At 45.7% G+C, this 144,179-nt stretch overlaps 1 long non-coding RNA gene across 1 annotated transcript; it reads left to right on the top strand.

The window, feature by feature from the left end:
- Positions 1-19,551: 19,551 nt before the first annotated feature.
- LOC123134264 (uncharacterized) lies at positions 19,552-21,863 on the top strand. Its single transcript, XR_006465602.1, has 3 exons — positions 19,552-19,978; positions 20,118-20,509; positions 20,596-21,863. It is a non-coding gene; the product is annotated as an uncharacterized lncRNA (long non-coding RNA).
- The last annotated feature ends 122,316 nt before the right edge of the window (positions 21,864-144,179 follow it).

Here is a 144,179-nt window from a genome sequence, read left to right as displayed (position 1 = left end):
CCCTACCTGTCACCCTGGTGATTGTAGTTTGCACGCTCATCTGGTCAAGATAGGAATATATATTTTAATTTGTGGTGGGTAAATATTAGAGGTTGCAGCATATATATTGTACACTGCGGGTCTTTCAGCCAAGTTTAGAGGCAAGCATGTGGGGCCAGTGCTATGATGTCTCATGTCAACTCGTACAATGAGGATAAGCTTGATTTTACTACTAGACGCCTTCTCCCTCATCCATGCGCGCGGTTGCTCGCAAACGAGGACATGCTTTTGCTTACTAGTATTTCTACAACAAGCTATCCCTCCCGCTCACGATGGACGGATATGCAGCAGTGGATTCGACACTATGGAAGCAGTAGTAGTAACATCATTGTTTGTCTTCTCGAAGAGGCGAAGAGCCGAGCGCAACCCGAACATGGCAGTTGCAAACATTGAGCACACATATAGCCAGGCTCTTGCATGAGACAAAATTGCTATGTGAGCCCACTATTGTACTAGTACGTACAACTACTTGCTAGTATAGCCCTGTAAACCAGAAAGGAGTATTTTAACTTCTAGAGATTTCTACAAGTGACTAGACTACACCGAGAGGGAGTACACATGGAGCAAAATGAGTGAATCTGCACCGTAAATAAATACATAGTTCTATCGTTTTCCTCTCCGAGGTGCACAATATTGACTATACTGACAAGTCTCTTTTTGAAACGCATTTACTTTTTTTGACACAGTACAGACGCAAGTGCTCATATACATGCGCATACACTCACCCCTATGAACGCACACACGCACGGCACTATCATCTTGAAATTTACGAAGTCACCATAGGCACCTCGTCTTCGACGGGAACGTCTGCTGACTCCTGACAACGTGATAGACGTGGGTGGCAGTCGCCTCCATAGGTCCTTGAATGCCAAGGAGGGAGAGGGTAGCGGTTCCCGAGACATTGAACGGTCAATGATGCATCCTCAATTACATGGAGAGGGAATTAATTGGAGAAGCAGAATAGAGCCAGCACGATGTGAATGCAACGATGTGAACGATCAATGATGCATCCTCAATTACATGCAGAGGGGGTCACTATTTTAAGTCACCTGACTTATAAGTTGGTGACTTATTTGAAACCAGACAGGCCCTAAAGGCGCCCCACCACTCCAATCCATCTACTCCCAAGTCTCTGCGCAACACTGCTCACTCCAATCCAAGACCAAGTGACCAGAAGCCACAAGCACCTATGGAGGCGATGGACGCGAGCGGCAGTCGGCTGTGCCAAATCATCCAAGGCGCTGGCCTGCGGCCCCGCACCGCACAGCGTTTCCAGACATTGCTGGCGACCGCCGACATCGTAGCCCTTGCTGACGCCAGCTTCGCCTCTCGCATGGATGACATGATGGTCAACTCCATCCGCAAGTTCACCGCCGTCAAGAAGCGCGCGGACAACCTTGCCGTACTGCTCCAGCCCACGCGCCCAGGCTCCTCATTGCCTGCCACCCTCATCGGCCTCCATGGTGACAAACTCTTTCAAGCCCTGGTGGCCCTGCAGGTGCCGGAGGTCGCGACGAAGAATGTGCACCTCGAGGCCGCGCTCGCCACATAGTGCCTCGCCATGCAAGAAACCGTCGACCTGCACATCCATGTCTACGAGGAAATCGTCTACATAGGCCACTACAAGGCAAGCAAGGACAGAAAGACATTAGCCTTCTTCCAGCGGCTGGAATCTTTGGACGCCATTGTTCAGAAGCACATCGACCTGGCCACAAAAGCCGCTGCTACTTAGGCGCCGTTCGGTGGGCCGGCGCACTGAGTCGAGGAGGTGGACATCGTCAATGGATGCATCTCTTCTTCTTGCCTCTTGTAACCAGCACTGCATCGCCTCGTGGCCTTAATGTTTTATTAGTATAGTACTCCCTCTGTTCCCAAATACAAGTCTTTCTAAATATTCCAGCAAGTGACTACTACATACGGAGCAAAATGAGTGAATCTACACTCTAAACTATGTTTACATACATCTGTATGATGTATTCCATTTGAAATAGTATCTAAAAAGGCTTATATTTAGGAACGAAGGGAGTATATGGCATTTTTATTCCAGTTGTAACATTTTCACTATGAGGTGGGGCCGCAGTTGAGCAAACCTACCCCGCCCACCGGGCGTCGGCGGAGTTTAGAATTAGAAGAGAGAAACAAGGGAGGAGAGCTAGCTGTTGCATGAACGCTGTTGTCAGATGGGACTCATGTTGATAGAATAGGAGTACTAAGCACTCGTGCCTCTTTTTTTGTGGGAAAAATTAGTCGTATGTCTAGTACCACTAGTTGGGTGCGTGCGACCTATAGCTCTCATCACTTTAGGTCTCCTTTTTGAACCGCAGCTACGCTTCACAGTACATATTTTTTTCACGCATTTATCCTCCTATATGTACTCCTAGGCTATTTCCCCGTGCTCCCATTCGCTGACATGTGGGATATAGAGCATCTGGGTCGTAGTGCATGCACGACTCGGAGCATATGCCGGGGTACTTTACATTTCAGACCTCACGAATTACATGCAAACCCCCCACAGAAGAATAAATAAATGAATGAATTACTACATGAAACCGGATTATTTTCATAGAAACCGGAGCACGCTCATTAAATTTTGGACATAACACGTTTATAAAAAAAATGACCGGACCTAAACCAGTCTAAGGGTCTCTTTGATTTTCCCGCAAAAAAGGGGCCTCTTTGATTCGCAGGATACTGAAAACACAGGAATGGGGAAAGTATGATGGCGATGAACCGAGATGAGGAGAACTCTAACTTAGTTAGGGGTTAGAGTTTGATTCTAACCCTGAACTAACTCTAAACCAAAGAGGTGTATGGATGGCAGGGTTAGATTGACAATAAATGCTCTTTCTCAATCATTTGACTACTTTGGACCCTATTTCCTGCCGGATTTGGTGTGGCCGGCTCTTCTGTGGCCTCCTCCCACTCACAATTGACATAAACAAACCATCTTTACAAATCAAGCATGCAAAACATGATAATTTTTACTTTGTCCATACAAATGAGATATCCCACTTAAACATACAAGTCATCAATCAAGCTTCACAAAAAAACACTCCATGAAACAAAGCATGAGCTAACTCATCACGGAAGTCATTCACGATAGGGAGGGAGCCCGGAGCCCCTCACGCACCGAGGGAGGAGCTCGCCATCGTCGCTCTGGAGGAAGGCTCTGTAGAGCCCAAGCCCCGGGAACCCCTTTGATGCCGACCCTTGCGAGTTGAGGTCGACACCGGCATGGGTAGCAGGGCCGCTTGCCGCCGATTGGGAACTTAATCTTTGGGCCTCTAGAAATAATGCAAGCCTGTAACTAAAATACCTAGAAAGGTGAACTAAAGTTTTGGGCCTCTAGAAATAATGCAAGCCTGAAACTGAAATACCTATAAAGGTGAACTAAATCTTTGGGCCTCTATAAATAATGCAAGCCTAAAACTGAAATACCTAGAAAGGTAAATTGAATCTTTGGGCCTCTAGAAAGATTTATTACCTCCTCAAGCAGCATCAAACAATTCCATGCATGCACCACAAATCTATACCAAGTTTGATCAGGATCTACTTTTCCAAATCAGAATTAGCTCTAGAGCGAGCAAGATCAATGATATGGCTATGAGACAGAGAAGGAACGAACAAAGTCACCCCTCTCACGACCTCCCTGGTAGATGCGCCGCCGCCACACACGACAGAGGGAGAAAACGACCAGTAAAGGGGGAGCGGGGCGACCTTCGAAGGTCGGAGGGAGAGGGCGGCCAGAGTAGGGTGGCGGAGGCCGGAAGGAGAGGGCGGCCGAAGGAGAGAGAGGGTGAGCGGCGCTTGGGCGGGCGGCCCTATGGGGAACAGAGAGGAGTCGTACGAGAGGGGGGGGGAGCAATCTAGGGAAGATTTTTTTAGTTCTCTTTTAGTGGGCCCGAGGATAACTAACCCAATTAGAACCTCTACACCGGGCTAGTTTTTTTTAGCTGGGTTAGAGCAAACTAGCTCAAACTAACCCCTCTTGTTTCGATAATTTGAGGCTATTTCAACCCAAACTAGCTCTAACTCAGGGATCCAAACAAAGAAGAGTGTTACTATACATGCTACAGTGTGGACCGTAGCACATTGTTTTTTATGGCCATATCACCACATTGTTTTCTACTGCTGGTTCACTGGGCTACCGTGGTTCGCACTGCTGGTTCACTGGGTTGCCGTGGTTCGCACTGCTGGTTCATTGGGCTGCCGTGGTTTGCACTCCTCCGACCTGAGTAGTAGTAGTACTAGTATATACCGCATCATTTTTTGCTCCTTCTTACTACTCCGACATGTGGGAGAGCCAGCATCCGGGTCGATGTTTCATGCACCAGATTAGAGCATGGAACGGAAGGGGGTCATCACCCCGGTCGGAGCGCCAGTAATTCATGACTATAGTGAGTGGTCATATCACAAATCTTTCCAGCAGTAACGCGCCTTCAAATCGCATAGCCCGACCTTTCCAGCAGTATGTTTGAGAATCCGCCACTCGCTCACCCTCCTCGCCTCTCTGTCAAACCGCCTACCCGAAAACTGTCATGCGTACTGCCCGGGAAAAGCCCTGCCCTCAACTTTTAACTATGCAAAAATAGTTCGAGCTTGTTCGTTCTATATAAATACAGTACTTACTGTATGTTTATTCACCCGTGGGGTTGTTCAATGAATGGAGGGGCGGGGAGCACAAGTGAACAATACTAGTACTACTAGTAGTAAGTAGGAGTCGTACAGTAGTCACCTTAAAGAGAGAGTTTCTTTTCTTTAATGCCACGTACGCAAATTGAAATTCTTGTTGTGGAGAGAAAAAGATAATCACTCCACTATATATGTACACAGGGGCCTGAGCGCTTGCTTTACTAGGGTTGCTCTCTTCATTCTCTCATCCTCTCCAGATATAAACAAGACAGCGGTAGCGACATTTTCTCTCTGCTCGCCGCTGGTCACCGATCCGGCTGGATCCCTTTGGCCGGTGTGTGTAGAGGACTAAAAGGTGCATCATTCACGCGGTCATCACCGCCGAGGGAGGAAACCCACAACTGCCGGAGAGGCCTGATCCTTTGTCTGTGCCGTTCTCTCCGACACAGCGCCGGCTCGGGAGCTCCTCCGACCCTTCTTCCTCCCTGCCGTATTGTCCGCAGATCCGACCTGCCGCCGCCGACATCCCGGCAACCCTCAGGTATAAGTTCTTTGAAAACGGCCTTGCTCTACTGCCCCATCTCCCCATGTGTCTACATGTGCATCTTTTTCTACTCCCATTAGCTCTTCCAAAGCCACCTAATTTTTTAGTATTATTAGAGGTAAAGCTACTTCATGCATTCGAATCTAGGGCTTTGTTCAAACAACAAAGAAAGGGGGGAAAGTTGTAGCATGAATCTTGGACTTGATTCAAAGAGGAAATAATATGGTGAAGGTAGTAGAGACTGGATACCAAACCGGTCTCTTGGTTGAAGAGGGAAATAATCGGAAAACACAGTACAAACTGGATAAGGAATAGATCTATTATTGGTTGAAAAAAGGATAGAAAGTGGCGGCTGGTGGACAAGTCAACAGAGTATGTCCAGGATTAGATTTGCTGCCCTCGCATAGTAAAGGGTCTCCAGGATTAGAATTGCTGCCCTCACATAGTAAAAGGTCTCAAGATTAGATTTGCTGCCCTCACATAGTAAAAGGTCTCCAGGATTAGATTTGCTGCCCTCACATAGTAAAAGGTCTCTAGGATTAGATTTGCTGCCCTCACATAGTACAAGGTCTCCAGGATTAGGTTTGCTGCCCTCACATAGCATGAACAAACTCGGCATCACCACTTTATGCCTCCTTGTAGGTACATTGTGCTGATGCGTCCACTGTCGCATGTCCTTATACCAACCTTTTGCTATTGTTAATGTAAGGGCGCATGTAAAATGAAACCATCACACTGTTACCTTAGGGACATGTCTAACCAGTGTTATTGTTAATCTAATGCCTCCAGTGATAAGATGCAATTAAACTGTGTTACAAATGGCACTCCTGCTGTTTTCCCCAGTATGATAAGTAAGTTGCTCCTTCACGCTGCTGAGTGTCCTGGTGTCCCCACGGTCCCATTCCCTTAAACCAACTCTTTAGTTGCTGTTGATTTACTGTGTCTGGTAAACTAGCAATGCCACCATTAAAGTAATCCCATATTTGAGGAATCTCATTGTTGATCGTAATGCTTCTGGTAACATGAAGCATTGCTGACGTTTTAAAATTTCTACTGTCCTTGCGTGATTGCCATGAACATAATTAAGATGCTTCTTTTCATTTTGTATATGTTTCATATATTCTTATTGATCAGCAACTGTTTACTTTCTATCTTTTTGTGCAGATAGGGATATCCATTTCACCTTGTTGCTATTGTGACCTTTTGGTGAACTGCACAAAACATTTTTTTTGGAATGAGTGTCTTGTGCAATTCAACTAAAATGTCACGTGGGCAACATCTCTCAATTTTGGTGGAACTACACAAAATGGTGATTGGAGTTTCCAAAATCTCCGTCAAGTTCTGCTGGTAATCTCGTGCAACATTTTATTAGCCTTTGCAAGATGAGCCGTCACTGTCACGGCAATGGCATTTTAGTTTAGTGGAACTGCACAAAAGGATAAGAAAATTATAGTTGCACCTTACATGAGCCGGACAGCCAACCTTAATGTTCCTCAATTTTAGTGCAACTACTAAAGAAGAACCTGCCAGCTCACGAGAGCAAGTACTTCTTGCTATCTGAATGATGCAATCTTTGCTTCATTTCAGGTGAACTGCAGAAAAAGGCGCATGAATTGAATCATGGAGGTGGAGGTTGACCTCATCCTAGTGGAGCTGCAGGTTGAGTTCAAAGAGGCCACTATTAAAGTGAAATCATGCTCTTCTTGTTTGTGCTGTGCAAACAGGAATACTCAACTACAGATGTTGTGACGGTCAAGAGCATTCGCCAAGTTCTTCGATTGTATGACATGGCTAGCCAAGATGGATTTAATCCCGATATTCACTTTATCAAAAGGCTCTAACGGGTTGGTTCTGAATCTTGCAAGCTAGGAATCAATGAGATGTGTAGGCATCTTTATTGTACTTATTATTTGAATCTTATTTGTTGGTTCTGAATCTTGCAATCTGGGAATCAATGAGATGTGTAGGCATCTTTGTTGTACTTATTATTTGGATCTTATTTGTTGGTTCTGAATCTTGCAAGCTGGGAATCAATGAGATGTGTAGGCATCTTTGTTGTACTTATTATTTGGATCTTATTTGTTGGTTCTGAATCTTGCAAGCTGGGAAACACGGCATGATGATGCAGACGACAACAACCATAACAAACAGTTCAAACTTGCTAGTATTATCTTTGTGAAAGTGCGACAAATGTGCTGATCGTGTGCGTCTTGAGAATAATAATTCTAATTGTTGTGCATGTTGATCCTGTGGCACTGATAGAACAAGCCAATGCATTTCTTGTTTTAAGTATAAATTTCTATTAAAGCTAATTAAATTGAAGTAAAGTGACCACTAACTCCTGTTATTACAGTACCAATACAGACCCGCTCGTGAACTGACGTGTGGCCGGAGTAGGTTTCTTAATGGAGGCGTTTGAATGCACCGAGGGTGCATCTTCTGTCGGGCGTGCAGCGGACGAGGGAGGGGTAGTAACTGTTGTCGCCTGTACACACTCAGTTTACTGTCGAATCCAGTTCCCCAAGAGCTGAAAAACGAACTGCTGCCGCCGCCTACACACTCGTTGACTTGAGGAGACTCCAATGGCGATCCGAGGGGTGAGCCTGATGGATATGGACTTCATCAAGGAGTTCCCCTTTGAGTTCGTCGTTCAGTCCTATGGCTGCACCAAGTTGAATGTGATGTACACCAACGATTCGAACTCGGTGAAGCTCTGCCTCACCGAGTTCAAGCAGTACCCACAGGACGAGAAAGCACAAGGTTGCAGGACTAGACCTTGTGCCCATCCATTCGTCTCCTGACAGGGACCAGCGGATCACCGTCGCCTAGGTATGTGTGCGGGATGAGGTTCTCATCTACCACTTCTATAGGGCCGTTAGAGGTTCTGGAGCATTCGCCCATTTCATCGGCAGCGCCGACTGCACCTTCGCTATGGTGGAGAGAAGGAAGAACGCGATGATTTGGCCATCTGGTGCAACAAGCTTGTTGACATCCAGAACCAATACAAGATCATCAGCAACGGGCAGGAGAAGGATTCCGTGGTTGACCTCACCGAGACCATCATCGACCCTTGATACGCCAACATGAAAGAAGACAACGATACCAAGGACCTGAACACGTGGGAGGTACCTCTGAATCTAGCCTACATAACCTATGCGGCCAAGGACGCATACGCATGCTACGACATGTACAGGCAGATCTTGGACATGAGGGCGTGTCTACTTCCCGTAACCGACGAGTACACGGACAGCCGCAACATCATGATCAAGTGTGCCAGGAAGGCCTAGATGTTGTACTTTATCTGTTTATAAGAACCTTTATCATCTGAGTGTTTCATGCATTAGCCTATGTGTCGTAATTATCTATTTTGTCCGAAATATTTCTTTTAAGAACCCATTAACCTAATTGCTTTTTTTAGTTGCTATTTGCTTATGTATGTAACTAGTTCACTTGTCGGTTAAAAAAATTAGTTCACTCGGCTGCCGTGCTTTGAATCTCCTCAGGTGGACCCAGCAGGTCTCTGAATTTTCTCCCTCTTTCTCTTTTCGATGTAAACTGAGTTTTCTCCCAGTACTTTTCACTAGAACCAACTCAACTGTCCCACGTCTAGCCTAAAAAATAATAATACCCCACGTACTATTAACTCATCAAATTTAAATGATATTTTATTTCATAAGTTGAAAGTTCTTACAAAATAATAATAATAATTGTTTATATATAACTTGGCAAGTTAATTCCTAGTGATTGTGTACATAAGCTTGCAAAGATTTTACTGACCACTGCAGTAATAGACGTGCAATTATTTGTTTATGTTTTTATAACATTTCTTCATCTAGCCCAACATGATATTTTCACCCAGCCCAGCAAGTCCGCGGATTTCGAGAAAAATGCAAATGGGATTTAAATTCTACCATATATATAAACGGGTTGCATAGATGCTACATCATTGTTTCACCCAGCCCACCAAATGGACTAAAAAAACAAATGGACTGGCTAACATGTGGGCCAGTAGGTCAAAGCCTAAGAAGGCGTTGGATTTACATCCAATGGCCGACATTCTTCTTCAATATCTCGTCTTCTTCCCCCAGCGCTGCCGGGACCGCCTGCTCCAGCCTTTGGCATCCAGTGGCGTTGTTTTGCGCTCCTCAGTGAAACGCTACCACGCCGATGGCCAGGCCATCCCTCCACTCCGCACCTCCTGTTATTCTCTGCCGAGTGTAGGCCCACCCCGCACCCGAACCAGTCAAGTTTCCCACTCCTCTCCGTCTGCGACTCCACTGCCGCGTCTTCCCCATCTCCAGGTCGTTCCAGTCTGGGGCCTTGCTGTCGTCCACCGCCTCGGTGCGCTCGACGCGGCGTGGTCAACATACGAGAGTCATCGAAAGAGGACTGTACGTGGAGAGCCTAACGGCTGGGACCCACGAGGTCAATGGTCGCATGCAAGGAAAGTTCCTCCTTATTACGCACTGTACATGGACTGTATGTGGGAAGGGCTTCTGTATTTCGCGAAAAAAATGTTCCCCCTGCTGACAGGTCGGACCCACCAGCTATATCTTCGCACGCAAGGAAGTGCCTCTTTATTACGCACAAAAAAAGAAAACCCCCTGCTAGCTGGGAGCCACCATAGTGGGTGGCTGACTTGTGGGCCTACTAAGTTGAGGGGACGGAGGGCTTTGTCAACTTAGTCAATATGAACGATTCTAGCTCCAGTGACCGTACGATGTCCATCCAACGGCCATAGTGCTTCTTCAACCTCTGGTCTTCTTGCTCCAGCCGCCCAAAGCAGCGCCGGTCGTGATGCGTGCTCCTGCCTCTCGTGGCCGGCTGTGATGCCGCGGAGGCCTCACCGCCCCCTACTACTCCCATCGCTGGCCCAAGGCATCCCTCTACTCACCCACACCCCCTGTTATTCTACGCCGACGGCAGCCTCACGCCGCAGCCGAACCAGTGAACCCTCGTACTCCTCTCCGCGTGAGCATCCACTGCCGTGTCTTCCCCGGCTCCGCGTCGTCCCCTTCCTAGGCCTCGCCGTCGTCCACTGCCTTGGTGCTCTCGGCGCGGCGTGGTCAATGTGGTCAATGACCGACTTCCATCGGAAGAGTACTGTACGTGGAGAGGCTGAGAGCTGGGTCCACGGCCGCAGCTGTGTCCACGGCCACAGCCCAGTTTTTTGTGATTTGCCAAGTAAGTCGCTTTGTCAGGCCTGTTGGGCTGCAAATCTTTCAAGACGAGGAGAGCTTCATTCGGCTGACCGAGAAAATGGCCTATCAGTAATGAGAAATGGGCTGTACATTTTTAAAACACATCAAACCGACAATTAGTTTCAAATTTCTTTTTTTTCATTTCAAGATTTTAAATTGCATTTATTTTTATGTGTGGACAATTTGATGGATTTTATATTGATACACATTTATTTTTAAAATCATTTTGAACGTGACTCGAAATTTCGGGATTAAAAACAGTTCGGACAGCACCGAAATATGCAAAAATTTCATATAATTTTTTAACCGTGGCCACAATATGGGCTATAATGCTAATAAAAAGAATATGGGCTCCAAAAAAAACCTTAAGAATTAGCAAATGGGCTATAAATTATTAGAAATAATGGCAAATGGGTTGTATGCTGTTTTCCACAGATTTGAGGCTTTCCTAAAAAAAGGTTGATGCACAAGCAGTGATTGTTGGATTTCCATCCAACGGTTGTCGTGCTTCTTCAATCTCTGCTCTTCCTGCTCCAGCCGCTCAAACCCGGCGGGACTGCCTGCTCCCTCCTCCCCGCGGCCGGCTATGCTACCGCACATGCCTCACCGCCCCATCGTACTCACATCGCTGGCCTAGCCATCCCTCTACTAACCCACACCTGTTGTTATTCTCCGGCGATGGCAGACGAACCAGTAAACCCTCGTACAGTCGTACTCCCCTTCGCGTGGGAAATAACTGCCGAGTCTTCCGTGCCTTTGTGTCATTCCCTTCCTAGGCCTCGCCGTCATCCACCGCCCTGGTGCTCTCGGCGCGGCCTGGTCAATGTGGTCAACGACCGACATGCATCTGAAGTGGACTGTACGTGGAGAGGCTGACAGCTGGGTCCACGGCCGCATGCAAGGAAATGCCTCCTTATTATGCGCAGAATAATGATTCCTCCACCTGACATCTGGGACCCACCGAAAGGGCCTCTGTATTTCGCGAAAATAACGTTACCGCCGCTGACAGCTTGGACCCACCAGCTATATCTTCGCACGCAAGGAAGTGCCTCCTTATTACGCACAAAAAGTGAATACTCCCCCTGCTAGCTGGGACCTATTATAGTGGCAGGTTGACTTGTGGGCCTACTAAGTTGACGGGGATGGAGGGCTTTGTTAACTTAGTCAATATGCACGATTCTAGCTCCAGTGACCGTACGATGTCCATCCAACGGCCGTAGTGCTTCTTCAACCTCTGGTCTTCTTGCTCTAGCCGCCCAAACCAGCGCCGGTTGTGCCTCGTGCTCCTGCCTCCCGTGGCCGGCTGCGATGCGACGGAGGCCTCACCTCCCCCTACTACTCCCACCGTTGGCCAGGCCATCCCTCTACTCACCCACACCCCCTGTTATTCTACGGCGACAGTAGCTTCACACCGCAGCGAACCAGTGAACCCTCATACTCCTCTATGCATGGGCATCCACTGCCGCGTCTTCCCCGGCTCCGCATCGTCTCCTTCCTAGGCCTCGCCGTCGTCCACCACCCTGGTGATCTCGGCGCAGCGTGGTCAACATGGTCAAGGAACGGCTTCCATCGGATGTGGAATGTACGTGGAGAGGCTGACAGCTGGGTCCACGGTCGCAGCAAGGAAGTGCCTCCTTATTACGCGTAAAATAATTATTCCTCCACCAGACAACGGGGACCCACCGGACGGGCCACCATATTTCGCGAAAAAACGTTACCACCGCTGACAGCTCGGACCCACCAGCTATATCTTCGCACGCAAGGAAGTGCCTCTTTATTACGCACAAAAAAATGAATACCCCCTGCTAGCTGGGAGCCACCATAGTGGGTGGCTGACTTGTGGGCCTACTAAGTTGACGGGGACGGAGGGCTTTGTCAACTTAGTCAATATGAACGATTCTAGCTCCAGTGATCCTACGATGTCCATCCAACGGCCGTAGTGCTTCTTCAACCTCTGGTCTTCTTGCTCCAACCGCTCAAACCAGCGCCGGTCGTGCCTCGTGCTCCTGCCTCCCGTGGCTGGCTGCGATGCGGCGAAGGCCTCACCGCCCCCTACTACTCCCATCGCTGGCCAGGCCATCCCTCTACTCACCCACACCCCCTGTTATTCTGCGGCGACGACAGCCTCACACCGCAGCGAACGAGTGAACCCTCATACTGCTCTACGCGTGGGCATCAACTGCCGCGTCTTCCCCGGCTCTGCGTCGTCCCCTTCCTAGGCCTCGCTGTCGTCCACCGCCCTGGTGCTCCCAGCGTGGCGTGATCAACATGGTCAAGGAACGGCTACCATCGGACGTGGACTGTACGTGGAGAGGCTGACAGCTGGGTCCACGGCCGCAGCAAGGAAGTGCCTCCTTATTACGCACGAAATAATTATTCCTCCACCTGACAGCGGGGACCCACCGGACAGGCCATTTTATTTGAGAAAAAGCGTTCCCCCCCGACTGCTGGGACCCGCCAGCTACATCTTCACATGCAAGGAAGTGCCCGACAGTCGGGACACACCTGGTCGCAGAGTACGTAGCATTGTCATTCTGGTCGCGAACGTGTACGTACATACAGCGGCCAGTGTGCAAGAAAGAAAATACGGCCACATATGTACATAAGGGCGGGGTCTCGAACGCCTACTCACGCATATATACGTATGGCCAGGGCTCGTGTACATGGCTGGGTCGGAACAGAAAAACATCGTCGTCGTCGTGTTCATAGGGAGCCAACCGGCTGGGTCAAAATGGAATGCGTCGTCGTGTTCATTGGGAGGGCTTGGACGGAAGAGGCGATGGAAATGAGGCCTAGCGTACCACAGAACGGAGGAAACGGCCTTGTGTTCGACCGGCCATGTTCGAAACGGGATCCTGTTCATCGGGAGGGGTCTGGCGTACCGCAAAACGGAGGAAACGAACCTCCTACAGTCAAAACGGGGGTCCTGTTGATCGGGAGGGGTGTGGCGTACCGCAAAACGGATGAAACAGACTTGTGTTGAAGCGCTATGGTCGAAACGGGAGTCATGTTCATTGGGAGGGGTGTGGCGTACCGCAAAACGGGACTCCACGGGATACTGTTCATCTCCACCGTCGACCTCCTCCAGCCTCCATGGGCTACTGTTCATCCACTGTCGACCTCCTCCAAATTCCACGGGCTCCTATTCATCCAGCCTCCACTGCGCGCTACTCCACCGGCTACTGTTCAACCATCCCTCTCCACGCGCTCATGTTCAACCACCCCTCCACGGGCTACTGTTCATCCACCCCTCCACCATATATTGTTCATCTAGCCCTCCACGGGGTCGTCCTGTTCATCCAGCCCTCCATGGGGTCCTGTTCATCCAGCCCCAACCGGCTTGATCGATCGGGGTCCTGTTCATCCAACCCCACCGCTCACTGTTCATCCAACACCCCCTCCCCGCAACACTCACTGTTCATCCAGAGGCAGCATCGATCGGCTTCCGTTAGCAGCAGTAGCAAAGGAATCGCTCGATCGGGTTCAATTAACAACCATCGATTGAACGCTCGGGTTCAGTAACGCGTAGCCTGCAGTGCAATTGCTCGGGTTTAGTTAGAGCCCAACGCCTCGCTTGGGTTCAGTTAGAGCCAACGCCTCGGACACACGCGCGTACATGTATGAGAGAAACGCGCATCGCTCGGCCCCCGACCACCCACCGTAACCGGGAACTCCCCGAAATTTTCCTCGCCCTCGATTCTACCACGGTTTTTTCCGTCATGGACGGCCCAAAGAATGTCATGCAACTGCGTCTCCGGCCCGCCCAGGACAAAAAGCCCATTTTCTGTCATGATTGTTTGTCATAGAAGTAGGAGCCCACCACATCTATGATGATACCGGGTTTTGTCACAATTATCGTCATAGAAGTGTCATAAGTATGACAAAATTTTTTTTCATTCGGCCCAAAATGTCACGGATGTGTCTTTTTTTTGTTGTGAACGTGTATATCCATCCATGAATCCTCGAGATACTAAGTGCCACTGGCCATCTGCAACTTCATGCGACTCTGTATTGGAACAATCAGTACATGGACACAGGATGTAATCCGCATCACCAATTCTCCTCTTTGTACTTTCAGCCAAATTCATGAACTCTGTCATGCCACTGATAAAATCTGCAGTTTTCCGATCCTTCATCCATTGAGATCGTTCCATCTGTACCACAAGAATGGTAATTAAAAACAAAACAACAACATTAATACACGGATTAACTACTGCCCAATGATGCGTGCATAAATCACAAAGGCTTTATTTTCATAATTACTGAGGGTGATCCATATTGTTATCCAGACGTGCAATGACAAAAATTAATGGTCAGTCAATTTACACGCAGAGTACTAGTACAGTACTACCCTTAGGAATTGAATACCTTCATTAAGCCACTTATGAAAAGAATACCTTAATTAATTAGCCGCACGGCGACCTCCACCAATCAGACAGAGAAGCGAGATGCAGTGGCACGCCGAGACAGCAGGGTCGAGGAGCAAAGCTTAGTGCGGCTGCCGCCTAAAGTTTGACCTCCACTATCCCGCCATCAACCGCGATGGATGTGTTCGAATCACGCCGCCGCCAACTGCTACCTCTTGAGCACTGCGTTGGATTTCCCCGAAGAGGAGAGGATGATGCAGTAAAGTAGCGTAAGTATTTCCCTCAGTTTTTGAGAACCAAGGTATCAATCCAGTAGGAGACCACGCACAAGTCCCTCGTACCTACACAAAACGATAGCAACTTGCAACAAACGCTTAGGGGTTTTCAATCCCTTCACGGTCACTTACGAGAGTGAGATCTGATAGAGATAATATTTTTGGTATTTTTGATAGATAGATGCAAAGTAAAAAGTAAAGGCAAAGTAAAAACAAAGCAAGTAAATAAAGTGATATAGATTTATATGATGACAATAGACCCGGGAGCCATAGGTTTCACTAGTGGCTTCTCTCAAGAGCATAAGTATTCTACGATGGGTGAACAAATTAGTGTTGAGCAATTGACAGAATTGAGCATAGTTATGAGTATATCTAGGCAATGATCATGTATATAGGCATCATGTCCAAAACAAGTAGATCGAAACGATTCTGCATCTACTATTATTACTCCACTCATCGACCGCTATCCAGCATGCATCTAGAGTATTAAGTAAAAAACAGAGTAACGCCGTAAGCAAGATGACATGATGTAGAGGGATAAATTCATGCAATATGATAAAAAACCCATCTTGTTATCCTCGATGGCAACAATACAATACGTGCCTTGCAACTCTTTCTGTCACTGAGTAAGGACACCGCAAGATTGAACCCAAAGCTAAGTACTTCTCCCATTGCAAGAACTACCAATCTAGTTGGCCAAACCAAAAAGATAATTCGAAGAGACTTGCAAAGATAACTCAATCATGCATAAAAGAATTCAGAGAAGAATCAAATATTTTCCATAGATAATACTGGATCATAAACCCACAATTCATCGGTCTCAACAAACACACCGCAAAAAGAAGATTACATCGAATAGATCTCCACGAGAGAGGGGGAGAACATTGTATTGAGATCCAAGAAGAGAGAAGAAGCCATCTAGCTACTAGCTATGGACCCGAAGGTCTGAAGTAAACTACTCAGACTTCATCGGAGGGGCTATGGTGATGATGTAGAAGCCCTCCATGGTGGATGCCCCCTCCGGCGGAGCTCAACAATAGGCCCCAAGATGGGATCTCGTGGATACAGAAAGTTGCGGCAGTGGAATTAGGTTTTTGGCTCCTCTTCTGATCGTTCGGGGATACGTAGGTATATATAGGAGGAAGGAGTATGTCGGTGGAGCTCCGAGGGGCCCACAAGGTAGTGGGGCGCGCCCAGGGGGGCACCCTCCACCCTCGTGACCTCCTCGGACACTTCTTGGAGTAGGGTCCAAGTCTCCTGGATCACGTTCGGTTGGAAAATCACAACCCCGAAGGTTTCATTCCGTTTGGACTCCGTTTGATATTCTGTTTCTTCGAAATACTGAAGAAGGCAAAAACAACAATTCTAGGCTGGGCCTCCGGTTAATAGGTTAGTCCCAAAAGTAATATAAAAGTGGAAAATAAAGCCCAATATAGTCCAAAACAGTAGATAAAGTAGCATGGATCAATCAAAAATTATAGATACGTTGGAGACATATCAGGCATCCCCAAGCTTAATTCCTGCTCGTCCTCGAGTAGGTAAATAATAAAAAAGAATTTTTGATGCGGAGTGATACTTTGGCATAATTTCAATGTAATTCTTCTAAATTGTGATATGAATATTCAGATCCGAAAGATTCAAGACAAAAGTTCATATTGACACAAAAATTATAATACTTCAAGCATACTAATCAAAGTAATCATGTCTTCTCAAAATAACATGGCAAAAGAAAGTTCATCCCTACAAAATCATATAGTTAGGCTATGCTTCATTTTTGTCACACGAAGATGTTCCCAACTTCTATACCCCCGATGACAAGCCAAGCAATTGTTTCATACTTAAATAATCTCGAACTATTTCAACCTTCACGCAATACATGAGCGTGAGCCATGGATATAGCAATATGGGTGGAATAGAATATGATGATGGGGATTGTGTGGAGAAGACAAAAAAGGAAAAAGTCTCACATTGACGAGGATAATTAACGGGCTATGGAGATGCCCATCAATTGATGTCAACATGAGGAGTAGGGATTGCCATGCAACAGATGCACTAGAGCTATGAATGCTCAACAAAAGAAAACTAGTGGGTGTGCATCCAACTTGCTTGCTCACGAAGACCTAGGGCATTTGAGGAGGCCCATCGTAGGAATATACAAGCCAAGTTCTATAATGAAAAATTCCCACTAGTATAAAAAGACAACTTATGAGACTCACTACATGAAAACAAGGTGCTACTTTGAAGCACAATATATGAGACTCACTACATGAAAAACAAGGTGCTACTTTGAAGCACAAGTGTGGAAAAAAGAGATAGTAGCATTGCCCTTTATATATATATATATATATCTTGGGCCTTTATTTTTTTCTTTTTGGCCTTTCTCTTTTTTTTTATTTGGGCAATGCTCTAATAATGATGATCATCACACTTTTATTGATTACAACACAAGGATTACAACTCGAAACATAGAACAAGATAGGACTCTATATGAATGCCTCTGGCGGTGTACCGGGATGGTGCAATGAATCAAGAGTGACATGTATAAAAAATAATGCATGCTGACTTTGCCACAAATACGATGTCAACTACATGATCATGCAATGGCAATATGACAAAAGTAATGTATTTCATGAATATGATGATGGAAGTTGCATGGCAATATATCTCAGAATGACTATGGAAATGCCGTGATAGGTAGGTATGGTGGCTTTTTTGAGGAAGATATAAGGAGGTTTATGTGTGATAGAGCATATCGTATCACGGGGTTTGGATGCACCGGCGAAGTTTGCGCCAACTCTCAAGGTGAGAAAGGGCAATGCACGGTACCGAAGAGGCTAGCAATGGTGGAAAGGTGAGAGTGCGTATAATCCATGGACTCAACATTAGTCAAAAGAACTCATATACTTATTGCAAAAATTTAGAAGTCATCAAAAATTCAAGTACTACGCGCATGCTCCTAGGGGGATAGATTGGTAGGAAAAGACCATCGCTCGTCCCCGACCGCCACTCATAAGGATGCACAAGCCAGGTACACTTCATTTTTCAAATTTGTTACACAACTTTAACCATACGTGCATGCTACGGAATTTGCAAACTTCAACACAAGTATTTCGCAAATTCATAATCACTCAACTAGCACGACTTCGATATTATCACCTCCATATCTCAAAACAATTATCAAGCATCAAACTTATCTTAGTATTCAATTCACTCAAAAGAAAGTTTCACATATCTTGAACATCAAGTATATTAACATTAAGCAAATTACCATGCTATTGAAGACTCTCAAAATAATCTAAGTGAAGCATGAGAGATCAAATAGTTTCTTTAAAACAAATGCACCACCGTGCTCTAAAAGATCTAAGTGAAGTACTAGAGCAAAAATTATCACGCTCAAAAGATATAAGTGAAGCACTATGAGCAAAACTATCAAGATCAAAAGATGTGTACAGCAAGGATGATTGTCGTATACTAACAAGCAAATACACAAATAATACAAGACGCTCCAAGTAAAACACATATCATGTTGGTGAATAAAAATATAGCTCCAAGTAAATTACCGATGGAAGTGGACGAAAGAGGGGATGCCTTCCGGGGCATCCCCAAGCTTTGACTTTTTGGTGTTCTTGGATTATCTTGGGGGTGCCATGTGCATCCCCAAGCTTAGGTTCTTGCCACTTCTTGTTCCATAATCCATCAAAAGAATTCACCCAAAACTTGAAAACTTCACAACACAAAACTCAACAGAAATCTCGTGAGCTCCGTTAGAGAAAGAAAACAAAAGACTACTTCAAGGTACTGTAATGAACTCATTCTTTATTCATATTGGTGTTAAACCTACTGTATTACAACTTCTCTATGGTTTATAAACTAATTTACTAGCCATAGATTCATCAAAATAAGCAAACAACACACGAAAAACAGAATCTGTCAAAAACAGAACAGTCTGTAGCAATCTGTAACTAACGCAAACTTCTGGAACTCTAAAACTTCTACCAAAATAGGAAGTCCTGGGCAATTTGTTTATTGATCATCAGCATAAAGAATCAACGCAAAAGCACGTTCCTGTGATTTACCATAATTATATTTGTGCGCAAAGTTTCTGTTTTTTCAGCAGAATCAAATCAACTATCATCGTAGGTTATCATATAGGTCCTACTTGGCACAAACACTAATTAAGGACAGTAAAACTGAGCCTAATGCGAGCTCTCTCATGCCCCAAACGATTTTGGCCGTCAGATCTTATGTTTTAGTCATTTCTGGTCGTTGGATGATTACCCTGTCGCGAGCTTGCTCGCTAAGTGGGCCAACTGTCCGAGACGCAGCTACTTCGGTGGAAATTTCGGAGCACTGTGGTTAATCGGGCCTAACTGCGGCGGAAGGCCCGCTAAGGAAAATAGACGCTGCTCGGTGAAGCCGATACATCTACTCGGGAGAAAAGGGTGTGAGGCGATGCGCGTTCCTCTCGATAGATCTTAGGCACGTCACTGCCGCCGCTACCACCTCCTCCGCCGTTCTTCTATTCCCTTTGGGTCGCTGGTTCTCTAGGATCCTTGGTTTCTTCTCACCCCGCCTCTCTCACCATGTCTTCTCTCGCTCTGCCCAGTTGCCGTTGTGTGTCCCCGACGACCGCTGCCGCTGTTCCCTCCCCATCGACCGCTGCCGCCGTTCCCTCCCCGTCATCCGCCGCATGGATCAAGTTCTCGCTACCATCGTCGTTCTGTCTAATACTCTTTCTTAGGGAGGAAGATAGAGGATGTGAAGGCTACTAGAAAGCATGGGAGCCCATCCAGATCCATCTTAGGAGCCCACCACTTCCGTTGTTCCGCACCTCGCCCTCCAGCAGCGACGCCTTCGATCTTTCTCTGAGCCGAGCTCCTCGTGTGACTGTGCTCCGATGGCGCAGCTTCAGGGGAACAGGTACATGCTAAGCGGCCGATGTTTTTTTCTCCCCACTTCTCCCCAATCCCTCTCGCAAAACTCAGTTTCAGTAGTGGTTCAGCGTTGATCTGCAGTTAATATATATATCAGAGATAATTTTCTTTTGATAATTGTGCAGGATTGTGAAAGAAAAGAAAAGAAAAGGAATAAGCTGCAGTAAAATTTTGGTGAAGAACATTTTTCCATAGCTTGTGAACACGTTGGTCCTCAGATTTTGATTTTTTTATGATTTATAGTTCAAGCATCCTTTTTGTATTCGATAACTTTATTTGTTCGCATACTGCTTGATGTTGCATGGTCTATAGTCAAATCACCACTTGAAGAAGAAGAGGTGGGTGCAGGCGCTCATGGACCAGCTCAACCTGCAGGACACGGGCAATACCGCGGCGAGGGTCGGTGCGTGCCGATAGGCACAGACACCATCCATACCCATGAGAACGGTCTGGTTCAGCAGCTGCATGCACATCTGGTGGGTGCGACCTCCATGCTTGAGCAACGACGACCAGCACGGTACATTGACAATCCGATCGCTCACCATGCCTCTGCACCCTTGCTACAATTCCATGGTTTGATAATACATTGATACAACCATCCAGGCAAACAAATAGGAGAATTGGCTTTGCTCTCCATAGGGAATACAACCATGAATTGTTCCACTTTTGCAAAGTTTGGAGATGGTCGAGATCTGCATGTGCAGAAGCATTTCAAGTAAATTAGGTCTGAATGGCAGGTACCATATGGTAGGAAATATGTTCTATATGGTGGTATTCCCGAGATACATATTTCATCATAAGTTGCTCTGAATAAAGTAAAATGTGATCTCAGGTATTAGCTTACTCTTATGTAAGTAAAAGCTGGTCACAACAATCTAATTTGTGATGACCTATAGAAATATGAAAAAAGAGAGAATGCGCTTGAATATTAACTGCGTTGATGCCTATTCAATCAAACCAATCATTATTGTTACCTTAAGTGTTTCCATTATATGACATTTTGTGTCTACACTTCAAAAAATGAAGAGTTCAACATGAATGGGGACATTAAATAAGTCCAAGTGAGGTGCTTATTTAATTTTATGTTTTTTGGGGGTAAACATGGATTCCATCTTATGATTTACACTAACAAAAGATGCACCAGCTCAGTTTTTATCCATCTACAGAACTAATAAAGTAAAGATATCCTATTGTTGGACAGAAATCTTGACATATGGATTCTTATAGCATGATAGGGAGCAGGTGCGGCTCCCAAAGCCATGTTGTTGCAGTTTTTTTTCTTCAGATCTTGGAACAGCAAGATCACTGTATACAATTGTCTTCAATTTGTACATCAATTGGAAGAAAAATCTAAACTTACATCTCCTGCTAAGAATGATAGGGTATTCTTGCCCAGTTTATAGGTCTTGGTCAGTTTTTGCATGTTTTTTATTGTTTTATCTTCGACAAGCTTATAATGTTCAGTGGATTCATACTTTGTCCAAAATTGCAAAGGAGCTTATACAGTGACCACATGCAGAATATAGATATAGCTCTCAAGGTACTTTCCTTTGTTATGTACTGCAAATTATTTTGTGTGATAAAGCAACCATTTTGAAAATCAGAAGTGCAGACGTTGTCATAGAAGGATAACTACGAACCTTGCATTATATACTATTGTCAGCGCAAGCAGTGGGTTGAAGTTTATCTAGAACAGTGTGTTTCCTTCACAAAAAACTTGTGTCATCTGACCAGCTATTGTGGCACACCGAGCAACCTGTGGTGCTACTCATCATTGTTTAATTAGGGAACTAACCATTCATGTGTTGCTACTTGCTACCTACAAGGTATATCTACTTATGAAAAATGTGGTGCACCTGTAATCTAGCATCTTCCTTTGGACTTGCAGGATGTAGTAGCGCCCTTTATTCTCTTATCGAAATATATTCAACTGTTTATTCACAAGAGGTCTTTCAACATTGTTTATTTTTTGCTCATGTTTATTTTCTTCTATATAATGATTCAAGTTTTCGAACATTGTTTTGTTGCATGACATCTGTACATCAGGCTTGAGATCAAAACTGAGTTGAGTTTGTCTGTCCAATTCGCCTCTTGGTTACCATGCGAGATTATGAAATTTATTCATTATGACCTGAAATGTAGTTGAATTCCAATCTATTTTAGATTTTCCTGGAATGCCTGATGACTTTTCTTCTAGGATGAATAAATTAAACCTACATATTTCATGCCTATATATGTATGTGCGTCTAAATTACTATCATTCGATTGAAAAATTAGACAGGCGCAGCAAGGCGCGCCGTCAGTGATCTAGTTAAAACATAAAACCACATCTAAACAGAGGCTAGATGGATTATTTATTCCTAAACAGAAGCAAAAACAAAAAACACAAAATAAAATTGGGTTGCCTCCCAACAAGCGCTATCGTTTAACGCCCCTAGCTAGGCATAAAAGCAAGGATAGATCTAGGTATTGCCATCTTTGGTAGGCAATCCATAAGTGGCTCTCATGATAGATTCATATGGTAATTTTATTTTCTTTCTACTGAACTGTTCCATACCCTTCTTTAAGGGAAATTGGAATCTAATATTCCCTTCCTTCATATCAATAATTGCACCAATCGTTCTAAGGAAAGGTCTACCAAGAATAATAGGACATGAAGGATTGCAATCTATATCAAGAACGATAAAATCTACGTGCACGTAATTCCTATTTGCAAAAATAAGAACATCATTAATTTTTCCCATAGGTTTTTTAATAGTGGAATCCGCAGGATGCAAGTTTAGAGAGCAATCATCCAAATCAAGAAAATCTAGCAAATCACATAAAGTTTTGGAAATAGTAGAGACACTAGCACCCAAATCACACAAAGCATGAAACTCAAAATCTTTAATTTTAATTTTAATAGTAGGTTCCCACTCATCATAGAGTTTTCTAGGGATAGAAACTTTCAACTCAAGTTTTTCTTCATAAGATTGCATCAAAGCATCAACAATATGTTCGGTAAAGGCCTTATTTTGACTATAAGCATGAGGAGAATCTAGCACAGATTGCAACAAGGAAATACAACCAATCAAAGAGAAATTTTCATAATTAAATTCCTTGAGATCTAAAATAGTGGGTTTAGCAACATCACGGTTTTTATTAATTTCAATCCCACTTTCATCATCAAGATCTAAAAACTCCGAATTCTTAAAACGCCTTCTAGGTAAAGGAAGATAATCTTCAGATTCATCAAGATTCATATTGCAAAACAAAGATTTAATGGGGGACACATCAATAACTTTTAGATCTTCATCTTGATTTTCATAGGGATTGGAAGAACACGCTTTAATAAAGGCATCTTTGGAAGCACGCATCCTAGCGGTTCTTTTCTTGCACTCATCAATGGAAATTCTCATGGCTTTGAGAGACTCATTGATATCATGCTTAGGAGTAATAGATCTAAGCTTTAAAGAATCAATTTCAAGAGAAATTCTATCAACGTTCATAGCCAAATCATCAACTTTAAGCAATTTCTCTTCCAGCAAAGCATTAAAATTCTTTTGTGAATTCATAAACTCTTTAACACTACGCTCAAATTCAGAGGGCATCTTATTAAAATTTCCATAAGAGTTATTGTAGGAATTTCCATAATTATTAGAAGGATTACTAGGATAAGGCCTAGGATTAAAATTCCCTCTATAAGCGTTGTTTCCAAAACTATTCCTACCAACAAAATTCACATCCATAGATTCATTATTATTCTCGAGCAAAGTAGATAAAGGCATATCATTGGGATCAAGAGGAGTATTTTTAGGAGCAAACATCTTCATAAGTTCATCCATCTTTTCACTCAAAACATTGATTTCTTCTATAGCATGCACCTTTTTACTAGAAGATCTTTCTGTGTGCCATTGAGAATAATTAGCCATAATATTATCAAGCAATTTGGTAGCATCCCCTAACGTAATTTCCATAAAAGTGCCTCCTGCGACCGAATCTAAAAGATTTCTAGAAGCAAAATTCAATCCGGCATAAAAATTTTGTATGATCATCCATAAATTCAAACCATGAGTTGGGAAATTGCGAAGCATTAATTTCATTCTTTCCCAAGATTGGGCAACATGCTCATGATCAAGTTGTTTAAAATTCATGATGTCGTTCCTAAGAGTGATAATCTTAGCGGGAGGAAAATACTTAGAGATAAAAGCATCTTTGCACTTGTTCCAAGAATCAATACTATTTTTAGGCAAAGATGAAAACCAAACTTTAGCAGAAATAACTTCAATTTGACAATATTGTTATCCGTATCTTTCTTCTCTTGCATATCACACGAATCAACAAAATTGTTTAGATGAGTAGCGGCATCTTCACTAGGAATGACGGTGAATTGATCTTTCATAACAAGATTCAACAAAGCGGCATTGATTTCACAAGACTCATCATTATTAAGAGGAGCAATCGGAGTACTAAGGAAATCATTATTATTGGTATTCGAGAAATCACACAATTTAGTATTATCTTGTGCCATGGCAACAAGTAATCCCACACAAGCAAACAGAAAGGCAAAGGGAAAAAGGCAAACGGGAAAGAGAGGAGGAGATTTAGAAAGAGAGGGCAAATAAAGCGGCAAGGGTGAAGTGGGGGAGAGGAAAACAAGAGGCAAATGGCAAATAATGTAATGCGAGAGATAGGGATTGCGATGGGTACTTGGTATGGTTGACTTGCTTGCGTGAGCCTCCCCGGCAACGGCGCCAGAAATTCTTCTTGCTACCTCTTGAGCACTGTGTTGGATTTCCCCTAAGAGGAGAGGATGATGCAGTAAAGTAGCGTAAGTATTTCCCTCAGTTTTTGAGAACCAAGGTATCAATCTAGTAGGAGACCACGCACAAGTCCCTCGTACCAACAAAAAATGATAGCAACTCGCAACCAACGCTTAGGGGTTGTCAATCCTTTCACGGTCACTTACGAGAGTGAGATCTGATAGAGATAATATTTTTGGTATTTTTGATAGATAGATGCAAAGTAAAAAGTAAAGGCAAAGTAAAAAGAAAGCAAGTAAATAAAGTGATATAGATTGATATGACGAGAATAGACCCGGGGGCCATATGTTTCACTAGTGGCTTCTCTCAAGAGTATAAGTATTCTACGGTGGGTGAACAAATTACTGTTGAGCAATTGACAGAATTGAGCATAATTATGAGTATATCTAGGCAATGATCATGTATATAGGCATCATATCCGAAACAAGTAGATCAAAACGATTCTGCATCTACTACTATTACTCCACTCATCGACCGCTATCCAGCATGCATCTAGAGTATTAAGTAAAAAATAGAGTAACGCCGTAAGCAAGATGACATGATGTAGAGGGATAAATTCATGCAATATGATAAAAAACCCATCTTGTTATCCTCGATGGCAACAATACAATACGTGCCTTGCAACTCTTTCTGTCACCGAGTAAGGACACCACAAGATTGAACCCAAAGCTAAGCACTTCTCCCATTGCAAGAACTACCAATCTAGTTGGCCAAACCAAAAAGATAATTCGAAGAGACTTGCAAAGATAACTCAATCATACATAAAAGAATTCAGAGAAGAATCAAATATTTTCCATAGATAATACTGGATCATAAACCCACAATTCATCGGTCTCAACAAACACACCGCAAAAAGAAGATTACATCGAATAGATCTCCATGAGAGAGGGGGAGAACATTGTATTGAGATCCAAAAGGAGAGAAGAAGCCATCTAGCTACTAGCTATGGACCCGAAGGTCTGAAGTAAACTACTCACACTTCATCGGAGGGGCTATGGTGATGATGTAGAAGCCCTCCATGGTGGATGCCCCCTCCGGCGGAGCTCCGGAATAGGCCCCAAGATGGGATCTCGTGGATACAGAAAGTTGCAGCGGTGGAATTAGGTTTTTGGCTCCTCTTCTGATCGCTCGGGGATATGTAGGTATATATAGGAGGAAGGAGTACTCGGTGGAGCTCCGAGGGGCCCACGAGGTAGGGGGGCGCACCCAGGGGGGCGCCCTCCACCCTCGTGACCTCCTCGGACACTTCTTGGAGTAGGGTCCAAGTCTCCTGGATCACGTTCGGTTGGAAAATCACGATCCCGAAGGTTTCATTCCGTTTGGACTCCGTTTGATATTCTGTTTCTTCGAAATACTGAAAAAGGCAAAAAACAGCAATTCTGGGCTAGGCCTCCGGTTAATAGGTTAGTCCCAAAAGTAATATAAAAGTGGAAAATAAAGCCCAATATAGTCCAAAACAGTAGATAAAGTAGCATGGAGCAATCAAAAATTATAGATACGTTGGAGACGTATCACCGACCTCGACGGTTGAGCTCCTCCTATATCCCGTCGCGGACCGAGGATTGACCTCCTATGATGCCACCACCGCCCACCGACCGAGGATTGACCTCTTCTCTAGTAGCCGCTGCATAGGCCGCTGCCATCTCTATATGCAGACATGCTATTTTATTTACGGATATCCGCGGAGCGGCTGTTTACACGGTATCACTGTAACTCAATTATATGTATAGGGTAGTACATCACATATGGTTATGTAATGGCAACCGTGTCTCACCTACGTTGTCTTCTCACACGGTTTGGTGCGGAAATCATGTGTGACATTGTAATACCTTACACAAATGACATGTATAAACAGTGTGCCGTATACTCCAACATAGAGTGCCATAAGTAGTTCCCGACTGTTAGCTTATCCCCACAGTTTCCCCATTTCCCCCAAATCCCTACATAGCCTCCAAATTCCCTCACGTGGAGCTGACATTGGGGGAATGCGGATGAGTGGTGCTAATGCTTTCGGTGCAGCTGCTCCTACTCATATCGCCACCATGATGGCGGTCACCGCTGAACGCTTACCTACCTCAGAAGGCAGGTGTACTATGGATCCAAATCGTCCTAACAGGTTCCAATCTATCCCGATCTTTTTTAGCATGTCCAAAGTAGCTCCTTGCTGAATCCATCCTGAATGACCCCTCCTCCCAAGAAAGCGATCTGCCACCGGATCCGAAGCATGACTCCAGACTCCTGCAACATGAGTTCCACTTCGAGTTATGCGCCACCGAGAAGTACCAAAAGCTGAGTTGTGTGCACGGGCACACTCCCGCTCGACGTGTATGCATGAAGGGATTTGACATTGGCAAGCAGTTTCTTAGTTGCCCCTTAGAGGTTAGTGCTAAGTTCATCATTTTACTTGAGTTAATGCCACCGCTCATCCCGAATACTATTTAACATTGGCAGGGATATGAGGCTTGTGCCTTTGTTAACTGGCTGGATGAAGAATGGCATGGTAGGGCTCGGAGTGTTATCACCAAGCTCACAAAAGATAACGTAAAGCTGAAGAAGAAACTGGCTGATCTGGAATGTACAATCAGTACGATGAAGCAAGAATGAATCAATCACAGGAAACAGATGAAAGCAAGAGACAAGAAGGAACTAGCATGTGTTGTTGTGGTTGTCGCATTAGCCATGTTCTATGTGCTGTTTGCAATGATGATTAGTGGTTTTGTTTGACAGTATTGCTAAAGCACATCTAGATGTGCTCTAAGTAATGCACATCTAGGTCCTATGCCACTGATGTTACGCGAAGATTCGTGCAGATATTTTTCTTTGTCTTTTTTCTTTTCCATTCTAGTTTGATTATTACTGGCTCTATCAATAAGAAGAGCTCAATGTATTGCTTGCCAACTGTCCTACTCTATTCGTACCGTTACCGGTGCATAATCCCAAAACTCATTCCTTGTTTTTGTCCTAAAAAGGAAACCAGCCAAATAGCCAATAGGAGTCCTGCGCAACCCCGGGAATTTGGAGCCACTGGGTACAAATAATTGCGGTTGATTATATCAGCGGTTAGATAATACGTAAACCCCCGCTTCAATTCCTCCACCCCCACCCCCGCGCAAAAAAGAAACCCCGCTTCAATTGGCAGTTCCTCTTCTCTGCATACCCTGCTTAAGTGTCCACCATCTTTGTCGGAGGTTGGGTACGACATATGCCAAAGGATGGCTTATCATGGTGGGAGCGAGTAGAACGTCGCCGGTGCCTGGAAGCGGGATGAGGCGAAGACATGCACGCCGGCGGAACTTACCCAGCTTCAGGGCTCTCCTAGGAGATAACACCCCTACTGCTGCTCTGCGGGGTCTCCGCATGGTCACTAAGGCTAAGTTGCTACAATGGTGCTCCTGGAGCTGTTTCGGGAGGCAGGAGAGGGCAAGGCTAGCTCTCTCCTCCCTGTGCTGTCTGGTCTATCTCTATTTTAGGTCCGAACCCTTTGCATGGGTACCCCAGGGGGTTTATATAGGCCTACCCCCCGGGGGTACAACAGTAATCTGGCTGGGCGCGGTCCCAGCCGTCTGTCTCTCAGGCCGCCGTCTTTCCCGCCGGCTACTGGGGCCCACCGACTGGCGGGTCCTGCGGACAGGCTTGATACTGTAGCGGCACTCCTGATGACGCAGGCTCGGTCATCGGGTCGTGGCAACAGTGCCGCCGTCTATCGGGCGATCGCTGTCGCCATTCCCCATCTTATCTGGTTAATGGCTCGTGGGGCCCTAGGAGGGGTCAACCGACTCCAGGGAGGCCGACTCCCACAGGTCCGTCTTCGGGTTGCCCAGGCCGCCTTCGGCCCACCCACTGACAGGCGGCCCCGCTGCCTTCGGGTCGTACAGGCCGGCGTCGTGGGTACAGCGTACTGCGCACTGTGGCTGAGGTCAGGGTAGGCATGACAACAGTGCCGCATCTCGCCGGAGATCTTCCAGCGATACGGCTCACTATAGCCATGCCGTCCCTTCGCAAGTAGGAGGGAACGGCCATGCCGTGACCATACCCCACGTCGTACTTCGAGACGAAGGAGGAGTCTTGGGCCGACTCTCCATAGTCGTCCTCTCTGGAGGTCGCCAGCTTGGAGTCGGCTTATCTGGGAGTCGCTCCTGGGACTCGGCCTGAGGGGCGCGTCCTGCCCCGATGTCTTGAAATGTCTTGGGCCTCGGGTTTGCCTACCCGTGGCCCATTACTCCGACAGTAGTCCCCGAAGCTGGTGAAGCCCTGCGGTCGATGCATTGTGGGGCTTCAACAGTTTCAATCTTCAAACTGCAGACTCTGGAACACGGCTGCCGTCTTCCCTTGGGCCGACTGTCGAAAGTCGGAGGTTTAGTGAGTAGCCACAGCTCGAAAGTCGCGGCGGAAAACTAGGCGGCGTGCCTGATACGCTTCCCCGCTGCCATCAGGGCGGCCCTATCGCATGGCACCACATTGGGAGAACAGTCTGCCTGCCCACGCGCGCGACGGGACGGGCTGTCAGGCGGGGCCCGCCACTACCGCGCCTCGGCATACGAATGGATCCGTTGCGGCCATGGACGGTTGGTTTTCCCACGTCATTACTGCACGCAGTAACTTCATGGGGTAAATCATGGGGCGGCGTGGGGCATCGTGCGCAGTTAATCCCACGCCCGCCCCCTCGGCTTCTCAGCCCGCAGGGCTATAAGTAGGCGGGGGGAAGCGGAGTGGCACAGGACGCGCGCCCTTCTTCCCCGCTCCCCCGCCTCATCTTGCCTTCTCTCCCTCCTGCTACTGCCGCTGAGCAAGAGCACACCATACCGCGGCGATGAGCTCTTCCTCCGCCGCGGCCCCCGCCGTGCGCTCCAGGGTATGGGATGGCTCGGAGGTAGAAGAAGAACACATCGAGTTCCTCCACCAGACGCGCCGTCTCCCAGCGCGGACCTCGTGCGTGCCCGCGCCGTGCCAGAGGGGGAAATCCGGCCAGCGCCGGAAGAGGGCGAGCGGGTCATCCTCCGCTCGCACCTCATGCGCGGCCTGGGGCTGCCGGCGAGCGGCTTCTTCTGCTCGTTCTTGGAGTTCCACAGTCTTTAGCCGCACCACCTCACTCCGAACACGGTGGTGTTGCTCTCCGCCTTCGCCACTCTATGCGAAGGTTTCCTCGGCGTTCTCCCCACCATCAAGCTGTGGGGAGAATTCTTCTCTTCTAAACTTGACACGCACATCGTCGGTGTGCCGGCTCAGTGCGGCGCTCGACGGCCGACAACCCCTTTCCTCCCATCACGTTGATCAAGTCGGTGAAGATGTGGCAGCGCTCGTACTTCTACGTGAAGAACCTCGCCTCCGACGGCGACTGGGTCAACTTGCCGCCTTACAACGCCGCTCCCCTGACTGGGAGGCTCCCCAGCTGGTCCCACCGAGTCAAGACGCTGACTCCCGCCGGAGCCGCCGTCGTAGCGCGATTCCGAGTCTTGAGCAGTCGGAGGGACTCGTCGGGGCCGACTTGCTGGCCGCCTTCGTGGCGCGCCCAGTTCTCCCGCTCCAAGGCCGGCCTCACCTGATCTGTCAGATGAGCGGCCTCCGAGACCCAAGTCAGATGAGCACCAAGGAGATGCCCTGCAAGGAGGTGGCAAACATGGTGAATTACATCACGCACTGCGAGTTCGAGGAGGACTGGCAGTTCGGCAAGGAGCCGTACTCGCGCGACAATCCTCCACCAGTGGTAAGTCGCGTCCCCCTATCATTTTGTCTTTTTTCGCAGCCGACTCCGGCTTCTGACTCTTGTTGGCCTCTTCTGAACTAGAATCCTCTTATGCAGCCCGCCGCCGGCGCCACAAGACAGCCCCGCGAGTATGTTCCCGACCGCGCGGAGAGCGACGTCGACGACCCCGACTTGGGGGCGGTGGCGATGGAAGCTGACGCCGAAGGTGGGGGAGGAGGAGCAGAAGGCGACTTCAGGCCCTCGGCCACCTTCGCCGACTGGCCTGACGATGACGCCGAAGGCGAAGTCGCTCCGCGCCACCAGCTGAGGATCGGCCCGTCGGTCGCCGGCTCCTCCGCCGGCGCGGCCGGCCAAGGCAGCGCGAAGAGGCGTCATGCCGGGCCGAGCGCGCCCGGCGGCAAATTGAAGAAGTTCAAGGGGGCGGCCGCCACGACCAGACGGGAGGAGGCAGCCGCGAAGGCCAACCGCTTCCGAAGGGAAGTGATAAAGCCGCCGCTAGTCTCTGCGTGAGTCTTTATGCTTTTTTATTTTCCCTTGTTGAATCTTGTCCGAGTCTTTTTGTTATATACTCACTCCTCTCTTCCTTAGGGCCCCTCTTTCCCTTGAGAGAGTCGCCGTCCCCTCCGTCATGGGGTCGGCAGAGACGTCCGCCAATACTCGGCGGCCCGACCCCGCCGCCGACCTCCGGGAGGCGACGGAGCGGAATGCGCGGGAGAAGCGCGAGGAGGAGGAGGCCGAACATCTGGAGAAGGCGGAGGCCGACAGGGCAGCTGCCTCTGCCCAGAAGAAGCTGGATGATGTCAAAGCTGCCCTTGCGGCGAGACGGCGTGCCGAGGAGGCCGCGCATCGCTGATCGGCGATGCTCGTCCCCCCACTATCATCTGCACCGCCGCCTCCGGAGTTCACGGGGCAGACCGGGGAGGCCGGCACCGAGAACCCCGTCGTGGAGAAGGAGAGCGGCGAGGCCTCCATGTCGGACACTCTCGTGCCGCCACCGCCGCCTCCACCGCCGTCTGGGAGACCGCACGGCAAACAGCCAGTGGGTCCATCGGAGCCGCCGGCCATGGACGAGGCCAAGGCACGACTGCTTCTCCAAGTCTCCTCGCCGGCGCGCCGCCGTCTTGAGAGGGCGACCTCGGCGCCGCGACCTCGGGAGACCGGCGCTGCCAGCTCGGCAGCCCTAGACGCCGAGGCCACAAGCGCCGCGCCCATCGGGTGGGTGCGCGGAGGCGGCACTGGGCCACTAAATTAATTGCTCCTGGAAGTCCAGGCGAAGTTGCGGGCCGAAGGCGACGCCCTTCAAGCCTGCACCAGAGCGCACCTGGCCACGCGAACGGCCATCCGAGTAAGTTTCTTTTCCTTTTTGATTCTTGTTTTTCTCTGTGGGGGCGCGCCAGCGCACCCACTGGGTGTAGTCCCCGAGTTCCGGGCCGGCTGCTGAGCATGCGGTTCGGAACTCCCTCTGGCAAGTTCCAAACACTAACTTTGTCTTCAATGACTTATTGCAGGAGTATCACAACCTCCGCGCCACTGCCTTCAACCGCAATGTTGAGGAGTTGAGCAAGCGGGCTGCCGACTTGTCGGAAAGCCGGAGTGAGTTCTTCTTCTTCGCGGGGGCGCGCTAGCGCACCCGTGGGCTGTAGTCCCCGAGATTCTGGTGACTGCTGAGCAGTCGGGCCGGATCTTCCCGGCGATCTTCTTTGCTGACGACTCATTTGTTTCCTCTTTCGTTTTTCAGAAGCCAACGCCGTTCTTCAGGAGTAGCTGGGCGAGGCCAATACCGCCCGTTGTGCCAAGGAGGAGGAGTGTGGCAAGCTCACCATGGAGCGCGACTTGCTGGCTGCGCAGCTGGCCGAGCAGAAGGAGCTACTCAAGAAGGCGCAGGACGAGGCCGAGAAGAAGGAAGCCGCTCTCCTGGCCGAGTTCGAGAGCGAGGGCTCCTCCTGGACTGACCGGGAGGCGATGCTGACCTCCGGCTTCCACGAGATCGAGGATATTGTTGATGGTACGTTTCTTTCGTTTCTTCGGGCTCCCGACTATGTGCCAGGCCGACTTCTGATTTTTTGGCTTGCTTCTTTTTGTCTTGGCAGACTTCTTCCCTGGTCACCCGCAGGCAGTCCCTCTGGACATCGAGGCTACTCGTGAGGCGCGAAGGGCAAATGGTGAGGAGATCGCCGCCAATGCCCCCCGAACCGTCGATGAACAGCTCCTCAGCATTGAAGCTCGTCTTCGTCCGGCCCACCGGCAGATGCGCTGGCTTCAGCGTGCCAGCGCCCAGGTGGTTGCCGCTTTGTGGCCGGACATGCCGGCTCTGCGCACCGCCAGTCGGACCGCCGATTGGCTGGAAGTCGCTGCCGGCCGTCTTGAGGCCTGGAAGGGCTCCTCGGCCCGGGTCGGAGCGTGCCGGGCCTTGGAGTTCGTCAAGGTGTGGTATCCAGGGCTGGACCTGGATCGTCTGGCCGCGTTCCGGTCAGAAGCCCAGGCCGAGCTGGAGGCCGTGAAGGGCGCCCTTATCGAGCGTGCGGCAGCCATCGCCGAGTACACGGACACCAGTGTCTTTGTGCCCGAGCGGGCTAAAGGCGGCGAGGAAGTGCTGGCAGAGTGGTTCGGGATGAACCCGGAGTATGGCGAGGACTCGGCGGAGGTGATCGACTCCAGCACCGAGGAGGAGGACGAGGCGGAGGTCGAAGGCGAGGCGGAGGTGCCAGAAGACGGAGTAGGCGGCCAACCTTAGCTCGACCGCGCCTCCATCAACGAGCCGCGTCAGGAGAAGGCGACTGCCGCCGGAGGCGATCAAACCGAGAACGCCCAGCCGACTGCCCAGGCGCCTGACACCGCCATCTCCTCCGATCCTCCAATCCCAGATGCCGCCTCCTAGGCTGCTGTTTCCGCCTCTGCTTGTCTGTCTTAAGTAATCTTTTGAGAACTTTTGTTAGATTTGAACAATTCCACCCGCGGGGTGTATCTTGAACTTCTATTCGAAGATTCGGCCAAGGGCCTATGTAAATATTAATCTGCTTTCCGTCTTTCCTTGCTTACTGCTCTTTAGGCTTTTCCTTTTGCCGCCTTCCTTTAGTCGCTGCCTTGCCAGTCGGGCAGCCGCTCTGCGGATTGTTGCTGGGTCAAGTGCTTGGCTACTTCGGGGAGGCAAGTACTTGGCCGTTTGGAGTTTCTTTAGCAAGTCGGATAGAAAGCGACAGGCCGACTACCCAAGAGTCGGCCGTTCTTAATAGAGGCTAATAAAGACGGCGAGCCGGCTACCCATGAGTCGGCTTTCCGCTTCGGAAATGCTGGAGGCCGTCTTATGCTATGTTCGTGCTTTAGGTCCTTAGCCATTTTTCGTGTGGGCGCCCGTTCTTCCTCGCTCCCGCCCGCCTCACAGTCACTCTGCGAACTGCGGCTCTGCCGGGAGGCGGATTGGGCACCGCACACTACTTTTCTGACTGCGGGAAGCTCTCATAGCGCAAGGCGGCGAGTCCCCGGGCCGACTAGTCTGGCCCGGTGCCAAGCGGCTTGCAATGAAAGTAATGTACTCGGAGGCATAATTCTTGTCATACAGATAGCAAAAAGGGTAGTCCCCGAGCTCGTCTCGGGGGGCCCAAAGCCTTAGTACTTTAATACAAAAGGGGTAGTGCGGTACATACTGCATCAACTGTAAAATCTTCGAAGAAGATTTGCATTCCACAGGCGCTCTGTCTCTTTGTCGGAGTCGTCCCTCTTGCACGCTCGGGGCTTCTGAGCGTCGATCAGATAGTAGGCGTCGTTCCCTAGCACCTTGCTGATGATAAAGGGGCCTTCCCAAGGTGCCGACAGCTTGTGCTGGCCGCCTGTTCGCTGGATCAGCCGGAGCACAAGGTCGCCTTCTTGGAAAGATCTTGGCCTGACCTTCCTGTTGTAGTATCGACGCAGGCTCTGCTGGTAGATGCCGGACCGGCTGAGTGCCAACAGCCGGCCTTCTTCCAGCAGATCGACGCCGTCTTGACGTGCTTCTTCTGCTTCTTCCTCGGTGTACATGGTGACTCGCGGGGAGTCAAATTCTATGTCCGTTGGGATGACGGCTTCGGCGCCATAGACGAGGAAGAAAGGTGTGAAGCCGGTTGACTTGTTTGGAGTCGTGCATAGACTCCAGAGGACGGCTGGCAGCTCCTCAAGCCAACAGCCGGCAGATCGCTCCAGTGGTACGATGAGTCGAGGCTTGATGCCGGACAAGATGAGGCCGTTCATTCGCTCCACCTGTCCGTTTGACTGCGGATGGGCAACGGACGCTAAGTCCAGTCGGATGCCCTGCGTCGCGCAGAAACGGGCCAAGGCGCCTTTGGCAAAATTCGTGCCATTGTCGGTGATGATGCTGTGTGGGATGCCGTACCAAGTTGTGATGTCAGCGATGAAGGTCACTGCAGTCGGACCATTCAACTTCTTGATGGGTTTCACCTCCACCCACTTGGTGAACTTGTCTACTGCGACAAGTAGGTGAGTCAAGCCACCTCGTGCCGTCTTGAATGGTCCCACCATGTCCAGGCCCCAGACTGCAAAGGGCCAGGCGATGGGGATAGTCTTGAGTGCGGAAGCTGGCTGATGTGGCTTGGAACAGAAAATCTGGCACCCCTTGCACTTTTGGACTAACTCTTTGGCCTCTTCCAGAGTGGTTGGCCAGAAGAAACCGTGCCGGAAAGCTTTGGCGACGAGTGCCCTGGAGGCCGCGTGGTGACCGCACTCGCCTTCATGGATGTCTCTGAGGATTGCCTGGCCTTGTTCTGGCTCGATGCAGCATTGGAAGACGCCGGTAACGCTGCGCTTGACCAGCTCTCTGTTGACTATGGTGTAGGCTGCTACTCGGTGTTGCACTTGCCGAACCAAGATTTCATCCGTTGGCAGTTCTCTGTTTACTAGGAACCTGAGGATGGGCTGGGCCCATGAAGGTGCTGCTATTTCTTCAACTGCCACTAGTGCGACTTGGATAAGGGCGGCCGGGCTGGGAGGCGGCGGGTTGGAGTCCGCAGCTGCTTGCTGATTTGACAAAGTCCCATGGCTGACTGGAGCAGTCCCCGGGCCGAGCTCTGGAGTCTTCGATCTTGCCACTGCAGTCCCCGGGCCGGCTTCGACTGTCTTGGAGTCAGATCCGTCTTCGTCAGGCGGAGCCGGCACAAAGATTGAATCTGATTCTGGTGATGGCTTGACAAAAGGCTTGAGGAGGTGCCGGAGGGTGACACCGGATGGTATTGCCTGGCGGGTGGAGCCGATTCGTGCCAAGGCGTCTGCTTGGTCGTTGTCGTTCCTTCGCACATGGAGGAACTCGCACCCCTCGATGTATCCGCTGAGTTGCTGGATGAGGAAACGATAGCTCGCCATATTCGCATCCTTGGCGTCCCAATCGCCAGATGATTGTTGGACCACCAAGTCAGAGTCGCCATAGCACAGGATCCGGCGAATGCCGAGTTCTTTGGCAAGCTGGAGCCCGTGGATGAGCGCCTCATACTCGGCCACGTTGTTGGTGGCGGCGAAGTGGATCTGCAGCGCATATCTGAGCTTGTCGCCCTTGGGGGAAGTGAGGACGACACCGGCTCCCAAGCCGGTGCGCATCTTGGAGCCGTCAAAGTGCATCCGCCAACGGGTGGAGTCGGGCGCTGGCGGCAGATACTGGGTCTCGGCCCAGTCGACGAGGAAGTCGGCCAGTGGTTGCGACTTGATGGCGGTGCGGGGCTCGTAGTAGATGGTGTAGGGGGCCAGGTCGATGGCCCATTTGGCCACCCGGCCAGAAGCGTCTCAGCTTCCGATGATCTCGGCCAGTGGAGCTGTGCAGACCACAGTGATTGGGTGCTCCTGGAAGTAGGGCTTCAATTTCTTGGCGGCGAAATGCACGCCATAGCACATCTTCTGGTAATGGGGGTAGTTCGGCTTGGAGGCCGACAGCACCTCGCTCAAGTAATATACCGGTCTCTGGACAGGTAGCGCCTTGCCTTCCTCCTTGCACTCAACTACAATGACTGTGCTGACTACTCGGCTGGTGGCGGCAATGTAGAGTAGCATGGGCTCTTTGGGAGTCGGAGCCGCCAGCACAGGGGGAGTAGTCAACATCTTCTTTAGCTGGAGAAAAGCCTCGTCCGCCTTGGGAGTCCACTCAAAGAAGGTCGTCTTCTTCATGAGCTGATACAAGGGGAGAGCCTTCTCGCCCAGCCGACTGATGAATCGGCTGATGGATGCCAAATAGCCGGTGAACTTCTGCACATCTAACAGTCGTCTGGGTGCTTCCATCCTCTCGATGGCCTTGATCTTCACAGGATTGCACTCTATGCCGCGTTTGGAGACCAAGAAACCGAGGAGCTGGCCGGCTGGTACTCCAAAAACGCACTTCTCTAGGTTGAGCTTGATCTGGAATCGGCGCAGATTCTCAAATGTTTCCTTGAGGTCCTCCAGCAAGGTTCCACGCTTCTCCGTCTTCACCACTACGTCATCCACATAGACGTGGGCATTTCTGCCGAGTTGCTTCAGGAGGCATTTGTGCATGCAACGCTGAAAGGTGGCGCCGGCGTTTCTCAAGCCGAATGTCATGGTTAGGTAACAGAAGGCTCCAAACGGCGTGATGAAGGCGGTCTTCAGTCTGTCGGCCGGGTTCAGCTTGATCTGGTGATATCCTGAATATGCGTCTAGGAAACTCAACAGCTCGCATCCGGCTGTGGAGTCTATCACCTGATCGATTCTCGGCAGAGCAAATGGGTCCTTGGGGCAGGCCTTGTTGAGGCTCGTGTAATCCATGCACATCCGCCACTGCTTGTTCTTCTTCAGCACCAGTACTGGGTTTGCCAGCCACTCTGGAAAAAAATACTTCCATGATGAAGCCGGCTGCCAAGAGCCGGGCTATCTCTTCTCCAACAACTCTTCTTTTTTCTTCTGACAGGCGGCGCAAGGGCTGCCTGATGGGCTTCACATCAGACCGGACATGTAATTTATGCTCGGCGAATTCCGTCGGGACACCAGGCATGTCCTTGGAGGACCATGCGAAGATGTCGCGATTCTCACGGAGGAAATCGACGAGCTCGCCTTCCTATTTGCTGTCAAGGCCTGTGCCCATGACAGCGTACCTCTCCGGGTGCTCCGGGTCCAACGGTATCTTCTTTGTTTCTCTGGCCAGCTTGAATGATCCTTCTGCTTCCGACTCCTTGGGGTCGAGCGATAACTCGGGCTGCTTGCCGGCCATCGCCACAACCCAATCAAGAAGCCGTTTCTCAGCTGCGATCACCAAGGACTCGGCCAGCCGACTGCTTTCGGGCGCGCAAGCGGACGACTTCCTGTAGTCGCCGGACACGGTTAGGATTCCCTTAGAGCTCGGCATCTTCATCTTGAGGTAGGCGTAGTGGGGGACCGCCATGAACTTGGCCAAGGCGGGTCGGCCAAGCAATGCATGGTATGGGCTTTCAAGGTCCACCACCTCAAACCAAATTGGCTCTCGGCGGAAATGATCCTTGTCTCCGAAGAGGACATCTATCAGGATCTTGCCGATCGGCGAGCAGGAAAGGCCAGGAACGATTCCGTGGAACACAGTCCGGCTGCTCTGAAGTTGTCTTCGCTTGATTCCTAATTTCTCCATTGTATCCTTGTATAGGATGTTGATACTGCTGCCTCCGTCTATCACTACTTGCGAGAAGCGAGCGGCCCACCTATCAGTGGCGAGTGTGGCGCTAAGACCAAGGCATAGGAGCCCGAACTCGGCATCACCTCTGGGTGATCAGCTCTGCTCCAACTGATAGGCCTTTCGGACCAATGCATGAACTCTGGGGGACTTGATGCAACCACATTCACTTCTTGCTACTGCTGGCGCCTGCTGCGTCGTTCATCTGCTACACTGGTGAACACCACATAGGCTCCGTGCTCATCCGGGAATTCGTTTTGTATCGCGCCGACTGGCCTAATGGCCGGCTGCTTAGGCAGCTGCGGAGGATGTGGCCTAGCAGGAGGGGGAGGAAGCAGGCCGTCCCCCTTGGCGATTCTGGTCAGCCAGTGGCATTTCCTGGTGGTGTGGTTTGACGGTTTCACGCTGCTGTGGAACTTGCAGGGACCGTCTAGAGTCTGCTCATAGGAGAAGGCCGGCAGCCAGTTGGACTTGCCGCCCTTCTGTCGCTTTGCCGGGGGCGGTCCCTCCAACTGCTGGTCTTCTGCTGTTGCCACTTGCCGACTGCTGGAAGTCGGCTGCGGGGCTTTGCGCTTTTGGTCATTCTGCTGTTGCCGCTGACTGGTGTCTCCAGCCGGAGTTCTTCGAGCATGAGGGGCGACTTTGCCAGTCGTGCTGACCCGAATCTCCGCCTTCATGGAGGAGTCGGCCGTGGCGTATTTGTCCACCGTGATCAGCAGCTCATCGAGGGTCTCCGGCTCGTCGCAGAGGAGCTTGTACTTGAGGAGGGTGCCTTCTCTGCACCCGGAAGTAAAATACTCGATGGCCTGCACCTCGTGCACGCCCTCGCAAGAGTTCCGGAGTTCGCCCCAGCGCGTGAGGTAGTCGCGAGTAGACTCGTCAGGGCCTTGCACGCACAAGGAAAGTTGGCGCGGCTTGGGAGGTCGCTTGTACGTGCTGGTGAAGTTGCGGATGAAAGCCTCGGTGAAGTCGACCTAGTTGTTGATGCTGCGAGGCTTCAGACTGTTCAACCACGTCCGGGCCGAGCCCTGGAGCATGAGCGGGACGTATCTTATGGCAACACGCTTGTTTCCGTTCGCTATGTTGACGGCGGTGGAGTAGTCAACCAGCCAATCTTCCGGCTTCATGATGCCGGTATATTTGGGCGTGTCTCGGGGGAGCGTGAACCCTTTGGGGAAGGGCTCATCTCGGATGCGGGGTCCAAAGCAGGGGGACCCAACTCGTCTTCTTCTTCCAGCGCCAGGGATCGGTGGAGTCGGTCGATCCGGTGGCGGGCGTCATTCTCTCCGACTCCCTCTCGGCGGCCAAGGCGGTCGCCAAGAGTCGGATGTTCCACGGGCGGCGGGGAGAGTCGCCTTTCTCTGCGAGGGGGGGAGGTAGGTAGTCGTCCCGCCGTTCAACTGCTTTGGGGCGGCCGTCTTGGTCGCGCTCGATGGTGATGTGAGTCCGACTGTGGCTGACAGCCGGCTCCTTGTCCTTCTTCCCACGGGCCCCACCAGTCGGCGTCCGAGACGTCGCACCTTGGTCTCGGCGAGGCGGTGGGTCGTTGTTTTGGTGCTGCGGCGCCTCGGTACGACAGCCGGCATCATTCTGCGCGGCGGCCGCATCGAGGAGTTGCTGAACTCGCTCTGTCATTATGCGGCGCTCTTCGCCTTCGAAGTCGTCGAGCTCATCTGCCGCCGCCTGGGCGGCGCAGATATTCTCTGCGGGCGTGGCATACACAGGGCGATCGGCCCCGAAGAGGTTGGCGATTGCCGCGCCGCACTGTCGGACTGCGCCTAGGCGGCTAGGCCCGGTCGGAGCCGGCGAGCCGCCTACGGCGCGATCCATCTCGCGTTGGTAAGCTTCTGACAAGCGCCTCATGCTTGCCAGCTTCTTCGCGCCTTCGACGAGCTGAAGGCGGAGCGCCTCCAGCGTCTCGGCGTCGGCGTCTTCCGGAATCGGCGCTGCAAAGCCTTGCAGGGACGCGTCAAGTGGGTCGTGTGCTCCTTCGCCGGAGCGCTCACCGTGCTCGAGGACGAGGACCTCAGTGACGGTACTTCCGCCGCTCCCCGCGCAAGGGAGCGGCTCGTCGTAGACCACCACGTTGGTGGGGAACGCGTCGAGCGACGCGGTGTCGGAGTCGACCAGCATCGGTTTGGTGGATCCTATGGACTCCAGGTCTGCGGCAGGCTCGCCGGCGACGTGGAGTTGGTCGAGGAGGCCCGCGAGGAGGCTCTCGGGAACACTGGTGCCTGCATCGGATGCAGGCTCATCAGAGAGGCGAAGCTCGCCAACAAGATCAGCGAGGCAGCTGGCTGCACAGGCGATCTCAGCGCCGTGCAGCGCGTCGGCACAAACGCCATCCGGCGTGCCGGGCTAGCTGTGCTCGCCGGGGAGGAACTGGGTTCCCGTCCAGAGCAAATCTCCGGACGACGGTGCACCTCGCCCCATGGTGGGCGCCAAATGTCGGGGGTTGGGTACGACATATGACAAAGGATGGCTTATCATGGTGGGAGCGAGTAGAACATCGTTGGTGCCTGGAAGCGGGATGAGGCGAAGACATGCACGCCGGCGGAACTTACCCAGCTTCAGGGCTCTCCTAGGAGATAACACCCCTACTGCTGCTCTGCGGGGTCTCCGCATGATCACTAAGGTTAAGTAGCTACAATGGTGCTCCTGGAGCTGTTTCGGGAGGCAGGAGAGGGCAAGGCTAGATCTCTCCTCCCTGTGCTGTCTGGTCTATCTCTATTTTAGGTCCGAACCCTTTGCATGGGTACCCCGGGGGGTTTATATAGGCCTACCCCCCGGGGGTACAAGAGTAATCCGGCTGGGCGCGGTCCCAGCCATCTGTCTCTCAGGCCGCCGTCTTTCCCGCCGGCTACTGGGGCCCACCGACTGGCGGGTCCCGCGGACAGGCTTGATACTGTAGCGGCACTCCTGATGACGCAGGCTCGGTCATCGGGTCGTGGCAACAGTGCCGCCGTCTATCGGGCGATCGCTGTCGCCATTCCCCATCTTATCTGGTTAATGGCTCGTGGGGCCCTAGGAGGGGTCGGCCGACTCCAGGGAGGCCGACTCCCACAGGTCCGTCTTCGGATGCCCAGGCCGCCTTCGGCCCACCCACTGACAGGCGGCCCCGCCGCCTTCGGGTCATACAGGCCGGCGTCATGGGCACAGTGTACTGCGCACTGTGGCTGAGGTTAGGGCAGGCATGGCAACAGTGCCGCATCTCGCCGGAGATCTTCTAGCGATACGGCTCACTGTAGCCATGCCGGCCCTTCGTAAGCAGGGGGGAACAGCCATGCCGTGACCATACCCCGCGTCGTACTTCGACATGAAGGAGGAGTCTTGGGCCGACTCTCCATAGTCGGCCTCTCTGGAGGTCGCCAGCTTGGAGTCGGCTTATCTGGGAGTCACTCCTGGGACTCGGCCTGAGGGGCGCGTCCTGCCCCGATGTCTTGAAATGTCTTGGGCCTCGGGTTTGCCTACCCGTGGCCCATTACTCCGACAATCTTCATCGTCCCCGGCAGGCCGTGCTACACACTGGCACACACTCTGTAGCCATGTCGAGCGACAGCAAGGACGACAGTTCGGACAGAAGCCTGAAGCCCGATGATAGGTCAACATTGGAATCATCTCGCTCGTCTTCCATGAGTCCGGCGTCGAGCCCATACCTCAATTATATCCGGTTCATGGAAGGGATGCCGCCTCCAGAGTCGCTAGACGACAACCAGACGGACGAGGAGTCATCATAGGACGAAGATGATGAGGAGGAGGAATGGTTGAACGAGGAGGAGGACGACAACAACAACGGCGATGACTACGACGGCGTCGATGAAAAGCGAACGGTCAGCGGCAAGAAGCGTCCTCGCCAAGATGATGTCACGGGGCCATCCAACAACAACAACAACAACAACAAGAAGGACTAAATTAAAGCAGACTGTATATATCTGTGTTTATCCTGTCAATCTCATCGCAGACGGTTAGTAATATGTATTCGACAGAGATCTTCTACATTATCGCCCATAGGTTGGTTTGTTGAACTGTGTGCCCTGACGAGCACACAATTCACCGAAAAAACCGTATGGGCTATCTATAATGATTGCACACAATTTTGATTACCGACCTATTTGTCGAGTATCACACACATCTTGTTACGCCGAATCGTTTGTGTTCACCTCAATCAATGCAAACGGTTCATCGAAGCAAACTGTATGTCGTGTATCGCACACACCTTGATATGGTTGCCTGTTTCTATTGTTGTGTCTCATCACAAACAGTTCGTATGGATCAACCGTATGCCCCTCACCGCACACACAACTAAAATCTGAACCATGTTTGATATATCATTCATCGCAAATGTTTTGCATCTTTTTTGACGTATTTTTTACATCACCGTTTGTGATTAATGCATCGTGCACAGTTTCGTCAAAGGGTCTCTGATCGTAGTGTCACGTTAGGAGCATCTTGCAGTAGTGTGGGCACTGCCAGAAACTACAGCTCACTCTCATAAATAAAATATAGGAAGCCCCAAGTCAACTTATAAATGTAGTCCGCGGCCTACAACAATGTAGTTCATCATGTGGAGGAATGAAGTATCGTTACTTCTGAAATGTAGTTCCCTTTCTATTATATTGCAGTTCGGTTAAAATGAAGAATGCAGCCCTGTTAGTTAACCAAAGCAGTCTGATACACCTACCAACACAACCCTCCACCCCCACAAAAGTTACATCACCATCTTTTATAAAAAAGAGAAAATAAAAAACACTCCATCAAAAAGTAATGCACTTACATCTGTATGAATCTTGATCCGATCTAATACTGTATAAGAATAAAATCAGTTGCATGCAGTACAATTTATGGACATATATAGTTCTATCATTATACCCAAGAAGTGCACTTAGTAAGAAAATACCAAAACACAATCATCTCATTTACTGACAGTTGCGTGCATATCTGAACTTGTCACAAAAAAATATGTGACGCTGTTTCGGATTTCCAACGCACTAACACAACCTCCACATTGCAGAACCTCTCTGCAGTTGCCACGTAACTGAAACCACAACCCCACCATGCTACCACCCCCTCCTCCACTCCCACGTCCTGTCACAGAGAACAGAGAGAGCAGAGGAGAGCAGAGGAGAAATCACAACTGCTTCGTCCCCCCAAAACCCCATTGCCTCTTCTTCTCCCCACTTCCTATGACAACCTCTCTCTCTAGAACAAATGCGAGAGAGCAGAGGAGAGCCATGGCTGATGCACCTCTATACAAGCAGCACCGCAGGTACACCAGGGAGTGATGACCCACAAGTGTAGGGGATCTATCATAGTCCTTTCGATAAGTAAGAGTGTCGAACCCAATGAGGAGCAGAAGGAAATGACAAGCAGTTTTCAGTATGGTATTCTCTGCAGGCACTGAAATTATCGGTAAGAGATAGTTTTGTGATAAGGTAATTTGTAATGGGTAACAAGCAATGAAAGTAAATAAAGTGCAGCAAGGGGGGCCAATCCTTTTTGTAGCAAAGGACAAGCCAGGACAAGTTCCTATAATGAGAAAAGCACTCCCGAGGACACATGGGAATTATCGTCAAGCTAGTTTTCATCACGCTCATATGATTCGGGTTCGTTACTTTGATAATTTGATATGTGGGTGGACCGGTTCTTGGGTACTGCCCTTTCTTGGACAAGCATCCCACTTATGATTAACCCCTATTTCAAGCATCCGCATCTACAAAAAAAGTATTAAGGTAAACCTAACCATAGCATGAAACAAGTGGATCCAAATCAGCCCCTTATGAAGCAATGCATAAACTAGGGTTTAAGCTTCTGTCACTGTAGCAACCCATCATCTACTTATTACTTCCCAATGCCTTCCTCTAGGCCCAAATAATGGTGATGTGTCATGTAGTCGACGTTCACATAACACCACTAGAGGAGAGACAACATACATATCATCAAAATATCGAACGAATACCAAATTCACAAGACTACTAATAGCAAGACTTCTCCCATGTCCTCAGGAACAAACGTAACTACTCACAAAGCATATTCATGTTCATAATCAGAGGGGTATTAATATGCATTAAGGATCTAAACATATGATCTTCCACCAAATAAACCAACTAGCATCAACTACAAGGAGTAATCAACACTACAAGCAACCCACACGTACCAATCTGAGGTTTAGGTACAAAGATTGGATACAAGAGATGAACTAGGGTTTGAGAGGAGATGGTGCTGGTGAAGATGTTGATGGAGATTGACCCCCTCCTGATGAGAGGATCGTTGGTGATGACGATGGTGATGATTTCCCCCTCCCGGAGGAAAGTTTCCCCGGCAGAACAGCTCCGCCGGAGCCCTAGATTGGTTCTGCCAAGGTTCTGCCTCATGGCGGCGGAGTTTCATCCTGATAGCTTGCTTATGATTTTTTTTCCAGGGTAAAAGACTTCATATAGCAGAAGATGGGCACCGAAGGGCTGCCAGGTGGCCCATGAGGCAGGGTGCGCGCCCCCCACCCTCATGGCCAGGGTGTGGGCCCCTCTGGTACTTCTTCCGCTCAATATTTATCATTAATTCCAAAATTGACTTTCTTGGAGTTTCAGGACTTTTGGAGTTGTGCAGAATAGGTCTCTAATATTTGCTCCTTTTCCAGCCCAGAATCCCAGCTGTCGGCATTCTCCCTCTTCATGTAAACCTTGTAAAATAATTGAGAATAGTCATAAGTATTGTGACATATGTGAAATAACAACCCATAATGCAATAAATATTGATATAAAAGCATGATGCAAAATTGACGTATCAGGGATCTCCACGACGTCGACCTCCACTGCAACCATAAGCTCCATGTCGTTTGCACAAGCAAGGGTAAAGACGTGGACAAGATGATGTCCACGCTCAGGAGGAAGCTCGGTGGAATTCCCATCAAACTAATTGGCGTTGATGTAGAGTACATGCACTACGTGAAGCCACAGCGGGCAGCAGTGCTCCAACTATGTGTAGAACAAGAGTGCCTTGTCTACCGCATCTCTGCAGCTAAAAACAGGCGACAATAATTTTCAATCTGTACTATTGGTTGTCAATATTGATTTTGATTTTCCTTCACTGCAAATGCCATTATATAAACTTGGGTTCTTATTTTTAAAAAGCATGGCATAGGAATTCATTGACAGTTCGGCTGGCTCCATGTAACTCATGTGTTCAATTCTTGAATTAGATGACCTAGGGATCCACATAGTTTAAATTTTGTTTTACCAAATACAAATTATCTACCTGAACAATAGAAAACTGCACTATTACTGCCTACTTTACATCATGTATGCATTTGGAGGCAAAAAGATCATAGTCCAATCTATCTGAATCATGTAGGAATTTCAATTCAGGACAACAAATATGCATTTGTTTCTGGAATCTACTATGAGATTTACTAGCTATGTTGTACAAAGTATTAGGAGCTACTCACTGCAACAGATTTAGGGATTCATATTGTAGTTCAATTCAGAAAAAAAAATTGGGTAGTTGTCAAAATAACTGGTACTGTCTCACTATATTCAGTCTATACAAACATCTTGCAGGATAATGGAATTGGACAAATTCCGCATGAATGATGAATACACCTTCGCCAGATTTGCCATTGAAGGAGACAAAAAGAAGGTGAAGCTATCTGGCTTGGAGATCAACTCTGACAACTACATTGATATTCAGGTGAATGGAGAGGCCCATACAAGAAAAATAAATTTGACTCTTTAGTTGATGTTGCTGGTAAGTGATACGTCTCAAACGTATCTAATTTTCCAAACACTTATGCCCTTGTTTTGGACTCTAACTTGCATGATTTGAATGAAACTAACCTGGACTAATGTTGTTTTCAGCAGAACTGCCATGGTGTTGTTTATTGTGCAGAAAACAAAAGTTCTCGGAATGACCTGAAAATCCACGGAGATAACTTTTGGAAAATATAAAAAATACTGGCAAAAGAATCAAGGCCAGGGGGCCCACACCCTGTCCACGAGGGTGGGGGGCGTGCCCCCTCCCCTTGGGCGTGCCCCTGTCTCGTGGGCCCCCTGGTGCTCCACCGACCTCAACTCCAACTCTATATATTCCGTGCGGAGAAAATAATCAGAGAGAAAGTTTCATCGCGTTTTACGATACGGAGTCGCCGCCAAGCCCTAATCTCTCTCGAGAGGACTGATCTGGAGTCCGTTTGGGGCTCCAGAGAGGGGGATTCATCCCCATCGTCATCATCAACCATCCTCCATCACCAATTTCATGATGCTCACCGCCATGCATGAGTAATTGCATCATAGGCTTGTTGGACGGTGATGGGTTGGATGAGATTTACCATGTAATCAAGTTAGTTTTGTTAGGGTTTGATCCCTAGTATCCACTATGTTCTGAGATTGATGTTGCTATGACTTTGCTATGCTTAATGCTTGTCACTAGGGCCCGAGTGCCATGATTTCAGATCTGAACCTATTATGTTTTCATGAATATATGTGAGTTCTTGATCATATCTTGCAAGTCTATAGTCACCTATTATGTGTTATGATCCGACAACCCCAAAGTGACAATAATCGGGATACTTCTCGGTGATGACCGTAGTTTGAGGAGTTCATGTATTCACTATGTGTTAATGCTTTGGTCCGGTACTCTATTAAAAGGAGGCCTTAATATCCCTTAGTTTCCATTAGGACCCCGCTGCCACGGGAGGGTAGGACAAAAGATGTCATGCAAGTTGTTTTCCATAAGCACGTATGACTATATTAGGAATACATGCCTACATTACATTGATGAACTGGAGCTAGTTCTGTGTCACCGTATGTTAGAACTATTACATGAGGAATCGCATCTGACATAATTATCCATCATTAATCCAATGCCTACGAGCTTTTCACATATTGTGCTTTGCTTATTTACTTTACCGTTGCTACTGTTACAATTACTACAAAACTGCTATCTTTACTTTTGCCACTATTACCATTACTGTCATACTACTTTGCTACAGATACTAAGTTATCCAGGTGTGGTTGAATTGACAACTCAACTGCTAAGCGAGAATATTCTTTGGCTCCCCTTGTGTCGAATCAATAAATTTGGGTTGAATACTCTACCCTCGAAAACTGTTGCGATCCCCTATACTTGTGGGTTATCAAGACTATTTTCTGGCACCGTTGCTAGGGAGCATAGCTCTATTCTTTGAGTCACTTGGGATTTATATCTGTTGATCACTATGAAGAACTTGAAAGACGAAAGAACTAAGATTTTTCCCTCAACTACGAGGGGAGGTAAGGAACTGCCATCTAGCTCTGCACTAGATTCTCCTTCTGTTTTGAGTAAGCTTGCGACACCTAAACCTGCTACTGCTATGAATTTTGATATGTTGCATGTTATTGATGATGCCACTTCTGCTATGCATGATACTTATGATGAAACTACTTCTATGCTTGATACTACTCTGCCATTAGGTGAATTTTTAGATGAACAACTTTCTAGGGTTAGAGAGAATGAAATTATGGATGATGGAATTATTGAAGATAGTGATGATGAAGGTTCTCCCCCTAAGTATGAATTGCCTGTTGTTCCAGAGGGTTATGTTATGGATGAAGAAGCTGTTAGAGCTATTCTTGCTTGCAATGATAGATATGATCTTAAGAAGTTATTAGCTAAATGGAAGCAGCAATCTCTGAATGCTAGAATGAAATATGACCCTGCTTTTGCTACTTCACCTATCTCTGTTACTGATAAGGATTATGAATTCTCTGTTGATCCTGAAATAATTACTTTGGTTGAATCTGATCCTTTTTATGGCTATGAATCTGAAACTGTTGTGGCACATCTTACTAAATTGAATGATATAGCCACCCTGATCACTAATGATGAGAAGTCTTGCTATTATTATATCCTTAAGATATTTCCATTCTCATTAAAGGGTGATGCTAAAACTTGGTTCAATTCTCTTGATCCTGGTTGTGTGCATAGTCCCAAGCATATGATTTATTACTTCTCTACTAAATATTTCCTTGCTCACAAGAAACAAGCTACCTTGCGGGAAATATATAATTTTGTGCAAATTAAAGAAGAGAGTCTCCCACAAGCTTGGGGGAGGCTTCTCCGATTACTTAATGCTTTGCCTGATCATCCTCTTAGGAAAAATGAAATACTTGATATCTTTTATAATGGACTAACTGATGCTTCCAAGGACCACTTGGATAGTTGTGTTGGTTGTGTTTTCAGGGAAAGAACAGTCGATCAAGCTGAATTGTTATTGAATAATATGTTGACTAATGAAAATAATTGGACTCTTCCTGAGCCAATTCCTGAGAAAATTGAGCCATCTCCTGAGCCTATTCCTAAACCAACTCCGAAGAAAAGGGGAGTTCTATTTCTCAGTCCTGAAGATATGCAAGAGGCAAAGAAATCAATGAAAGAAAAAGGTATTAAAGCTGAAGATGTTAAGAATTTACCTCCCATTGAAGAAATACATGGTCTTAATATACCGCCTGTCGAAGAAACACATTGTATTGATAACCCGACACAGGTAGTAAAGGTAAATTCTCTCTATAGATATGATAAGGTTGAAATCCCGTCTACTAAATTTCCTAGCCAATGTTTAGATGAATTTGATGGCTTTATGGCTAGGCAATAAAGTTTTAATGCTTATGTTGGTAGAGAATTAAAGAGTAATGCTCACATGATTGGACGCTTGAGTGATTATATGGCTAGAGTTAAAGGTGAACTTAAACTCATTAGCAAATATGCTTCTATGGTTACCACTCAAGCAGAGCAAGTACTTAAAGCTCAAAATGATTTGCTTGATGAATTGAATAATAAACATGATTTTTCTGTTAGAGTGGCTACTAGAACTGGTAGAATGACTCAGGAACCTTTGTATCCCGAAGGCCACCCTAAGAGAATCGAGCAAGATTCTCAGAGAAATAATTTAGATGCACCTAGTTCTTCTAGAAAGAAGAAAAAGAAAAATTATAGGACTTTGCATGCTTCTAGTGAACCTGTTGTATACACACCTGAGAATCCCAATGATATTTCTATTTCTGATGCTGAAATACAATCTTGTGATGAACATGAACCTAGTGATAATGTTAATGATAATGTTCATGTTGATGCTCAACCTAGCAATAATAATGATGTAGAGATTGAACCTGATGTTGATCTTGATAACCCACAATCAAAGAATCAATGTTATGATAAGAGAGACTTCGTTGCTAGGAAGCACAGTAAAGAAAGAGAACCACGGGTTCAGAAACTAATGCATTTTCCTCCTAAGCCATCCAAGAAAAAGGATGATGAGGATTTTGAGCACTTTGCTGAAATGATTAGACCTATCTTCTTACGTATGCGCTTAACTTATATGCTTAAAGTGAATCCTTATGCTAAATACATAAAGGATATTATTACAAATAAAAGAAAGATACCAGAAGCTGAAATTTCCACGATGCTTGCTAATTGTGCTTTTAAAGGTGGAATACCAAAGAAACTAGGAGATCCAGGGGTACCAACTATACCATGCTCCATTGAAAGAAACTATGTTAAAACTGCTTTATGTGATCTTGGAGCCGGTGTTAGTGTTATGCCTCTTTCTTTATATCGTAGACTTGAATTGAATAAGTTGACACCTACTAAAATATCTTTGCAAATGGCTGACAAATCAACTGCTATACCTGGCGGTATTTGTGAGGATGTGCCTGTTGTGGTTGCAAACGTCACTATCTTAACGAACTTTGTTATTCTTGATATTCCCGAGGACGATAGTATGTCGATTATCCTTGGTAGAGCCTTTTTGAATACTGCAGGGGCTATTATTGATTGAAACAAAGGCAATGCCACTTTTCATGTTAATGGTAATGAGCATACGATACACTTTTCGAGGAAACAACCTCAAGTTCATAACATCAATTCTATTCGAAAAATTCCAACTATCTTTATTGGTGGTTTTGAATTTCCTCTTCCAACTGTCAAGAAAAAATATGATATTCTTATTATTGGGGATGTTCATATCCCCGTTGAGATAACCTAGTGTTATTTGAAATTTCTTCGGTTCCATGTTATTCGGAATGAGTTTGTTAACAAGACTTGATCAACCTTGTTAGTGGATTCCTTTTGATGATCATGAGATGGATGAAACTACAAGGCACAACTTTCTATACCCTCTTTTTACTTTCTGTTATTTAGATTAAATAAAGCAAAAACAGTATTATCAGTCTGTTTTCTGAATTATCCATGCAATAAAAAAGTATCCCGAAAATAAAAGTTCTCCAAATGTCCTGCAAATTTAGTATGATTTTATATGGAATATTTGAGGTTTTTAGGCACTGAGAACACAACAGGGGGGCAAGCACCTGGCCATGAGGGTCCAGGGCGCGCCCCTGCCTCATGGGCCCATGGTGGACCCCCTCCACTTATTCCTGCACCCACACACTCCATCTTCCTCCCAAAAAAATCCCCATACAGCTCAAGCACGAGTTCTAGCTCATTTTGCTGCGATTTTCGATCTCCTTCCTCAAAGCTCCATTTACAAAACTGCTTTGGGAGATTGTTACTTGGTATGTGACTCCTCCAATGGTCCAATTAGTTTTTGTTCTAGTGCTTTATTCATTGCAAATTTTTGCTGCATAGGGGACCCTATTCTTGAGCTTGCATGTCAAATTTATGAGGTCCCAAGTAATTCTAATGCATGATATATGTTCTAGGCACTTGTGGGAGTAGTTGCTATCAATCTTGTTTAGTTTGATTCACTTTTATTTTGAAGTTACTAAAAATTTCATAAATTTATCAGAGGAAGAAATATGTCTAGGAAAATCTACCAAGGTGGTTCCTCAACCAAGAGAGGACCCGGGCGTGCTACGCGTGAGCAAGACGATGAACCACCAAGGGAAGCTGAGGTGCGGCCTTGTGAATGGCCGTCAAAAGAGTTTATGGTCAATGCAGGCATCAAGGATGAATTTGACGCATATGTGCGTAATGCCGATCTTGAGGACTTCATGCAAGATAAGTGTCCTCAGTACTACCAATTGACTGATTCATTCATGAGAAGATTTAAATTTACATCTTCGCATAATTCTCAGAATGTTATGTTTGATATTTATGATCAATCTTATACCATGGACCTAGAAGATTTTACAACTGCTTGCAAACTCCCACAGTGGGGAAATGTTAATGAACCCCACAAATCTGAATATACAGACTTTCTTGCTAGTATCACTGTGGGAGAATCTAGGGATATAGCACAAGCTACCATAGGGAGCATTCATTTTCCTACTATACATTATTTTGCTCTCTTCATTGGTAGATGCATTAATGGTAAAGATGAAGCATGTCACATGTGTGCCCCTGATCTTTGTGTTCTTAAGAGTGTTTTATTAGGTAATAAAGATTACAACTTGGGGGCGATTGTTGCACGTAGGTTGCATAATAATGGTTTAGTTGGAGATTTATTTGGAGGGATTTATGCGACCCGTGTTGCTAATTATCTTGGTATACCCCCACGTGAGGGTGATATGTAGTTGCCTCCCGCTTATTTAGATTATGACGCGATGGTCAGACATCATTTTCTTTCGAGGAATGAACAATTCCTCATGTATCGACTAATCTTTGACAGACGTCGCGCTGTCCATGTTACTCTCCCTGCTCCTTCCCTTTTTGATTACCAGGCAAAAAGAAGATATGTTGTAACCAGGGAGGAGGCAACCGAACACGAGAGCGGAGGCAGCTCGCCAACATGCCGCAGCTTAGGAGGCATTGGCTGCTGCATCTCAGTACGACCCCAGTTATAACTTCGGATATCAGCCAGGCTATCCTTGGCATTAGACCAACTTAGGCCAAAAGCCTAAGCTTGGGGGAGTAAGTATTTCTCATCGACTTTACATTCATGTTCACACACTATTCTAGTTTTCGGTGCTCATACTCTTTCATTGTATTATCCATGCTAGTTTAATTTTCTTTTTCTAGTTTTCTTCTTGTGTGTTTGATAAACCTTAAGAAAAACTAAAAAAATAGTTAGTTTAATTTCCATGCTTGTAATAGTAATTAAAAGAAAACCCAAAAAGATTTCTCATTCTTCTTTTGCTTGTTGGGAGCTTTCCTGTGTAAATAATTTTATTTCTTTTCTTTCTTTTGGGGGTCGAGAGGAGAAGACCATATTGAAAATGTTTAGTGGCTCTCATATGCATGATTGTTGATTTAACTTAGAGCCCATATTACCTTATCTTCTCCCTTGAATTGAATGCTTGCAGACTCCAGCTTAGTCCAATGCACATGCACTATTATTATTATCCACACCGTTCGGTCGTGCAAGTGAAAGGCAATAATGACAATATATGATGGACTGATCGAGATGAGAAAAGCTGGTATGAACTCGAGCTCTCTTGTTTTTGTAAATATGATGAGTTCATCGTTCCTGATTAAGCCTATTATGAATAAACATGTTTGCAATGACAATTAGAGATTATAGTTGCTTATGCCATGCTTAATTAGCTAGGAGCTTATAATGGTTTACCTTGCGTGCCAACATGCTATTAAAATGGTTGTGATGTGGTATGATAGGGTGGTATCCTCCTTTGAATGATTCGAGTGACTTGACTTGGCACATGTTCACGCATGCAGTTGAAACAAATAAACATAGCCTTTGAAAGTGCTAGTATCGACTAGAGGGGGGGTGAATAGGCGATTTTTATGAAAGTCTTCAAAACTTAGAAGTTTCGAAGACAAACAACATAAATGACCTAGTTGATATGCAGCGGAAGATAAACTACCATAAGCAAGCCATAGTCAAATATGCAATGATGTGAAAGTACATGACTAATAGCAGCTAAGTAGTAAGGATCAGGATGGAAGATAGTGTGAAGCCAATCAATAGTGGTAGTCAAGCAATGAAGTCAAACAGATATACAGATAGGCGGTGACTTCACGAAGACAAACTTAAGTAAAGGATGGAAAGGGATAGAACCAATTGCTTGTTGAAGACACAAGATTTGTTGGACCAGTTCCAGTTGCTGTGACAACTGTACGTCTGGTTAGGGAGGCTGAGATTTAACTCAGAAGACCGTGTCTTCACCTTATTCCCCTTGAGCTAAGGACACCCAGTCCTCGCCCAATCACTCTGGTAAGTCTTCAAGGTAGACTTCCAAACCTTCATAGACTTAGTTCACCGGCAATCCACAATGACTCTTGGATGCTCAGAACGCGACGCCTAACCGGCTGGAGGATTCACAGTCCTCAAGTGTAATAAGTCTTCAGGTCACGTAGACAGAAAGACTTCAGTGATGCCTAACACTCTTTGGCTCTGGGTGTTTGGGCTTTGTCCTCACAAGGATTTCTCTCTCTCAAATGCTTCGAGGTGGGTTGCTCTCAAAAGACAAAAGCCGTGCACTAACTCTGAGCAGCCACCAATTTATGGTGTAGGGGGTGGGCTATTTATAGCCACAAGGCAACCCGACCTGATTTGTTCGAAATGACCCTGGGTCACTAAGGAACTGACACGTGTTCCAATGGTCAAATTGCAAACACACGCTGCAACTTTACTTGGGCTACAAGCAAAGCTGACTCATCCAGCTCTGTATAAGATTTCCTCTCATTGTCTTCGCTCGAAGACATAGGATTTGGGTTGAGCATCACTTCAGTCACTCTGACTTAGTTCACTTGGACCCCACTTAACAGTACGGTGGTTCCTATGACTCAACAAAGAAGAAAAGGAAACAACGAAACCACACAGTCTTCGCGCTCCATAGTCTTCACGCAATGTCTTCTCATGTCATAGTCTTCAATATGAATATCTTCTCATACCACCATTGTCTTCAATGTCTTCATACATTTTTAGGGGTCATCTCCGGTAGGTAAACCGAATCAATGAGGGACACTACCTGCGTTATCCTACAATTCTCACAAACGCATTAGTCCCTCAACCAACTTTGTCGTCAATACTCCAAAACCAACTAGGGGTGGCACTAGATGCACTTACAATCTCCCCCTTTTTGGTGATTGATGACAAACTGGTTGATGTTTTCAACGGGGATAAAGTATGTGAAATTGTAAAGGATAGGAAATTGTCTTCATAAGTAGCAAGGGCTCCCCCTGAAGATGTGCATATAAGTATTTTTGCTTTTGGAATGCAAATGCACATGGCGGGTTGTACTTGTGGAGATCCACTTCAACTTATGAAGATAATTCATCATGCATGAAATGATATAGCAAATAGGATGACATGCATAATGAAAAATGGACGTCTGCAGGATGATCTAAGTGCGGAAGTTATCATCGCACATGCGGAATTTATCATCACATCACAGTAAAGCAAATAAGTAGCAGACGACCATCAAGTTTAGGTGTTACAACTCAAAGAACCAAACGTTTTAAAAAGCAAGAGTTGTAAGCACGAGGCAAAATATAATGCAACCGCCCATATGAACCCGCTTGAAGACTGTCAACTCATACGCTTCTCCCCCTTTTGTCAGTAAGGACCAAAAAGGTTTGAAGACATAGAGCATCTACTCGTCCTCATGAGTAGGTGAAGCAGCAGGGTTATGGTCGTTGGTTGGCGGTGCAGACGAACTTGGTGCAGTGTCGATGCATGCAGTAGTAGGAGGTGGTGAAGTAGCATCATTTGCGTCATCGATCACTCTGGCATTTACAGTTGCCGCGGAGGAAGAATATTCAGAGTCTTGAAGAGATGGAGTGCGACGTAGGACAACAGTCCATGGAGGAGTGGAGTCAAACTGGAATCTTTCATTGAAGCCATTGTCTTGAAGATCTGCTTCAGCACTAAGCAGGGTCAAGCTCTTCCATGATCGCCAGCAAGTTTCATGAGCAACAAAGGCATTCTTGGTGGCAAGGTTACGAATGCGATTGACATCCATCAAGAGGCTTTGCATCTGTCTTTTGAGCCAAAAGTGATGTTTATCCTGTTTCTGATGAAGGGCCACAAGAAGTTCTCGGTCATTGAGAACGCGAGAACGCTTCCGAGGCCTTTGGGCAATGGTGCTTTCACTGGCTTCAGTAGGTGCTCGATGAGGCAGACGAGTATTTCCAGCCAATGTGTAGATTCGTGTTGCTGCTTGAACACCTTCAATGGGTTGAGTGAAGCTTTGGTGCTCGGCATTCTGAAGACAAAGAGGCTTCTTGGCAGGGTCAGAGTATATGGCTTCAACTGACATATCAACCTCAGGTAAAAAGATCAGATGATTGCGAGCAGATGGTTGATAGTTGACAGATGAGTGTCGCTTGATGAGGCGCATGACCCATGGAGCATAAAACTTCAGACCAAACAGATCAGATCCAGAAGCAGCAAGTTGCCTGATGAAGAATTCTTGAGTATTGAAGCTGATGCCATTGAGAATGTAGAAGACCAAAGTCTTCATAGCTCCTTCATGCTTGGCCGCTGATGAATGTCCTTTGATAGGCCATAGGGTTCGCCTGATAATATGATATATTGTGCGTGGCAGATACTCAAGGTCTTCAACAAAGAACTCTGTTGGATATTCAGCATCAGATGGCAAGGGCTTCATCATGCTCAACATCTGGCTCATGTTGGGTTCTGGCTTATGGAAGATGCTCTCCAATGCATTGCGGTGTAGCTGACAATCAGGCTCATATAGCTCGCCAGGAGTGGCTAGCCCTGTAAGCTCAATGTTTTCAAGAGCTTTGGCTTCATGATGAACGTTTCCGGTCATCCATTCGAGGACCCATGTCTTGATATCTCTGTTGTAGCCGCGAATGTGTAGAGTAGCATAGAATTGAAGCAATAGCTCTTCACTCCAGTGTTCTTTGTCTGTCACAAAGTTGAGCAGACCAGCATCATGAAAGCAATCAAGTGCTTCTTCTAAGCATGGCAGTCCAACAATGGCTTCATTGTCAAGGCGCATATGAGGGAAAATGCGCCCTTGATCATATAGAACGCATGAGTAATAGCTTCTCTGCTGATAGCTCCAGAACCGATCTGATGATATCCTTGGCTTTGAGTAAGGGTTCTTGGCGCTGTCAAAGAAGGTATTGTGGCTTTTCAAGCCATTAGCATTGAAGGACCCTGGTGAGTTTGCAGTACCTGGAAACCTTGGCAGTCTTGGCTTGGGCTTCTAAACCTGAGGCCTATGCTCAACATGATAATCAAATTGAGGTCCAGAGGCAGTAGGTGGAGGTACCAGAATGGGCCATCGAACAGTGGTTAGCTGACCATGGCTGTATGCTTGCTTAACTGTATGGGGCCTTGGTGGCGGAACTGGAGCAGGGGCAACAGCTGAGGCTTCAGGTTGCACAACAGGTGCTTCAGGAGCAGTTGCCACATTAGCTTCAGGTGCAGTGGCCTCATTAGCTTCAGGCACACTGGTTGGTTCAAGCTCCACATTAGCATCAGCCATGACAACGTCATCGGCTTCATTGTCGTTGGTGGTGGCAGCTTCAACATTTTCAACCTCCTCTTGATGAACAGGAGGGTCGGGCACTGGCACATTCACATCAGGGACACGTACATCTTCTTGATTCTCTTCGGTTGATGCAGCCGGAAAGTCTTCAGTAGCTTGGGCTTCAGACATGGAGACATTCACAGTTGGAGTGGGTTCAGAAAATACTTGACATGCAACAGGTTGGCGTTGCACTTCTCCTTTTGGAACGCTCGACAGAGGGACTTGAGGCCTTTGTCCTTTGCGAAGCCTGTGAAGTGCTGGCAACGCCTTTGGAGATGGAGTTGGCTGGGCCTCAAAGTCTTCATCTTCTTCTTGCATGGGTGGTGTAGCTTCTTGTTGTTGTTGGGGAGTACTTGGGGAGTCTTGTTGCTGTGGGTGATCAGCCCATGATGCATCCTGAGCAATTGGCGTCAGAGGACGACCAATGCTGATGAGTTCGCTGTTCGTAAGAACAGGCGATGATACCATGTTGTGTTTGATCTGAGGAAGAACTTCATCATCTTCAACATTGTCATCATGACCAATGTCTTCAGCAGCGGTGGGTTCAGCTGCTGGTATATCTTCAACTTCATGAGCCTCTGTGGAAGCAGGCTCATGAACTATTATCCTTCTTTCTTGATGTTCTGACGCAGGGCGAACCACTGAAATGGGTTCAACAACTAAGGGCTCTGTGGGAGCAGCCCTAGTCTTCTTGGTCTTGCGCTTCTTCTTGGAGGGAGCGGCATCAGAGGCATCAGTATTCTTCCTCTTTCTGGCTTCAGCCTCGGCAGCCCTCATCTTCTTCTGTTCTAAAGCGGTTGTGGTGACCTTTGGCTTCGAGCCAGTCGTGCTGCTTGGGAAGATAATGCGAGGGGCTTCTTGGCTTGAAGGTGCAGGCTGGTCAGCAGGAAGCTTCTTCTTTTCCTTTGCAGCCATCCTGGGGTCAATGCCAGGACGACCAAGTGAATTGCGCTTCTCAGCCTCATTGTAGGCAAGCACACACTTATCAGCCAAACTCTTCATGCACTCACGAGAGCCTTGAGCTTCTTGGCGCTTCTTCAGAAAAGCTTCTTTAAGCTCATGCAGCACGACCTTGAAGTTTCTGACATCTTGAACACTGAGCTTCGCCACATGCTTCTTGAATTGAGCCTTCTCATAATCAATTTTGTTCTTCAACTCAAAGATGCACTAAGCAAGAGCTAGCTCAGAAGCAATGGCGCCATTGAAAGAGACGCTGAGGCCAATGGGAAGCTGCAAATCTTCAAAGCTTAGATTGGGGGTGTCGAACCACTCATCAATGAAGTTATGGATGATTGCCACATCAAAGAGAGGCAAGTTGTTGAAGATTTCTTCTTCTTCCTTGCTCTTTATCAGTTGCTCAAGGGCATCATCAGCAAGATCTTCATCGCTGGACAGATCAATGGGTTCTTCGTGCAGAATGGCGGCAGGAGTCAAGGCTTGATCAGTATGCCTGACAAGTTGCTTTTTCTTCTCCGTCTTCTTGGAGATGCGGGATTGATCTTCAGACTGCACACTTGCTTCAGGAGGTGTAGTGGCCAGAGGCTTCATACGTAAAGCTTTTGGAGGTGCCGATTTAGAAGCCTTTAGCTTCTTTTGCTTATGTGGCTTCGGAGGAGGAGCTGGGGCCTCATCAGTGTGAGCATCATTGTCAGAATGATCTACTCTGGCACCCTGAACCAAGATGTAGGTGATGAGGCCGTCAAGGTTGGAGAAGGGGCCGATGACATTGGGTTCTGCATCACGAGAGCCGTCGGCACGAGGAGCAGAGGGACCAGGGTTGAAGTCTAGTCCCAATGACTTCTTGTTTTCCTTGGCCGAAGCCTTTGCATGCTGGAAGTTGTGCTTGAAGAGAGCATCATCACGACACCAGAGTAATGATGTGGGATCGGCATTCTCAGGCTGAGGTCCACGGACCATGCAAGGATAGAAATCTTGTGCAATAGCTTCAGCTCTGTTCTTGGGTTGAAGACCTCGATAGAGAATATCGCCCCAAGGACTCTTGATTGCATTCTTCTCTGCATATTCCTTGGTTACGAACTTGTACTTGAACCACTCTTCATCCCAATAGCGTCGAATCCATTGGATTCGTGTCTTGCTGATGATATGTCTCTTCAGGATCTGTCTTGTAGAGCTCTGCTAGGTCATCAGGCAGATCTTTGGATGTTCCTTCTCGGTGCTGTCTGCCACCCTTCCTTGCTGTTTTTTCTGCAGCCATGAACTTCAAACTGAATGGCTTCAATATGTTCAAAGACTTTCGCTTGCTGGTCAAGAAGGAACTGGCTTCAGGAGAATTGATATGATGCTGTAAGTATTCTGCAAACGAATGCAGACTATGAGAACCAAGGGATTCTCCCACGGACATGTACCTGTGACAACATTAGAGATGCGAGGGAAGGGGACGAGGTCATATGCATTCTCAGAAGATTTTGAAGATAAATCAGTTTGAATACATTGACCTCATGATGCAAAGACATTCACTTATATGAGGTGAGTTGGTTCCAGATTTGTACCAATCCGTGAATAAGTACAAGTGAGGAATCAAACTAGATAGGAAATCTAAGTGAATAGACTAGGCATTATGAGATGTAGACAGAATAGATCTAACATTGAGTAGGTAGAAACCACTTTCGGTAAATAGGATGAATCAATGAAGATCAAAAAGGTGGTAAAAATAGAGTTATAATTACCGCACGAAGAACTGCTAGATGGGATGAATAGGAGACCGAGCAGTTCAGCCCACCGTGCCCTAACTTGGCAACGGAGGGCACCTATGGCGACGGCAGAGAGGACGATGTCCGCGGCCGGCGTGAGGACAGCGTCGGAGAAGTCGCGGCAGCTAAGCGCTTCGTCGCCGGCATCATCGAGAGCTAGCGGTGGCGCTAGGGTTTTGACGAGGTGGAGAGGTGGAAGAAGGATTTCTTTACCGCAGGGGACAAGTATTTATAAGTAGGTGAGCGGCATAGCACAATTACGCTGGTGCCCCTGGAGGTTCACATCTGAGGGGCACGTGGCAAGCATACAACATACTTAGAGTTGTCCCACGTTCCCACGCCCGCCAGGCATGTCGGAAAGTTGTTCCGGCTTCTCCGGATTTCAATAATAAGGATAAGTCATTTAAAACAAATTTAATGTTTGTCTCTTTGCCTTCTGCTGACTAGGACGTAGAGAAGACATTCGACAGTTTCAATAGAGTGCATATGATTTGGAAAGATAGAGTTTGAGATAGAAAGCATAGAGTGGTTAGGGTCCGATCACATTCACTTAGTTCAAAAGATTCAACTTGAAGACATAGCTATAAGTGAATGCTGTAGAGGACAGCACACTAGTATATATATATGCAATCAAATCATCACAGCGCAGAAAATCATGAAGATAAATTGAAACTGAAGACAAACCAAATGCGAAGTCTTTGCAAAAATAACGCCATGAGTGAAACACTTCAAACAGAGAAATTTGGTGGTGGCGTTACCCGCCGTATAGGAAGTATTAGACCCAGACACGGCGCACAATTATCGTGGCGCTCCGAAGTCAAATTCCATGTTAATGTATTCACACTCAGAGTGTAAATCTTCATTGATTTAAGATATACATTACTTTGTGTGTTGCACATCTAAGTCATCAACATGCATAAGTGTTAGGATGTGTGCCTGATCACAGGACATTAGAGGATTCCAAGATATTTAGCTCACACCGTAACTTGCAAAACCTTTTCTCATCCAAGGGCTTTGTGAAGATATCTGCAAGTTGCTCTTCAGTGTTGACGTGAATGATATCGATATCTTTCTTCATGACATGATCTCTGAGAAAGTGATGACGAATTTCAATGTGCTTTGTCTTCGAGTGTTGGACTGGATTGTTGGCTATCTTGATGGCACTCTTGTTCTCGCAGAAGAGAGGTACTTGTTTCAGGTTGATGCCATAGTCCTTGAGAGTTTGCTTCATCCATAGAAGCTGAGCACAACAGGAACCAGCAGCAATGTATTCAGATTCTGCAGTTGAGAGTGATACACAATTCTGCTTCTTTGAAGACCAACAGACAAGTGATCGACCAAGAAAATGACATGTGCCTGATGTAGACTTGCGATCCACCTTGTCACCAGCATAATCAGCATCCGAGAATCCAACCAAATCAAATTTTGAGCCCTTGGGATACCATAATCCGAGTGTTGGGGTGTAAGCCAAATATTGAAGAATTCGCTTCACAGCTAAGTGATGCGATTCCTTTGGTGCTGCTTGGAATCGAGCACACATGCAAACACTAAGCATAATATCTAGCCTAGATGCACATAGATAAAGTAAAGAACCAATCATGGAGCGGTATACCTTTTAGTCGAACTCTTTACCATTGTCGTCGGGACCAAGGTGGTGTTTGGCTGGCATTGGCGTCGTATAACCTTTGCAGTCTTCCATTCCAAACTTCTTCAGACATCTTTGAGGTATTTTTCTTGAGATATGAAGATGCCATTGCTTTGCTAACGAATTTGAAGACCAAGGAAGAACTTCAGTTCTCCCATCATGGACATCTGATATTGCTCTTGCATGATGTATCCAAACTCATCACTATACTTCTGGTTGGTGCAACCGAAGATAATGTCATCCACATATATTTGGCACACAAACAGTTCGCCATCATATGTCTTCGTGAAGAGTGTGGGATCGAGGGATCCTGGTTTGAAGCCTTTGCTCTTCAGGAAGTCTTTGATCGTATCATACCATGCGCGAGGAGCTTGTTTGAGGCCATACAGTGCTTTGTTTAGCTTGTACACCATATCAGGATGTTTTGGATCTTCAAAGCTAGGTGGTTGAGCTACATATACTTCTTCTTCAATCTTGCCATTGAGAAATGCACTCTTCACATCCATTTGATATAGCAAGATGTTGTGATGATTAGCATAGGCTAGCAGTATGCGAATAGCTTCAAGCCTAGCAACAGGAGCAAATGTTTCATCGAAGTCAATTCCTTCAACTTGAGTATATTCTTGAGCCACAAGACGTGCTTTGTTTCTGACGACTTGACCATGCTCATCTTGCTTGTTTCGATACATCCATTTCGTTCCAATAATTTTATGCTTGCGAGGGTCAGGTCGCTTGACAAGTTCCCAAACATTATTCAGCTTGAACTGTTGAAGTTCTTCTTGCATGGCTTGAATCCATTCAGGTTCCATAAAAGCTTCAGCAACTTTCTTGGGTTCTGATATTGACACAAATGAAAAGTGCCCATAGAAGTTTGCTAACTGTGTTTCTCTTGAGCGAGTAAGCGGACCAGGCGCATTGATGCTGTCAATTATCTTCTCAATTTGTACTTCATTTGCAACACGAGGATGAACAGGACGAAGACTTTGCTCTTGCTGATCATTGTCATCATTGGGAGGATTGTCTTCGGTCTGAGCATTGTCTTCAGGTTGATTTGGTGCAGAGATGATAAGTTCCTCTTCAGGCTGTGCTTCATAAGGCATGATTTCACCAGTTCCCATCAGCTTGATAGATTCGCTTGGAGGAGCTTCATCTAGTGTACTTGGCAGGAGTTCTCTTTGTGAACCATTGGTTTCATCAAATCTCACATCCACAGTTTCAACGATCTTGTAGAGAAAGAGGTTGAAAACTCTGTAGGAGTGTGAGTCCTTTCCATAGCCAAGCATGAAGCCTTCGTGAGCCTTAGGTGCAAATTTTGACTTGTGATGGGGATCCTTGATCCAGCATCCAGCTCCAAATACTCTGAAGTAACTGACATTTGGCTTCTTGCCAGTAAGGAGCTCATAGGATGTTTTGTTCAGAAGCTTATGGATGTAGACACGGTTGATGATGTGACAGGCTGTATCAATAGCTTCAGGCCAGAACTTTCTTGGTGTCTTGTATTCATCTAGCATTGTTCGAGCCATCTCAATGAGGGTTCTGTTTTTGCACTCAATGATGCCATTTTGCTGAGGTGTGTATGGAGCAGAGAACTCATGAGTGATTCCCATTGTATCCAGATATAGATCAAGTCCTATGTTCTTGAATTCAGTGCCATTGTCACTTCTGATATGCTATCTTCACGCCATAATTGTTCATTGCTTGATTGGCGAAGCGCCTGAAGACATCTTGCACTTCAGTCTTGTAAAGAATTATATGAACCCATGTATATCTTGAGTAGTCATCAACAATGACGAAGCCATAGAGACAGGCAGTTGTTGTGAGGGTGGAGTAGTGAGTAGGTCCAAATAAGTCCATGTGTAACAGCTCGAAGGGTTGAGATGTTGTCATGATTGTCTTTGAGAGGTGCTTTGCCCTTGTCATCTTTCCAGCTTCACAGGCACCACACATATGATCCTTCTTCAACTTTACATCCTAGATGCCAATGACATGCTTCTTCTTGACGAGTGAGTGTAAGTTCCGCATGCCAGCATGTCCTAGCCTTCGATGCCAGAGCCAGCATTCTGAAGCTTTTGTGAGAAGACATACGGCAAGCTGTGGACCTGCTGAGAAATCTACCATGTATAGATCATCTTTCCTATATCCTTCAAAGACTTGCTTTTACCAGTGTCAGCAAATGTGATTTGACTCTTGTCGGATGGACGTAAGGTTGAGTCCATGAGAAGACTTCGATCACCAGTTATATGATTAGTGCATCCGCTGTCAATAATCCATTCTGAAGCTTTTGGTGACATGCCCTACAGTGCAGTTAGGAGGATAGGCTTCACAAGGTATGTTGTGAAGCATAAGCATTTGACGCACACTAGGATTATCACAGCTTAGATCAAGATTAGAACACACAGTATCACAGATAAGAGATTCATATGTGGAATACATAGTAAGTCATTTTATCATGCGTCCCTTTATGTTTTAGGTCCCTAGCAATAATATCGGACGCCTTTGATTGCTGGCTGGAGACCACATTCTACAAATGAGAGTTAATTCTTCTTCACCACCCACATTTTCAGGGGTGGCTTAGAAGCAATGAGTCTAAGTGCAGCATCTGAGAATTTCGGCTTTGAAGCCCTAGCAAATAGCCTTGCAGGAGATGAATGATACTCATGTGAATAAGCAGAAAAGTTCTTAGTTCTATGAACATAGCGGTTTGAAGACACATGCTCATATTCATGAGTCTGAGTATGATTTCCCTGCAAAACATTGGCGTTAGGGTGACTCAAGTGAGTCTTGTGTTCGTATGAAGCCGTTGGACCATATGATGCCTTTGGTCTGGGGTTTGTCTTCTTCCCTGGTGGTGTAATGATGACATTCACTGGAAGATTCTCAAGGCAGCTTTTGGGAACCCAGATCTTCTTCATAGGAGGTCCATTCCTGTAGTTAGTACCAATATACCTGGCAAACACCTCACCATTCTGATTTTTGAACAGTTTATAGTTTGCATCAAAGGATTCATCAATGATAATAGGATTAGCACAGGTAAATCCAGATAAAGTGGATGGATCCACTGAAGGTTCCTTTGCAGCAACCCAAGTGGTTTTGAGATACTGCTCAGGTTTCCAGTAGGAACCATCAGCATTCATTTTCCTCTTGAACCCAACACCCTCTTTCCTAGGGTTTCGGTTCAGAATCTGCTTTTTGAGGACATTGCAGAGTGTCTGATGTCCCTTCAAACTTTTGTACATCCCTGTTTCAAGCAATGTCTTCAACCTAGCATTTTCATCAGCAATAGTAGTGGTATCCTCCGTAGAGGGGTTAGTAACCACATCAGTAGTTGAAGACAATGAAACAGCAGCAGCAGTGGAACATTCAGCAACAGATTGTAGTGTTATCATGCTCAATGCATTTTAAACATGGTGGTTCAAATTCATCTTGAGCAACGCTGATTTGTTGATCAAGTAATGAATCGTGCTTCCTCAGAAGATCTTCATAATCCACCCTTATCTTTTCAAGATCTTGCTCTCTTTGAAGACATTCAGAAGAAAGTTTCTCATGATCAGACAAGAGAGCATTATGTTGATCTTGAAGGGCGTCAAACTTAGAATGAAGTCTCTGAGGACTCTCAGCCAAAGCTTTTGACTGATCCATTTCTTCGCCCAACATATCATCGCTTTTACTAAGCATGTTTTGAATCCTTTCCAAAGCTCTTTGTTGTTTAGTGGCAAGGGAAGCAAGTTTGACATAGCTGGGGCCAAATTCATCACCTGATTCATCATCACTAGTTTCAGAAAGATAGCATTCAGTTACCTTAGCACCCCCTGCCATGAGGCATGGTGAAGATGAAGATGGTTCAGGTGGAAAGGTCATCTCTTTAAGAGACTCCTTGTAGTCATCAAGCCAAGGATCATGACGATTAAGATGACTTTCATAGACCTCAGAAAGCCGGTCCCAGATTAGCTTCACGTGATTGAGGTGCATGATGTTCCTGAACTGATTTTGGGACAGGCTGGAGCAGATGACATCGTTCGCTGTGAGGTTCAGTAGAGTGTACTTGCGAATGTCATCAGCCTCCGCCATCTTGCATAGATCGGTAAGACCAATCTCGGTGACGGTCCATAGTTTGCTGTCCATAGCCATGAGTCACTTCTTCATCATGGCTTTCCACCGAGGATACTCATGACTGTCAAAGGTGGGGCAAGATACATTCCTCAATCCTGCAGTCGACATAGCTGAAACTCCAGGTGGTTAAACCGAATCACACAGAACAAGGGAGTACCTTGCTCTCATACTAATTGAAAGTGCTAGTATCGACTAGAGGGGGGGTGAATAGGCGATTTTTATGTAAGTCTTCAAAACTTAGAAGTTTCGAAGACAAACAACATAAATGACCTAGTTGATATGAAGCGGAAGATAAACTACCATAAGCAAGCCATAGTCAAATATGCAATGATGTGAAAGTACAGGACTAATAGCAGCTAAGTAGTAAGGATCAGGATGGAAGATAGTGTGAAGCCAATCAACAGTAGTAGTCAAGCAATGAAGTCAAACAGATATACAGATAGGCAGTGACTTCACGAAGACAAACTTAAGTAAAGGATGGAAAGGGATAGAACCAGTCGCTTGTTGAAGACACACGATTTGTTGGACCAGTTCCAGTTGCTGTGACAACTGTACGTCTGGTTAGGGAGGCTGAGATTTAACTCAGAAGACCGTGTCTTCACCTTATTCCCCTTGAGCTAAGGACACCCAGTCCTCGCCCAATCACTCTGGTAAGTCTTCAAGGTAGACTTCCAAACCTTCATAGACTTAGTTCACCGGCAATCCACAATGACTCTTGGATGCTCAGAACGCGACGCCTAACCGGCTGGAGGATTCACAGTCCTCAAGTGTAATAAGTCTTCAGGTCACGTAGACAGAAAGACTTCAGTGATGCCTAACACTCTTTGGCTCTGGGTGTTTGGGCTTTGTCCTCACAAGGATTTCTCTCTCTCAAATGCTTCGAGGTGGGTTGCTCTCAAAAGACAAAAGCCGTGCACTAACTCTGAGCAGCCACCAATTTATGGTGTAGGGGGTGGGCTATTTATAGCCACAAGGCAACCCGACCTGATTTGTTCGAAATGACCCTGGGTCACTAAGGAACTGACACGTGTTCCAATGGTCAAATTGCAAACACACGCTGCAACTTTACTTGGGCTACAAGCAAAGCTGACTCATCCAGCTCTGTATAAGATTTCCTCTCATTGTCTTCGCTCGAAGACATAGGATTTGGGTTGAGCATCACTTCAGTCACTCTGACTTAGTTCACTTGGACCCCACTTAACAGTACGGTGGTTCCTATGACTCAACAAAGAAGAAAAGGAAACAACGAAACCACACAGTCTTCGCGCTCCATAGTCTTCACGCAATGTCTTCTCATGTCATAGTCTTCAATATGAATATCTTCTCATACCACCATTGTCTTCAATGTCTTCATACATTTTTAGGGGTCATCTCCGGTAGGTAAACCGAATCAATGAGGGACACTACCTGCGTTATCCTACAATTCTCACAAACACATTAGTCCCTCAACCAACTTTGTCGTCAATACTCCAAAACCAACTAGGGGTGGCACTAGATGCACTTACATCCTTCACGATATTTATGTTCATGGTGGATTATATCCTACTCATGCTTGCACTCAGTGTTGATTAATTTTAATGCATGTGCATGACTGTTGTCGCTCTCTCAGTTGGTTGCTTCCCAGTCTTTTGCTAGCCTTCACTTGTACTAAGCGGGAATACTGCTTGTGCATCCAAACTCCATGAACCCCAAAGTTATTCCATATGAGTCCACCATACCTTCCTATATGCGGTATTTACCTGCCGTCCCAAGTAAATTTGTATATGTGCCAAACTCCAAACCTTCAAATAAAATTCTATTTTGTATGCTCGAGCAAGTCATGTATCAACTAGGGCTGTCTGTATCTTCCATGCTAGGTGGTTATTCTCAAGGGGAGTGGACTCCGCTCCTCATTCACGAGAAAATGGCTGGTAACCGAGATGCCCAGTCCCATGATCAAAAATATCAAAGCAAATAGAAATAATTAAACAAAACTTCCCCAGGGCTGTTGCTAGTTGGAGGCACTCGTAGTTCGAGCAAGCCATGGATTGATGCTTGTTGGTGGTGGGGGAGTATAAACTTTACCATTCTGTTTGGGAACCGCCTATAAGGTATGTAGCATGGAAGATATTGTGATCTCATAGTTGTTGCATTGATAGTGAAAGTATATCGCTCAAAACGTTATTCGTCTCTATTTTAAAATCGAGCTCTGGCACCTCTACAAATCCATGCTTCCCTCTGTGAAGGGCCTATCTATTTACTTTTATGTTGAGTCATCATCCTCTTATTAAAAAGCACCTGCTGGAGAGCACACCGTCATCTGCATGCATTACTATTAGTTTATATTGGGTATGACTTGACTAGATCTCTTTTACCATGAATTACAATGTTTAGCCAGTCCTTGATCTTTAAAGGTGCTCTGCATTTATGTTTTGTGGTCTCAGAAAGGGCTAGCGAGATACCATCTTGTTATATCATATTATGATTGTTTTGAGAAAGTGTTGTCATCCGCGTTTTATTATTATTGCTCGCTAGTTGATTATGCCATTGATATGAGTAAACATGAGACCTAAATGTTATTGTGAATATGGTTGGTTCTTAATCTTTGCTGAAAACTTGAATGCTGGCTTTACATATTTACAACAACAAGAGCAAACAGAGTTTGTAAAAGTTTTTCTTTATCACTTTCAGTTTATCAACTGAATTGCTTGAGGACAAGCAAAGGTTTAAGCTTGGGGGAGTTGATATGTCTCCAACATATCTACTTTTCCAAACACTTTGGCCCTTGTTTTGGACTCTAACTTGCATGATTTGAATGAAACTAACCCAGACTGACATTGTTTTCAGCAGAACTGCCATGGTGTTGTTTATTGTGCAAAAAACAAAAGTTCTCGGAAGGACCTAAAAATCCACGGAGATAACTTTTGGAAAATATAAAAATACTGGCGAAAGAATCAAGGCCATGGGGCCCACACCCTGTCCACGAGGGTGGGGGTGCGCCCCCTCGCCCTGGGCGCGCCCCCTGTCTCGTGGGCCCCTGGTGCTCCACCGACCTCAACTCCAACTCTATATATTCCGTTTCGTGGAGAAAAAAAATCAGAGAGAAAGTTTCATCGCGTTTTACAATACGGAGCCGCCGCCAAGCCCTAATCTCTCTCGGTAGGGCTGATCTGGAGTCCATTCGGGGCTCTAGAGAGGGGGATTTGTCGCTGTCGTCATCATCAACCATCCTCCATCACCAATTTCATGATGCTCACCGCCGTGCGTGAGTAATTCCATCATAGGCTTGCTGGACGGTGATGGGTTGGATGAGATTTACCATGTAATCAAGTTATTTTTGTTAGGGTTTGATCCCTAGTATCCACTATGTTCTGAGATTGATGTTGCTATGACTTTGCTATGCTTGGTCACTAGGGCCCGAGTGCCATGATTTCAGATCTAAACCTATTATGTTTTCATAAATATATGTGACTTCTTGATCCTATCTTGCAAGTCTATAGTCACCTATTATGTGTTATGATCCAACAACCCCGAAGTGAGAATAATCGGGATACTTCTCGGTGATGACCGTAGTTTGAGGAGTTCATGTATTCACTATGTGTTAATGCTTTGGTCCGGTACTCTATTAAAAGGAGGCCTTAATATCCCTTAGTTTCCATTAGGACCCCACTGCCACGGGAGGGTAGGACAAAAGATGTCATGCAAGTTCTTTTCCATAAGCACGCATGACTATATTCGGAATACACGCCTACATTACATTGATGAACTGGAGCTAGTTCTGTGTCACCCTATGTTATAACTATTACATGAGGAATGACATCCGGCATAATTATCCATCACTGATCCAATGCCTATGAGCTTTTCACATATTGTGCTTTGCTTATTTACTTTACCGTTGCTACTATTACAATTACTACAAAACTGCTATCATTACTTTTGCCACTATTACCATTACTATCATACTACTTTGGTACTAAATACTTTGCTGCAGATACTAAGTTATCCGGGTGTGGTTGAATTGACAACTCAACTGCTAATACTCGAGAATATTCTTTGGCTCCCCTTGTGTCGAATCAATAAATTTGGGTTGAATAATCTACCCTCAAAAACTGTTGCGGTCCCCTATACTTGTGGGTTATCAGTAGGCTGATCGATGATAACTCACAAGTATAGGGGATCACAACAGTTTTCGAGGGTAGAGTATTCAACCCAAATTTATTGATTCGAAACAAGGGGAGCCAAGGAATATTCTCAAGTATTAGCAGTTGAGTTGTCAATTCAACCACACCTGGAAGACTTAATATCTACAACAAAGTATTTAGTAGCAAAGTAGTATGGAAGTAACGGTAACGGTGGCAAAAGTAATAGTAGCAGCTTTGTAGCAATTGTAACAGTGGCAACGGAAAAGTAAATAAGTAAAGATCAATATGTGAAAAGCTCGTAGGCATTGGATTAGTGATGGATAATTATGTCGGATGCGATTCCTCATGCAACAGTTATAACATAGGGTGACACAGAACTAGCTCCAGTTCATCAATCTAATGTAGGCATGTATTCCGAATATAGTCATACGTGCCTATGGAAAAGAACTTGCATGACATATTTTGTCCTACCCTCCCGTGGCAGCGGGGTCCTATTGGAAACTAAGGGATATTAAGGTCTCCTTGCAATAGAGTACCGGACCAAAGCATTAACACTTAGTGAATACATGAACTCCTCAAACTATGGTCATCACCGGGAGTGGTCCCGATTATTGTCACTTCGGGGTTGCCGGATCATAACACATAGTAGGTGACTATTGACTTGCAAGATAGGATCAAGAACTCACATATATTCATGAAAACATAACAGGTTCAGATCTGAAATCATGGCACTCGGGCCCTAGTGACAAGCATTAAGCATAGCAAAGTCATAGCAACATCAATCTTAGAACATAGTGGATACTAGGGATCAAACCCTAACAAAACTAACTCGATTACATGGTAAATCTCGTCCAACCCATCACCGTCCAGCAAGCCTATGATGGAATTACTCACGCACGGCGGTGAGCATCATGAAATTGGTGATGGAGGATGGTTGATGATGATGACGGCGACGGATTCCCCTCTCCGGAGCCCCGAACAGACTCCAGATCAGCCCTCCCAAGAGAGATTAGGGCTTGGCGACGGCTTCGTATCGTAAAACGCGATGAATCCTTCTCTCTGATTTTTTCTCCCTAAACGTGAATATATGGAGTTGGTGTTGAGGTCGGTGGAGCCTCAGGGGCCCACGAGACAGGGGGCGTGCCCAGGGGGGCAGGCGCGCCCTCCACCCTCGTGGATAGGGTGTGGGCCCCCTGGTCTTGATTCTTTCGCCAGTATTTTTATTAATTCCAAAAATATTCTCCTTGAAGTTTCAGGTCATTCCGAGAAGTTTTATTTCTGCACAAAAGTAACACCATGGCAATTCTGCTAAAAACAGCGTGAGACGGGTTAGTTCCATTCAAATCATGCAAGTTAAAGACCAAAACAAGGGCAAAACTGTTGGGAAAAGTAGATACGATGGAAACGTATCAACTCCCCCAAGCTTAACCCTTGTCCTGTCCTCAAGCAATTCAGTTGACAAACTGCAAGTGATAAAGAAAAACTTTTACAAACTCTGTTTGCTCTTGATGCAAATATGTAAAGCCAGCATTCAAGTTTTCAGCAAAGATTATGAACTAACCACATTCACAATAACATCTAGGTCTCATATTTTACTCATATCAATGGCATAATCAACTAGCGAGCAATAATAATAAATCTCGGATGACAACACTTTCTCAAAACAATCATAATATGACATAACAAGATGGTATCTCGCTAGCCCTTTCTGACACCGCAAAACATAAATGCAGAGCACCTCTAAAGATCAAGGACTGCCTTGACATTTTAATTCATGGTAAAAGAGATCCAGTCATAGTTATACTCAATATAAATTAATAGTAATGAATGCAAATGACAGCGGTGCTCTCCAACTAGTGCTTTTTAATAAGAGTATGATGACTCAACATAAAAGTAAATAGATAGGCCCTTCACAGAGGGAAGCAGGGATTTGCAGAGGTGCCAGAGCCCGAGTTTTGAAACAGAGATAAATAATATTTTGGGTGGCATACTTTCATTGCCAACATAACAACCAAGACATCTCGATATCTTCCATGCTACACACATTATAGGCGGTTCCCAAACAGAATGGTAAAGTTTGTACTCCCCCACCACCAACAAGCATCAATCCATGACTTGCCCGAAACAATGGGTGCCTCCAACTAACAACAATCCTGGGGGAGTTTTGTTTGCAATTATTTTGATTTGAGCATGGGACTGGGCATCCCAGTTACCGGCCATTTTCTCATGAGTGAGGAGCGGAGTCCACTCCTCGTGAGAATAACCCACCTAGCATGGAAGATATAGACAACCCTAGTTGATACATGAGTTGTTCGAGCATACAAAACATAATTTCATTTGAAGGTTTGGAGCTTGGCACATACAAATTTACTTGGAACTGCAGGTAAATACCGCATATAGGAAGGTATGGTGGACTCATATGGAATAACTTTGGGGTTTATGGAAGTGGATGCACAAGCAGTGTTCCCACTTAGTACAAGTGAAGGCTAGAAAGAGACTAGGAAGCGACCAACTAGAGAGCGACAACAGTCATGAACATGCATTAAAATTAATCAACACTGAGTGCAAGCATGAGTAGGATATAAATCACCGTGAACATAAATATCGTGGAGGCTATGTTGATTTTGTTTCGACTACATGCATGAACATGTGCCAAGTCAAGCCACTCGAATCGTTCAAAGGAGGATACCATCCTATCATACCACATCACAACCATTTTAATAGCATGTTGGCACGCACGGTAAACCATTATAAACACCTAGCTAATTAAGCATGGCATGAGCAACTATAATCTCAAATTTTCATTGCAAACATGTTTCATTCATAATAGGCTGAATCAGAAACGATGAACTAATCATATTTAGAAAAACAAGATAGGTCGAGTTCATACCAGCTTCTCACATCTCAATCAGTCCATCATAGATCGTCATTATTGCCTTTCACTCGCACGACCGAACGGTGTGGATAATAATAGTAGTGCACGTGCATTGGACTAAGCTAGAATCTGCAAGCATTTAATACAAGCTAGAAGACAAGGTAATATGGGCTCTTGATTAAATCAACAATAATGCATATGAGAGCCACTCAACATTTTCATCATGGTCTTCTCCTCTCGACCCCCAAAGAAAAGAAAAGAAATTAAATTATTTACACGGGAAAGCTCCCAACAAGCAAAAGAAAAAGGAGAATTTTTTGAGTTTTCTTTTAAGTACTACTACTACATGCATGGAAAGTAAACTAGCTAAAAGCTATAACTATTTTTTTGTTTTTATTAAGGTTTTTTAAACACACAAGAAGAAGGCTTAGAAAAGAAAATAAACTAGCATGGATAGTACAATGAAAAAGTATGAGCACCGACAACTAGAATGAGTGTGTGAACATGAATGTAATGTCGGTGAGAAATACTTACTCCCCCAAGCTTAGGCTTTTGGCCTAAGTTGGTCTATGGCCACGGCTGGCCTGTCTGATATCCAAACTTGTAACTGGGGTCATACTAAGATGAAGCCGCTACTGCCTGACGAGCTGCAGCTTGGAGGCGAGCTGCCTCCGTCCTCCTTTCATACTCGTTCGCCTCCTCCCTGGTTATAACATATCTCCTTTTTGCCTGAAAGTCAAAGAAAGTAGGAGCAGGGAGAGCAATATGGACAGTGCGCTGTCTGTCAAAGATTAGTCAGTACTGAAGGGGCTGTTCATTCCTCTCAATAAACTGATGGCAAACCATAGCATTATAATCTAAATAAAGAGGAGGCAACTCTATATCATTTGCATGTATGGGCACATCAAGATAGTTAGCTAACGAGTTGCATAAATCCCACCAAACAAATCTCCATTTATACTGTTATGAGGCAACCTTCGTGCAAAAATCGCCCCCAAGTTACATTATTTATCTCCTAATACCGCACTTTTGAGAACACAAAGATCTGGAATGCACATGTGACAAGCTTCATCTTTACCATTAATGCATCTACCTATGAAGAGAGAAAAATAATGTATGGAAGGAAAATGAATGCTCCTTATGGTAGCTTGTGTGATTTCTCTAGATTCCCCCACTGTGATACTAGCAAGAAAGTTTTTATATTCAGATTTACGAGGTTCACTAAAATTGCCCCACTGCGGGAGTTCACAAGCAGTATTAAAATCTTCTAGGTCCATGGTATATGATTTATCATAAACATCAAACAAAACAGTGTGAGAATTGCGTGAGGATGTGAATTTGAACCTTCTCACAAAGGAATCTGTTAGGTAGTAGTATTGGGGGCACTTATCTGACACAAAGCCCTCAAGTTCAGCAATATGCACATACGCGTCAAATTCCTCCTTAGTGCTTGCTTGAACCATAAAATCTTCTGATGGCCATTCACAAGGCCGCACTTGAGCTTCCCTCGGTGGTTCATCGTCTGGCTCACGTATCGCCAGCCTTGGTCCTTGCTTCCTTGAGGAACCACCTTGGTATATTTTCCTATGCGTTTTCTTTCTTTGAAAAATTTCTAAAATTTTTAGTGACTCAAAATAAAAGTGAAAAAACTCAACAAGATTGATAGCAACCACTCCCGTAAGTGCCTAAAACTACATCATGCATTAGAACTACTTGGGACCCTATAAATTTGACATGCAAGCTCAAGAACATGATCACCTTAGCAGCAAAAATTTACAATGAATAAAGCACTAGAACAAAAACTAATTGGACCATTGGAGGAGTCACATACCAAAGAACAATCCCCCAAATCAGTTTCGTGAATGAAGCTTTGAGCAAGGAGATCAAAAATCGCAGCAAAACGAGCTAGAATACGAGTTTGAGTAGTGTGGTGATTTTTTCTGGAGGAAGACGAAGTGTGTGGGTGCAGGAATAAGTGGAGGGGAGCCACGTGGGGCCCACGAGGCAGGGGGCGCGCCCTGGACCCTCGTAGCCAGGTGGTGTGGCCCCTGATGTGTTCTTAGTGCCAAATATTCTTAAATATTCTACAAAAAATCATATTTGATTTTCAGGACATTTGGAGAACTTTTATTTTCGGGGTATTTTTTATTGCAAGGATAAATCAAAAAACAGACAGAAAAATACTATTTTTTATTTATTTAATCTAAATAACAGAAACTAAAAGGAGGGTACAGAGAGTTGTGCTTTCTAACTTCATCCATCTCATGCTCATCAAAAGGAATTCACTAACAAGGTTGATCAAGTCTTGTTAACAAACTCTTTTCAAATCGCATGAAACCAGAGAATCTTCGAATAACACTAAGTTACCTCAATGGGGATATGCATGTCCCTAACAATAAGAATATCATATTTCTTCTTGACAGTAGGAAGAGGAAATTCAAAACGTCCAATAGTAATCGTTGAAAATTTTCCAATACAATTGATACCGTGGACTCGAGGTTGTTTCCTCGGAAAGTGTACCGTATGCTCATTACCGTTAACATGAAAAGTGACATTGCCTTCGTTGCAGTCAATAACATCCCCTGCAGTATTCAAAAAGGGTCTACCAAGGATAATTGACATACTATCATCCTCGGGAATATCAAGAATAACAAAGTCCGATAAAATAGTAACATTTGCAAACACAACAGGCACATCCTCACAAATACCGACAGGTATAGCAGTTGATTTATCGGCCATTTGCAAAGATATTTCACTAGGTGTCAACTTATTCAAATAAAGTCTACGATATAAAGAGAGAGGCATAACACTAACACCGTCTCCAAGATCACATAAAGCATATTTGACAGAGTTTCTTTTAATGGAGCATGGTATAGTTGGTACTCCTAGATCTCCTAGTTTCTTTGGTATTCCACCCTTAAAAGTATAATTAGCAAGCATGGTGGAAATTTCAGCTTCTGGTATCTTTCTTTTATTTGTAACAATATCTTTCATGTACTTGGCATAAGGATTCATTTTAAGCATATCAGTCAAACGCATACGCAAAAAGATAGGTCTAATCATTTCAGCAAAGCGCTCAAAATCCTCAACATCCCTTTTCTTGGATGGTTTAGGAGGAAAAGGCATGGGTTTCTGAACCCATGGTTCTCTTTCTTTACCGTGCTTCCTAGCAACGAAGTCTCTCTTATCATAATGTTGATTCTTTGATTGTGGGTTATCAAGATCAACAGCAGGTTCAACCTCTACATCATTATTATTGCTAGGTTGAGCATCAACATGAACATCATCATTAACATCATCACTGGATTTATGTTCATTACCAGATTGTGTTTCAGCATTAGAAATAGAAATATCATTGGGATTCTCAGGTGTGTCAATAACAGGTTCACTAGAAGCATGCAAAGCCCTATCATTTTTCTTCTTCTTCTTTTTAGAAGAACTAGGTGCATCAACATTATTTCTCTGAGAGTGTTGCTCAATTCTCTTAGGGTGGCCCTCAGGATACAAAGGTTCCTGAGTCATTCTACCACCTCTAGTCACAACTCTAACAACATTATCATTTTTCTTATTATTTAATTCATTGAGCAAATCATTTTGTGCGTTAAGCACTTGTTCTGCTTGAGTGGTAACCATGGAAGCATGTTTACTAATAAGTTTAAGTTCACCTTTAACTATAGACATATATTCACTCAAGTGTTCAATCATACAAGCATTGCATTTCAATTGTCTACCAACATAAGCATTGAAGTTTTCTTGTTTAAAAATAAAATTATCAAACTCATCCAAGCATTGACTAGCAGACTTATAACGAGCAATATCACCTTCATCAAATCTATAGAGAGAATTTACCTTTAATACCTTTGTCGGGTTATCAAGACCATGTACTTCCTCAATAGGCGGTAAATTCTTAACATCTTCAGCTTAATACCCTTTTCTTTCATAGATTTCTTTGCCTCTTGCATATCTTCAGGACTGAGAAATAGAATAATACTTTTTTTGGGGTTGGCTTAGGAGTTGGTTCAGAAAGTGTCCAATTGTTTTCATTAGTCAACATATTATTCAATAACAATTCAGCTTGATCAACAGTTCTTTCCCTGAAAACACAACCAGCACAACTATCCAGGTGGTCTCTGGAAGCATCGGTTAGTCCATTATAAAAGATATCAAGAATTTCATTTTTCTTGAGAGGATGATCAGGCAAAGCATTAAGTAATCGGAGAAGCCTCCCCCAAGCTTGTGGGAGACTCTCTTCTTCAATTTGCACAAAATTATATATTTCCTTTAAGGCAGCTTGTTTCTTATGAGCAGGGAAATATTTAGCAGAGAAGTAGTAAATCATATCCTGGGGACTACGCACACAACCAGGATCAAGAGAATTAAACCATGTTTTAGCATCACCCGTTAGTGAGAGTGGAAATAGCTTAAGGATATAGTAGTAATGAATTTTTTCCTCATGAGTGAATAGGGTGGCTATATCATTCAATTTAGTAAGATGTGCCACAACAGTTTCAGATCATAGCCATAAAAAGGATCAGATTCAACCAAAGTAATTATCTTAGGATCGACAGAGAAATCACAATCCTTATCAGTAATGCAGATAGGTGAAGTATCAAAAGCAGGGCCATATTTCATTCTAGCATTCAAAGACTTATCTTTCAGCTTAGCTAATAATTTCTTAAGATCATATCTATCATTGCAAGCAAGAAAATCTCTAGCAGTTTCTTCATCCATAACATAACCCTCAGGCACAATAGACAATTCATATCTAGGGGGAGAATCTTCATCATCACTTTCATCAATATTATCAGTTTCAATAATTTCATTCTCTCTAACCCTAGCAAGTTGTTCACCAAGAAATTCTCCTAATGGCATAGTATTATCAAGCATAGAAGTAGTTTCATCATAAGCATCACGCATAGTAGAAGTGGCATCGTCAATAACATGCGGCATATCAGAATTAATAGCAGAAATAGGTTTAGGTGTCGCGAGTTTACTCAAAACAGAAGGAGAATCAAGTGCAGAGCTAGATGGCAATGTCAGGACCCCAATTCTAAGTCACACCGATCTAGCATGTAACACATCATATCACTTTGCGGCCTCACGCACGGTATTCCCACGGGTGCCACCTTACCTGGCCCGGGACCGTTTACGCCTTTTGGCTCACGTATATGATAGTGTCGCTAGCATCCATATGACAAAGAACCCGGGCTGACATGGCTAGTCATGAACCCAAAGTGGCACTAACTTACAGGGACAGGCATACATGACCCAACAACGAACGTGTCGGTCATCAGCGAGTGAATCCGGGCTGTAGCAACTGGGCTAGCAGGACTCCAGTAAACACCGCGTGACATTTCCCCGAGGGGACAGACACAGGAACGAAGAAGGACACATGCCGGCCAGCCTAAGTGTTCTGGAGCAGTAGCAAGCTACCAAGGCTCAGTGGAAGCACTAGGAGACATTTCCCGATAAGAGAGGCTACCAAGGATAAACAACCAGATAGTCAGATCCCACACATATCAAGCATTTCAAATCATACACACAATATGCTCGATATGTGCAAATACAACATGGCATCACAACATAACTCTATGACTTAAAGTAGTTATTCAATAGGCTCCGAGGAGCGAGATATTACAAACCTGGGTCACTCAACCCAGCATTCAGAGCATACAAACAACAAGCACATGCGGAAGCTTAACATGTCTGAGTACAGACATCTACAAATGAAAAAGGCTGAGAAGCCTGTCTATCTACCACATCCTGCCGAGGGCACAAGATCGTAGCTGAGGTAACAAGCTAAACGTCGAAGTCCACGCGGAACTACTAGCGAGACTGAAGTCTCTGTGCAAAAACATAAAATAGGCAAACGTCAGTACAAATGTACCCAGAAAGACTTACATCAGAACTAACTACATATGAATCATTATCAACAAAGGGGTTGGTGGGGTTTAACTGCAGCAAGCCAGCTTTGACTCAGTGGCTATCCTGGACTATGACTGCAAGTAACTCTTTTGAGGTGGCGCACACGAGTCCAATATTCACCATATCAATACACCACTATGGATCCGATCCCGTCTCCCTACGAGAACGCCATCCATAGCACTCACGCTTATCTTGTGTATTTTAGAGTATCCACTTTCACTTGTCTATGAACTGTACAGGCAACCCAGAAGTCCTTTACCGCGGACACGGCTATTCGAATAGATCATATTAACCCTGCAGGGGTGTACTTCTTCACACATGCTCTCACCACTTACCGCCGTTTACACGACATGTACTCGGCAACCTTCAAGCGGAAGCCCGGCGAGGGTGTAGGCCATGACCTGACTAACCACACAAGTCTCTCGTCCAGGTTTATCGCCTATTCGGGTTCCATCCGCAAGGAGATCCGGCCGGGGTGTCGCTCATGGCCCGAAACAATGTGAGCAGGGTTCCCAAGCTCACCATTCGGGTGCCACTTGGTACACCGTGCCACTGTGCCTAGTCTGTCCCATGCCCACCTATACCGGGTGCCACTTGGTAGACTACTATCACTAGCTACAGACACCAGAAACGAGTTGTAACTCCTTGACAGAGATCAAGTTGATTAAATAGCCGAGAGGGGCTGAGTTACCGGAACCCAATGTGTGATAGTAGCTGTTCATGGATCACAAACACAGAACTCAGTTCCTGAGGACGGTTTCAATGAGACAGCCCACCATGTACTCCTACATGGCCTCTCACCGCTACCTTTACCAAATCGTGTTCACACACTTCGCTCACACACAGTAGGACATGTTCACACACCTCCGATTCATCCCCGATGAATCAGACCTGACTCAACTCTAAGCAGTAGCAGGCATGACAAACAAGCATGGATGAGTAGGCACATCAGGGCTCAAACAACTCCTACTCATGCTAGTGGGTTTCATCTATTTACTGTGGCAATGACAGGTCATGCAGAGGAAAGGGGTTCAACTACCGCAGCATGTAACAGTTGAATCGTTGTTGTCCTAATGGAGTAAAAGAGAGCAGGAGCGAGAGAGTGGGATTGTATCGGAATGAACAAGGGGGTTTTGCTTGCCTGGCACTTCTGAAGATAGTATAGTTCTTCATCGGTGTCATCAATCACATCGTCGGTACTCGTCTACTGAGAGGGGATAAGCACCAACAAACAAAGAAGAAACACAATCAATGCAATGAAACAATATGATGCATGAATGTGACATGGCAATATGTTGTGGTTTGTGCTAATGCAACTAAAACCAGATTAAATGAAGTTGGTTTGAATCCAAGATTCAAACAAAACTCCACATGTGGTTATTTAAATGCCATTTAATTGAATTGTCCTAAACAATAGTCATAAGTTGTTCTAACATGCATGAAAATGGTACAGATGGATAGATTGGATTTTTCTGATCATTTTTCATATATAATTTATTTCATTTGGAGTTACAGATAATTTTCTATGAATTTTAGAAGTTTTAGCTATTTTCTGGAATTTCCTGGATTATTTTTATTCCAAAAAATGATTAATTGCGCCAGCAGTGCATCGGGGTGACGTCAGCAGAGTCAACAGGACTGGTCCAAGTCAAACCTGAACTATGGGACCCATGTGTCAGTGACTAACTAAACTAACCTAGTTTAATTAGCACTAACCTAGTTTAAACTTAATTAAATTAAAACCTAAACTAGATTAATTAGCCGGGAGGGCCCCGCATGTCATAGACCCAGGGGAGGTCAAATCCCCTGGTCAACCGGGGCTAAACCACCGGTGTTGAGTTGCCGACGAGGCCGAGACGGCGGAGGGCATCGGGATTCCTCCGGCGACCAAATGGCCGGCGGAGTGCATCTACGCGACGGGAGGCTCGTCCGCGTCGAGTGGTGCACGCAGCAGCGGCTCCGGTGGCCTAAGTCGACGGCGGCAGCGACTTGCGCGGTGGATGGAGTTCGGGAGTGCTTGGAATCGGCGTTGTGGTGCACGGTGAGACGAACGGGTGGCTAGATCGGCTCCTGGAAGCAGCGCAAGCGCGATGACGTGCTTAGGGGCAAGCTGAGCTTGCTCAAGCCATGGTGACGACTTTGCCGGCGGTGTGAAGCTCACGGCCATGGTGGAGGGAGATGCTACGGTGAGCTACAGGCCACAGGGATAAGGGGAGACGGTGAAGGAGCTCACTGGTAGGTCGAAGAGCAGCTTCGTGGGCTCGGGGAGGCGCTCGGGGCGGCGAATCGACGACGATGATCTTCGGTGGCCGACGAGGGAAATGGCGGTGGTGGCGGCGCAGCAGAGCTTCTGGCGCCGCATGACTCAGTGGAGAGGATGAAGACGGCGAGGCGGAGACGCCTGGGACGGAGAGGGAGCGAGGGAGTGGCTGTGGCCATGCCGACGGTGCGCGACAGCGACAGTGGCGCTCGGGTGTGGTGGTGCAAAGGCGAGGGAGAGAACAGGGGATCGAGTGAGTGAGTCGGACGGATTGGGACGGCACCGAGGAGGGGATTCGCGGTGTCGCGCTGTCCTCGGACGCAGGCAGGCAGCCTAGTGGCGTGGCGCTCGCGCGCGCCCGTGCATTGTCTTTGCTTCTGCCTACTGGCAGAGGTGGGAGACGACTCGCAACAGCCAGGTGGGCTAGGCCGGCTCCTGGGCCGCACAGGTAAGTGGCCCAGGTACTATCTCTCTCTCTCTGCTGTTTACTATTAAACTCTGTTTTCTATTTTTCTGTAAATGTTGGGCTTTATTAAAAATACTAAAACGTTTCCAAAAATCCTGCAAATAATTGTGGGCTCTGTTGGGTTTATTCCTAACATCCCACACTTAAGTTTAGAATTAATTGAGTACTTAAAATAATATATATCATTTAAATGCCCAATTGCAAATACTGCATGATTTAATTCAGTGACCAAATATGTCATGGAAAAATGTGCAACACCACTGGTTATGGTTTCTAGCATTAACCAGAAATGATGAACATTTTTGAAAGCCATTTGGACTTACTGAAAATATTTTAGGTGAACCTAGTGAATTCCTTTAATGCTAGAGTTTGGACAATCCCCATTTCAAGTTTATTTGAAAAAATTAAACATGATGCACACATAAAGGGCTAGCCTAGTGCATGCCAGGACTAGGGATGTGACAACTCGCACCCACTAAACAAGAATCTCGTCCCGAGATTCAAGCGTAGGGTAAGATGGAAGGGGGAATGCAAACTAACACAATCTTCATGATCCAGGTTGCACTTCATAAGAACGTTGATTAGATCACCATCATTGTCTCGAAGTCTTGCTCTGAGAACTCCAGCCAACATGACAAGGAGAGAGGAAGGAGACTCTAGAAGGATCGATCTTCTCAAAGATCGAACAACTCAGGATCAACTCATAGAGTGAGACATTGAAACATCTCTTGAGCTGGGGCACGGAACATACAACTAGAGGGATGGAGTGAAGTAGCTGACGAAGGTGCACTAGATAGTTGATAGTTCCACACTTAAGAAGGTGGTGAACGGTTGTCAATGTAGCGAGAAGTTGAGTTGCCATGATTCTATAACGAGGCACCTTAGAGGAGGTGACTCATAGAATTATCCCTTAAGTGGCAAAAAGAATCACTTTTGATACATAAATCATTGAAACTCTTCATATCAGGCTAAGGCAATTCACAATTGATTGTTTGACGGAGTTCGAAGAAATTGCATGCTCACATCGGAAAGGAAGCTATGGTTATAGAACAACTCGGCAAATGGAAGGCGCATTCCAATTGATACCGAGAATATAAGAAAGTGACTGAGCGTGCTCTCAAGAACTTGAGCATCTCCATATTCATCAAGGTTTTACCAATATCCGTGTCAAGGATCCTGGCAACAAAACATACTATCATGATGAATGGTGATGGACGATGCAGATGCAAAAGGAGATAACAACTTCTCAGATTTCACCTTAGCGAGGCCAAGGAATCAAAATCTGGATGATCGACCGAGAGACATTTAGCACTCCGCTTCTAATGTTCTCCTTGATGTGCTAGCGCAACCCATTTATAGATATGGTTTGATAACTAGAACATCAAGTAAAAGATCGGACTTCGGGGACACGAAAATCCATAAGGGACAACTAGGGAGTAAATCCTATGAAATCCTTATGGGAAGGTGGCCAACTTTCTTCAATAGCGATACTACAATAATAGGTCTTCCAGCTGGGTGTGTTGGCCACGACATCCACTTTATCGGTTATCGAGAGACCAATATTATAGTTCTTGGGAGATGTTCCAACCATCATATCTGCCTGAGATTCAGATCTGGTTGGTGTCAGAATAATCCAGACTCATCAAGTCTAGAAAGAAAAATGAAAGTTTGCAACCAAATCGACGAGACGACGTTGCGAGATTCTCGGGAAATGAACTACGATAGCAAGCTCCAAAACATGAGCTGGTTCTGCTACACATATGTGAACACGCTGTTCCAGACAAGCATGACCACGTAGTAGACTTATAGTAAAACACTACTGAGTTCAGGTTGGGAACCATCATCTAGGGTAACGAAGTCTTGTGCATGACCTAGGATTAGCACAACAATTCCTTTTCCTTGAACAAGTCAATCAGTGGCTTGGCGTGCTAGGGACACATATAGAATGGAGGTAGCTAATCTCACAATCCAATGTATACTTCGCACATGCATGACTGACTTGGGATGATTCCAAAGGAAGCAAAAACAATCTTTCCCAAATCCACAGCGGCAACTTACACCAAGTGCACGTGAATTAGAGAAAGTCACTTCTTTCATCCGAAAATATACTTCATGAGTGGAACACAAAGGTAATGTGTACAAAAGTTTCCAACACTAGATGGATGTTCAACATGATCATGGAGAAGATAAGGATGTTGTCGATGGGCTCAACAAAAATTCATGCAGGTTTCCATATGAATGGAATTCCACAATTATGTGAATACGGTGATAGCATTGGTCAGACCAAAATATATAATGGAGTATGCTCGAGGAAAAACCACGAGTAAGACAACATTATGAACATCATTGGTTCTGATTTGATTTGAGAATAGCCCACACTCAAATCAAAGATTGGATAAGATGATAGGTCCATTAACTGATCACAGGGACCAATCGGTGAAGATATCATCTTTCTTCAACACACACGCACAAAAAGATATCCCTTAACATGAACTAAGTCAGACAAGCTTTTATCTTCCAACTCTCCAAGTTGTTGTTTGGCTTAACCAACTAGCTCAGGGTATCCAACACAGATTCTTGGAGAAGGGGTGGTTTACAAGAAACCAACTTGATCACGAGCTCAACATAGCGGTCAGGTGACAACCTGGTAATACTTCCGAGAAGATATACGGAAAATCATGATCCACCGATATGTCACTAGGCTCGAGAACAATATTGCTTTTTAGGGCAAGATGATATGGTCAAATAAGCAAGGGAATGGATAATCCTAACTCATTGATCAAGAGTGCACCATAAATAAGGACTAGGTAGCACAATCTATCTTAGAATGGTGATTCAATATCCAACACGCTAAGAATGAGAATACTATCCATTTACTACCAAGCAACAAGTTGCTAGGAGTATAGATTTCACACATCATGATTCACTTGTCGGCATTCCGGTTGCGATAACACGGAACCGAGGATTGAATAATGATGGCAAGAAGTATCACTACATCAAAAATTTATAAGAGAAGGTGCAATTCTCATGACAATCCTGGCATAAAGTAGGTAATACTTCAGGGTAGAACAGAATCAAAATCTGGATCAGCATTTTGATCTACGGAATACAACTGCTTTGACCCTATCCTAGAAATGGATGAGGTACTGGAGTTTGTTTCTCCTAGTCATTCCGGAGTTAGAATGGCTCGACGGACCACAAGAGTAATAGGCATTGATAACACGAATGCATAATCACTCCTGACTATCAATTGATAGACAAGGGCTAGAAAACAACTAAGAGGGACAACTCAAAAGAACATATGAGTTTCTAAGTTGTGGATACATAGATTAGCATGTCGAACAAGTTCAACATGTTTCTTCCGGATAACCCATGCAGAAAGGTAGAACTGGCAGAGTCACAACATAGAATCGAGAACTCATCAAGAGCACTCTGGTTGTGATCTTTTGGTTCAAAAGAACTTCTGCCATAGGCAGTTCATTGTATTTGGAAGAAGGAAATACCACAGACCTCGAGGACTATCGCAAAGGTTACTAATATCCTAAAGGAACTAGTAAACACCATCAACATGAAATAAGTAGGGTGAATCTCGGGTTCAAGAACCCAGGAATAGAATGGTTACTAGCTAAGTGGCATCACGGGATGCTCTCGGGAATGATGGCCAGAGTCATCACACTGGGATCACAAAACATGGCTAGACTACTAGACGATCCCCTGAGACACCTAGGGTCATAATAATAACTCCAACATAAATGTCGAGGCAATAGAGTTCCTCAACTCACCGTCTAATGTGGTTAACCTGGCCAGAGAGGAAATCGGGAACGGGAAGAAGGAATTTGCAAATGCATCAGAATATTGTAGAAACCTGGGATGACTCGGATAGCATAACGGCTGTAAATGCTCAAAAGATTTGAGACATCCTACAAAATGGTGGCGTAACCACTCGATCATCATAATATCAAGGTTCTGAGATCAACTATGAATACACAGAGATAGTAGAAACTGGACTGAGGCTTAAATCCAACAATCTTATAAGTCTACGGATTAGTAACATGTGATCCTGATAGAAAGAAGAGATAGCCTAGTTCCTTAACCCCGTAAGAAAGATAAGATGACTCAGATCAAAAGGGCATAAGGTATAAGGAGTAAAAGAGCCTTACGTTCCATCCCACAATCAATTCCCTTATATAACTAAGGAATTTCTAGACTCAACTTCGACTAGTTTGGCCTGGTAATCCTACAGGCAGTCAAGCTCCGATACCAAAGCTGTCACGACCCCGATTCTAAGTCACACCGATCTAGCATGTAACACATCATATCACTTTGCGGCCTCACGCATGGTATTCCCACAGGTGCCACCTTACCTGGCCCGGGACCGTTTACGCCTTTTGGCTCACGTATATGATAGTGTCGCTAGCATCCATATGACAAAGAACCTGGGCTGACATGGCTAGTCGTGAACCCAAAGTGGCACTAACTTATAGGGACAGGCATACATGACCCAACAACGAACGTGTCAGTCATCAGCGAGTGAATCTGGGCTATAGCAACTGGGCTAGCAGGACTCCGGTAAACTCTGCATGACATTTCCCCGAGGGGACAGACACAGGAACGAAGAAGGACACATGCCGGCCAGCCTAAGTGTTCCGGAGCAGTAGCAAGCTACCAAGGCTCAGTGGAAGCACTAGGAGACATTTCCCGATAAGAGAGGCTACCAAGGATAAACAACTAGATAGTCAGATCCCACACATATCAAGCATTTCAAATCATACACACAATATGCTCGATATGTGCAAATACAACATGGCATCACAACATAACTCTATGACTCAAAGTAGTTATTCAATAGGCTCCGAGGAGCGAGATATTACAAACATGGGTCACTCGACCCGGCATTCAGAGCATACAAACAACAAGCACATGCGGAAGCTTAACATGTCTAAGTACAGACATCTACAAATGAAAAAGGCTGAGAAGCCTGTCTATCTACCACATCCCGCCGAGGGCACAAGATCGTAGCTGAGGTAACAAGCTAAACGTCGAAGTCCACGCGGAACTACTAACGAGACTGAAGTCTCTCTGCAAAAACATAAAATAGGCAAACGTGAGTACAAATGTACCCCGCAAGACTTACATCAGAACTAACTACATATGCATCATTATCAACAAAGGGGGTGGTGGGGTTTAACTGCAGCAAGCCAGCTTTGACTCAGTGGCTATCCTGGACTACGACTGCAAGTAACTCTTTTGAGGTGGCGCACACGAGTCCACATATTCACCATATCAATACACCACTATGGATCCGCTCCCGTCTCCGTACGAGAACGACATCCATAGCACTCACGCTTATCTTGCGTACTTTAGAGTATCCACTTTCACTTGTCTATGAATTGTACAGGCAACCCAGAAGTCCTTTACTGCGGACATGGCTATTCGAATAGATCATATTAACCCTGCAGGGGTGTATTTCTTCACACACGCTCTCACCACTTACCGCCGTTTACATGACATGGACTCGGCAACCTTCAAGCGGAAGCCCAACGAGGGTGTCGGCCACGACCAGACTAACCACACAAGTCTCTCGTCCAGGTTTATCGCCTATTCGGGTTCCATCCGCAAGGAGATCCGGCCGGGGTGTCGCTCATGGCCCCAAACGATGTGAGCAGGGTTCCCAAGCCCACCATCCGGGTGCCACTTGGTACACCGTGCCGCTGTGCCTAGTCTGTCCCAAGCCCACCTGTACCGGGTGCCACTTGGTAGACTACTAGCACTACCTACAAACACCAGAAACTAGTTGCAACTCCTGGACAGAGATCAAGTTGATTAATAAGCCGAGAGGGGCCGAGTTACCGGAACCCAATGTGTGGTAGTAGCTGTTCATGGATCACAAACACAGAACTCGGTTCCTGAGGACGGTTTCAATGAGACAACCCACCATGTACTCCTACATGGCCTCTCACCGCTACCTTTACCAAATCATGTTCACACACTTAGCTCACACACAGTAGGACATGTTCACACACCTCCGATTCATCCCCGATGAATCAGACCTGACTCAACTCTAAGCAGTAGCAGGCATGACAAACAAGCATGGATGAGTAGGCACATCAGGGCTCAAACAACTCCTACTCATGCTAGTGGGTTTCATCTATTTACTGTGGCAATGACAGGTCATGAAGAGGAAAGGGGTTCAACTACCTCAGCATGTAACAGTTGAATCGTTGTTGTCCTAATGCAATAAAAGAGAGCAGGAGCGAGAGAGTGGGATTGTATCGGAATGAACAAGGGGTTTTTGCTTGCCTGGCACTTCTGAAGATAGTATAGTTCTTCATCGGTGTCATCGATCACATCGTCGGTACACGTCTACTAAGAGGGGATAAGCACCGACAAACAAAGAGGAAACACAATCAATGCAATGCAACAATATGATGCATGAATGTGACATGGCAATATGCTATGGTTTGTGCTAATGCAACTAAAACCAGATTAAATGAAGTTGGTTTGAATCCAAGATTCAAATCAAACTCCACATGTGGTTATTTAAATGCCATTTAATTGAATTGTCCTAAACAATAGTCATAATTTGTTCTAACATGCATGCAAATGGTACAGATGGATAGATTGGATTTTTCTGATCATTTTTCATATATAATTTATTTCATTTGGAGTTACAGATAATTTTCTATGAATTTTAGAAGTTTTAGCTATTTTCTGGAATTTCCTAGATTATTTTTATTCCAGAAAATGATTAATTGCGTCAGCAGCGCGTCGAGGTGACGTCAGCAGAGTTAACAGGGCTGGTCCAGGTCAAACCTGAACTGTGGTACCCATGTGTCAGTGACTAACTAAACTAACCTAGTTTAATTAGCACTAACCTAGTTTAAACTTAATTAAATTAAAACCTAAACTAGATTAATTAGCCGGCCGGGGCCTGCGTGTCATAGACCCAGGGGAGGTCAAATCCCCCGGTCAACCGGGGCTAAACCACCGGCGTTGAGTTGCCGGTGAGGCCGAGACGGCGGAGGGCATCGGGATTCCTCCTCCAGCGACCAAATGGCCGGTGGAGGGCATCTATGCGACGGGGAGGCTCGTGCGCGTCAAGTGGTGCACGCAGCAGCGGCTCCGGTGGCCTAAGTCGACGGCGGTAGTGACTTGCGCGGCGGCCGGAGTTCAGGAGTGCTTGGAATCAGCGTTGTGGTGCATGGTGATACGAACGGGTGGCTAGATCAGCTCCTGGAAGCAGCGCAAGCGCGATGACATGCTTAGGGGCAAGCTGAGCTTGCTCAAGCCATGGTGATGACTTTGCCGGCGGCGTGAAGCTCACGGCCACGACGGAGGGAGATGCTACAGTGAGCTACAGGCCACGGGGATAAGGGGAGACGGTGAAGGAGCTCACTTGGAGGTCGAATAGCAGCTCCGTGGGCTCGGGGAGGCGCTCGGGGTGGCGAATCGACGAGGATGATCTTTGGTGGCCGGCGAGGGAAACGGCGGTGGTGGCGGCGCAGCAGAGCTTCTGGCGCCGCGTGACTCGGTGGAGAGGATGAAGACGGCGAGGCAGAGACGCCTGGGACGGAGAGGGAGCGAGGGAGTGGCCGTGGCCATGGCGACGGTGAGCGACGGTGACAGTGGCGCTCGGGTGTGGTGGTGCAGAGGCGAGGGAGAGAATAGGGGATCGAGTGAGCGAGTCAGACGGATTGGGACGGCACCGAGGAGGGGATTCGCAGCGTCGCGCTGTCCTCGGACGCAGGCAGGCAGCCTGGTGGCGTGGCGCTCGCGCGCGCCCGTGCGTTGTCTCTGCCTCTGCCTACTAGCAGAGGTGGGAGACGACTGGCAACGGCCAGGTGGGCTAGGCCGGCTCCTGGGCTGCACAGGTAAGTGGCCCAGGTACTATCTCTCTCTCTCTGTTGTTTACTATTAAACTCTGTTTTCTATTTTTCTGTAAATGTTGGGCTTTATTAAAAATACTAAAACATTTCCAAAAATCCTGCAAATAATTGTGGGCTCTGTTGGGTTTATTCCTAACATCCCACACTTAAGTTCGGAATTAATTGAGCACTTAAAATAATATATATCATTTAAATGCCCAATTGCAAATACTGTATGATTTAATTCAGTGACCAAATATGTCACGGAAAAATGTGCAACACCACTGGTTATGGTTTCTAGCATTAACCAAAAATGATGAACATTTTTTAAAGCCATTTGGACTTACTGAAAATATTTTAGGTGAACCTAGTGAATTCCTTTAATGCTAGTGTTTGGACAATCCCCATTTCAAGTTTATTTGAAAAAATTAAACATGATGCACATATAAAGGGCTAGCCTAGTGCATGCCACGACTAGGGACGTGATAGGCAGTTCCTTACCTCCCCTCGTAGTTGAGGGATAAATCTTGGTTTTTCTCGTCTTTCAAGTTCCTCATAGTGATCAGCAGATAAAAATCCCAAGTGACTCAAAGAATAGAGCTATGTTCCCCGGCAACGATGCCAGAAAATAGCCTTGATAACCCATAAGTATAGGGGGTCACAACAGTTTTTGAGGATAGAGTATTCAACCCAAATATATTGATTCGACAGAAGGGGAGCCAAAGAATATTCTCAAGTATTAGCAGTTGAGTTGTCAATTCAACCACACCTGGAATACTTAATATCTGCAGCAAAGTATTTAGTAGCAAAGTAGATGGAAGTAGCGGTAACGGTGGCAAAAGTAATAATAGCAGCTTTGTAGCAATCATAATAGTGGCAACGGAAAAGTAACTAAGCAAAGATCAATATGTGAAAAGCTCGTAGGCATTGGATCAGTGATGGATAATTATGTCGGATGCGATTCCTCATGCAACAATTATAACATAGGGTGACACAGAATTAGCTCCAGTTCATCAATGTAATGTAGGCATGTATTCCGAATATAGTCATACATGCTTATGGAAAAGAACTTGCATGACATCTTTTGTCCTACCCTCCCGTGGCAGCGGGGTCCTATTGGAAACTAAGGGATATTAAGGCCTCCTTTGAATAGAGCATCGGACCAAAGCATTAACACTTAATGAATTCATGAACTCCTCAAACTATGGTCATCACCTGGAGTGGTCCCGATTATTATCACTTCAGGGTTGCCGGATCATAACACATAGTAGGTGACTATTGACTTGCAAGATAGGATCAAGAACTCACATATATTCATGAAAACATAATAGTTCATGTATAATCCCAAAATTCTAAATTTTGGAATGTTATAATAAATAGATAGTTTTGATTGATTGACTGAAAGTGAGTGAATTTGAAACTTTTTGAAAGTTAAATGAGAGGGAATAAAAGGACTTTCCCAAACTTTCATTTTTGCTTTTATGATCTTCGTGAATTCAAATTCTTTTCATCACAAAACCCTGGAGAGAAGATGACATGACTTCTTCCATTTTTAAATAAATGAAAAGGGATTTGAAAAGATTTGAATCTTATTTGGAAATATTTCAAATTGAGAAACTTTAAGCAACTCAATGATTTTCACGAGAGAAAATAATATGACTTCTTCAAAATATATGAAATATGAGTTGGAAGTTTAAAAAAAAATTCAAAGTCCTTTTGAATTTATTTTCAATGTGGAGTTATTTGAGTTTTATTCAAATTATTTTTCTCCAAAAATAAAATATATGGAAAATAGGGTAACATGATTCCCTACGTCAGAAAATTGGAGAGAAATAAATTTGAATTTATTTTGTATTTTTAAAATGATTTTACTGGATTTCACTAGAGCAGAAGCACCCTTTGCTTTATTTGAATTTGTGTGGATTTTATTTGACTCTAGAAAAATGTTCATGCCGTAAAAAATCTTTTTCTGAAAATTTTGATATATAATATGCCTATAGTATTTTTTATTTTGGTGGTTTTTTTCTATTTATTGTTTTTTGGAAATTGTTTAAAAAACTTCCGTCCGTTGAACTGGCCCGGCCCAGCTCCTGCCAGGCCAAGGCCCAGCCCAGCGAGCCGCTCGCTCCTGTCCTCGACCGAGACTCGTCTCGAGTCTGGCGCCGCGACGCCATGGACGCCGTGCCGCCTCTGGCCTCCTCTGCCCCCTCCTCCACGCCACCTCCTCCCCTCCCCTATAAATCCCGAGGCCCCGGCCCCGTTTCCCTCTCTGCTCGCGCCGCCGCTTTGCACCACTGTTGTCGCCGCACTCTGCCCGCGCCACCTCCGCCACCTCGCCGCCCTCGCCCCTCGTCGCGAAGCCACGCCACGCAGGAGCTCACCGTCGCCACTGCCCCGCCTCGTCGGAGAAAGCCGCCGTCGCCGCCGGTTCATCTCACCGATCCGGTATAACCCGAGAAAATCCGCCGGTTTTTCTGTATATAGATTGGTTTTTCTTCCAGATCGGTTTTATATTTTTTTTAGGTTTTGTTAGATAATGAACGTTTTCCGTTTAGATCTTTTTAGCGAACGGTTTTTCATTAGTTAGCGTTCGGCAACGAACGTTCACTATTTAGTCTTATCTTTTTCTGTTTATTTTGGCCAGGGACCTATCTGTGATGATTTTATTTACAGATTAGCCCCTAATCTTCAAACCCTCACTACTTCTACTCGTTTGTCAAAATCCAACGAAACTAACGCCCACTTCTTCGTTATGATCCCCTCTATCCAGTAAAACAACTTAAACATGTTTTTGAAAGTTTAAAATTTAAATTTCAAACAGTTTAGTATTTGAACTTCGTTTGATCATAACTTGAGTTTTATAACTCCGTTTGAGTTGATTCTTTTTGCAAATCAAAGCCCTTGACCTAAACTTTCTGATAAGGCCAAATTCACATAATTTTGGTACTGTTAGAAATTGTTTTATGTTGCAAGAGTTATTCGCTTGGTTTTGATGTTTTCTGAATCGTACCCTTCGTTCTTTCCGATCCTTTGAGTGATTGCTTATGTGTGGTTATTATTGCTTGCTCACGATAGATTGACCGGAGTGTGATGAATAGAACTATCAAGAGTTGTGAGTGTGAATCATCTTCATCAACATTGCAGGCAAGTTCACACTTTGATCATACTTCTTTATTACCCAGTTTTATGCATTAGATCAACCCTCAAAGATTGCATGAATAGGATCTAATTAATTGTGGGTTTTGGGAAGTAGATTGAGGTAGTACCTATTACCTGTTTTATTATCAAACCCTTGGGAGTTACTTCTATGTTTGCTTATTTTGCCATGCTATGCAAGTAGACGTGGATTGGGTGAGTGATTTTCCATGACATATGTGAGATTGTTAATTAATGGTTTATTTAAGGTGGCAACATTAATACACATCTGGGTGGATTGAGGTACCTGGTTATTCCAGGATTGCCTGTCTAGGCACCTGGGTAGACCAGGATTGCCTGTTTTTTTATGGGCCGCCACCCAGGCTCAAAGGGATCATAAGATTATTTCATGCTAGAAACTTCCGTGTGCAGCCACATGCTATTATGGGCTCTAGCATAGTTGACTAAGTCGTGCGAACTCTTATAGTGGTAGACTAGAAGATGTAGGGGATGTAGGTTGGTACGGTCTACCCATCATAAGGTGCTAGCGCTTCTGAAAGACTATGTCTCGGTCATCCATTTCTCAAACACCATGAAGTGCGAGAATGCCAACGGAGGAGATCGAGTCTTGTGGGGAAAAGTGCGCAACCTCTGCAGAGTGTACAAACTAATCATGATTAGCCGTGTCCCCGGTTATGGACGTTTTGAGTATCTAGTTCTTGGATTTTCCTGTGAATCTCATCATGTTACTTTAATTAATATTGTTGGGTTTTAATGATGATGTTACTAAATTGGGATTGAGAATGTTGTCAACCATTCTCAATGTTTGACAACCACCATGATAGTTAAACAAAATGTTATTCCTTTGCAGTAGGGAAAATTGGCTTTACGTAAAACTGTAACCATAGAGCTTTTCCACCAGCCAAATATGCATGTAGTGATAGCCTTTATTCATCATTATCCTATGGTGTGAATTTGCCAGTACATTCAATGTACTGACCCTTTGTGGCTGCAACGTCTCATGTTGCAGGATCTTACGACGAGTAAGTGTTACGTTAGGGTTACGATTTCTACACTCAACTTTGCCGTTGGTGTTGATGGGAATCCACAACCTTTTTACTTATGGAACTTGACATACTATGGAAGATGTCAATACCCGAGATCAAGGTGTATCGGCGAAAGACGTGAACATGGAGCATTAGAACTCAAAGTTTTGTCAAGAAAACCCTAAGGCAGGAGATATCAACTATGGAACAAAAGTTCATGTCAAAGACTAGGGAAGAAATATGGATATCCAAGATGTTATCGCTCTCTTATGCTATTATTACCGTGTTGAGTTAAGCATGCATTCTTTTGGAAGTATTGGATGATAGAAAGCTGATGGAGCACCCATCAGCAAAGGATGCAGTTTTAACCTTAGCTGGTGTATCGCCAGGATCTGGAGAATTGCATCAAGGATTTTAAGATGGACTTTAGGAAGGCATATTGACAAGGAGGCAATTCGTGAAGAACGCAGGAACCAGAAACCGAAAGTAGCCAAGCTCGAGGAGCAAAACCTCGAGATACCCCGGAGATTCGTCAGGAGCTGAAGGATAGAAGGACATGGTTCATGCCAAGGATGTCGAAACCCAGAAGTTTGGAACACAACTCCAGAATATTAAAGGATGTCACGAGAGACTTCGCGTCAACAGAGATGATCTGACAAAAGAACTTGAGAAGGACAAGCATGATCAGAAGGAGCCATCAGAGACATGACCAAGACTTGAAGAGTTTGATGACGTTGAGATCTATAGACCATTAGAAGACCCAACCCCTATTATATACTTACATTAGATGCGACGATTGTGAGCTGTCATTTGTTTGTTGTTTTTCCGACAGCCACAATAAAATCTGCCTTTTCAAAACTTTTGTTTGTATTGTGTGTATCCCTCTCTATCTCTCTTATCACACCCCAAACCCATGGACCCAGTAGAGTATGAATGGAGATGAGCTTATATTATCTGGATCGATGAGTCAATTGGAGACGGACCAATGGATTCATAACATGGAGGATCACATGGAGAATAACCCTATAACCGGAAAGGATATGGCCTAGCATGCTCTTCCGTTCTTTGAAATAGGTGCTGCTACCTGGTGGAGGATGTACCAAACCATCAATGGATGGCAAGGAGTAACCGTTTGGGAAGAATTTAAGTTGACTCTGCTAAAGTCTCGACTTGTGTCCCAGAAGTTGAAGCCTTATGGAAATGATATGGAGAAAGTGCATGCAAGCTTTGTGGAGAAATAGGACACAACCATAAATAAAACAAGGACGAATACCCTCATAAGCAGGGGATTACCAAAGGAGTTAGCCAAGGATCTCAGGGAACTTCGGTTGGAGATTGTTCCCAAAGGTTTTGTTACCGCAATGGAAGTTCAGTCTACATTGTTGGGAAAGATTCGTGAAGCTCAGAAGTATGACAAAGAGATTGCTGAGATAAAAGAGAGGATGAGCAAAGGAAAGGCCAAAGATTTTCGTAAGGATGAGCACGACATCTTATGGTTCGAGGACCATGTATATGTTCCCAATAATGCGAAGATCAGGAAGTAAATACTTCAAGAGGCTCATGACTCACCATACTAGATTCACCATGGAAACACCAAGATGTATTTGGATTTGAAGGAGTGTTTCTGGTGGACTGATATGAAGAAGGATATTGTAGAGTATGTAGTCGTAGGTGATGTATGCCAAAGAGAGTAAAAGCAGAGCATCAGAAGCCAGCAGGATTACTACAGTCTATGTCGATACACGAATGGAAGTGGGATAAGCTTGGCATGGATTTCATTACCGGATTTCCCAGAACCCGATTAGGATATGATTCTATCTGGGTAGTAGTTGATTCACTTGACCAAAGTGGCTCACTTTATCCCAGTGAAAACCACCTATACAAGTGAGAAGTTGGCCAAGATATATTTGACCAAGATCGTATGTCTGCATGGAGTTCCGAGGACCATCGTATCAGATAGAGGAACACAGTTTACCTCAAAGTTTTGGAATCAGCTGCGCCACACTTTGGGTACTAGGCTAGAGTTCAGTACAGCCTTTCATCCGCACATAGATGGATAGGCCGAAAAGTTCAATCAGATTCTGGAGGACATGTTGAGAGCATGTGCGCTAGATTATGGATCTAGTAGGGACGATAATCTACCTTACGCTAAGTTCTCATACAACAACAATTACCAAGCCAGTTTGAAGATGACCCCTTTTGAAGCATTGTATGGGAGAAGGAGCCCGACACCGTTGATGGGGGATGAAGTTGGAGTCCGTCAGTTGTTTGGACCAAATGTGATCAAGGATTCGGAAGAGAATGTTAAGTTGATTAGAGATAGACTGAAGGTAGCTCAGTCCAAGCAGAAGAATTATGAAGACTCAAAAACGCAAGGAGTAAGTCTATGAAATTGGATACAGAGCATGTCTTCGTGTGTCCCCTCTGCGAGGAGTTAAACGACCTGGAGTTAAGGGAAAGTTAGCCTGAGTTTTGTAGGACCATACCGAGTTTTGGAGCGTATGGGAGAAGTGGACAACAAGTTGGAGTCACCCGAAGGACTGTCAGGAGTTCATGATGTGTTTCATGTTTCCAGTTGAAGAGTGCCATGCAGAGATGGCCAATATTTCGCTGTAAGGACGCTTGACCCTGGAAAGGATAATGATGTTCCACGAAGTGGAGTATGGACTTCATAAGTATAAGTTTTTATCCCGGTATGTGGAATATCCCACGAGGATGAAGATGATGAATTACTATTGGATATAAAGGAGGTATGATGTTGGAAATATGGATCAATGAAAATTCCAAGATGAGTCTGAGTAATCATGTCCTAGTTTGGTGCCAATAGAAGGAAGGAAGACAGTACAATTGGATGGATTTAAGAATACTAGGAAGTTGAATGTTGGAATAACGATCAGTTGCACAGAGGATGAGTTCAAGGTTTACAAGTGATGAGATGGGCCATAACCCACAGGCCCCAGGACCTTCCAAGAAGCAAGCACACTCTTGCTGAAGGAGGAACCCTGGAAGAAGAGGATATGCCTTTATCAACCGATGATTTTATAGGAGCAACGCAAAACCTGAGAGTTGTGAAGAAAACAATAGATGTTTGTTTGGCTTGTAGAATCAAGGGATTTATCTGAACTTGGTTCGTTGACAAGAGAAATTCTGCAGTGCTTGTGAGGATGACCGAGTGTTAGCATGCGAGATTCGCTAAACCATATACAAGATAATGATTTGGGTGCGGGACAGATTGATCACCATACCGACTTACTCTTATTATTCGCCTTGTTATGTATGATGGTAAATCTGAGTGACTTACCTATAGTAGAGAGACGACGATCAAAGCCTTGTTTGAACCATAGAGTGGTATAGCAATTTTCCCCTTTTACAAGGTAGTTGTTGCCAATCGTAGGATATACGGTGAGGTTCAGCCCAGACCCATTTCCTGCAGGAGAAACCATAAATTGTTGACCACCATGAGATATCGATAGTTGTTTAGTATTGGCGCCAGACCCGTCAGCTAAGAAGACCCAGTCTCGGAATAACCATACCAAGATGAAAGGACAGAAGAATTGCGGTAAAGGTTATGCCACCACCAAAAGAGCCCAAAGATGGAATTTCCCGAGATCTGGGAAGACCGACACTGTCAACAATAAGGATGGAGTATATGAGTTTTGATGGAACCGTAACAATGCTTCTAAGGGTGGTAGCACCCGAGACCCCGGAGATGATCGATGGATTCTGAAGACCCCCTACCCTAACCTATTTCTTTCTAGCCTCTCCGAATCTCAAGGACGAGATTCATTTTAAGGGTGGTAGGTTTGTAACATACCAAAATTCTAAATTTTGGAATGTTATAATAAATAGATAGTTTTGATTGATTGTTTGATTGATTGACTGAAAGTGAGTGAATTTGAAACTTTTTGAAAGTTAAATGAGAGGTAATAAAAGGACTTTCCCAAACTTTCGTTTTTGCTTTTATGATCTTCGTGAATTCAAATTCTTTTCATCACAAAACCCTGGAGAGAAGATGACATGACTTCCTCCATTTTTAAATAAATGAAAAGGGATTTGAAAAGATTTGAATCTTATTTGGAAATATTTCAAATTCGGAAACTTTAAGCAACTCAATGATTTTCACGAGAGAAGATAATATGACTTCTTCAAAATATATGAAATGTGAGTTGGAAGTTTTAAAAAAAAATTCAAAGTCCTTTTGAATTTATTTTCAATTTGGAGTTATTTGAGTTCTATTCAAATTATTTTTCTCCAAAAATAAAATATATGGAGAATACGGGAACATGATTCCCTACATCTGAAAATTGGAGAGAAATAAATTTGAATTTATTTTGGTATTTTTAAAATGATTTTACTGGATTTTACTAGAGCAGAAGCACTCTTTGCTTTATTTGAATTTGTGTGGATTTTATTTGACTCTAGAAAAATGTTCATGCCGTAGAAAATCTTTTTCTGAAAATTTTGATATATAATATGCCTATAGTATGTTTTTGTTTTGGTGGTTTTTTTTCTATTTATTGTTTTCCAGAAAATGTTAAAAAAAACTTCCCTCCGCCGAACTGGGCCGGCCCAGCTCCTGCCAGGTCAAGGCCCAGCCCAGCGAGCCGCTCGCTCCCGTCCCCGACCGGGACTCGTCCCGAGTCCACCGCCGCGCTGCCATGGACACCGTGCCGCCTCTGGCCTCCTCTGCCCCCTCCTCCACGCCACCTCCTCCCCTCCCCTATAAATCCCGAGGCCCCGGCCCCGTTTCCCTCTCTGCTCGCGCCGCCGCCTCCTCCCGCATCTCGCCGGAGCCTGCAGCCACCACCGCCATTGTCAACCGCCACCGCTGCCGCTGCTCTGCACCATCGCCGCCGCCGCACTCCGCCCGCGCCACCTCCGCCACCTCGCCGCCCTCGCCCCTCGTCGCGAAGCCGCGCCACGCCGGAGCTCGCCGTCACCACTGCCCCGCCTCGCTGGAGAAAGCCGCCGTCGTCGCTGGTTCATCTCACCAATCCGGTATAACCCGAGAAAACCCGCCGATTTTTCTGTATATAGATCGGTTTTTCTTCCAGATCGGTTTTATATTTTCTTTTTAGGTTTTGTTAGATAATGAACATTTTCCATTTAGATCTTTTTAGCGAACGGTTTTTCATTACTTAGCGTTCTGCAGCGAACTTTCACTATTTAGTCTTATCTTTTTCTGTTTATTTCGGCCAGGGACCTATCTGTGATGATTTTTTACAGATTAGCCCCTAATCTTCAAACCCTCACTACTTCTACTCGTTTGTCCAAATCCAACGAAACCAATGCCCAGTTCTTATTTATGATCCCCTCTATCTAGTGAAACAACTTAAACATGTTTTTGAAAGTTTAAAATTTGAATTTCAAATAGTTTGGTATTTGAACTTCGTTTGATCATAACTTGAGTTTTATAACTCCGTTTGAGTTGATTCTTTTTGCAAATCAAAGCTCTTGATCTAAACTTTCTGATAAGGCCAAATTCACATAATTTTGATACTGTTAGAAATTGTTTTATGTTGCAAGAGTTATTCGCTTGGTTTTGATGTTTTCTGAATCGTACCCTTCGTTCTTTCCGATCATTTGAGTGATTGCTTATGTGTGGTTATTATTGCTTGCTCACGATAGATTGACCGGAGTGTGAATCATCTTCATCAACATTGCAGGCAAGTTCATACTTTGATCATACTTCTTTATTACCCAGTTTTATGCATTAGATCAACCCTTAAAGATTGCATGAATAGGATCTAATTAATTGTGGGTTTTGGGAAGTAGATTGAGGTAGTACCTATTACCTGTTTTATTATCAAACCCTTGGGAGTTACTTCTACGTTTGCTTAATTTGCCATGCTACGCAAGTAGACGTGGATTGGGTGAGTGATTTTCCATGACAGATGTGAGATTGTTAATTAATGGTTTATTTAAGGTGGCAACATTAATACACATCTGGGTGGATTGAGGTACCTGGTTATTCCAGGATTGCCTGTCTAGGCACCTGGGTAGACCAGGATTGCCTGTTTTTTATGGGCCGCCACCCAGGCTCAAAGGGATCATAAGATTATTTCATGCTAGAAACTTCCGTGTGCAGCCACATGCTATTATGGGCTCTAGCATAGTTGACTAAGTCGTGCGAACTCTTACAGTGGTAGACTAGCAGATGTAGGGGATGTAGGTTGGTACGGTCTACCCATCATAAGGTTCTAGCGCTTCCCATTGTTTCCCTGCAACACATATAAGGTAGTTAGTCATCAAGTTAAGTAAGGGTTCGCATGCTATCAATACTAGTAAATTGTATGTGCTTTGCACGTTATATATATATATATATATATATAAAGCATGGAAAAATACATTTGAATATGTATTTACTTTTCTAGAATCATACTGGAAAAGATTCAACTTGGTTCTTACCTCTCTAGAATCCAGATTGTTCTAGCCTCTTTTTATTAGAGTATCGGATAAGCATGTGGATAGATACTTCTAGAACACATGAGATGGTAGAGTTGGGTTTTCAATTAGAAGGCCACATGGCAGTATCCTATGAGTTAAAAACTATATCCAACGGATGATAATGCTCAGATTTGCTATCTCTTGACCGTTGGATGGGCATATCCAACGACAAATATTTGAAGCTATTGGCACACTATATAGTGGTATAGAAAATATGTTGATGAAAAATAAGCACATTGCAGATTCATCAGATTAATTCAAGCCACATGGAAAACCCATTTATCCAAACCAAGCATGCTTAACAACTTGGAAATATAGCAATTGTATTTGTTTCTCATGTATTAAGTGCAGCCAAATTCGATTTATTTCTCACATGGTATACAATAACAGAATGCACACATAACAATTGAACATCGCATTGCAGAATTGAACCAAGCAGTTAACTAACACCACAACAAATGAACCAAATATTAACTGAGCACCACATTGCACAATATAACATACTCCTAATAGAAGATCAAATAGTTAACCAGACCAAGCATGCTTAGCAACTTGGAAATATAGCAATTTTATTTGTTTCTCGTGTATTTAGTACAGCCAAATTCGATTTATTTCTCACATGGTATACAATAACAAAATGCACACACAACAATTGAAAATCACATTGCAAAATTGAACCAAACAGTTAACTAAACACCACAACAAATGAACCAAGCGTTAACTGAGCACTACATTGCACAATATAACATACTCCTAATAGAAGATCAGACAGTTAACCAAACCAAGCATGCATGAAAACTTGGAAAATTGCACCCTAAAGAATGGAACATCACATTTGCAGAATTGAACCAAACAGTTAACTGAAATATAGAACATATACACTAGAGCAGAAGATTGCATGGTAAAATTAGATAGCACAATTCACTATAATTTGTTAAGGAAAGGCAGTAGCTAGCAAACTGAACATGGGTCGTAATAGTGAGCTAATAAGACAAGCTACTCATTGTCGGTGATATCGATGACGATTGGCTCCTTGGACATGGAAGAGGGCGAGGCCTCCGCATCGTGGGTGCCCTCGTCATAGTGGTGAGTTGCCTCAGCCACTCCAGGCACCAACCTGCTGGCTCTCAAGATGAGGTAAGCACGTGCATGCTAAGAAAACACCTCATAGTCTTCGTCGAAGGCACCGACGGTGGCCTCAAGAAAATGCCACGAACTGTCGTTTAAAGCAGCCAACCGCGCCGCGGCGTCGGCGCGCGAGGCGTCGACAGTGGCCTCGACGGCGAGGTCCTCCTCCAAGATCTGGGGTCGGCACGAATGGCAGCCATCACGACCTTGTCCGTGCGTGCGGCCGCGATTTGCTTCTCCGCTGCCAAATGCTCCTTGAGATCCTGGCTATACTGCGTGCACCATGGCTTAGGGCGGCGCTTATTTGGTGGAGGAGTCGGTGATTTGGGTGGAAGGTGTCGCGCTCGCGTCGGCGGTCAAGGCATGTGGGATGTGGAAGGAGGAGGAGGATGGGGGTCGGGTGTGGATTACCTGCCTGGATAGGCGAGGCCGAGCAGCGTGAAGGAGGGTCACTGGAAGGAGGCGGCGCTGCAAGCAAGGAGTGAAGGTTTCAACTTGTAAAGGAAGGCGGAAACAATGGAAATGTGGCTTTTGGTAAGGGGGAGGGGGAAGGGAGGTAGATATTTCCGCGGAAGCCGAAAATTTGGAATCACTTTAGCGAAAAAACTGGCGAGCAAAGTGTCATCAGACACGGTCCCTTATTCAGAGCGGGTTGTGGACTTTAGCCGTCGCACCTTCTCGCGTAAGGCGTATGCATACTATACTCTGATGGTGCTCCAATATATTTTGTGCTGCATCTCACACGGTTGGTTATAATGAACTATGTGGGGTCTACTTGATTTTTCTTCTTGATTTCAATTACATAATGGGGTCACAGCGGCAATGGATGGTGTTTGAATTGCTAGACCATTTATCTGCAGTGAACATGCAACTATATGTGTGTCATAAAAGAATTCGAATTATTCAGGGTTCGTTTGGACATTTTATACATTAAATTGGTTTTCTAGCCATTTCAGGTGCACAATTCAAAATTAAACTACATGCACATGCTCTGGTGCACCAACATGGGTTGTAAAACCATATATGTGTCCATGGGTTTATGCTTATGTCCCATGCAAGAAATGGGGATGAATTTCGAACACCACGCCACCGTGGCTCTCTGGCAAACGTCGACGTACTTGCTTTTGTAATTCTAGTAAATCTAAAAGATGTTTGAAATTCATCAAACTTGGCATGCTATCATGGAGGGGCATCAACATGTCGTGGTAAATTTTTTGCCCCATTTGGGGCAGCTTTGGGTATAAGCTTCTCATAAACCAGAGCTTCTCACAACAAGTGTGATGATTTCGATAGGGAACGTTTCACCTTTGTGGACGAAATGATATCCGTTGCCTCTTCTCGATTTCAATTTTTTTCCTAGTGTCAACATAAAACAACAGGAGTGTTGTGTCAATTTTTGGGATTTTTTGGGGTTCGCTTGGACATTTTTATACATTAACTGAGTTTTCTATGCATTCATGTGCATAATTCAAATTTGAACTACATGCACATGCTATAATGCATATAAATTAGTTGAAAAATTCAAATATGTGTCCTTGGTTGCATGCTTAGGTCCCATGCAAGAAATGAAAATGAATGTCAAACACCCTGCCATCGTCACTCAGCCGCAAACATTGAGATACCTGGTTCTAAATTCTAGTCAATCCAAAGCTCGTCTGAAATTCATGAAACTTGGCATGCTGTCATGGAGCGGCATAAACATGTCGTGGTAACTTTTTTGGTCCTATTTGGGGCAGCTTTGTGGATATGCTTCTCACAAACCAGAGCTTCTCACAACAAGCCCGATGGTTTCGGTAGGGAATGTTTCACCTTTCTGGACAAAACGATATCCATTGCCTCTTCTCGATTTCAAATTTTTTTTCCTAGTGTCAACATAGAACAACAGGAGTGTTGTGTCAATTTTTTGGGATTTTTGGGGGTTCGCTTGGACATTTTTATACACTAACTGAGTTTCTATGCATTCATGTGCATAATTCAAATGTGAACTACAGGCACATGCTCTAATGCATATAAATTGGTTGAAGACTCAAATCTGTGTTCTTGGTTGCATGCTTAATTAGGTCCCATGCAAGAAATGGGAATGAATGTCGAACACACTGCCACCGTCACTCGGCCGCAAACATTGAGATACCTGGTTTTTAAATTCTAGTAAATGCAAAATTCGTCTGAAATTGATGAAACTTCGCATGCTATCATGGAGCGGCATCAACATGCCGTGGTAAAAATTTTGTCCCATTTGGGGCAGGTTTGGGGATATGCTTCTCACAAACCAGAGCTTCTTACAACAAGCCTCATGGTTTCGGTAGGGAACGTCACACCTTCGGGGACGAAATAATATCTGCTGCCTCTTATTGCTTTCAAAATTTTCCTAGTGTCAACAGAGAACGACTGGAGTGTTGTGTCAATTTTTGGGATTTTTCGGGGTTCGTTTGGACATTTTATGCATTAATTGAGTTTTCGATGCATTTATGTGCATAATTCAAATTTGAACTACATGCACATGCTCTAGTGCATATAAATTGGTTGGAAAATCAAATTTGTGTCCTTGGGTGCATGCCTAGGTCCCATGCAAGAAATGGGAATTAATTTCAAACACCAGCGCACCGTTGATTGCCGGCAAACCATTGAGATACTTTATTTTTAAATTCTAGTGAATCCAAAACTCATCTGAAATTCATGAAACTTGGCATGCTATCATGGAATGGCACCCGACATGTTGTGGTGTTTTTGGTGTCCATTTTGAGAGAAGGCGCCTTCGAATAACAACCAACAAAGGCATTTTGAAACAAATAGCTACCACTTTAATATCTAAAACGTTTGTATAATTCAAATCGTGTGCATTCTGTTACCATTTACATGACGCCACGTGTCTTGGTTTTAATGGCCATGGGAGGTGTCGTGCAGACAACTACTTGACTGAACGGGAGGCGTGCAAGCGTAGTACGATGTGCAGGCTGACCGTGAGGCTCACCGAGAAGCATGCGAGCTTTTCAGTGCAGGATTTGTGCATCTCTTCAATGCAAATAGTTCAAATTGAATACGGTATGCAAATTAAAGCCATACTTCGGCGCTAAGCCAAGAGACACTACAATTTGTCAAAATATGCAGCTAAAAATCACTAGCACTATCTAATTTTTGCAATTAAAATCACTACCACTATCTAATTTATGCGTGTGTTCACTACGCACTTACCATACGAGGCGTGCTAGTAGCTGTTTGAAATGACAGTAGGCGTGCCAGCAGTCCGCCATGCAGGCTCACCGGGAGGCGAGCCAGCCCTTTGATCGCCGCCCGCCTTGCTCCCACTCCTTCATATTAATGACGCGTCCGCCTCGCTCCGTGAAAAGATGTTATAGGAATGCCAGAAGTCCGGCGTGCAGGCTCACCAGGAAGCGAGAGAGCCTTTGACCGCCACCCGCCTCGCTCCCACTGGTCTGTATTAATGGCATGACCGAGCGGCCGCACCCCCCATCCTCACCACACACAATATTCTCTCTCCGCCCGCATCCTCGACGCCGCTCTTAGTACTCAAAGTGCATCGGAGCACGGCGTGAATATGGAGACAGAGGTTTCCGTCACCGCCAACAAGGTGGAGAACGAGGCTGCCAACAAGTGGAGGCAGGTCGAGAAAGAACCACAAGCGACTCCAGTAGGCCTAGACTTCATCAGCAACCTCCCTGATGATATGTTGAGATTCATCATTGTTGGATTTAGGGTTCTGGCAAAACCCTTGAGGTTCGAACACTAGGGTGCGCACGAAGATTTCCCCCTACCGAATCTTGCCCTCAGCCTTGCCGCGATCTCTAAGCTTAGCTCGATGACCTCATTACACAAGGGACACAAGGTTTATACTGGTTCGGGCCACCGTTGTGGTGTAATACCCTACTCTAGTGTGGTGGTTGTCGATTGCCTCTTGGGTTGATGATGAACAGTACAAGGGAAGAACGACCTCCTGAGGAGAGGTGTTCTTGTGCTTGGTGGGTGCGAGGATGAACTGAGTTTGTTTTTGTCCCCCTTCTACTATGGTGGCTAGTCCTATTTATAGAGGGCCTGGTCCTCTTCCCAAATATTGAGCGGGAAGGGATCCAACAACGGCCAATTTGAAAGGGGACAACTAGTACAAGCTATCCTGACTAAAGGTGGTCTTTGCCTGTGAAAGGCACTGGTGGTGACGCCGTCTTAGGCTCCACGATGACCTCCATCCTGTCGTCCTGCTGGTCTTGGTCTTGTTGCATCAATATGGAAACCTTTGCCTGATGCCTCGGTACTCCACGCCTGCGCTTGCCCCCTTAGCACCAAAGGGGAAACGAGGACATTACGCGCGCTAGCGCCCGCCTGGCCTTGGTCGTCATGGCTTGCGTCATAGGAACCTCATGAGGTACCCCCTGCCTTGATCTCTCCGCCCCCTCGCGAGCCTGCCTAGTGAGGCCGCTTCTGAGGAGGCCTTGTGTCATCCGCCTCGCGAGGCTTGTCCCCTCGCAAGGGTCTTGAGTATTAGTTCACGAAGACGGGCCGTACTGGGCCACTGGTGGAGCCATACCATGGGCCGCAGGCAGGCAAGTCTGGGGACCCCCGTTCCTAGAGCACCGACAGTAGCCCCCGGGCCCAAGGCGCGCTTGGACTTGGCTTAGCGGCGAAGCCAAAGGGCAAGTGCTGAGCGCCGCGGGCCCCAACAGCCTGCGGCCTTAGTCGAGGCGTGGCGACTGATTGGACATGGGCGTCTTCGCTTCCCCACGCTACCTCGGCAACTGCCCGACTTGACGAGTCCCTGCTGCATGCGAAAAGGGTTATCATTACCTGTGATCATGGAGGTCGAGGTTGGCCTCCCTTGGGCTATAAATGAGGAGGGGTGAGAGCCCTCGTCACCCATTTCTTCCCATTCCGCTCGCTTCTCCTCCCTCGCTCTGTTGCTCGTAGCGTCCCCCATGGTGCCTGCGAAGAGGTTTTCGGCCGCGGAGAAGGGGAAGGCTCGCCGGGAAGGGCATGGCTCTCCTTCGCCCAAGCGCAGACACGGTCGCCCCCGCGAGCACTCTGCGACCCCCACCGTGGCTCCCCGCGGCCGCGGCGGTGGCCCTTCACATGGTGGTGGCCACCCATGTCGAGGCAGCCCGGTTGGTGGAGGAAGGCATGCTATGGCTGCACGGCCTCCCCGGCCGCGCTTCCACTCGGCGGAGGTGCTGCCGGAATTCGTCGTGTGGTCGGAAAACCCGGCTGGCAACTGGCTTCAGCTCCCGTGCTACTTCATCGGCGAGTTGTCGACCGCTGGCCCAGGCAGGCTCTCGTTGCAGGCGGACGACTGCTATAGCAGGGCCTCCTGGGTCACCGTGGAGGTTTCCGTCGCCGGCAACGCAGCCTTGGCCCGAGGCTGGCAGACGTTTGCCCACGCGCGGGGTCTGGGCAGGCGGTGCACCCTCCACTTCAAGTATGATGGCGACACGACCCTCTACGTGAGGGTGTTCGGAGAGGATGGCCGCCGCGTTGGGTGCTGCCCTGAAGACAATGACGGCGGCGAGGTGCTCGGTCTTGGCGACGGTCATGATGAGGGTGAAGGCCAACTTGCTCCCGGCAGCGACCGCGGCTCGTCAAGCTACGTCGGCTCTTCCTTCAGCGATAGCTCCTCCAATGGAGGCTACGATCAACTGCCACGCCACCATGCCCGCCTCAAGGGCGGCAACGGTTCATCCTATCGTTGCGCTCCGGTGAAGCGCGAGGTGGGCTCTGGCTGAGCTCAGGAGGTCGTCGTAGATCCCTCCTCGCGAACTGCTGCAAGGCCCATGCTGCTTTTGTTTTGCTTTCCTTCCTTCCTGCATTGAGAGAGACAAGTATGGGGCCTCGTGGGGGCGTGCAACAAATTATGATTTCCTAGCTAAATGTTGCATTTATTGTTCCTGTGATGTGTCATGGTGTTGTTGTTGTACGTCGGCGTGTAGGAACAACTTAGCTTGGTACGTTTGAAGTAGTTTCCGCCTTGCGAGGTGACCGCTTCATTGCCTTGGCGGGCGCCTTAGGAGCTGCAAAAAACTCGTTGAGAGACTATCATTTTCCGAGCCCTGCTCGCAAGGGCTGTCGGCCGTGGCTCGGTGCTTCATGTCGCGGTACCCGAGGAGCACAGACTGAGAGGGGTGCTCCCGCTGTGAATTCAAACGAGAGTGCCTCGCGAAAATCAGAAGAAAAAGGCTCATGAGGGCGAAATCAGAAGAAAAAGGCTCACGAGGGCGCCCGTACAGCCCCCTCCTGAGGCATGCGAGAGAGAGCACGTCAGACAAAGTGCTGAAGACAGAAAACAAAGGCAGAAGGCGATGGAACAGAACCGGCAAAGAACAGCACAAGCAACTTTAATCAAGGTTCAATCAAGGAAGAGCGAGCCAACTGCAGAAAGCAAATGAAAATCCATGTCCGGCACCTAGTCTAGTCTTCAAGTCTTCTCACCAGCGCAGAGCTAAGTGCTTCCACTGGGCGTAGGAGGGAGCACTCGAGGCCCAAGGGCGGCACTCCTGAGACTCCGGGGCGTGTAAAGCCCCACTCATTATTACGTGAGAGTGTCACGGGCGGCGAGCTTCACAGGCACTGGGCCTTCTTCACAGGCATCGGGCCTTTCTTCAGGGGTAGAACTTCCGGAGGTGCTGGATGTTCCAGGCGTTCGGGATGGGTACCCCATCCTGGGTCTCCAGGCGTGCGGCGCCAGGCCTGGAGATGTGGACGACCTTGAACGGGCCCTCCCACATGGGTGAGAGCCTATGCAGCCCTTCCCTGGAGAGCACCCGCCTCAGGACGAGGTCACCCACCTCGAGCGTCCTCGGGCGGACTCTGCGACAGTGATACTGCCGCAGCGCCTACTAGTATCTTGCCGCCCGTAGCGTGGCTTCATGGCGGCATTCCTCCCCCAGCACGAGGTCCATCCCCCGCTTGGCGTCCTGCTGCACCTCATCAAATGCCAGGACCCGCGCGGAGCGACATCAGACCTCATGAGGGAGAACCGCTTCTGCTCCGTAGACGAGGAAGAACTGGGTCTCGCCCATTGGCTTGGTGGCGGTGGTGCGGATGGACCACAACATGGACTGGAGCTCGTTGTGCTAGCCCCTGCCGCAGGCCTCCAGCTTCTTCTTGAAGGTCCTGGTCTTGAGGCCCCTCAGGACCTCCGCATTGGCGTGTTCCGCCTAGCCGTTGCTTCAGGGGTGAACCACCGAAGCGTAGCAGATCTGCGTTCCAAGGTTAGCACAATACGTCTTGAAGAGATTGCTAGTGAACTGTGAACCGTTGTCAGTAATGATGCGGTTAGGGACCCCAAACCAGCTCATGAGGCCTTCGATGAACTTGACCGCGGAGCCGGCTGGGATGGTGCGTACAGCTTCCACCTCCGCCCACTTGGTGAACTTGTCGATGGCGACGTAGAGGTAGTGGTAGCCCCCAGGCGCTCGACGGAATGGTCCCAAGATATCCAGCCCCCAGACCATGAACGGCCATGAGAGCGGGATGATCTGTAGGCCCTGAGCTGGCTGATGGATCTGCTTGGCGTGGAATTGGCAGGCCTCGCAGGACTTCACCAGCTCGCTCGCGTCGTTTAGTGCCGTAGGCCAATAGAATCCGCTGCGAAATGCCTTGCCGACGAGGGTCCATGACGACGAGTGGTGTCCGCAACCTTCATCATGTATGTCGGCTAGCAGCTCTTTCCCCTGTTCCCTGGAGATGCAACGTAGGGAAATGTCATTCGCCCGCTTCCGGTATAACTCACCGTCTTGGATGCTGTAGGTCGTGGTCTGCCGGGCCACGCACTCCGCGTCCTCCTCTTTCTCCGTCAGCGTCCCTTGCGTTAGGTATTCCTTGAATTCTTTGGTCCAGCATCCCTCCCGAGGCTCCAGCGCCAAGAGTAGGCGCTCCCGAGGTCGGGCCACAGGCCGGGGCTCCTGTGGCAGGTGGCTGAGGGAGTTCTTCCCGAGGCTGTGCCGTTCTTGAAAGTGGTGGTTCAACCGATGGCTTGAAGAGTCGTTCCTCGAAAACGCCAGGCTCCTAGGGCAGCCGTTTGGACGCCCTCCTGGTGATGTCATCAGCCTCTTGGTTGGTGTCGCGGGGCACATACTACAAATCCAGCCCCCAGAACTGCTTCTCCATCCTGTGTACTTCCGCGAGGTATGCTTCCATGTGCTCGTCCTTCTGCTTGTACACCTTGTTGGAGAAGTTGATGAGGAGTTGTCAGTCGCCCTTGATGATGAGGCGCTTCACTCCCAGTGCTGTTGCACCTTTCAGGACTGCTATGAGGCCCTCGTATTCTGCTATGTTGTTGGAGACCTTCTCGCCCTGCTAGAAACAGAGTTGTACGGCATAGTAGAGCTTGTCCTGAGTGGGTGATGTAAGCACTGCACCAGCCCCCACGCCCTGCCGTGAGAAGGCACTATCGAAATACGTGACCCAGCCATCTGGTGCCTCACTTCCTTGGGAGAGAGACCGATCCTTGCCCACCTCGAGCTCTTGTGTGTCTGTCCATTGAGCCACGAAATCAGCAAGTGCGGCTCCCTTGATGACCCTGGTTGTGCTGAACTCTAACTTAAATGCTTGCAGCTCGATGTTCCATTCGGCGACTCTCCCAACGGAGTTGGGGCTCCTGAGTACCCTTTCCAACGCCCTTGATGGGGTGACCTTGAAAGTAGTGTCGTAGCTTACGCGAGGCCACCAAGAGCGTGACTAAGAGCTTCTGAGGCATGGTTTACCATGCTCTTGCATCCCACAACACCGTGCTGACGAAGTACACCGGATGCTCAACGAGGGTGGGGGCGCTGATGTGGCCTGCGTCTTCCGGAGGTTGAGGCGCCTCCCGAGATAATGGAGCCCCCAGCGCCTGGTCGCTTGGTGGGGCCTCTTCAGCCCCGGGGGCATCGTCCTAATGAGCTTGGTCCCTTGCTGCCATTGTCGTGGTCCTCGCGAGGCTTTCCTGGTCTTGTGTTGCCCCAGCAGAGGCCGTAGCCGGGCGGGACGCGGCCTTAGCCTGGCGCTCCTCCCGAACCGCCACCAGGGCTGCGCCGGCGGAGTAGGGAGTGGTGGCAAGGTAGAGCACCAGGGGCTCGAGAGGGCGCGGCGCCACCATCACGGGGGGGGGCTCCTTGCCGCACGAGGACGATGCTGATCTCGTGAAAGAATGGCTTGGCGTGGCAGTCTGAGGGTGGCGCTTGTGAGCCGCCGAGGAGGGCCGCGACCGTGCTGGGTGTCGGAGCCACGAAGCGCGCAGCGAAGAGACTGTGCAGCTCCTCCCAAGATGCCATCGTGGACCCGGGAAGGTTGAGCAGCTAGGCACGCGGAACACTAGTGAGGGCCACAGGAAGCCAGTTGGCCATGACCTTGTCATCGCCCCCGGCCTTAAGGACGGCCTACTCGTACGCCAGTAGGAAAACCATCGGGTCCGCTGTGCCTTCATAGCGCGGCGGCATCTCTGGCTTGAACTTGGGCGGCCACTGCACCCGCTGTAAGCCGGGGGCCAAGGCTCGGAGCCCCCTGTCCCCAGCACAGGCATCGGTCGCCGGAGCCGAAAGCGCAATGTCCACATGAGGGTGAAGCGCGGTGTTGGCGTAGTGCGGGCCGACGGAAGGAAAGCTCCGGCGCACCCCTACCTGGCGCGCCAAATGTCGGATTTAGGGTTCTGGCAAAACCCTTGAGGTTCGAACACTAGGGTGCGCATGAAGATTTCCCCTACCGAATCTTGCCCTCAGCCTCGCTGCGATCTCTAAGCTTAGCTTGATGAACTCACTACACAAGGGACACAAGATTTATGCTGGTTCGGGCCACCGTTGTGGTGTAATACCCTACTCCAGTGTGGTGGTGGTGGATTGCCTCTTGGGCTGATGATGAGCAGTACAAGGGAAGAACAGCCTCCTGAGGAGAGGTGTTCTTGTGCTTGGTGTGTGCGAGGATGAACTGAGTTCGTTTTTGCCCCCTTCTACTATGGTGGCTAGTCCTATTTATAGAGGCCTTGGTCCTCTTCCCAAATATTGAGTGGGAAGGGATCCAACAACAACCAATTTGAAAGGGGACAACTAGTACAAGCTATCCTAACTAAAGGTGGTCTTCGCCTGTCAAAGGCGCTGGTGGTGACGCTGTCTTGGGCTCCACGATGACCTCCGTCCTGCCGTCCTGCTGGTCTTGGTCTTGTTGCACCGATATGGAAACCTTTGCCTAATGCCTCGATACTCCGTGCCTGCACTTTCCCCCTTAGCACCAAAGGGGAAACGAGGACACTGCGCACGCTGGCGCCTGCCTGGCCTTGGTCGTCACGGCTTGCGTCACAGGAACCTCACGAGGTACCCCTGCCTTGATCTCTCCGCCCCCTCGCGAGCCTACCTAGTGAGGCCGCTCCTGAGGAGGCCTTGTGTCATCCACCTCGTGAGGCTTGGCCCCTCGCGAGGGTCTTGAGTGTTGGTTGACGAAGACAGGCTGTACTGGGCCAATGGTGGAGCCACGCCGTGGGCCGCAGGCAGGCAAGTCTGGGGACCCCCATTCCCAGAACCCGACAATCATATCCCTCCTCCCAATCAAATATGGGGCGAGGACAGCTGCGCTTTACCAGCGGTGGAGCGCCCTATGGCTCCTCACCCCTGTCGACCTCCTCGACGCCCACGAGCTCTGCCATGGCTATCGCAAAAGCTTGGATGCGTTCTCCCAGATCCTCGGCAGTCACCATGGCCCAATCAGAGGCCTTATCACGTGCAAGTTCTGTTCCAATGGCAAGGACCGAGCCAAGCTTGACGAGTGGTTCCGATCCCCCGCCATATATCAGCTCAAGAAGCTCAGTTTTAATGATGGGCATATGCGTTCGCTGCCAATGTCCGTGCTCTACATCACGCTCATGCTGCCCCTCGCCAAGTTCATGAACTGCCATCCCCCCTTAATGACACGCCCGCTCTTTTTCTACCAGGATTGAAGCACCTCGAGCTTGTCGTCATCCGCATCCCAAAGGATGACATGGAGCCCCTGCTTCGTGGTTGTACTGCACTTGAGTTCCTTTGTCTTCTGGCGATGAATTGGTCGAGTACCTTCCACATCACCTCCAGGACTCTCCAGACTATTTATGTGTGTTGTTGGTGCTACAACAAGAGATCACAAAAGGTGGACCACAATATGGTCATTGAGGACACACCTTCACTCGAGAGATTACTTGTAGTTGATCAACAAGGTCCAACAAGAATCAATGTCATTTCTGCGCCGAAATTGGCAGTGGTGGGCTACTCATCTGTCAAATACTACTACTTTCAGGTACAACAGTCACCTTATACATCACTTTCTTGATAACAACATTATTTCTAGTTTTGAAGATGTACGTTCGTTTGTCATCCAGCAAAGCTTCACCCAGATTCTGGGCACAGTAAAGGTCTTGGCACTAGAATCTGTCGGCCCCAACTTGGACCAAGTTGTCAGTTGCCTGAGATGCTTTTTGTGCCTGAAGAAGCTGTATATCGAGGTGATGTTCCTTTCCTGTTAAATGTTAACCATAAGGGAGTTCAATTTTTTGCACCTTTTCCCAAGTTTATAATAACAATGTACTACATTTTCTGAAGGAATTTTGGAGGATTTCACGACATACACCCCCCCACAACATATTTGTTGCTTGATTCATATGGTTACAATCCATAAGCATTTCTCCTTTGCATTCATCTTTACTAGTTTTCTTAGGGAATTTTTCATCCAATCCAACCTCTTGTGAAGAAGGCTACATGTTTCTAGATTGTAATCAAATGCCCATGTTAATCATGTCAGATCAAAGATGGCACGTTGGGGCATTTTACAAATCCTGCAAACCAAATAGGTGTGTGGTAGTGTTCAAAACTGCATATAGGCACTAACACGTTCTCTTCTTTGCAGATAATAATAGGCCCGGAGGTGGATAATGTTTATAATGACAATCACATCGAATGCCTAGATCTGCATCTCTCAAATATTACTTTGAACTCCTACCGAGGGACCTTACCGTAGATTACACTCACCAGGTTCTTTCTTGCCAGAGCAAAGGTGCTGAGGGTACTAAGGTTGAACACGCATTTAATTAGGAAAGATGAATTGTATGTTGATCAGAGACGGCACGTATTGCAGAATGGAAGAGGCTCCAAAAAAGCAAAACTTCGTTTTGGAAGGGCATATGATAGAGCAGTTTGAAGTCATTGTGTCAAACCCATACATGACTTGTCAGCGGCTGATCCCTTTGCAAAAATGTCGATGTTTGCAATGTTTGAATTTGGGCGTTGTAATCTTTGAATTTGAGCCTTGCAATATTTTTTATATTTGTTATATAACGAAATTGGATGTTTAATTTGGTATTGTAATCATGTCATGTTACAAGTATATATATGTTGTTCTTCTGTACACAAAGCATAGATGTTCTGCAGACAGAGCATATCACAACACACACATACCGCACTAGGTAACCCGTCAATGATGAATTCATCAATCACAAATAGTTCATCTAAGTGAATCATATGCTCTACATCGCACATGCCTTCGTTTGGCAGCCCGTTTCTTTTGTTCACCCTCATCGCAAACAATTAATTGAACTGGACCGTATGCCCTCAATCACACACGCAACAAAAATCTGAACCGTGTTTGATGCATCCGTCATCGCAAATGTTTTGATCCTTTGCTGACGGTTCTTTTACACCACTATCTGCGATTAATGCATCGCACACAATTTCATGAAAGGGTCTCTGATCGTAGTGTTGTGTTAGCAGCATCCTGCAGTAGTGCATGCCCACATCTACTACTATTACTCCACACACCGACCGCTATCCAGCATGCATCTAGTGTATTAAGTTCATGGAGAAATGGAGTAATGCAATAAGAATGATGACATGATGTAGACAAGATCTATCTATGTAGAGATAGACCCCATCATTTTATCCTTAGTAGCAAGTATACATACAAGTCGTTTCCCCTTCTGTCACTGGGATCAAGCACTGTAAGATCAAACCCACTACAAAGCACCTCTTCCCATTGTAAGATAAATAGATCAAGTTGGCCAAACAAAACCCAAATATCAGAGAAGAAATACGAGGCTATAAGTAATCATGCATATAAGAGATCAAAGAAGACTCAAATAACTTTCATGGATAAAAACATAGATCTGATCATAAACTCAAAGTTCATCGGATCCCAACAAACACACTGCAAAAAGGCTTACATCATATGGATCTCCAAGAGACCATTGTATTGATAATCAAGAGAGAGAGAGAGAGAGGAAGCCATCTAGCTACTAACTACGGACCCGTAGGTATACAAAGAACTACTCACGCATCATTGGAGAGGCACCAATGGAAGTGGTGAACCCCTCCGTGATGGTGTCTAGATTGGGTCAAGTGGCTCTAGACACTGCGGCGGCTGGAATTGATTTTGATCGACTCCCCTAGGATTTCTGGAATATTGGGGTATTAATAGAGCAAAGAGGCGGTTTAGGGGGCACCCAAGGTGGGCACAACCCACTAGGGCGCGCATGTGCCTCCTGGCGCGCCCTGGTGGGTGCTACCCTCCTCGAGGCACCCCACAGGTGCAGCCTTGGCCCACTGGATGTCTTCTGGCCCAAAAAAATCCTCAAAACTTATGCTGCATTTGGACTCCATTTGATACTGATTTCGTGCGATGTAAAAAACATGCAGAAAACGGCAACTGGCACTGGGCTCTATGTCAATAGGTTAGTACCAAAAAATGATATAAAATGACTATAAAATGATTGTAAAACATCCAAGAATGATAATATAACAACATGGAACAATCAAAAATTATAGATTCGTTGGAGACGTATCAACACATAGTCTTCAAGTGTTATTTCACCCTTCATCATTGGAGCCTGGCAATGAGTGGCTACGTCGTGAGAACTTTGACACATCCTCTTGCATATTGATGGATGCGGCAAATATTTTGCCTCAATTTCCAAAAAAAGAGGATTAATTCAATAGTTTTAGAAATAGTTTGTACTTGTTCCTTCTTCATAAAATGAGGACTCCATTGACAGCAAATACACAAAGCATGCATAAAAAGTAAAGAACGAGTATATGCCAGATTTGGCCAGGAATAGAGATGCATCAGGTTGCAAAAGCAGATACTCATCCACTGAGAATAGTGAGATGCTCCCTTTATTCACCAATCCAGAAACAAGCACCTTGGGAGAATCCTTGTGCTCTCAGCGATCAACGCATTCTGGCCGTCAGATTGGAATTTTGATGCATTTTGGACCATTGGATGTCGCTCCTGGAAGACCTTGAGAACCCACAAGTATAGGGGATCGTTTGTAGCCTTCTTGGATAAATAAGAGTGTCGAATCCAACGAGGAGCTAAAGGCAGAACAAATATTCCCTCAAGTTCTATCGACCACTGATACAACTCTACACACACTTGACGTTTGCTTTACCTAGAATAAGTATGAAACTAGAAGTACGTTGTAGGAAAGGTTTGCAAGATAATAAAGAACGGGAAAATAAAAGTTAGGTGCTATTTAAATAAAACTGCAAAAAGTAAATAAAGCGAGTGTGGAAAAGTGGTGGTAGGATCTGCGGATATGTCCCTAGGCAATCAATAGCAAGTACCAGTAATCATTCTTGTAATTTTATATGAGGGAGAGGCATGAGCTAACATACTTTCTCTACTTGGATCATATGCACTTATGATTGGAACTCTAGCAAGCATCTGCAACTACTAAAGATCATTAAGGTCGTGAAACCCAACCATAGCATTAAGTATCAAGTCCTCTTTACTCCCATACGCCATGACCCACTTATCCGCATTTAGGCTGCTGTCACCCCCACAACACTGACAACAAGCAAACCATGAACATATTGCAACACCCTACAACGGGGGCCCCTCACGTTTGTGCGAGAACAGGGGGCACCATAGGACAACACCAAAATAAAATATACAATCATACCACCAAGATCACGATTAACTCATAGGACAACAAAAATCTACTCAAGCATCATAGGATGGCAACACATCATTGGATAATAATATGAAGCATAAAGCACCATGTTCAAGTAGAGGGTACAGCGGGTTGTGGGAGAGTGGACCGCTGAATATAGATGGGGGAAGGTGATGGAGGTGTTGATGAAGATGACAGAGTTGTTGGAGTAGATCGACGTCACACGATGATTGCCCCGATGGCATTCCGGCACCACCGGGAGAGAGGGGGAGAGAGCCCCCCTCTTTCTTCTTCTTCCTTGGCCTCCCCCTAGATGGGAGGAGAGTTCCCCCTCTGGTCCAGGGTCTCCATGGCGAAGGAGGGGCAGGAGCCCCTCCGAGATTGGATCTCCCTCTCTGTTCTCTTCTGTTTCGCGCTCTCTAGATCTGGCCGAAAATTGTTTCTTATATTCCCGGAGATTCGTAACTCCGATTGCACTGATCTTTTTACATGATTTTTTCCTGATATAAGCTTCCTTGCGCCCGAAGTAGAGATCCAACCGACGTTCGAGGAAGGCAACACCCACCACCACTCGCCAGGGGCCTGGGGCGCGCCCTAGTGTCTCGTGGTCCATGTGGGCCTCCGTTTGCGGTGATTCCAACTCCCAAAAGTCACAAATATTACAAAATAATTATCTGTGGAGTTGCATCACATTTGGACTTCGTTTGATACGGATTTTCTATGATACAAAAACAGGCAACAAACAGGAACTGGCACTGGGCACTGGATAAGTAAGTTAGTCCAAATAAATCATATAAAAAGTTGTCAAAAGTATGTAAAAGTTGAATAATATTGGCATTAAACAATCAAAAATTATAGATATGACGGAGACGTATCAGCATCCCCAAGCTTAATTCCTGCTCGTCCTCGAGTAGGTAAATGATAAAAAAGATAATTCCCCAAGCTTAATTCCTGCTACCTAACATAAACTTGATCATATGTCTAGTCATGGCATGAATATTAAGACATAAGTGATTCAAAGAAATAGTCTAAAATTTGACATAAAGACATCAATACTCAGGCATCCCAACAAACAATCATGTCTTTCAGAATATCAACGCTAAAGAAAGCTATCCCTACAAAATCATATAGTCTTGCCGTGCTATGTCTTCTTAACACAAAGTATAAATCATGTACAACCCCGATGACAAGTCGAGCAATTGGTTCATCCTTTTTAACGCGCTTCAGCTTTTTCAACCCTCACGCAATACATGAGCGCAAGCCATGGATATAGCACTACGGGTGGAATAGAGTATGATGATAGGGGTAAATATAAATAAGACAAAAAGGTAAGAAAGTCTCACATCAACGCGGCTAGCCAATGGGCTATGGAGATGCCCATCAATTGATATCAACGTGAGGAGTAGGCATTGCCATGAAACGAATGCACTAAGAGCTATAAGTGTATGAAGCTCCATATGAAAACTAAGTGGGTATGCATCTAATCCTATAATGAAAAATTCCCACTAGTATATGAAAGTGACAACATATGAGACTCTCCATATGAAAAACATGGTGCTACTTTGAAGCACAAGTGTGGTAAAGGATACTAGCAATGCCCCTTCTCTCTTTGTTTATTTTTTTTTCTTTTTCTTTTTTTTCTTTTTCTCTTTTGTTTCTTTTTTTGTTTCATTTTTTTCTCTCATTGTCCGGAGTCTCATCTCGGCTTGTGGGGGAATCATAGTCTCCATCATCCTTTCCTCACTAGGGCACTGCTCGTAAAATGATGATCATCACACTTCTATTTACTTATAACTCAAAAGGAATAAAAATTACAACTCGATACCTATAACAAAATATGACTCTATATGAATGCCTCTGATAGATGGTCTAGCATAACATGTATGAAAAATGATGCACGGTGGCTGAGCCACAACTACTATGTCAGATGTATGATCATGCAAAGCAATATGACAATGAATGGTCAAGTCATCAAACGGAAGCGGTGGAAGTTGCATGGCAATATATCTCGGAATGGCCGTGGAAAAGCCATAATAGGTAGGTATGGTGGCTATTTTGAGGAAGATATAATAAGGCTTATGTGTGATAGAGCATATCATATCACGGGGTTTGGATGCACCTGCAAAGTTTGCACCGACTCTCGAGGTGAGAAAGGGCAATGCACGATACCGTAGAGGCTAGCAAATTGTGGAAAGGTAAGAGTGCGTATAATCCATGGACTCACATTAGTCATAAAGAACTCATATACTTACTGCAAAAGTTTATTAGCCCTCGAAGAAAAGTACTACTACGCATGCCCCTAGGGGGATCGCTTGTCCCCGGCCGCCACTCATAAGGAAGACAATCAAGGATAAATTGCGCTCCAACTTTCATAGCATAACGAGAGACTATACGTGCATGCTTCGAGAATCACAAATCCTAACACCAATATTCTTACTAACCACAACCGTTTACTAGTACCTCCCACATATTATCATCTCTATATCACAGAACTATTGCAAGGAATCAAACATATCATATTCAGTGATCCATAAGTTTTATGTAGGATTTTATGACTAACCATGCAATTGACCAATTCCTGTTGACTCTGTAAATAGATATAAGTGAAGCATGAGAGTTTAATTCTTTCTACAAAAGATCATGCTCTAACAAATATAAGTGAAGCAAAAGAGCATTCTACGAACATCGGTTTTCTATGTGAAGAGAAACAGGCAATCCACACTTCAAATGATATAAGTGAAGCACATGAAGCATTCTATAAAGCCATACTCAAAAGATATAAGTGAAGTGCAATGAGCATTCTATAAATCAACCATGGACTATCTCATACCAGCATGGTGCAAAAAGAGCAAAATGAAAACTAAATGCAAAATACGCTCCTAGATTTGCACATATCATATGAACGAAACGAATCCGAATACATACTGATACTTGTTGAAGAAAGATGGGATGCCTTCCGGGGCATCCCCAAGCTTAGACACTTGAGTCTCCTTGAATATTTACTTGGGGTGCCTTGGGAATCCCCAAGCTTGAGCTCTTGCCTCTCCTCCTTCTCCTCATATCGAGACCTCCTCGATCTTCGAACACTTCATCCACACAAAACTTAAACGAACTTTTAGTGGCGGGGTTAGTGAAAATGGCAATGAAATCCTGTCATGTACTGCTGCGACATTATTGTATAATTATAAACAAACGTTACCACTGTATGCTATCACAATTCTATGGCCCCAAGTCAAGGAGGATTCAACAAGAATTCAAACATACACAAATAATGAAGCTATAATAGCAATCTGTGAAAACAGAACAGTCTGTAAAGATTTGAACATCTGCCATACTTATGTAACTCTTAAAATTCTGAAATAATTAGGAAAAATAAACATTTTGTATAGAAATACAATGCAACAAGTTTCAGAACCGTTTGACGTTTCAGTAAAAAAATGTAAAATCGCGCACTACAGCCAAAGTTTCTGTTTTGCACCGCACAAACCAACAAGCAATTTAAACATCCTAAAGGAAAATCTTGGCACATTATTTCTATAATGCAATGGAAGTGTACAAGGGGATAATTATTTTTTTTGAAAAGTTTCTGTAATTAAGATTCACAAAGTTTCCGTGAGCATGAACAAAGTTGAAGGAGCTCCCCCACTTCAATTATGCTTGTCTCTCTCACTTTCACTTTCCTTTTTGAAAAGTTTTGTGTTCCCCTCTATATTTTTTCTTGTTTTTAAACTATATAAAAGAACTCAATAGAAATAAATGACTCTCTAAAACTTCCAGGTTGTTTCTCTGGCAGCGCTTTCTTTAAAGCCGTTAAGCTAGGCATAAAGTGCTCAAGTAATGGATCCACCCGGATCCCAAGGTATATCAAAGCCAATTTGAATTAGCAATGACTTGGCATTTAGTAGTGAGCATAAAGGAACATTTATCAAGCAATGACAAAGTCTAACTCTCTTCCTATGCATTGGCATGTCATACAAGAACAATTCATGCACATCAAGTAAAGGCCAATACATAGCATAAGTAGTTTCTTGCAATTTTATCGTGTTGGAAACATAGAGAGATGGAGATGTAGTTCCTCTCTCATAATAATTGCAAGTAGGGGCAGAAAGCACATGTATATCATATTCATCAAAATCATCATGTGCAACGGTAAAAGACAACCCATCAATATAATCCTTAACAAGTGCAAACTTCTCCGATATAGTGTAGTTTGGAGAATTCAAAAAGATAATAGGGCTATCATGTGTGGGTGCAATAGCAACAATTTCATGTTTAACATAAGGAACAATAGCAAGTCCATCTCCAAAAGCATAATTCATATTGGCATCATGGACACAAGCATAGCAAGCATCATCAAAAAGGGATATTTCAAACGAATCAACGGGATCATAGTAATTATCATAGCATTCATCCTTCAGTAAGAACGAAGGGACATTAAACAATGTATGAGTTGAAGAGTTACTATCATTAGAAGGTGGGCATGGGTAGCTAATTCGCTCTTCCTCCTTTTGTTCTTCACTCTCCTCATCACTTTTTCATCCAATGAGCTCACAGTTTCATCAATTTCTTCTTCCATAGACTCCTGCAAAATATTAGTATCTTCTTGGACAGCGGAGGAGTCCTCAATATATGGTTCAACATATGCATTAGAAGCATAATTATCATAAAAATATTTAAGTATGGCAAGATTTTCAGATTTGTAAAGAGTAGCATCATACTTTTCAATCAAAGAAGCAATTTTATAAGCACCCTTAAAAGCAACAAATTCTCCAATCTGTTCAATATCAAAGTAATTATAAACACCTTTAGCATAAGAAGATACGATTCCATTATCAATAAACTCACATTGATAGGGAAGGTGTTTCTTAGGGTCTTCAGAACAACAAGTAAAATCATATAATTCACATAAATCCCAAGCATAGCATTGCATAGTATTAATTTGATGTTGTAAAAGTTTCCCTTTTTGAGATAAACGGTGTCACACAAAGCAAGCATGCTCATCTAATGATTTTCCCTCAACTAAGCTAGTTGGGTTTTCAGCACGAGCACAAATGGATCAAAGATGATCCAAGTAGAAAGCTTCAGTAGTATGATAGATTTTGGGTGGTTCTTCAACCATGGTTTAGCAGGTACAACTAATATTTTTCGTATTTTGCGTTTCCTACCCATAAATAGAGATAGAAAATAACTTAGAACAGGAAGTAAAAACTACTTAGTGATAAAGCAAACAAGCACACATGAGAATATTCACCCCACGCTATTGCTCCCCGGCAATGGCGCCAGAAAAAGGTCTTGATAACCCGCAAGTATAGGGGATCGTTTGTAGCCTTCTTCGATAAATAAAAGTGTCGAAACCAACGAGGAGCTAAAGGCAGAACAAATATTACCTCAAGTTCTATCGACCACCGATACAACTCTGCGCACACTTGACGTTTGATTTACCTAGAACAAGTATGAAACTAGAAGTACTTTGTAGGAAAGGTTTGCAAGATAATAAAGAACGGAAAAATGAAAGTTAGGTGTTGTTTAAATAAAAGTGCAAAAAGTAAATAAAGCGAGCATGGAAAAGTGGTGGTAGGATTTGCGGAATTGTCCCTAGGCAATCGATAACAAGTACCGGTAATCATTCTTGTAATTTTATATGAGGAAGAGGCATGAGCTTACATACTTTCTCTACTTGGATCATATGCACTTATGATTGGAACTCTAGCAGGCATCCGCAACTACTAAATATCATTGAGGTCGTGAAACCCAACCATAGCATTAAGTATCAAGTCCTCTTTACTCCCATACGCCATGACCCACTTATCCGTGTTTAGGCTGATGTCACCCCCGCAACACTAACAATAAGCAAACCATGAACATATTGGAACACCCTACAACGGGGGACCCTCAAGTTTGCGCGAGAACGGAGGGCACCGTAGGACAGCACCAAAATAAAATATATAACCATACCACCAAGATCACGATTAACCCATAGGACAACAAAAATCTACTCAAGCATCATAGGATGGCAACACATCATTGGATAATAATATGAAGCATAAAGCACCATGTTCAAGTAGAGGGTACAGTGGGTTGCGGGAGAGTGGACCGCTGAATATAGATGGGGGAGGGTGATGGAGGTGTTGATGAAGATGACAGAGTTGTTGGAGTAGATCACTGTCACACGATGATTGCCCCAGCGGCGTTCCGGCGCCACCGGGGGAGAGGGGGAGAGAGCCCCCCTCTTTCTTATTCTTCCCTGGTAACCCCCTTGATGGGAGTAGAGTTTCCCCCTGGTCCATGGTCCCCATGGCGGAGGAGGGGCAGGAGCCCCTCCGAGATTGGATCTCCCTCTCTGTTCTCTTCTGTTTCGCACCCTCCAGATCTGGCCGAAAACCGTTTCTTATATTCCCGGAGATCCATAACTCCGATTGCGCTGATATTTTTACACGATTTTTTACTAATATAAGCTTCCTTGCGCCTGAAATAAGATCCAACCGATGTTCGAGGAGGGCAGTACCCACCACCACGCGCCAGGGGCTTGGGGCGCGCCCTGGTGTCTCGTGGTCCGTGTGGGCCTCCGTTTGCGGTGATTCCAACTCCCCAAAATCACAAATATTCCAAAATAATTCTCCGTGGAGTTGCATCACGTTTGGACTTCGTTTGATATGGACTTTCTACAATACAAAAACCAGCAACAAATAGGAACTGGCACTGGGCACTGGATAAGTAAGTTAGTCCAAATAAATCATATAAAAAGTTGACAAAAGTATGAAAAAGTTGAATAATATTGGCATGAAACAATCAAAATTATAGATACGACGGAGACGTATCAGACCTCGACCGTCGGATGGAGATGATCTACTGCTACAATGAATAGCTACCATTTTTCTCTTTTTTCTCACATCGGATTTAGGCCTGCGTCTCGCTGATGGGTGGGGCCTCTCTCCGGTGGGACTCACCTATCAGTTGCCGTGGCTGGGAGGGTGTTACATGCGCCCATCTACGGCTCGAGCAGTGAAATATCCCCTCCCACCGCCTGATATTCCATTGCCTGCAGAGGGTAATTTTGGTATTTCATCTCTTGGGTCACTGCGTGGTGGTTGTGGATTGGTCGTGCTTCGATGAGGTGGGGTGGTGGCTAGCCTGGCTCCTCCTTCTCCCATTCGCCCCGATCGATCCCCCTTCGCCGCTCCCCTTCGCTCTTGCTGTCGTTTGTCCCCCTCCTCCTCCTCTAGCTGATGTTCTTCAGGTGATCTTCCCCTTCTCTCTTTGCATGTTCTCTTCATTTTGTTCCCTTACGTTTCTGCCTGTATTGCAGCTGGGTCGATGCAGCTGTGGAGATCTGTCTTCAGAGTTGACCGGAGAGGCTTGGCCCAAGTAGTTCTTTGATTCGTTGTTTGCCTATTCATTTGTGGTGTGCTCTATGGGTGATGATTCAGGACTGAGTTGTTTTTCATTAATCTATTTAGGTTTTGCTCGTTGATCTGTCCTGATTGGGATGTGCATGTGGTTCTGGTTACCTAGCTGGTGGGTCGTGCCGTTGCTGGCGCGCAAGGGTGTCGCACTAGTTTCCTTGCAGGTGATTCTTCCCTCTCGCCTGGCCTTCACCATTTCTTTCTATGTCATATGTGTGTCTCAGATCCGTATTTGCTGCAAGGGAAGATTTTTTGTTAATCTCTGTATACTGATAGTTGCAGTCTGATAGTTGTTGGTATCTCTTAGAAGGGATATTGCTTCGCTTCAGGGTATAGGATGTGGTGATTTTGTTTTGACTGCTTTCTTATATGCAGACAAGATAGCAGTATTATAATGGTGTTTCAGTTCCATATTTTGTTATGATCATACTTAAACTCTACATCATGTAAGTGCATCTAGTGCCACCCCTAGTTGATTTTGGAGTATTGACGACAAACGTGGTTGAGGGACTAATGTGTTTGTGAGAATTGCAGGATAACACAGGTAGTGTCCCTCATTGATTCGGTTTACCTACCAGAGATGACCCCTAAAAATGTGTGAAGACATTGAAGACAATGGTGGTTCATGAAGGCATTCACGACGAAGATTATGACACGTGAAGCTATTCACTTGAAGACTATGGAGTGCGAAGACATAGTTGTTTCATAGTTTCCTTTCTTCTTATTGAGTCATAGGAACCATCGTACTGTTAAGTGGGGTCCAAGTGAACAAAGTCAGAGTGACTGAAGTGATTCTCAACCAAATACTATGTCTTCGAGCAAAGACAATGAGAGAAAATCTTATCCAGAGCTAGATGAGTCAGCTTTGCTTGTAGCCCAAGCCAAGCTGCCGCGTCTGTTTGAAATCTGACCGTTGGACATGTGTCAGTTCCTTAGTGACCCATGGTCATTTCGGACATATCACGTCGGGTTGCCTCATGGCTATAAATAGCCCACCCCTACACCATAAATTGGTTGATGCTTAGAGTTAGTGCATGGCTTTTGTCGTTTGAGAGCAACCCACCTCTGAAGCATTTGAGAGAGAAATCCTTGCAAGGACAAAGCCCAAAAAACCCAGAGCCAAAGAGTGTTAGGCGTCACTGAAGTCTTTCTGTCCGCGTGATCTAAAGAATTGTTACACTTGAGGATTGTGAATCCTCCAGCCGGTTAGGCTTTGTGTTCTGAGCATCCAAGAGTCATTGTGGATTACCGATGAACAAAGTCTGTGAAGGTTTGGAAGTCTACCTCGAAGACTTACCAGAGTGATTGGGCGAGGATTGGGTGTCCTTAGCTCAAGGGGAATAAGGTGAAGACACGGTCTTCTGAGTTAAATCTCAGCCTTCGTAACTAGACGTACAGTTGTCACAACAACTAGAACTGGTCTACCAAATCCTTGTCTTCATCAAGCTACTGGTTCTATCCTCTACTCTCCTTACTTTATAGTTGTCTTCATGAAGTCATTGCTTGCCTGTCTGATCTATTTGACTTCACACTGTGAAGACTATTATCTACTTAGGTTCATACTATCTACCTTTCTGATCATGTCTACCTAGTTGCAGTTAGTCTTCATTCTTTCATTATATTGTATGTTAGACTAATGCTTATCTAGTGTAGCTTTCATCCCGCTGCTTACTATATAGGTTCAGTTTACCTGTTTGTCTTCAAAGCCACCGTGTTTTGAAGACTTTCATAAAAATCGCCTATTCACCCCCCTCTAGTCGATAACTAGCACTTTCAATTGGTATCAGAGCAAGGTACTCCATTGTTTTGTGTCATTCGGTTTAACCACCTGAAGTTTTAGCTATGTCGACTATAGGGATAATCAAGGTCTCCGACTGCAGGGGGGATTAACTTGACAACTATTGCAGAAATTGAAATGGATAGAGCAAGTATAGATAGTGACAACTAGCTAACAAAATATTCCAAATACTACAAAACAAGGAAACATCCTTACCTTCCCAAAGATTACACATTTGGTAGGTAGAAGAACATTTTGTCACACATTGTCGAGCCATCTAGGTAGCTTGAATGGACATCTATTTTTCAAATAAAAGTGGAGAGCACAAAACATCAATTACTAAATTCGTTCACATAAAATGGTAGTACTTTAATATGTAGCATAAGCAGGGAACAAATATAAATTTGCATATTAGGAAGTCATTAGAGAGCAAACATCTGTTTTGTGATAATGCAGGCAAACCTTTTTATGCTTGAGGGGGAAAAGGCAGTGGTCACACATTGTGCTTGGTGCACCGACAGATACGTGTTCTTAGCTGTGACACAAACACTAGTGGCTAGAATTTGAATTAACTCTGCTTGTAGTCAAGGGAAATAATAATCAGAAAGGATAACTGAACACACATATGATTCTGCAATGCCGATAAGAAGGGAATACAGAGCCGTCAGAGCACACCACTAAAAGTTTAAACGCCAAGTAGCAATATTTCAAACAATACTTAAAACAATCAGTTCAATTCTGTTAATCTAACCACAAACGCATGTAAACAACGAACCTTACATCGACTCAGTGGAGGAGATACGTCCAATTTTTTCATCTTTCTTCTTAAATCTAACAAATACTCCAGTTAGTATCTCAAAGATCCCAAAGGCTATTTGAGTAGAGGGGTTGGGAAGGGGAAGATGTAACCCCACACCAAAGCGGGTACCCCAGTCCGCTGGGCCGATTCCTCGCCGCCGCCGACGAAGGGAACCGCCAGAGAGGGACGGGGAGAGAGGCAGGGGAGTGGCGGCATGCGTGCGTGCTTACTGTTGTGGCGCGGACGACCGGACCTCGATGACGACGGCGACGGGGAAGGAAGAGACGACGTCGTAAGGAGGCCGAGAGCCCGGCCTTGGCTGCTGCTTGATTGCTGGAGACGCCGAGGGGCAGTTTCCCGGCCTTGGCTGTTGCTCGAGTCCTATATCCACGTTGCACGGCGTAGGGCGGCCTTCACTTCTTCAATTCTTGTCGGGGTGAAAAGCAGAGGAGAGGAGATGAGGTTGAGGAAGAGGAAGAGGCAAGGGGAGGCCGTCGGTAGAGGGGATCTTGATCTAAATCCGGATCGGGGTGGGTGGTGTGGGAGAGTGGAGTGGGACGGTTGGTGGGATAGTGGTAGCACGGCGTGTCCCACAGCGGTGCAGCTATCTATCTACTAGTAGCGTAGGTTTTACACCCCGCGCTACTATTACTGTCTGTTGGGAGGGCATGGTGTAAATAATTTAGTAGCAACGGGGGTTTTCAGTGCCCGCGCTACTACTATTCCATACCAGCAACGCATTTTTTCTGCCCACGCTACTACTAATTAGTAGTGGCGTGGGCCAAATAACCCACGCTACTACTAAGTGTCTGTCTATAGGAGTTTTCCTAGTAGTGTCAAATAGTTGCACGCACGCCACTAAGTATGGTTAAATATTGACACGGTTCATATGATATAACCGTTTGTGATATTAACGTGTCTGCTTATTGTTTCAAAAAGGACTTCGTTGGCTACTAATGTGTGTGCCTCTTCTCAAACTGGACGATTTTTTTACCACGGCATATATGTGCCATGTCATGAAACCAGGCCAAGTTTCATGTTTTTTGGGTGAGTTTTAGATTTACTAGGATTTAAAAACCGAGATTCTCAATGTTTCAGGACAACGACAAGTTTGTAATTCATTCTCATTCCTTAAATGAGACCTAAACATGCACCCAATGACACATGTATGATTTCCCACCCATTTTGTGCTTGTAGTTCAAATTTGAATTATGGACTACAATTAATGCGTAGAAAAGTTAATTAGTAATATATACAATGGTCATACGAACCTAAACATGTACCCCAAGGACACATGTACGTTTTTTCTAGCCATTTTGGTGCACTGGAGCATGTATTTGTAGTTTGGATTTGAATTATGGACATTAAAAGCCTAGAAAACTCAATTAATGAATAAAAAGGGTCAAACGAACGATGAATAATTTCAAAGTTCAGCGCAAATCTCTCGTTGTTCCGTAATTGTTGCATGTAGAAAAAAATACGAGGCTAGAAGAGGGAGCGATTATTGTTTGGCCCACAAGGGGACACATTTCCCTATCGAAACCACGAGGGTTCTTGCGACAGGCTCCGGTTTGTAAGAGGTTTGTAATAAAGCTTCACCCAAGTTGGCAATGTTTTTACCATGACATATATGTGTCATGACGTGACACCATGCTAGCTTTAATGACTTTCTGGTGAGTTTTGGATTTATGGGGATTTAAAACCGAGATTCCAAATGTTTGAGGACGAGCCAAGACGTCCGTCATGTTGTAATTCATTCCCATTCCTTGCATGGGACCTAAACATGCACCCAAGGACACATGCATGTATAATTTTTCTAGCCATTTTGGTGAACTAGAGCATGTATTTGTACTTCAGATTTGAATTATGGACATTAAATGCTTAGGAAACTCAATTAGTGTATAAAAAGGCCAAACGAATCATGAATAAGTTTAAATTTTAGCATGGATATCATGCCGTTCCATGTTGCCCGTAGAAGACAATACAAGGCGAAAAGAGGGAACGACTATGTTTCGCCACAAGGGGAACATGTTTCCCTATCGGAACCATTAGGCTTCCTTGAGAGAAGATCCGGTTCGTAAGAGGTTTGTAATAAAGCTTGGCCCAAATTGGCAGTGTTTTTACCACGACATATATGTGCCATGACGTGACACCATGCCACCTTTGATGACTTTCTGGTGAGTTTTGGATTTTATGGGGATTTTAAAACACGAGATTCCAAATGTTTGAGGACGAGCCAGGACGCCGGTACAGTTGTAATTCTTTCCCATTCCTGGCATGGGACCTAATTAAACATGCACCCAAGGACACGTGCATGTACAATTTTTCTAGCCATTTTGGTGAACTTGAGCATGTATTTGTAGTTCAGATTTGAATTATGGACATTAAATGCATGCCTAGGAAACCCAATTAGTGTATATATAGAAAGGCCAAACGAACCCTGAATAAGTTTAAATTTCAGCATGGATATCATGTAGTTCCATGTTGCCCGTAGAACAAAATGCAAGGCGAAAAGAGGCCGCGATTATGTTTCGACAACAAGGGGAACATGTTTCCCTATCGGAACCACAAGGCTTCTTGTTGAGAGAAAGCTCTGGTTTGTAAGAGGTTTGTAATAAAGTTTGGCCCAAATTGGCAACGTTTTTACCACGACATATATGTGCCATGACGTGACACCATGCCACCTTTGATGACTTTCTGGTGAGTTTTGGATTTCATGGGGATTTAAAACCCGAGATTCCAAATGTTTGAGGACGAGCCAGGACGCCGGTACGGTTTCCCTATCGGAACCACAAGGCTTCCTGTTGAGAGAAGCTCTAATTTGTAAGTGGTTCGTAATGCGGGTGAAATGATGGTATATAGCATGCCAACTTTCAACCATTTCAGAGTTCATTCGAAGTGCTTTTCAATTTCAGGGTCATTTAGTTCAAAAAATCAGTAAATGCATGAAAAATACAAAATGAAGTCAGGAAGGGTTGAAAATTGATGATGTGGCTTTGAATGGTCAAGGGTGCATTTTGAACACACAAAAGACTGGAGTTCAAATAAGTTCAGAAAACTGAAATCCATTTGTAACAGATGAGTTTTCTTCAAAACCCTGATACTTTGAAGGAGATTGTCCATTCTGCACACGAAGTGCATCCAGTTTTTGCCGTAACCCTCTCAACTTTTTAGAACATGCTATGTGGGTGAAATGATGATACCATGCCAACTTTCAACCTTTTCAGAGTTCATTTGAGGTTTGTAATAAAGCTTGGCCCAAATTTGACAATGTTTTTACCATGACATATATGTGCCATGACATGACACCATGCCAACTTTCATGACGTGACACCATGCCAACTTTCATGTATAATTTTTCTAGCCATTTTGGTAAACTGGAGCATGTATTTGAAGTTCGGATTTGAATTATGGACATTAAATGCCTAGGAAACTCAATTAGTGTATAAAAAGGCCAAACAAAAGTCGTGTGCCTACCAAACCGTGGCCGATGCTGCCCACGATCTGAGTCGTGCGTTCTGATTGGCCAAAACCCAAACCCCACGGATCGTACGTCTGCACCGTTGGATGCTCCCAGATCGAATGGCAACCCTCATCCCTTTTGAAAGCACATGCAGTACATGGGTAAGCACTGTGCACATGCGTTGTCTAGCTCATGCTTCCTTCTCTTGTATGTTTTCTAAACAGGCTACCGTTTCCTGCCTCTTCTCCCATCGGTTTCCCGCTACCAGTGTCATTGCTCATTGAAGGCTAGGCGGCGACACACCAGCCATCGCACACAGTTTCTAAAAGAACAAATGTGTGTGTTAGGAGGGAGTAGGTCCCATAGGGTGACCAGCATGAGCAAAATGGTGTAGGTACTGGCTTAACCGTGTGCGATGCAACTGCGATGTAAAATCAGCACGACTGCGCAAGCGTGAGCAAATGGTGGAGGTAGTGGTTTAACCGTGTGCGGTGCAAGTGCATTGTGAAATCACCGTGACTGCACAAGAGCGAGCAAAATGGTGCATGTACTGGCTTAACCGTATGCGATGCAAGTGCGCTATTAAATCACCACGACTGTGCAAGCACGAGGAAATGGTGGAGGTACTAGTTTAACCGCGTGCGATGCAAGTGCGCTGTGAAAATCACCATGACTGCACAAGCGCGAGCAAAATTGTGCAGGTACTGGCTTAACTGTGTGCGATGCAAGTGTGCTATGAAATCACCACGACTGCACGATCTTGGCCACTCCCGCCCCGCATCAATTCCTTTACCCAAATTTTAGTAGCCGCCGTACTTCAACCGTCGCCCACATTCCTCCAGCACCGATCTTATAGTAAAATTGCAGTAGCCGAGGCATTTGAACCGTCGCCCTCCCTTGTCCACCATTACTAAAAGTTTCAGTAGCTTTGGGCGGCTGGAGCAAGAAGACCAGAGGTTGAAGAAGCACTAAGGCCGTTGGATGGACATCATACAGTCAATCGAGCTAGAATCGTGCATATTGACTAAGTTGACAAAGCCCTTCATCCCCGTCAACTTAGTAGGCCCACTATACTGGGTCCCAGCTAGCAGGGGGAGTATTTGTTTTTTTGTGCGTAATATGGAGGCACTTCCTTGCGTGCGAAGATATAGCTGGTGGGTCCGAGCTGTCAGCGTCGGTAACATTTTTTTGCGAAATACAGAGGCCCTTTCGGTGGGTCCTAGATGTCAGGTGGAGGAATCATTATTTTGCGCGTAATAAGGAGGCATTTCCTTGCGTGCGGCCGTGGACCCAGCTGTCAGCCTCTCCACGTACAGTCCACTTCAAATGCATGTCGGTCGTTGACCACGCCATGCCGAGAGCACCAAGGCGGTGGACCAGGGCGAGGCCTAGGAAGGGAACGACACGGAGGCATGGAAGACTCGGCAGTTGTTTCCCATGCGGAGGGGAGTACGACTGTACGAGGGTTTACTGGTTCGTCTGCCATCGCCGGAGAATAACAGCAGGTGTGGGACGGTGGGTGAGTAGAGGGATGGCTAGGCCAGCGATGGGAGTACGCTGGGGCGGTGAGGCCTGCGCTGCAGCACAGCCGGCCGCAGGGAGGAGGGAGCAGGCAGTCCCGCTGGCGCTTGTTTGAGCGGCTGGAGCAAGAAGAGTAGAGATTGAAGAAGCACGACGGCCCTTGGATGGACATCCAACAGTATACATGACATCTGTGGAAAGCCTCAAATCTGTGGAAACAACATACAACCCATCTGCCATTATTTCAAATAATTTGCAACCCATTTGCTAATTCTTACGGGTTTTTCGGAGCCCATATTCTTTTTGTTAGCATTACAGCCCATATTGTGGCCACGGTTAGAAAATTATATGAAATTTTCCATATGTCGGTGCGGTCTGAACTTTTTTTAATCCCGAAATTTCGAGTCACATTCAGACTGATTTTAAAAATAAATGTATATCAATATAAAATCCAATAAATTGTCCACGCATAAAAATCAATGCAATTTAAAATCTCGAAATGAAAAAAGATATTTGAAACTAATTGCCGGTTTGATGTGTTTTAAAAATGTACAGCCCATTTCTCATTACTGATAGGTCATTTTCTCGGCCAGCCGAATGAAGCTCTCCTCGTCTTGAAAGATTTGCAGCCCAACAGGCCTGATAAAGCGACTTACTTGACAAATCACAAAAAAAACTGGGCTAGCCATTTTCAGAAAGAAAAAAAAACTACTAGGCTGGTCTGTGGTAAACATAAAAGAAAAGGCTACCTAGATAGGCCAGAGTGTCCCGCACAGCCCAGTTGACACCCTGCTTCAGTCTCAAAAACAAATAGATAAATTCCACTCCAATTATGGTGATTCATAAAAATGCCACTCCAATTTCCAAACTTTGAAAAATGCCACTTTGATTTTTGCAAACTTTGAAAAAAGCCACTGCAATTTGCAAACTTTGAAAAACGCCACTCCAGACTTCGAAAAATGCCACTAGAAATGGCATGAAATGGCATTTTTCAAAGTTTGGAAATTGCAGTGGCATTTCTCGGATACACCAGATTTGGAGTGGCATTTATCAAATTAACCCAAAACAAAAATAACTGGGCGAGCTGCTGGGTCCCTGGTGTCAGCCGCTCGTTGTGCAATTCTCTATGTTGACAATGGCATGGGACCCAGATGTCAGAAATCCACTAGGAGGAGCCATTTTTTTATTGGCTTGAAATAAGGAGGCACTTGCTTGCGTACTGCCATGACCTTGGCGGGTCCCTGCTATCATCCTCTCCACGTACAATCATCTCTTGATTGTGTACGTGTCAACTTGCTAGGCCCACAAGTCAGCCTCTAAACACGTGCAGGAAAAATACAACCCATTTAAAAAAATAACAGCGCATTCCATACGTTCAAATGGAAAGTTCAATATTCAAAGCAAAGTAACAGGTCTGATCCACATATAGAGTACTGAACTTCCACATTGACAACCATCATAGCCAAGTTAACTATCCACTCCCACTAATACTCTAGTAGCATACAAGTACTAACTTACTCTTAGCTAACTAGACGATGCCGGCTGCCATCTGTGGTACACGCTAAACGCCGGCACCGGCATCCTGCACCTCGCCTCAGACTTGCAAGAGGTGCGATAGGGCGCGTTGCTCGCGGGCGTTGTCCCTTTCCATGCCGGCGTGGTCCACCGAAGCTTCGGCTTCCAAGCGGGAAACCCACTTGACAAGCTGGTAGTAAAAATTGGCGTCGCGAACGGGTGCGTGCCCGACAGCCTCCAGGGCTATTTGCCGGGCGCCGGCCTCCATGTAGTCGGCCCAGTTGCGGGCGCTCTGCTCGCGACTTAGAGCGTCGGTGCGCTGCTGCTCCATGTCCCGCTGGCGGCACAAATCGGTGATACGCTGCTCCTCCGCCAGGCGGTCGCGCTCCCACAACTCCTTGATCTCCGCATTGCCATCTAAAGACAGATAGAATGCCTCCTCCCTCCGTCTGCCTTCCGGTGAAAAACCGAACACTAGTTCCGGTGGTGACCGCCTCCGGCGTCGCCTACCACGGACGGGCGGGGGCATGGCGGATGTGGCGAGCAACGTCGGGCCGGTGTGGGCTTATGAGGATATGGCGAGTTGGGTCATGGTGGCACCGGAGAAGGCCGGGAAATGGTACTTATAGGGGGAAGGTAGCGCGACGGTCATCGGGATTCAATGCATAATGGCTTAGCGCGCCAACTTGCCGTGGAAAACTAGAGAAACTGAAATTATGACTGTGTCGTCCTGTCCCGTCTGGGTCGCACGCCGGCATGGCGGTCAAACGAGTGCACTCGAATCATCTCCCTCCTTGTCAATAATGATTCCATGGATTTAAAAAGCCCGCAACAATTAAAGCATATCTTTTTTTGCATCAGTTAGTTGCCTTAATTACGGACGACTGCATGTAGGCACTCAGAATCGCTCGCAGGCAGTACGCGAAGCAGCATGCAACAAGTCGCAACCGAGGGCACGCATGCAGCCACTTAAATCACTAGAATTAATTAGGCTTAAACTTCTGCATGCCGTTAATTATTGCCATGCCTTGGTCTTGCTGCTTTGCTCACGAGACTAATAAACCCGGACGGAGGGAGTACCTTGGTTGGTGAGAGGTTTGAATTAAGCCCTACAAACCGGAAAGGAGGTACTAGTACGTGTGTGATCCGCTATGTATTCGTGTAGGATCGAGTAGGTCGTTTCTTGAATTGAGCCCTGCACACCGGAAAGGAGGTAGTACGTGCGTGATCTGGTATTTATCCATGTAGGATCGATAGTGTAGCTTGTCAGTTTCTTCATAGGTAAGCATTTTTATCTGTGTAGGATCGATAGTGTAGCTTGTCAGTTTCTTCAGAGGTAGGCATTTTTATTCAAAAAACTGCCACTTCGCATCTTGCGTCGCAAATAAAACTGCCAGGAGCGCATTTGTAGGCTAGCTAGTGATCGATCAATAACTTGTAAACACTGAGCGAACGGAAATAAGTAACTGTTAATGCATCTCAATGATTCACAGATCATATACAAATATGTAGCTCCAAAAGCAAAGATCAGCCACTTCGGATCTTGCATCGCAACAAAAACTAACTAGTACAATTCCCATACATAAGATCAACATGTTAATGCATCTCAATGATTCACAGATCATATACAAATATGTAGCTCCAAAAGCAAAGATCTAGAAAAATCATTTGTTCTTCCTACTAACATGGATGCTTCTCTTGGCCAACATTCAATACATGCTAAAAGACAAATTTGTTTGTGAAGTCTACAATTCCTCTTGCAAACGTAAGTGCTTTCACCAACAGCTGGAACCATGAGAATGAACCACACATGATGGAGGAACATCCACTGCAATATGATTTGGTCTTCTCTCGATCACACCGCGAGACTATTTTCGGAATACAAACTTTAACTTAGGCAAAATGATGCCCATTGTATAATCATATCAAAGCAATGAAGCACCTAGTGTTGGCCAGTAAATAGTACAGTACTACTTTTCTGCAGTCCATGAAGTGACTATCCAATCTTTGTGTCTATTTTAAAATGGCACTACATGCAGTGACTATACTATTCTCTTGTGCAGTTCAACCAAAATTGCGGACACTTTGTTTGTTTGCCAAATAGCAACGGGCAGACATCTCTATCTGCACAAATATCAAGCAGCTAGTAAACATATACCACACCATGTATTTTCGGTTTAAACATGTCTCTTCCGCTTAGCATCTGTCATGTTCTGCACTGGACAATCTGACACAGTTATGTTTTGCCCTGGACAATTTCATACTAAATTGATTTGCTGGTTCAGAGCAGAAATATAGCGCCTATTCTTCATCAGACCAAGGATATCCATGTTCGCAGTGATGGAAGAGGTGAAATCGATACAACCGAAATTGAGCGTCCAATCATTGAATCATGTCCTGCACCTCCAATGTAAGTCCACCCTGCCAATAAATTCACATGCAAACCACTAGTATTACTATCTAATGACAGTACAAAAAGAGTAGCGAGATAGTAGCAAACCATGTACCTTCGTAATGAACAGCTCATAGTCCACCAATTGGATATAAAGGTTTGAAAAAAAACATGCTCCTAATGTTGAACCAGTTGGACTTTTTGTGCGGTTCCACTAAAATCGAGCATCCCTGTTTGCATAGATATTGAAAGTGTGATTACTATAAAAGTGGCACTAGTTGAAACATAGACTCACAAATATAAGCATTCCAATTTCTTAATGGGAAAAGGTAGCAAGACTGTTTCTAACCACCTGTTTGAAGGAATTAATAAAGCAACAGCGGCTGATGTCAGGAAGGCATACATAGTTTTTTCTGAAAAACTGAGCCATTCCTAACCTTTCCTCTTCTTTTAAGCAAATTTTGTGCAGTTCTACTAAAATAAAATGCCATCACCGCCTTGACAATTCAGTGACACTGTACAAAAGGAAATGACTTAACATTACATCATGATGTCAAGTATGTAGTCGACGGGCATTAGAGACAAACATGCAAACCTCCTCTGATAACATAATGAACATTAATTTTAACAAAGGTGTGACTAGCTTTACCGGGATAATTTGAGTGAACTCTACACCCTCTGTTCCTTAATATAAGACGTTTTTGCGGTTCAATTTAAAGTACCCAAACGTTTAGTATTTAGAAAAACGGGTAGTAGTTTTCTTGAGCTCATATCTGGGAAAGCTTGCCACACTTTATTTATGTCCATACGCTAATGCAACACCATTCGAATACTACAAATATACACTAATCCAGTGGCTAGTGCAACAGTAGAGTAGTTAGTTTATTACAGTGTACATTACAATGGTTTTACTGAACAGATTTCAATAAACTCTAGCACTGGAAGGTTTCTATAAGAATTAACAATACAAAATGTAAAGGTAACAAGTTTTAGCATTGGTATACTAGCTGTGCATGAGCATTAAACCAAATACAAAAGTCTGAAGGTAACTAGCATTATTAACTAATGACAGTATAAAAAAATTACAAACCATGTACCTCCAAGGTAAATATCATTTCGAACTCGGGGGGGGCCTTAAAAATTGCTATCCCAATCTTGATAATCAATCAAACATAAAAACTTGATCGAACGAATCAAGAGAACAGCCGGAGGAGGAGGTGCCCACTCTTGACCTTTCCTCTTGTCTTCATAATTGTCTCTGTAGTTTAACCAAAATAAAATGACATCAGCGACTTGGCATTTTGGTGACACTGTACAAAAAAATTAACTTATCTCATGAAAGTGAGGTATGTAATCTATAAGCATTAACAGTGCAAAAATGTAAAGGTAGTAACAAGTTTCATCGTTAGTATACTAGCTGTGCAACAGCATTAGAATGCCTTAGCTGAAAAATCTTTTATACATCCACAATCAACAGCTAACCCTGAAATAATCCAGTGAAATTAAATGGCATTGCTTAAATTTATCGGTGGCATTAGACTGAGAGCGGCATTAGTTAAATGTGGCATCACTTTAGCAGTGGCATTGCTTGACTTGACTGCTGGCGTTATACTAACCGCCAAAAAAGTGGCAATAAGAGCATGGGAGGCCCATTCGGACAGTGGGCGCACCAATATGATGTACATCCACAGACGCAGAGTGGTGAGGGAGGTATGGTTGCCCAGAGCAACAAATATCCAGGCAGCATATGTGGATTACATCCCATTTTTGTTCTCTTTAGCCACCTTTTTCCTATGTGACGACAACAAACCGATCGACCTGGGCATTCTCTATTGCGTTGTCATGCCTTTCTACCCTTATTCAACCAAGAGACATGAGACTTGTTCCTTAGCTACTGATTTTCCCCTTTTCAACCTAGATGTGGGTTCGATGCCTACTCTCTTGGATAGTACAGTCTTCCTTCCTTTCCTTATTCAACCCAGACATGGATTAGTCTGCATGAAGTAGGGTTTCCTTTAATAGTGCAAATTATGGTTTTCATCTGCATGGCCAGCAGAGCAGAGGATAGCAAATTGGAAAGATGGTGGAGTGGAAAAAGATCCACATGCAACGACGTGGCAGATGGGGCAATAGAACAAGGGTATGGTTCGAAAAGAGGTAGCATACCTGAGGGTCGGCGGGAAGTGGCTTCGCTCGTGGTCGTCGTCCTTCGCACACACTACGGCAGCGAGCTTGGGCACGGAGGCCATCCCACATGGGTGCTAGGTCTGAGAGGACGGCCTTGTCATCAGTGCTTGACCTCGCTCGCCGACGACGAGTGCGTCAAAGTTGCACGTCCTTTTCTTCCCCGGCGGATCTGTGACCACCGGTGAGGAGGGAGAGAGGGGCCGTCTTTTTAGATCTGGAGAGAGGGTGGTAGTGTGAGAAGCAAGTGGGCAGCCCTTGGCAAGAAAGCGTTGAAGCTCTAGCCTATATATCTTTTTTATACTACTAGTACTGGAGGTGGAGTATGGTAGAGTGGTTTATATTTTCTTTGCGTACAGTACCAGTTAGTTGTGCTTCAAAACTGAACAGCACACCATTAAAAAATAAAGGTCGAAAACTAATGCGGCACCTCGGGCCAATGCGGCCAGATCGCATTTTGCACGAGAAATTACACACCATGTTTCGTTAACATGTGGTCCCGTTCCAACATATCGGTGAGACGACGGCGAGTAGTAGGAGTATTTCCGAATGGACGTGTAGGCCGGGGCGCCTCTTCGTGAACCATGGCAAACTAGCAACCGTCCACCGACTCTTTGCCTTTCCCTCTCGATTTGGAACTCTTGTCGCACGCTCTTCCTCTCCCTCCTCCATTTTCCTTTAGCCCTTCACCCTTTCTTCTGCCATTGTTCGATCGTCTTCTCCATGGAGGGAACAGGACGGAAAAGACCCCGTTATTCTTGCCCTGATCTGAAAGATGACGTGGTGGAGGAACTCATTGATCGGTGTGACATCATCACCTTGGCTAGCATGGCAGGTTCGTTCAAGCCCATTCTCGACTCAACTAATAACATCATTACAAGGAACCCAAGAGTCAAGGAGCGGTTTGATCTCCCCTATCTTCTTCGCTGTGACCCTGATGACTGGCGCCGACACGACGGAGGCCTCGCCCTATGAAAGTTGATGCTACTTAATAATGATACGTATGATGTTAAGATGCCATCGCTTGAGGGCAAGGCTTGGGCAGGCGCAAATGGAGATTGGGTTGTTTACATTGGGTCCAACTGCGAGTGGGAACTTGTGAGTGTGTACACTCGTGACCGGGTTCCACTTCCAAAAATCTCAGCAGACTACCCAGAGGTTGAGCACACAGGTATTGTACGCATGTTCAAATACAATCATGGTGACTGTCTTCTACGGAAGATAGCAATTTGTCGAGTTCCCAACCGCTCTTGGAATTACAACAACTATGAAGTTGTTGCTATCTTCTACAAGCTTGTTGTCGTCCTTGGTGGTTTGACTCGATGGATATTGCTCAAAAATCAGTTTCTGTACACGGATGAGTATTGTGATGCAATTCAATACGAGGGCCTTGTGTTTGCTGCCACCACTCGTGGCACTGTTTTTGCATGGCATCCTCGTAGTTTCAGTATGTTTGTCTTCCACCATAATTATAATTGTTTCATCCACATGCATGCGGGTTAGCAAGTTTCCCTTTACTAATTAACCTTCTTCTTGTGTTTCCAAGGTCCTGTGAACATTCCACCACCTATACTTGAAAATTTTTATAACCTAGGGGGAGATGACGATGGTGATGATCACGAGCATGAGGACGAGCAGCGCCCATATACTCTTTGGCGCCTGGCAACTAATTCCGATGGATCACCTCTTCTTGTGTGTATACAGCCCACTGATGATGTTACTACTAAGGAAGCAGGTGTAGTCTCCCATGGTCGCACTCTCTGGACCTATTCCAACACCCGTTGCATGGTATTTGGGCTGGATACTAGTGTGCTAGCGCCAACTCCTTCTCCCTGGTACAGAATTGATAGTCTTGGAGAAAACTCGCTCTTCCTTGGACAAAACTATCCAATGATGGTGAAAGGCGATCCAACTGTTGTTGACACAACGTTACTACCATTTATGAGAAGCAACTATGTCTATACCTCAGACATTTGGGTGGTTCCCTACCCTGGTACTGATATAGTAGGCCGCTTCAGCCTGGATGATCGGTCCTGCATGCGTCTCCAGATCGATAATGGATGGCTCATCCCAGAGAATCACTTGTGGTTCAAAGCAAGCGTTTCCAACAGCCGAGGAATGGTTGAGTTGAAGTTCATTTCATTGCTTGTTATTTGTTGTGTGGTGAAAACTTTAGTATTTATAATGTATCCTCATTGTCGATGTGGGTTGATGACCTGTTGTATGTAATAAAATGATATGCCTGTGATAAACTTACTAAATTTATGAATGGCTTTCGAGTCGCTTCTCTGAGTGAGTGGTGCGACGAGGCAGAAAAATATTTTCCGAATACATAATTGTACATGCATTGCAACAGGTTATCGGATGAGGCCAATCAACAATAGTAGTACAGTATTTGTACTAGCTTCGCATGCTTCGCGCGTCGGGCGAGTGTTTTTACTTAGCCATATGTTAATGTGTTCGTTGTACATAACCAGCACCTCGAATCCTCGATACTAGTACTATATAGTAGGAGTAATTAGTAGGAGTAGTAGGGTGGCATGGGCCAGAACAAGGATTCACGTCCAGGAGTACGGCACATGCCACCACCACAACATCCATCTGACACCACACTATTTCTTGGAGTCCGTGCCAGAGCAATCTCTTCAACTTCGTCGTTTCTCTAACTTCAGCCATCACGCGGCGGGCGAGGTGGGGGTTTGCCGATAGTCGGTTTCCTTAACTGCGGTCCCACTTGTAAGGCCAACTCCAACGCACGACCCCAAACGGACCTCCGTTTTGCACGAACTCCAATGATAATTTTCACTAGAAAAGCAAGACCAAAGAAAACAAGAACCACGAGAATACATTTTACTACTCCTGTAAGTTGGATTAGTGCCTTCTCGATGCATTCATTGTTGATCTATGGAGGCTCGATATTGTGTGCTTCTTTCTTCTTCGAGTGTAAAGAAGTAGACGTTGCTTCCTCGCATCTAGTCTCATGTCTAGCCTCTATTCTAGTAGGAGTATCAACAAGTGCACTAATCTCATCTCTAGCCTCTGTGCTAGCTAAAAGTGATAGAACATCTACTAATTGCGCTCTATCGATATATGGATGTACTCTTCTTCCCAATACAAAAACTTGCATCCATTCTACTCCCTCCGTTGCACAATACATGCCTTCTATTTGTCAAAATATATATGTATCTAGACATGTTTTAGTATATAGGTACATCCATTTTTGGACAAATGGAAGTCAAGTATTTTGGAACGGAGGGAGTACACAATAAAAAATTTAAGTTAGTACAACTAGTCTAATCCGAGAGCACAACCGAAGATTTGGTCGGGTTCTTCCTCCTTTTGCCGACACGTGGGACATCCAGCATCTAGGTCATGTCATGAAAGAAAATAGAGTGGTAGTTGAACCCACGAGATGTGCATCTTGGGTTAAACTATAAATAGAATCTTACTACTCTTGAGTAACTCCAAAAGCGGCCACCGAAGATCTTTGTTGGATTTGTTTTTCATCACCAGCACGTCGAGGTGAAAGATGTGCAGGTTCAGTGGGTCCGCTTGCATTTTCACTGACATGTGGGACCGCATGTGAGCAAACAGACGATGGGCTCCGCACATCCGCTGGCTGGCTAAGAAGAGAGATAGAGGAGGGCTGAGCACAAACTGCAGGAAATTTGTTCTACGTACCACGATATAGGCTCAATATAGTGGGGTGGCATGGGCCATAACTAGCATTCACGTCTAGCAGTACGGCACACGCCACCCACACGAGTCCCATTCGACACCAATTTTCTTGGAGTCCGTGCTACAGCCATCTCTTCTCCCTCCTATTTTCTCAGCCATCGCGCGGTGGGCGGGGTGGGGGTTTGCCGATAGTCGGTTTGCTCAACTGCGGTCCCACTTGTAAGTGAAAATGCAACACCGCACGCATTCCCGCTTGAGCAGCGTGCCGGACTAACCGTGTGGGGGTGCGACGCGAACACGGCAGGCTTTTCCTTTTGAACTCGTAACTTGTAAAATTTGGTTATGCTCCATGGCGCGGCCGATAGATAGAAAATAACGATTTTGCCTAGAGTAATGAGAAGTTTGGTTCTAGTGCCGTTCATGCATGGAGTACGTACGAAAATTATGAAGTTGATGCGAAAGTTAAGATAATTACTGTAGTATCATATACTACTACATGGATTTGACGGAAAGATAAAAATACATACGGATCCATCAATGTCATCCTCACGCCCTAGTGCGCCGGGTCACCAACCGACGTGTGAGGAGCAGCGGCGTTGGCGGCGAGCTCAACGTGCTTCTGAACAGTGTCGTCCAAGGTTGCCCTACGGTCCAAGAAGGCCAGCGTCCTATCGTCCTCATCTTGCATGTAGTAGTCCTTGTGGACGATTTGCATGTAGACGTGAGTGATTATGTCAATGGTGTCTTGCTGCGCCAAGCACTGCGCGGCGAGCGCGACCTCGAGGTGGACATTCTTCGGTGCGACAGCGGGCAGTCACAGGGCCACCAGTGTGTCGAAGAGGTTTTCACCATAGTGGCCGTTGAGGGTGGCGGCCATCGCAGAGCCTGGGCACGTCGGCTGGAGGCTTACGTCAAAGTCGTCCGTGAGCTTCTTGACGACGGTGAACTTGTCAAGGAAACCGACGAGGACCTCGTCGAACAAGGAGACGAAGCTGTCATCCAAGCGGCCCCCCGCCCTGGCAGCCTCAAGCAATACTACTTGGAGACATTCCTCGGTGTCAGGCCGCAGGCCGGCGTCGTGGACCATCTGGCACAGCCGGCTGATGCTCGCGCTCATCGCCTCCATGGGTCTAGCTTAGCTTCTAGTCAACTGATCTTGCGATTCGAGTGATCACTCTTGCCCTTGGTTAGCGTGCGTAGGTGTGTAGGATTTCATACTACTCCTCGGCCCTACTGCACCTGCCTTTGGCTGTACGATAGGTGGGCCAGCCACCCCCTGGGCCCACGTGTCATTCACCCAAAGGCAGTTGTCGTAAGTTAATGAAGCCGCGTCCCCCTCCGTGCCGGTGCAGTATAGTCATCTCACCGGACCTCTAGTTGGGGCCAAACGAGAGAAGTTTGATGTTTACTGGTTTATTGATCCCCTTTGCATTTTGCGCCAAGTTTTGACCTTTGATTTAACTAATAAAATGTTAATGCATGTAAACAAAAATGTTGTGTAAGTCACCTTACGAAAACCAAATAATCCCAAAACACTTAGGCACGGTGCATTAACTCCCTCCTTGTTTCTTATTTCGTGACATATCAACCAATGAGAGATGTGGGCCGTGCATGCTTTCAATGACTTGAGACTACCAAACATGATGTGCAGTGTTTAGTTCATTGCATGTAATCCTATTAGTACTCTAGTTAGCAAAAAAACATTAAGTTCTCTCGCCGATAGGAATAAAACACCATGTATTTATTTACAGAGGGAGTAGTACATTTTTTGTGACATGCATTACTAGATAGTGCTAGTCAAATACTAAAATCCAAATGGACGTGGTAGTACTCCTAAATCCAGACGGTGGTGCTACTAGTACTAGTAGTCGTACTAGCACTGTACTACCCATTGGTCAAATTATTACGTGCTGCTCCTCACAGTGAAGTGACAAGACCCTACGCCGGAGATGACACCTGAGTATAGGCACCGTGTTCGGCATACCATAGTCAGCCTCACCATCTGTAGTCACTATCATCATGGTTGTAGAGCTAGCCTGCTTACAACTAGCCCTGTTCAACATAATTTCCCGTGCGAAGATGCCCGTGCATTGCACGGAACACCAAGATTGGGGGTGGACGGCTTCGGCAGCGGCCATCGCGCCAGATTTTTCCACGGCCTTCTAGATGTGGTGGGGAGGAGATAAGGCTGATTGTGAGAGACAAGGAGTTTTTTGTAAATAGGGAACAAGTGCGGGCATCTTTTTGCAAAATTGGAGAAGCTTGGTTTGTGTGCGTCAGATCTACATCCGATGGCTATTGGTGAAAGATGGGAGGCACAACATCATCACCAACTCAGGACCTGTTTGATTCGCAAGATTTTGAAAACGCTGGAATAGGACACGGCAATATTACAAGTTTCAAACTGATATTACAAATGTTAGGAGTAATGTTGCACCTACGAAGAGGGAGTTACTAGGAAGTTTACGTAAGAACTTTCGTTACTTTAGGTGGATGCAGTATTATCGTACAAACTAAAATCCACCACCCTGACAAGTCACTAATGGCAAATAAGTTTTCGAGTCTCTGGCCACTTGATGTTTCAATAACAAATTCAGCTTCTGTGGAGACTTTGTCATTTAGGCTTAGACGCTTGCGGTGATCAGCATGCCATTCATTGTTGCGCCAGAGAACGCCAAACCTCATTACCTTGAGCACACTTGCCTCCAGAACAAAGAACCTGGCCAATTTAATCTCAAATGTGCTGCCTCGGTAGTCGATAAAATCAATTTCTATAAGATGGAGATCAAGGCATTCGATGAGATTGTTATAGTGCAACACATTTTTCACTTCCGGGTCTTTTTTTATCTGCAAAAGAAGAGAACATATTAGAGCAGCTGGCTGCATAAGATTGTTGTGTCATCAAGAGGTACCAATATCACTCGCTCATACGATAGGGTTGGCTGGCTAGTGATATTTTTTCACTCTCTCTATCTCTCTCTCTCTCTTTCTGTTTCCTCTCATTTAACTAGGAGCATGTGAAGAGCTTGGGCATTTGTTTCCTTCCACTATGTGGCCGATGCCATATTTCGCAAAAGTATGCCACATAATACGCATCAATGTCAAATCAAAAGATTTTGGCACCACTCTCGCGGTGTGAGAGAGTTGGCACCGCTGTGCACACAGACCCACATGTATAAACAAATCAATCAAACCAACTACACCAGCCTCTCACTCTCCCAAACAAGTGTTTTTTTATTGCCTCAGCCCTCTCTCTCTCTCCCACGTAGTGTTTTTTCATTGCGTGAGTTAATTTGGCACCGGAGCAAAGTAGGTGATCTAGATTGGGACACCAGGTGAGCAATGGAGGGGCATCGATGCCAAATGCATCACAAGTGAATTTGGCACATGTTTTGGCCTACATAGCCCACTTTTGTACTCCCTCCGTCCCAAAATTCTTGTCTTAAATTTGTCTAAATACGGATGTATCTAGTTACATTTTAGTGTTAGATACATCCGTATCTAAACAAATGTAAGACAAGAATTTTGGGACGGGGGGAATACTACCTCGTATTTAGTATAAAATTTTGAACATAGATTTACCTAAGAAAATGCCAATGCATGTCACTAAAAATTACACCATTTGAAATTATGTTCAAATACGAATCCAATGATATAGTTCTTAGTGACATGCATTAACATTTTGTCAGTTAAATCTATGGTCAAATTTTGATACTACAAAATTGGAAGAGTAAACCAGGACAGAGGTAGTACTTGCTCTTAGGGTAACCATAGAGTTACTGGAGTAGTCTAAGTTACTTTCCACTATGACTAGCATAGGCTACTATAGTAGTACAGCATAAAAACGATGCAGGTGCTCACATGAGAAAAAATACTAAAAACATTTCTTTCGGTGCAGTGCGTAGATGCAGTTTTGAACAGTACACTTGTCATCGTAATTTGGGAAAATTACGAAAAAATTGAGCTACGTTGTGATTACTGTTTACTTATAGGAAAGAAGTTTCACCTCGATGAGTAGATTATCCGTGCACGGAAAGCATGTAAGGAATCCAACAACTTGATCCAGATTGGGGCCGATAGATTTTAGTGCTAAGATCTTCACTGTGCGCATGGACTGGGTCAAGCTTGTGGGAATCATTTTCTGGAAGACGGTCGTAAATACATCAAGAAGAAATTTAAAAATGTGAATTTCAAGAAGACAGAGAAGAAGATGTGTATTGTACCTGAACAATTACGGATCCAATAAAGAGTTCGGAGAATTTGGCAGATGAGTACACCAACGCTGTCAATTTCAGCGCGTCAATGACCCTGATTTTTG

Source organism: Triticum aestivum, chromosome 6B (assembly GCF_018294505.1).
Source record: "Triticum aestivum cultivar Chinese Spring chromosome 6B, IWGSC CS RefSeq v2.1, whole genome shotgun sequence".
In the NCBI taxonomy this organism is placed as follows: domain Eukaryota; kingdom Viridiplantae; phylum Streptophyta; class Magnoliopsida; order Poales; family Poaceae; genus Triticum; species Triticum aestivum.
Note: the sequence above shows the minus strand (reverse complement) of the source record. Positions and strands in the feature narration are given on the sequence as shown.